Here is a 144,179-nt window from a genome sequence, read left to right as displayed (position 1 = left end):
AGCATGGGCTGAGGGAGGTGAACTCTCCCGTCTTTGGGTTCCCTCCCAGGTTGGTAGCAGAACAGTTGACACGGATGGGTGTGGTGAGTAGCTGTACTGGGAAGGGTAGAGATGGGTGACCTTTTTTTGGCAAGTGGGATCAACAACGTGACATTCAGTAACTTGAAGTTGAATGATTCGGCTGCAAATCCCAGTTCACCTGCTACCAATATTTGTAACCTGAGTAAATTTCTAATTCCTAAGGCCTCACATTCCCAGTTGTGTCTTGGATGTAGAACCAATACAGAATGTGCATCTGAACAATATTAGAGGGAGCCAAGCAGGTGTCGGAAAGGGCAAACACTACTGCCTCAGCATGTGGGGTGGGAGTCCCCATCCTGTGCTTGTCCATGGTGATGCAGGACTTGAGAAAAATGCAGCTTTCTCCTCCCTGCCAGCACTGGCTGCTGGGCCTTGCAAGTGCTGGGCACCTTCAGGCACAGAGAATCCAACGCCAAGAGCCACAAGAAGCTCAAACCACAACCTCCACCTGCACAGCTGCGGCTTGGAACACTGGGGCTTGACCCGAGGATGGTGGACTCTGTGTTGGGGTGGGGCATGGCTGGGTAAGACAGCCGTCTCCCCAGGATCTGTTCACTAAGGTGCTGGCGTATGATTGTCTGCAGGCCATCTGGTCCCAGAGCACCAAGAAGGGTGAGGAGCACCTTGCACCCTCCATCTCTGCTTCAATCGCCCCATTCAACCATGTGGTCAGTTGTGTCATCACCACCTGCCCCGGGGACCAGAACACGAAGGCTCTGGACAAGGTGTGGGTGGTAGAGAACTGGATTGAGTTGGTCAGGGTCCCCTGAGCACAACTGACTGCCCCTCTGCTCCTTCCCCCCCATGGCTGGAGATTCCCAAGAATGCAAATGTCTTTTATGGCATGGACACATCTGGGAGTTGTGGTTTCCTCTTGACTGAGCAGACTTTCCCAAAGGAGACCAAGGTGAAGAAGACAGCCCTCTCAGCACGTCTTCAGAGGAAGGAGAAGGGGATCAAGTTCTGAAGGAGCAGCTTATAACTGGCCCTGAGGCTCGCTGGCCTCAGGGTCACCCTTTCTGGGTCAAGCTTGTGAGGTGGTTATGCTGTCTCCAACCCAGGGGGGCAATTCCCTCCCTACCAGCCTGCCAAGGCCCCCTCACCCTGACTCCAGGTCAGCTCTGAACCTCTCCTCCTGCTTGGCATGACTCTGCCCTTTGACAGGCTGCCCTGGCGTCCCATGGGCCACTCGCTGCCCTATGGGGCACTGCCCTCACCTCGGGCCCAGGTGACCCACCCAAGACCTTCCCAGAATCCTGGCCTCTCCTTATCCCCCTGCAGTGTTTCCCAGGCTGCAGCAAACATTTTACCACAGGGACCTACCAGGAGTGAAGCTTTTGTATGTATTCTCACCCCAGCCACTCAACCCTTGGGGACAGGAAAGCCCTCTTCTCTCAGCCAAGGCTTCCAGGGAGGGAAGGAAGAACCAGCAGGGTGCCTCAGATATCAAATTTCAAGCTCTGCAAGATCCACAGCTTCCTGGGTTTTGGAGACCACTGGAGACAGGGCTAGTGGGATAGCATATTTGGCGAGATGGGTGGATTTTTGAATTTTTCTATTAAAGACAAAAAGAATGTACCTATGGGAGAGGGGTAATATTAATTTGCTGTAAATAGCAGATGCTAGATTTGAATATTATAGTAAATCCTGTTTTCTTCCAGCTTGGGAGCTGAGGATTGGTTCTTTCATGTACTGTGTTGATTTGAATGGGATCCCAGCTCTCACTTGGTCATTCAAGTAAGAAGTTGAAGTCATGCAGGGTTGTCAGTTCATTACATGTGGGAGAAGTGAGAATGGCCAGTGAACCTTCCGTGACTTCCTGAAGGAAACACATAGGCCCCCTTTCCCCAGAGAAGGTGCATTTCAGTGTCAGTCAAGTCTGACCATCGGAATTCCTTGGCATTAGAGATCAAAGGACATTCCAGAGGACATAGAAACCACCTCAGAAATTTGAATTTGAGTAACTTTCAAATTAATATTTGCAAGGACCTCAATTCCTACCAGGGTACGTCCTAGGAATTCAACTTCATGACCCTTGAGAAAAAGACAAACCTACATAGATGTTAAAGAGATCCTGGCTGTCATGGGTTTGGGGTTAGGCAGGATGAATAGGAGGGACACCGGGCACTTTTAGGAGACTGAAAGTGGCCCGCAGGCCACTGTACTGCTGAACACATGACGTCATGCCTCTGTGAACCCACAGAATTCTGCAGGCACAGAGTGAACCTAAGGTACACTATATATTTCAGTTACTGAAAATAATTCCACCCTGGTTTGCTAATAACAAGATGTTTATGAGCGGACAGACTGCGATTGGAAAAGCATATATGGGAACTCGGTACTTTCTTTGCAACTCTTTTTTTGTAAACTTATAAGTACAGTACGAAGAAGATTATTATTTAAAACATACCCAGAATTCTGGGAAGATGGTGGAATAGGATGGATGGAGTTTATCCTGCTCCAAGGAACAGCTAGAGAAGAGACGGGAAGGCTACTGGAATGGAATGGAAAAACCAAGGTGTAAGTGACCTGGGAAGGTCTTCTGCACCACACAGAGAAGCCCTGGTTTCAAAAGCTGAAGAATTGAAACACAGAAAACCTGAGACCATTCAGCCGATGTAAACAGCCTAACAGGCCCCTTTCCCAACAGAAGCCCAGAGCCCTCAGGAGTGCATGGATGGGGAGACAAATTAGGAAGTAATGTTCCTTGCGTGTGCTACCCTCACGTGTGCCTCTCTTACCCCAGACCCGCTACTTACCCCAAACCTCGCCCACCGGAGCCCAGTCACCCACCCCCACGGTGCTCCAAGCGCCCTCACCAACCCCCCTCCATGCTTCCCTGCCCTCTACCCAGCCCCATGCCTGTGCCCAAGCCTGTCCCAGCCCGCCTGTCCCACCCCGAACCACCTCTCCTGCACACATTCTCACCCTACCCCTCCCAAGACAAGTGCGCTGGCGCCCAGCCCCTCATACCCCACCTCTCCCTCCCTTCCCCCTGTACCCATGCATCCAGGTTGCAGGTACTCACTTTCATACTCACACCACACCCTTTCCCAGGCCATAAGTTTGCTCAACCCTGCCCCACCACCCCTGAGCTCCATGCACCTGTCCATCAGTTTACAACCCTCCCAGATAGGCACACATGCACCACCGCCATACCCTCCCGCTCTGGGCAAGATCTGACCTTAGTGTCCAGGCCACACCCACCCCCAGCCCACACAGGCGCTGCCTGGGCCTAATACCCCTAGCTCTGCACATGCGCACACCACAGACCCTCCCCTATGCACAGCCACACCCTCCCTGCTGGGCGCCCACTGATTTGTGCACTGACCTCTTGACCCCTGCACCCACCCCTTCCAGCACAAGCACGCTGCTCAAACACCTAGCAGGAACATTGCGTCTGTTCCTGGAAGCACACGCAAGAAACATTACTTCCTAGTCTGTCTCCCCTAGTCTGACACAAACAGCTTCTCAAAATCCAGAAATAATAATCACCACTCCAGACTTAATGTGTTTGCTCAAAACGCTTACAGTCTATGCCCCTGTTTTCTGATAAGCGTTTTCTAAATGTGGCCGTACCATTCTTGGACTTTTGTTTCTGGCTTATTTTGTTTTACCAAATGTCCCAGCCAAGAATTCTTTACCCATCAAACTTGTCCTTCAAACCTGAGGGAGAGATTAAAATTTTCACAGACAAGCAAATGCTGAATGAATCAGTCAACAGGAGACCAGCCCTACGAGAAGTACATAGAAGTACATGGGAGTTCTGCTGGCCGAAAAGAAAGAACAGGAGAGGGAGCTCTGGAGGAGGGCACAGAATTGGTAAAAAGAGAAAGAGGAAAAATAATATATAGAACTGACATATAAAATCCGAAGAATAAGATGGTGAATCCAAGAAAAGCCTTTATAGTTATAACTTTGGAAGTTAATGGACTAAATTTACCAATGAAAAGATACAGATTATCAGACTAGATTAAGAAATATAATCCAGCTACATGCTTTGTTCTCGTTTGCTAGCTGCCGGAATGCAACACACCAGAGACAGATTGGCTTTTAATAAAGGGGGATTTATTTTGTTAGTTCTTCAGAGGAAAGGCAGCTAATTTTCCACTGAGGATCTTTCTTACGTGGGAAGGCACAGGATGGTCTCTGCTGGCCTTCTCTCCAGGCCTCTGGGTTCCAACAACTTTCCCTGGCGTGACTTCTTTCTGCCGCTTAGCCTGGGCTGAGCTGCGAGTGCCAAGATGAGATATGCTGAGCTACTTGGCTGTGCTAGGTCGTGCTCTCTCATTTAAGCACCAGCCAATTAAGTCAAATGCCATTCATTGCAGCAGGCACGCCTCCTAGCCGACTGCAGATGTAATCAGCCACAGATGAGGTTCACGTACCATTAGCTCATGTCCACAGCAACAGAACTAGGTGCCTTCACCTGGCCAAGTTAACAACTGAATCTAACTACCACATGTTTCTGAAAAGAGACTCATTTTAAACACAGGGATACAAATAGATTGAAGGTGAAAGGATGGAAAAAGATATTCTGCACAAGGTGTAACCAAAAGAAAACAGGAGCAGCTATGTTAATATTGGACAAAATAGACTAAATGTAAAGACATCACAGGAGACAAAGTAGGACACTATATATTAATAAAAGGGAAAATTCACCAAGAATGTTGGAGAGGATGTGAACAAATTGAGACACTCATACACTTCTGGTGGGAATGAATAATGGTACATCTGCTATGGAGGACAGTTTAGCAGTTCCTTGGGAAACTAAATACCGAGTTGCCCTGTGACCGAACAATAGCACTACTTGATATTTACCCAGAAGAGCTGAAGGCAGTGACACAAACAGACATTTGGAAACCAATGTACATCTCATTATTCACAATCACCAAAAGATGGAAATAATCCAAGTGCAGATAATCAAATAGTCTTGGCAAAGTCCCTTGAGGGGTGGTGGAAAAAGTATGGAACTATTAAGCTTTGCTAGTGGGGAAACCCCGCAAATTGTGTCAAACATTAGGGACACCCACATCAATAGGCCAAGCCTTTAATCTTGAGCTTGCTGTGGCGGAGTTTATGCATACGGCAGCAAAGCTTGGCCTACCTTAGTTATGCCCAAGAGTTACTTCTGGAAGTAACGCAAATGTGGCCTCTCTCTCTCTAAGCCCAACTCTGTGAGTGAAATCATTGCCCTGCCCCCTATGTGGGGCATAACATCCAAGCATGAAAGTCTCCCTGACAGCATGGGAGATGAATCCCAGAGATGAGCCTGGCCCTGGCACCGTGGATCAACACGAGACCTCCTTCCCTCACAGCATGGTCACACCTGGGTTCAATATTTTGGGAATTAGGTCATTGGGCACTTGTTCTATCTCCAGAGTGGAGCCCAAAGCCTAGGTCCGCAGGTTTCGGGGTCTTCTTTTACCCCAAGTGGCTCTCATCAGGCCTGCTGGAGGTGGTCTCTCACGTCAGGAGGGACATAGTGGCTCTCAGGTCATCGCTGGTCTTGGGAAGTCACCCCTATCCCTTTCAGTGCATGGAGAACCTGCACCCTCATTGCTGTGGATATCCTTGAGTCACCTGGGACAGGACAGAAGTGTTGGGATAGAAAATCCCCGGGTGGGTCTCTCAACATGTGCAAGTAAATGGTCTTAATAAAGATGGGATCTTGGTAGGAAAGCTGCACATAGTGAGAGCCTATAGAGATGAATATGACTATGAAGAAGAGCATGCATTAAACCTTATACTCACCCCCCCCCACTGGGATCCTTGAACTGTGTGTTCCCTGGGTCCCCTCAAGTTCTAACCAAATTATATATGTGTCAACGCACACTTTCTGTAGGGTAAAATTTTTAATGCAATTTTATTGAGATATGTTCCCACACTATACAATCCATCTGAATTATACAATCAATGGCTCACAATATCATCACATAGTATTATATTCATCACCATGATCAATTCTAGAATATTTTTATTACTTTTGAAGGAGAAATTTTAACAATTAAAATTAAAAAACAGAAAAATCTCTTACCCCTGTTATTTAGTTTGTTATTCTTTTGAGAGTATTGCCTTAGTTTGTTATTCTTTTGAAAGAATATTAAGATATTACTCTTAGTAGTCTGTGGATTTTAATAGACACATTTTCGCCATATACCATTCTATTATTAACTCCTTGTAATAGTGTCATTCAGTTGTTCTATTTAATGAAATAACTTTTTTATATTTGTATAGTTAAATCACAATCTTTTTCCACCACTGGATTCACTGTATTAAGCATTCTGAGGTTTTAACCTCCAGCTTTCCTTTTGGTGACATACATAACTCAAAACTTCACCTTTCCACATATTCACTCACAACTCAGCACTGTCAATCATACTCACAATAATGTACTACCACCACCCCTGTGCATTTCCAAATGTTTAAGTTCAACCTAGTTTAAAATTCTGCTTAATGGGGTACATCAAGCAATGGTACCCCATTCTCGAGCTTCATTCTATTTCCTAGCATCCAAGATCCTAAATCTTAGGTGTATGAGTTTACATATTATAATTAGCTCCTATTTGTGAAATCATATTTGTCCTTTTGTGCCTGGTTTAATTTACTTAACATAACGTTCTCAAAGTTTATCCATGTTTTCACATGCTTCAGTCCTTCTTACTGCTGAATTATGTTCTCTTCATGTATATACCACATTTAAAAAGTGTTTTACTTATATACTATATATTCACATACTATGTAATCATCCAAAGTATACAATCAATGGTTTACCCTCTCATCATATTATGAGCACCACATTTTGTTTATCCATCCTTCAGGTAATGGACACTTGTTTCACACGCCAGGGCCTCTGTCTACCTCCAGCCTTCCTGAGAATCACTGGGGGAGGGGTGATGTGTTGTGGAAACTGGGTGCAGTGAGCAGGAGGACACGCTTGAGGAGGACGACATGCCATGAGTCCTGAGTGGCCTTATTCAGGTCCTTTCTGTTGAGAGGCTTTAGTTAAGGGGATCCAAGGATGTGACTTCACTTCCTTAGAGATGGAGCCCAATAGAACTTGGAACCCTGGTAGCCAATCACCCATATCCTACAGAGAGCACTCTACTTTGCTCACATTGCCAGAGGTACCTGAGAGATAAACATGTTCTCCTGGTGTGTTCATAGATCTTGAGGATCTGGTCTCAGGAAACATAGAAATGAGATCTTTTTCTATAGATTTAGATGTTGGCTCAATGCTCCAGCATGAAGCTGCTGTCCACTGGCCAGTAGGTACCCAAAAGTAAGTCAAGGTAGCCCAATGTCAGACAGTTGGAAATGTTAGTATTGTCATATTGCTTGGGCAGCCCCATATCCCTGTGCCTTTCACTGTGCAGGAGGTATGAGGAACGGTTCTGTCCAGGGAAGGGTTGGGAAACTTATAGGCCCTCCATGTTCACAAGCCATGGGTTGCTGGTGGAAGGCAAGTAGAAATGGTGAGGCAACCATCATTCAACATGTTAATCCTGGGCCCAAAAGTTGTCATCTCTTTCCGAGGATGGAGGTGGAGGTTCGTGCAGACACCTGTCTGTGCCTGGCCTGGGTCACAGAGTTAGCATGGGGTACTTCCCCTGTGGGATGGCAGGGAAGCCTCCTGATGTCTCCTGTGTGCCTGCTGGGAACTGTGTTTGCAGAGTTCCACGTAGAAAGTCAGTGAGGAGCTGCTCAAGGGACTCCCCTATGCAGTATCTGTGAACACGCTGGACCCGCTCCATGCCAGAACTGTGTGCAGGTGAGAACAGCTGCAGCAGATTCTCCATCCCAGGTGGAGATGAGGTAGTCAGTAGGCCCATATCCCTGAGTCTTTGTCATCTGATTTGCCCAAAGTTTCAGCCCCTTTCTGGGCCTCCACCCCTCACCTACCCTATCAATCCACGCAGCCCTGTTCTTAACCTGGCAGAAAGTCATTTTTCACCATTTTCAGTAGCATCTGAACACTTTCACTCCAAGGTAATCCCTAAGATACCTTGCTGCATTTTTATTATCATTGCTAGAACCCAACCATCCCTGGAGCATTTGGCTATAGTCCTACTACACCTTCTCCATGCTTTACGGCTCTTCATGCTCCCGAGGGCGGTTTTGAAAAGGAAAGGGGGTCATTCTATGACATCAGAGTCTGTGGAAGTTGCACATTCACATAGCACAACCCCTTGAACACTCAGACCAGGAACTGTGCCATATCACAGAAGGGAGGCTACACAGAACAGTGGTTCAGCCTCTCTCGGCTATCAGGCCCTGTCAAGATTCCTTTGGGGGCCATTTCAGCAGTGCTGCAGGGACCATTTTCTGTGATTCCTACTGGATTCTCCATTCCCACTTCTCAGGAGAGAATCCCCAGAATAGGATGGCCAGGTCATACAGATGCAGAAGAAATTTAAGAGCTTGAGCTACCAAACCACCAAAAGGCAGCAGCAATTGAGTGGCCACCAATAGTCCCTGAATGTGGCTGCTTCCCCTGTATCCATCTGGTCCAATTGTGAACATTCTCTTGCATTTTGGCCACTCTGGTGTCAGTAGGAGAAATGGAATCATGTGGGTGATTTGATTTGGGACTGCCCTACGAGAGCTGGCACCCAACCCAGTTGCGGAAGGCTTATTTTGTTTGCTCTTGTCTGAGGATTCTGTTCAGGGCCTCAGCATGAGGAGACCTTTCTCCTATCTGGATACCCCTGGGATCACTATGACTGTAGGTTCTCAGATATCCCTTTAAGGCAAAAGATATTCAAGTAGAGTTTTGGTATGATATCAGCGGTGTTCTCATAATCTCAGTGCTCTCCATGCACTGCCTCCAAAGTGAGGAAGAAAGGAGATGTGAGAAGACCCTTTCCCTCCCTGTCTGGAGCAGACCCCACGTCCCCAGGTATGGAGGGAAGATCCTGAGCCCGACTGGGAATATATCTGTCCTCTGATGAGGGATCTTGAGTAGCCCCTTTAGGATTCCTCACCTCATGAATGGGGTGGGTTGTGAGGTCTCCAGGCAGTGATACAAGGAAAAGCACTTTCCAGGCAGCGATAAAGGGAAGTTCTGCAACTGCTCCCAGAATGACAGTGAAGGTCTCGTGATTGTTCACTGTTTCCTCACATGTATCCTACTCTGGATGCTGTGCTTTGTTCTGTTAGATGCGCTACTACTCACATCATGGAAGGCCTGGGAAAGGCAGGTCTGCACCCTCCCCCCACCTGCCGTCTGGGTTCTGAGTACAGACTCTGCCCATCTGCTCCTGCTCTGCCCCATCCTAGTGTGGAAACTTGTCATCACTGAAGAGGATATGGTTGACCCAGAGTCCACAGACAAAGAGGGCACTTCGGGGAAGCTCATGCAGCTCCTGGGGTTGGCTGTCCAAAAGGGTGATCAAGTCTACAAAAACATTCTCCTTGTAAATTACCGGACATTCCTTTCCATCCAACAGGTCCTGGACCTGGTGTCCAAAGGTGAGCACCTGCCCCTCCTCCCTCCTAGGGTGACTCTGCCACCCACAAGCTGTATATCTGGGGAAGGTCACTGTTGCTTCTAGCCTCAGTTTCCTTCTCTGGAAAGTGGGGTGGTAGCAGGACCAACCTCCTATGTCATCACCAGGACTCCATGGGCTGAGCCATAGAAAGTGCTTCTCCCTGCTGGGCTCTGTGGAAAGGTGGTACTTGGGAGGTTTTGTCAATATTTAGTAATTCTCCATGTGAGAAGCTCTGCCTCAAAGTGACCTTTAGAAATCTGTAATCCCATTCAGAGGAATTTTGAGATTCCATCTCTGTGCACCCCATCCTTGATATGCCTAAACTGGGAATACAGGGCTCTGGTAGAAGAGCCCTGTTATCTGGGAAGATGCAACTCAGGGCTCATTCATTTATCAAACATATATGAAGAGTCTATGATATGCAGGCAACATTTTAAGGCACTTAGGTTAGGTTTGGTTTTCTAAAGCTGCCAGAATGCAATATACCACAAGTGGAATGGCTTTTAAAAAGGGAATTAAGTTGTAAGTTTAAATATCTATGGCTTTAAACTGTCCAATTTAAGGCACCAACAAGAGGTTACCTCCACTCAAGAAAGGCTGATGGTGTCTGGAACACCTCTGTCAGTTGGGAAGAAACCTGGCTGGCATCTGCTGAGATCTTTGGCTTCTGGACCCCTGTCAGCTGGGAAGGCACATGACACCATCTCCTAGCTTTATCTCTTGGCTTCTTGCTTCATCTGGCTCCCCCGAGGTGGGGAGAGGGAGAATTTTCCTTCTTCGTCTCCAAAGGGCTCTGGCTGCATGGGATCTACAGCTTTTTCCAAAATGGCTCCCTCTTAAAGGACTCCAGTGAGCAACCCCACCCTGAATAGGTAGAAACACATCTCCCTGGAAATCACCTAATCCAAAGGTACCACCCACAAGTGGGTGAGTCATCTCCATGGAAACAACTTAATCAAAAGATCCCACCCAGCAAAATGAATCAGGTTTAAAGATCATGGCTTTCCTGGGGTACACAACCATTTTAAACCAGCAAAGCCTACTTCACTGAACAAAGCTGAAAACGTCCCTGTGCTCCTGGGTTTCCCTTATAGTAGGGAGTCAGAGAGCAGCACTGGACATCAACAACAGCAGGTGCACCCAGGATGTAACATGTGAAATCCTCATGTCCCCTCTAGCTACCGAGTGAACTACACTTTTAGTGCTGAGGATGGAGGAGGCCAGAAGTGCTTGAAAAAGTGAATGAGCTCCAGGTGAGGAACGAGGGACTCATTCTTCCCAGCCCAGGATGGGGAGGGGACCAGGGACAGGAGCAACTGGGCAGAGAACTCTGGTCCCTTTCATGATTCCCACAGGAGGGCAGAGGCCAGAGCTCCAGACCCTGCAGGACAGGATCACAGAGGCTTACAGAAGGGCTCCTGGGTTACAGGCTGTATAGGGCACCCTGGGGCTCTAGAACCCCCCCCCCCAGCTCCCTCAGACTCTCCTTGCCTCTCCACACCCAACCCCACCCCACCCCACGCCACCAGCCACAGAACACAGTTCACGACTCTGCCTTAGAGCCTGGCTGCTGGGGGTTGTGGGGGGCCGTGCCCTGTCCTTTGCCAGACAGACAGTGTGGGAAGAAGGGTCCGCACTTGGCTCAGAGAATTAGGCATGACCTCAGTGGAGGAACTCTGGACAGAGGACCCACTAGTGACCAGGGAAAACTGACGCTGGAAGACCGGCTCTGTTCCCTCATCGGGCAGAGATTTATGAAGCTCCTGCTGTGTGCCAGGGCTGTGCCCCATCCCTGTGGGAGGGGGCCCAAGGGAGACAGTTGGGGAAGATTGTCTGGCTTGCCTATCCCAGGAGCCTTAACCCCGGGAGGGTGGTCATTAGAGAGCAGCTTGGCAGGAATGGCTGTTCCCCTCACTCTGCTGCCCGCCCGTCTGCCCAACCTCTTGCTCACCTGACTGGATGAGTACACAGAGGATTTCTGCCAGCCCCCGAACATTCCCTGCCTCAAGCAGCTGGTGGCCTTTGCAATGGTCATGCTCGGGCTGCCTGGGTCTGACCTGCAAAGGTGTGCTCACATCCTCCTTTCTCAGCTGGAGCGCTCAGAGCCCTGGGAGACTGAGACAGAAGATGAGGAGCACTGGAGATGAGGGCAGGGAAGGCAAGGATCCAGGGCTCACTTGAGGAAACTCAAAAGGTTGCCTTTGGGCCCCAAGTTAAGAAGAGTTTCAGAACAGTCCCCTGGGGGGATTGTAGTCTGGGAAGATGTCTTGGGAGTAGCAAGTGTGGGTAGGGCTGATCATAGAGACAGTGCAGTCACTTCTGCATCTGGAAAGGCCCATAGAAAGTCAGACTTGTTTTTTGCCTCTTCCTCCTCTTCCAGCTCCCATGTCAGACCCAGAGTTGCAAATCACTGCAATGTCCATGGCCAGGGCCATTGCTTGCACCAGACATCATGCTAGATCCAGAGCCTAAACTGGAGGCATCAACTTCTGTAGCATCAGTTCCAGAGATGAACAGTAGTTCTGATGCAACCTGTACTGCCACCTCCAGAGGTGGAATCATTGATGACTTCTGATCTGGAGCCATCCACTTCACCAGGAGAAGCACCATCTTCAGAACTGGAGGCAGCTCAGTTGCCACCTCCAGAAGGGATTACCTTGCCCACTACAGAGCTGGAACCAGTTACTTCAACACAAGTAGCATCAGTTCCACAGCAGGAGGTAGCTCCCATGTCACCTCTACTGTCACCTTCATAATCAGTGCCAAGACCATCTCTGGGACTAGAGCCTGCTACCTCAGCAGCTGTTGCACCAGCTGCAGAGCAAGAGACAATATTAGTATCATCTCCAGTGACACCTGTAGAGCTGAAATCGGTGCCAGCTTTTGCTTCACCACAGAAGACTTTTTGCTCCTCATCAGAAAGCCTAAAGCATGGGCTGAGGGAGGTGAACTCTCCCGTCTTTGGGTTACCTCCCAGGTTGGTAGCACAACAGTTGACACGGATGAGTGTGGTGAGTAGCTGTATTGGGCAGGGTAGAGATGGGTGACCTTTTTTTGGCAAGTGGGATCAGCAACGTGACATTCAGTAACTTGAAGTCGAGTGATTCGGCTGCAAATCCCAGTTCACCTGCTACCAATATTTGTAACCTGAGTAAATTTCTAATTCCTAAGGCCTCACATTCCCAGTTCTGTTTTGGATGTAGAACCAATACGGAATGTGCATCTGAACAATATTAGAGGGAGCCAAGCAGGTGTCGGAAAGGGCAAACACTACTGCCTCAGCATGTGGGGTGGGAGTCCCCATCCTGTGCTTGTCCATGGTGATGCAGGACTTGAGAAAAATGCAGCTTTCTCCTCCCTGCCAGCACTGGCTGCTGGGCCTTGCAAGTGCTGGGCACCTTCAGGCATAGAGAATCCAACGCCAAGAGCCACAAGAAGCTCAAACCACAACCTCCACCTGCACAGCTGCGGCTTCGAACACTGGGGCTTGACCCGAGGATGGTGGGCTCTGTGTTGGGGTGGGGCATGGCTGGGTAACACAGCCGTCTCCCCAGGATCTGTTCACTAAGGTGCTGGCGTATGATTGTCTGCAGGCCATCTGGTCCCAGAGCACCAAGAAGGGTGAGGAGCACCAAGAAGGGTGAGGAGCACCTTGCACCCTCCATCTCTGCTTCAATCGCCCCATTCAACCATGTGGTCAGTTGTGTCATCACCACCTGCCCCGGGGACCAGAACATGAAGGCTCTGGACAGGGTGTGGTTGGTAGAGAACTGGATTGAGTTGGTCAGGGTCCACGGCAAGAGATCTTAACCCCCACCCTCCCAGGTCCTGTATCTCGCTCTTCACTTTGATCAGCTCTCAGGATTGGAGTCTGTGCTCCAGGACCCTCCACAGATCCCAGGTCCACCCTGCCTGGTGGCTGGTCCATATCTTGCCTGTCCCAGAAGTGGGGCACTCACTTCCTACCTCGGCTCCTGCTTAGCTTGACCTAAAGTCTTCCTCCTGAATAGTATCAGAGGCTGAGCACAAGGTGCCCTCCGGGTCTCCCTGGGGGTCTGCCTCATCTAGGAGGGGAGATGTCAGCTTAGCCCCCCCTTCTCAGCTCATTCCTTTCTCCTTCTGCAAAAGTGCGAAATCCTGAGGAACTTTTCATCTCTCCATGTCATATTCTCCGCTGTTCAGAGCAATTTGATTCAGAGGCTGAAGCAAAAGATGGGGGTGAAGTTTCCAGTTGGGCTGGCTTCTCTCCACAGGAACCCCAGTGGCAACCAGGGACCTACCCAAGGGTTGGGCATTGCCCTTCAGTGACCTGGTCCCTGCTGGAAGGCGGCACATTCTGCTGCTGTGTCACTGGGGCTGGGGCTCTGTGTCCCCATGTGATCTGATGGCAGCAGTCCTTCCTGGGGACAGGGTGGCCTGACCTGTCAGGTTCAGAACCAATTTACAGGGGAGCTTCCTTAAGGTTTCTTACAAGGCACTGCAACTAACTGTCCAATTGAAGTGAAAGCTAAGAAAAGCAACCTGCTCAGTAGACGTGGCAGGAGGATAGCATCTGGCCATGGAGGGTTTATTATCACTGGGTTTCAAAACCACTCACCCAGGCCGTCAGTGTCCCTTGAGTCTAAAATCAAACAGCTATGCACTGATCACCATTCCCAAGTTTTCTGTTATTTCTCCTCCCCAAGGCGATAGCTTCAGTCAATTTGAAAATATGAAGAAAACCTCCCTGGATAGGTACCTGCCAATCCAGGTAAGAGGAGCAGGTGGTGCCACCAGGATGGGGCTCTTGGATTCACAGTGAAAGCTGCTTTGATAAATTCAGTCTGGACTTGTCTGGATTAAGACGAAGAGGGATTTGTTGGGCCACCTCCTGGGCACAGCTCAGGAGCAGTTGGGGGGCAGGAGGCCCTGGTCCCCGGGTGTGGTGGACGCAGCTGACCCATTTCAGGAGCAGATGCTGAATGGGAAGACCTAGCAGCTCTCCATCACAGCAGCAGGATTCTCTTCCTGGGGCCTTGATGGCAGCGATATTTGTGCCAGCTTGTCATGAGAAGTATTTGGAAGATTTATGCCCTTGTGGCGGTTCATTCTGGACTCTGTTTGGAAACCTCCACCTGAAAGAGGAAACAAAATATCAATGCCCAGTGCTGTGGGGAGCGTGTGTCGACTTGGTTGCTCTGAGCTGACCCATCAGGAGGCCCCCTCCCGGGTGGACTCACAGTTGTTGGCAGTTGGAACGTCCCAACAGGATTCCTGGGGAGGGGTGGCCTTTGGCTTGGCACTGGCTGCCGTAGGGGGGACAGAAATTCCAGTTGGCCAGGGCAGGCAGGAGCTGCTCAACCAGGTCTCCAGAGCCACCTCTTCCCTGTCCAACTGCGGGACCAGCCACACACTTGAGAACTGAACAGTGAACAGCGCCTGGGCAGCAGTGCTGGATGGTGAGGTGGCTTCAGCTTGGACCGAGCCCCGTAGAGCCAGAGACTCCTCCAACTTGCAGCAGTACCCTTTGGGGCCCCTGTTTCCTCATTTGAAATAAAGAGAGGCCCACACTGTGGTACCTTCCTCACCATGCGGAAGGGGATGAAGGGAGCACAGGAACATGGGCGAGCTTTCCTGTTGGCCGAGGGTGGAGAAGGTCCTGGAGAGGGCAGCCCATAATAGAATGTCACACTGACACCTCTTGGGTGCAGATCTTGCCTGCACTTTGCAGATGCGCCAAGGGGCTCAGGGAAGGTGGGTTCCTTGCTAGTGTTCCCACAGGCTTGTTGCAGCTGGAATTCGTGTCCCCAGTCAGTGCTCACGACTGGCAGTAGCAGTGTTTCTTGCAGCTGATGCGGGCCATCTCCCCTGTCACTTCCCCTGTCCTGTGAGCAGGAGCCCATGGCCCTGTCGTCCAGCAACACGCTCCAGGCCCCAAATCTCCCCGATGTTCCCCAGCCTCGGAGCACCAGTGACTTCACGATCCAGGGGGGGTAAGTGCGGCTGCCACGGGGCTCAGGGTCCCTTGGGCTGAGCGTGCGTTCTGGGTGTCCGCAGTTTAGTTTTGGGGTCCACCATGCTGTCCTGAACAGTCCTTGCACAGTGTCGTGTACCCCATCGTCCAGGGCCCAGGTGTATCTGGATGGAAATAGGAGAGGCAGAGGGATCTCTCAGTGTCCGGAGTCCAGCGGGCAGTGGGAGTGTGTGGTGTGGACGTGTCCCTGGTGCCGGCCCCAGGCCAGCTGCCTCTCCATGCAGCCACAGGAACCCAGCACTGAGCCCAGCTGCACTGCCGCCCAGTCCAGTGTCCAGCTCCAGGGAAGCCCCGACCTCAGCAGAGAGGATGCAGCTGCCTCAGTGGCTGGACACATGGCCCATGTGGAAATGAGCCTGGGCCTCGTCATTGCATGCCCTGACAGCCAGGAGAGGCATGTGCCTACCCACCGTTGTCACTGAAGGGGTACCCCTGGCCCCATTTCAAATGCCTGCATTCCCTCTCCACTCCCACAGAAAGTCAGGATTCCTGGCCAGGAAGCAGAGCTTCTAGAAGGCCCCTGACACCTGCCTTTGGCTAGAGGTGTCCAGCAGGCTCTGGGGTTGAACCTGACCTCGCTGTCCCCCACAGATTGGGGAGTCAACCTCCCTCCCCTTCCTGCTTGGCGTCATCCGGTGTCACCTCAGCCTCCAGGCAGACTGCCGCCTCCTTCGCCCGCCCCCACTAGGGCTCCTGTGAGCACCCACAGACCCTCTAGCTCACTGTCACCCCCACAACCACAAGGTGGGCAACTGCTGCATCATCCGTGCCAGCCTGGACGGGGACAACGGACCCATGTATGACAGCATCCTGGTGAGCCAGGTGGTGGCTGTCCCTGGGGCCCTCACTGGTCAGACAGCTGGGGGGGTATCCCCTTCACCAGGACAGGCCTGGCACGTAGTAGGCTGTGGGCGCCCGGCTCCTCCTTCTCCCTGACATCCAGGCTGACACGTCTGTCCCCGGAGTTCCTCATTTTGTTGTCCTGGAGGGGCCTGTCCAGGAGGACAGATTCCAGGGGCCAAAGAGATGCCAGAGGTGTGGGGGGAGGGGCTGGCAGACACTGACCACCTCTGTCCCCAGCACCCTCCTGTGTGGTGGCCTCTGTCACTGGGGCCCTTGATGCCTGTAGGAGCTGAGCAGGCTGAGGACCCAGAAGGAAGGGGCTCCGCTCTAGGGGAGGAGCTGTAAGGCAGAAGAGCAGTTCTTGTAGGAGGTGGGAAGGAGTGATTTGAAAGACCCCCTCATTCCATGGAGGTCTCCCAGATGACCAGAAGAGGGCAGTGCAGCCCCTGTGCACCCAGGCACGACTGCAGAGCCTGGGAGCCCTGTGCTCCCTGCTGAGACAGCTCCAGAGGGGCGCTGGCCACTGTCCTCGCGAGAGCCAGTCCTAAGACCCACACCCTGATGGTCTGTCTCTCGCCACACCCCAGCTGACCTGCTATGATAGGGCTCCAGCCATGATCCACAAGGCCAGGACGCATAACCTGGAGGACGAACCAGAGGGCAAAGTGCTGCTGCAAATGATTTTAGAGGATCAAAATAAATTGGAGGGCAGCACTGAGAGGGGTGGCCTCCACACCCCACACCCAGCCCCCAGGACTGAGGCTGTTTGCCTCAGAAAACCTGCCAGAAGGCTGATGGTCAGCATCTTGCACTGACCCCAACCTATTTGCAGAAGCCCTCGGTTCCGGCAACGACTGCCCCCTGCTGATTCCGTCTTCCAGTCCTGTGTCTCCTGTGGGCGATAGGGTCCTAGGGCAAAGCTGGCATCAGTGAGATCCAAGAGCAAGGCCTCTCCACTTGGTTCAGTGGGCACCAAGCCTAGCCCACACGCCCCTCTAGAGGGCACCCTCTAGCCAGGATGGGATAAGCTGTGTACCACAGAGGATCATGATGGCTGTGGACACCAATATCAAATATTAAAATCCATGTGTTTATGATACAAAATTGCCTGATCCTTTGGAGGCTCCAGGGAGCCAATTCAGTATTCACTACAGCACTCGGAGCCAGGCAGCCTAGGGTCTGTGTCAAAGGACCAGTTACTCAGGCCCCTTGAGCCTTTTTCTCATTCCGGATGGGAAAGGAAACCACTCCATGTGAGAGCACAGGGCCTGTCCCTGCACTGTAAAGGGAACTTTATTTTCTGTTTGGTGAGTTGATCACACCTTCTCAGCCATTAGCCCAAGGAAACAGTTCTGACTCCCGGTCCTTGTTTTCTAAATCCTCCCTGATCTTCGGGCACTGTATGGTGAGGTGGGCAGAGTAGGTGGGAGCCTGACTTTCAGAAAAGGACGATGGAGGCCTGGAGAGGATGAGGACCTAGAGCTGGAGCCACACAATCGAGGCAGGAGCAGGAAGCCCGGCCCAGCATTGTTTTCCTGCAGGCTCTAGGCCAGAGCAGACGAGCAAAATAGGATCAGAAAGGACGTCAGAGCTTGCTCAAGGGACCCCAGAGCGTGGAGACCTTCCTGGCCCCTGCTCAGGAGGCCTTGGCTTGGCCTGCCCTACCCTGGGCTTCAGTTGCCTTGTCCTGAGGAGTGCGGGATTCAGGAGAGATGTCTGCCTTCGAGAAGGCTTCTTCCAGGCTGGGGATCCCCATCAGTGCAGCCATCTAGGACTGGGGAATGGGTGTGCAGATGGAAGCACACTGACAACTCTATGCTAGGAATACTAGGGGTGGAGTCAGAGTCACTTGGTAACAAGTTTCATTGGCTTCAGTGGTTCTTTTGTCTTGCCTTTGGGTAGGTGTCATTCAGAGCAGTCTTTGGTGGTCGCGGGACCTGGACTGGGGGATCCACGTCTCTGACACAGGCCGGCCCTCATGGGGACACGTAGGTGTAAGGTGGTCTGGGGCGCTCTGTGAGCACAGCTGACTGCACTTCTGCCCCTCCCCAGCAGTGCTGAAGAGCCCTGACAAGGCCAGTGTCTTCTATTGTGGATTCTTTGATCTCCTGTCATTTTCTTCTCATCAAGCGGACCTCCCCCATGAAGATCTAGGTCAGGATGGGAGCCCTGCAAGCTTTCTGTGGAAGAAGGAGAAAGGACTCAAAGTTCTCAAACTCCAGTTTCTAACTGGGCCTGATGCTGCCAGTTGCAGGGTCACCTGACCTGGGTCCTGCTGACTGCCCACTTCTTAGGGGAGACAGATCCACTTTGAAGAGTGGGAGATGGCGAGTGGCAATGTCACTCACGGTGGGAGGGGAGGGAAGTCAGCTACCAACTTTGGCAGAACCCTCCCTGGCACCATACCCCTTCCTCCTGGACAGGAGTGTCCCAGGGGAAAGTGAGGAGAAGGAGTTGGGATCAAGTTCTATTTGCAGGAGGAGATGCTGTTTGAACCCAGCTCTGAGAACGGTTAGGTGAGTGGGCAGGACTGGAGGTGGGGAGAGGCAGTGGCAGGAGCTCAGGCCCAGACACTGCTCTCAAGATTGCCCGCATCCCCTTCCAGTCATCCTCAGCATTGTCTCCATGCCAGGAACACAAAATCGTGGCACAGAACAACCTGTTCCCATCAACCTGCAGAAATCTCAGCATTGTGCCAGAGGAGCAATTTGAAGCTTGGTCCAGGTCCTAGGAGGGGCTCAGCAAGGTGGGAAGGTAAGGCCACAGGAATTGGGTGATAGCAGGAGAGCTACCCTCTCCCTGGTGGCTGTGGCCAGAGAGCCCATGCTATGGCTTCTTATTTAGCATCAGACTTGTCTGGGGACACTGGGGCATCTGGACTCCAACTATTGGATTGACACTGGAAGGAGACCTGGAATGAGGCTCCCCGGGTCCCTTGTCATGCAGCAACCCCTTTTCTTGGGAGCTGGATTCTCTCCTTCCATCAGCCAACAACACCTTCAAGACCTGGAAGAACAAGGTCAGGATAAAATGCAAGTGGGGATCCTGGCCGCAGTCGGAAGGAAGTTGGTTGCGGGGGCCCAGTGAAGCCCAGGGTTCCACATAGTCTCTGGAAGTTTGACATCCTGTGCTGGGCTTTTCACTCCACTCCTGTCCAGCCTGTGACAGGCAAGTTGCCTCATCTGGGTCTCAGGGGAAATGGGGTGATGTTGAATGATCTCTCAGACAGCTGGAGCATGATCTTTAGCTGGGTGTCCCATAAACAAACTGTAGTTGTAGCTCAAGGAGGCTTAGCTATATTCTGGGAGAGCACCCCTCTCCCCAGTGAAAGACTTCCACCCATCCGCCAGGCCCCTAACTCATCATCAAGTACCCGGACCAGCTGTCACACCCCTGATGTGCTCAGGTGCAGCTTGTCAGGGACATAGCCAACAAGCTCAGCATTCACAGGACTGACTCCTCCAGCTCCATTGGGGAAGAGATCAACGTGAGCCTTGTCCCAGAGTGCCCTGAGGCCAGGAAAAGGTGACTTTGTCCCTTCTCCATGACAGCTTTCGTTGATCCATCCATTCCTGGGACTACCATTTACTGTATGCTACTGCAATCACCAGTAGGCCCTTCTAGAAGCTTCTATAAACCCCATGGACCTGGACACGAGGTCTTTGGCTTCTGCTGCTCTAGCTGTCCCCCACAGTTCAGGGAGTTGCCCTCCCTGTAATCCCTGAGGACTTGAGGGCTCAGCTCAGCTTCTAGTTGCACCTCTTCCCCCTGGGTCTCTCTCTACCTTGTCCATTGCACTTTAGTCCACCCACAGGTGCTCCTTCTTATGGGACTGCAGCCACAACTCCTTACTGCCCCTGTCCAGACAGCAGGGGCAACGGCAGCCTGTTTATTATCCTGGATGTGACTAAGCAGCACCAGGTAGAAGAGCATCCTGAGAGCCAGGTGGGTGGTTCCCCTTGCTGTCCTATTCAGTCCTCTCTGGTTAATTACCCCTCCTGGACAATTACATTTACAGGTATCCAGGTTCGGGCCTCCAGCCAGAATGCTACCCCTTTCCCCCAGGATGAAGCAGGTGGCCACCATAGCACCCACTATACAAAGGAGAACTAGGAAAACCTCCTCATATCTGGCTGATGCACAGGGGTCCATGATTGGCTGGAGGTGACCAGGTGCCCGCTAAGTCCCTCCAGCTCTGGGGCATGAAGGCTCTCAAGAGACAACCTGGGTTGTGTCCCTGCTCACCTCCAATCTGCAGTGGCCCCAAGTCCTTTTTCCAGTATTCACAGCCATGAGTGGCCTGGAACAGACACCGTCTCCAGCCTGCTCTGCGGACCCCATCCAGCTTCATGCGTATTTTATCCTCCAGCGGAGTATACCACAGCCCTGCCCACCCTCAAAGCCCCTTGCTGCATAGGTCCTCTCTTGTCACCCACCCACCCGCTAAGGCTGAGGTCAGAGGCCACTTTTATGGGCCCTGGGGCAGGGCACAGCATTTGGAGTCAGATGACCTCAATGCAAACCACAAATGGTCTTTGAATAGCCCTGTTCATTCAAGCCAATATGGTCACTGCTAGAGCCAGTTTCCTCAAATTAAAGCGGGGTCTTGGACACAACCACATGAGAGTTTTGGGGTGTTGGAACAGGGACGTGAAGTCATCTGAAGAGTGTGGGCTTTTGGAGATCTGCCTGGCCTTAGGAGCATTCAGCACAGAAGGAGGCCTCTGATGACCAGAAGGAATAACAGAAGCAGTGAGAGCAGAGTGCCAAAGTCCCACCTTCCAGGCTGGGACCTTGGTGCTGATGCTGCTGCTCATACATTAAGTGGGGGAAGCCACTGTGTACCCTAATGGCAGTCACTGTCCCCAACACTCACTTAGCTTGGCAGTTGAACCCTCCTCTCTTGTTCCCTCCAGCTCACTCATTTACCAGTGAGAGCCCCTGGACCCAGTAGACCTTGGTTTCTGGGATCTTGTCAGGAAGGAGGAGGGATATGTCAAAGAGAAAGAGCTTCCTGGTCTTTCGTCTGCCCAGACTCAAGGGAGGCTACTGGCTTCTAGGTCACTCTGACCTGATCATCTGCCTATCTAGGCTCTTGGGGGGGGGGCATCTGGTAACCTTGGCAGCAGGGGTGGGGTCAAAATAAAATAATTTGTTGTTCCCACGTCTCCAAGCTCTCCATTTTCAATAGAGCTGGCCTTGCCTGGCTAAACTGGGGTGACTGCAAGCCCTAAGTGACATTGTGAGCACACAGCAGGGGACGGTGGGATTCAGGGGATCTGCCTGATGGTTCCCATAAGCAGAGCCATTGGGGTATTGGAAGTCCCACAGAGAACCACACGCATGCACATCCCAGAGCCTGCCCCTCACGCCTGCAGGTTGCCCTGATGGGCACTTCCAGGGGGATGTGGGCACGGGCCTTGGAGGAACCTAAGGCAAGACTTGGTCCTGGCAGAGGCTGAAGTGGAGACAGGGGCAGGCCTGAGTAGGTCCAAGGATCTCCCTGCCCACTGTGTCCAGAACATCTGCACCCAGTCTGAATCTAACAGTGAATCAGGGCCCCCAGCGGTCTGGTATGGGGCAGACTCTGGGAGCCAAGCTGCTTTGGGGAGGAGGTGATGAGGGCCTTGGGTCCAGCGTGGGCAGAGCTCAGGCCTAGAACCCAGCAGGTGCTCATGGCCTTGCACTGTGCACATCCATGGCAGTCAGTGCCTGAGAGTCCTAGGCCCCTCTCGGGGCCCTGAGAGTAGCGACCCAGGCTAAGGACATTGGTGGGTTCCAGGTGATGCCATGCTCAGGCCCTCTTTTCGCATCAGGGGTGGTTAGGAGTGCCATATGCTGCCGGCCCATATCCTAACACAAATATGATGGTATGTTCTAGGTGATGCCCCACTCAGGCCCTCTTCCCCCATCAGAGGTGGTTAGGAATGCCATTTCCACTGGCCCACATCTATCACAATTACAAACAGCTTTATATATGCAAATTTGGCAACTTAGAAGAAATGGATCTGCCTCTTGAAAAATAAAAATAACAAAATGCCAAAACTCAAGAAAAAGAAATAGATAATCTCAGTAGTCCTATATCTATTGAAGAAAGTGAATGTATGGTTTTTTAACCTTCAAAAAAGAAAGCTCTGGGCCTATATGTTTTTACTGGTGAATTCTACCAAATATTTAAAGGGGAAATAATACCAATTCTACAACAACTTTTCCAGAAAATAGAAGAGACAACACATCTGTGCCAATTTGAATCTCTTTTGGACCCCAGAAGAGCCACGTCCTTTAATCCTCATTCAATATTGCTAGGTAGGAGCTTTTTGATTGTTCGCATGGAGATAGACCCATCCTTGTGGGTGGTAACTTTTGATTAGATGGGTTCTTAGAGATGTCTCCACATATTCAAGGTGGGGTTGCTTACTGGAGCCCTTTAAGAGGGAACCATTTTGGAAAAAGCTACACAGCCTATGCAGCCAGAGACCTTTGGAGATAAAGAAGAAAAATGTCCCTGGGAGAGCTTCATGAAGCAAGAAGCCTGGAGAGAAAGTTAGCAGATGTTGCAATGTTCGCCATGTGCCTTTCCAATTGAGAGAGAAACCTTGAACATCATCGGCCTTTCTGAAGCAAGATATCTTTCCCTGGATGCCTTAGATTGGACATTTCTATAGCCTTGCTTTAATTTGGACATTTACATGGCTTTAGAACTGTAAACGTGCAACTTAATAAGTTCCCTTTTTAAAAAGCCATTCCATTTCTGGTATATCGCATTCCTGCAGCTTGCAAACTAAACAATATCCCTACTCATTTTATGAGGTTGCATTATCCTAATGCTGAAACCAAACAAAAACATTACAAGGAAAAAAATGCATTCTCTCAGCCTCTAGGAGTATAAGAATTCTCAACAAAATATTAGCAAATCATATCCAATGAAGATATAAAAAGGATAATAAATCACCAGGTGGGATTCATCTGAATATTTGGTTCAATATTTGAAAATCAATTAATGTCATTTGCAATATTAACAGACTAAATAAGTAATGCCAACAGATGGGGAAAAAAGCATTTGACAAGAACTCAAGGGCAATTAAATGTAGAAGCGAAGGGGGCAACGGTTTGGGGCCCTCATGAGCACAGCTGACTGCCCCTCTGCTCCTTCCCCCCCAGGGCAGGAGATTCCAAAGAATGCAAATGTCTTTTATGCATGGACACATCTGGGAATTGTGGTTTCCTCTTGACTGAGCAGACTTCCCCGAAGGAGACCAAGGTGAAGAAGACAGCCCTCTCAGCACTTCTTCAGAGGAAGGAGAAGGGGATCAAGTTGTGAGGGAGCAGCTTATAACTGGCCCTGAGGCTCACTGGCCTCAGGGTCACTTTTTCTGGGTCAAGCTTGTCGGGTGGTTACGCTGTCTCCAACCCATGGGGGCAATTCCCTCCCTCCCAGCCTGCCAAGGCCCCCTCACCCTGACTCCAGGTCAGCTCTGAACCTCTCCTCCTGCTTGGCATGACTCTGCCCTTTGACAGGCTGCCCTGGCGTCCCATGGGCCACTCGCTGCCCTATGGGGTACTGTCCTAACCTCGGGCCCAGGTGACCCACCCATGACCTTCCCAGAATTCTGGCCACTCCTTATCCCCCTGTAGTGTTTCCCGGTCTGCAGCAAACATTTTACCACGAGGACCTACCAGGAGTGAAGCTTTTGTATGTATTCTCACCCCAGCCACTCATCCCTGGGGGACAGGGAAGCCCTCTTCTCTCAGCCAAGGCTTCCAGGGAGGGAAGGAAGAACCAGCAGGTGCCTCAGATATCAAATTTCAAGCTCTGCAAGATCCACAGCTTCCTGGGTTTGGGAGACCACTGGAGACAGGGCTAGTGGGATAGCATATTTGGCGAGATGGGTGGATTTTTGAATTTTTGTATTAAAGACAAAAAAAATGTACCTATGGGAGAGGGGTAATATTAATTTGCTGTAAATAGCAGATGCTAGATTTGAATATTATAGTAAATCCTGTTTTCTTCCAGCTTGGGAGCTGAGGATTGGTTCTTTCATGTACTGTGTTGATTTGAATGGGATCCCAGCTCTCACTTGGTCATTCAGGTAAGAAGTTGAAGTCATGCAGGGTTGTCAGTTCATTACATGTGGGAGAAGTGAGAATGGCCAGTGAACCTTCCGTGACGTCCTGAAGGAAACACACAGGCCCCCTTTCCCCAGAGAAGGTACATTTCAGTGTCGGTCAATTCTGACCATCTGAATTCCTTGGCATTAGAGATCAAAGGACATTCCAGAGGGCATAGAAACCACCTCAGAAATTTGAATTTGAGTAGCTTTCAAATTAGTATTTGCAAGGACCTCAATTCCTACCAGGGTACGTCCTAGGAATTCAACTTCATGACCCTTGAGAAAAAGACAAACCTACATAGATGTTAAAGAGATCCTGGCTGTCATGGGTTTGGGGTTAGGCAGGATGAATAGGAGGGACACCGGGCACTTTTAGGAGACAGAAAGCGGCCCGCAGGCCACTGTACGGCTGAACACATGACGTCATGCTTCTGTGAACCCACAGAATTCTGCAGGCACAGAGTGAACCTAAGGTACACTAAGTATTTCAGTTACTGAAAATAATTCCACCCAGGTTTGCTAATAGCAAGATGTTTATGAGCGGACAGACTGCGATTGGAAAAGCATATATGGGAACTCGGTACTTTCTCTGCAACTCTTTTTTTTGTAAACTTATAAGTACAGTACGAAGAAGATTATTATTTAAAACATACCCAGAATTCTGGGAAGATGGTGGAATAGGATGGATGGAGTTTATCCTGCTCCAAGGAACAGCTAGAGAAGAGACGGGAAGGCTACTGGAATGGAATGGAAAAACCAAGGTGTAAGTGACCTGGGAAGGTCTTCTGCACCACACAGAGAAGCGCTGGTTTCAAAAGCTGAAGAATTGAAACACAGAAAACCTGAGACCATTCAGCCGATGCAAACAGCCTAACAGGCCCCTTTCCCAACAGAAGCCCAGAGCCCTCAAGAGTGCATGGATGGGGAGACAAATTAGGAAGTAATGTTCCTTGCGTGTGCTACCCTCACGTGTGCCTCTGTTACCCCAGACCCGCTACTTACCCCAAACCTCGCCCACTGGAGCCCAGTCACCCAACCCCACAGTGCTCCAAGCGCCCTCACCAACCCCCCTCCATGCATCCCTGCCCTCTACCCAGCCCCATGCCTGTGCCCAAGCCTGTCCCAGCCCGCCTGTCCCACCCCCGAACCACCTCTCCTGCACACATTCTCACCCTACCCCTTCCAAGACAAATGCGCTGGCGCCCAGCCCCTCATCCCCCACCTCTCCCTCCCTTCCCCCTGTACCCATGCATCCAGGTTGCAGGTACTCACATTCATACCCACACCACACCCTTCCCCAGGCCATAAGTTTGCTCAACCCTGCCCCACCACCCCTGAGCTCTATGCACCTGTCCATCAGTTTACAACCCTCCCAGATAGGCACACATGCACCACCGCCACACCCTCCCGCTCTGGCCAAGATCTGACCATAGTTTCCAGGCCACACCCACCCCCAGCCCACACAGGCGCCGCCTGGGCCTAATACCCCTAGCTCTGCACATGCGCACACCACAGACCCTCCCCTATGCACAGCCACACCCTACCTGCTGGGCGCCCACTGATTTGTGCACTGACCTCTTGACCCCTGCACCCACCCCTTCCAGCACAAGCGCGCTGCTCAAACACCTGGCAGGAACATTGCTTCTGTTCCTGGTAGCACACGCAAGGAACATTACTTCCTAGTCTGTCTCCTCTAGTCTGACACAAACGGCTTCTCAAAATCCACAAATAATAATCACCACTCCAGACTTAATGTGTTTGCTCAAAACGCTTACAGTCTATGCCCCTGTTTTCTGATAAGCGTTTTCTAAAGGTGGCCGTACCATTCTTGGACTTTTGTTTCTGGCTTATTTTGTTTTACCAAATGTCCCAGCCGAGAATTCTTTACCCATCAAACTTGTCCTTCAAACCTGAGGGAGAGATTAAAATTTTCACAGACAAGCAAATGCTGAATGAATCAGTCAACAGGAGAGCAGCCCTACGAGAAGTACATAGAAGTACATGGGAGTTCTGCTGGCTGAAAAGAAAGGACAGGAGAGGGAGGTCTGGAGGAGGGCACAGAATTGGTAAAAAGAGAAAGAGGAAAAATAATATATAGAACTGACATATAAAATCCAAAGAATAAGGTGGTGAATCCAAGAAAAGCCTTTATAGTAATAAATTTGAATGTTAATGGACTAAATTTACCAATGAAAAGATACAGATTGGCAGAATAGATTAAGAAATATAATCCAGCTACATTCTTTGTTCTCGTTTGCTAGCTGCCGGAATGCAACACACCAGAGACAGATTGGCTTTTAATAAAGGGGGATTTATTTTGTTAGTTCTTCAGAGGAAAGGCAGCTAATTTTCCACTGAGGTTCTTTCTTACGTGGGAAGGCACAGGATGGTCTCTGCTGGCCTTCTCTCCAGGCCTCTGGGTTCCAACAACTTTCCCTGGCGTGACTTCTTTCTGCCGCTCAGCCTGGGCTGAGCTGCGATTGCCAAGATGAGATATGCTGAGCTACTTGGCTGTGCTAGGTAGTGCTCTCTCATTTAAGCACCAGCCAATTAAGTCAAATGCCATTCATTGCAGCAGGCACGCCTCCTAGCCGACTGCAGATGTAATCAGCCACAGATGAGGTTCACGTACCATTAGCTCATGTCCACAGCAACAGAACTAGGTGCCTTCACCTGGCCAAGTTAACAACTGAATCTAACTACCACATGTTTCTTACAAGAGACTCATTTTAAACACAGGGATACAAATAGATTAAAGGTGAAAGGATGGAAAAAGATATTCTGCACAAGTTGTAACCAAAAGAAAACAGGAGCAGCTATATTAATATTGGACAAAATAGACTAAATGTAAAGACATCACAGGAGACAAAGAAGGACACTATATATTAATAAAAGGGAAAATTCACCAAGAACGTTGGAGAGTATGTGAACAAATTGAGACACTCATACACTACTGGTGGGAATGTATAATGGTAAAGCTGCTATGGAGGACAGTTTAGCAGTTCCTTGGGAAACTAAATACTGAGTTGCCCTGTGACCTAACAATAGCACTACTTAATATCTACCCAGAAGAGCTGAAGGCAGTGACACAAACAGACATTTGGACACCAATGTACATCTCATTATTCACAATCACCAAAAGATGGAAATAATCCAAGTGCCCATCAATAGATGAGTGGATTCAAATATGGCATATACATACGATGAACAGCTGTGAGACACTGTCTGTATTTTAGATCATCTATTCTTTGAGACCAAAGGAAAAAGGCTTATTTTGTGCAGAACCTAAATTTTCTGCAACACACAGTCTAACTCAAACTGTCTGGATAAATCATTTAAACAATTCCCAAACAGGGAGCTCAGAATAAGAATGAGGGCCTTTAATCCTGTATAGCTTAATGTAATCCCTGGATACATTCCAGAGGATATTAAGCAGATAATCAAATAGTCTTGGCAAAGTCCCGTGAGGGATGGTGGAAAAAGTATGGAACTATTAAGCTTTGTGTGCTGGTTTGAAAGGATATGTGCCCCCTAAGAAAGTCATGTTTTAATATAAATCCCATTTCATAAAGGTAGAATCATCCCTATTCAATACTGTGTATTTGAAACTGTAATGAGATCATCTCCCTGGTTGATGTGGTTTAGTCAAGAATGGTTGTTAAACTGGATTAAGGGACGACATGTATTGATTGGTTTACTGGAGTCCTATAAAAGAGGAAACATTTTGGAGAATGAGAGATTCAGAGAGCAGAGAATGCACCACGAAGCAGAGAGTTCTACCAGCCAGCGACCTTTGGAGATGAAGAAAAATGCCTCCCGAGGAGCTTCATGAAATAGGAAGCCAGGAGAGAAAGCTAGCAGATGATCCCGTATTTGCCATGTGCACTTCCAGCTGAGAGAGGAGCCCTGACTGTGTTTGCCATGTGCCTTCTCACTTGAGAGAGAAACACTGAACTTCATCGACCTTCTTGAACCAAGGTATCTTACCCTGGATGCCTTTGATTGGACATTTCTATAGACTTGTTTTAATTGGGACATTTTCTCAGCCTTAGAACTGTAAACTAGCAACTCATTAAATTACCTCTTGTTAAAAGCCACTCCATCTCTGGTATATTGCATTCCAGCAGCTAGCAAACTAGAACACTTTGCTAGTGGGGAAACCCCGCATATTGTGTCAAACATTAGGGACACCCACATCAATAGGCCAAGCCTTTAATCTTGAGCTTGCTGTGGCGGAGTTTATGCATACGGCAGCAAAGCTTGGCCTACCTTAGTAATGCCCAACAGTTACTTCTGGAAGTAACGCAAATGTGGCCTCTCTCTCTCTAAGCCCAACTCTGTAAGTGAAATCATTGCCCTGCCCCCTATGTGGGGCATAACGTCCAAGCATGAAAGTCTCCCTGACAGCATGGGAGATGAATCCCAGAGATGAGCCTGGCCCTGGCACTGTGGATCAACACGAGACTTCGTTCCCTCACAGCATGGTCACACCTGGGTTCAATATTTTGGGAATTAGGTCATTGGGCACTTGTTCTATCTCCAGAGTGGAGCCCAAAGCCTAGGTCCGCAGGTTTCGGGGTCTTCTTTTACCCCAAGTGGCTCTCATCAGGCCTGTTGGAGGTGGTCTCTCACGTCAGGAGGGACATAGTGGCTCTCAGGTAATTGCTGGTCTTGGGAAGTCACCCCTATCCCTTTCAGTGCGGGGAGACACTGCACCCTCATTGCTGTGGATATCCTTCAGTCACCTGGGACAGGACAAAAGTGTTGGGATAGAAAATCCCTGGGTGGGTCTCTCAACATGTGCAAGTAAATGGTCTTAATAAAGATGGGATCTTGGTAGGAAAGCTGCACATAGTGAGAGCCTATAGAGGTGAATATGACTATGAAGAGCATCCATTAAACCTTATACCTTCCCCCCACTGGGATCCTTGAACTGTGTGCTCCCTGGGTCCCCTCAAGTTGTAACCAAATTCTATATGTGTCAATGCACACTTTCTGTAGGGTGTGCATAGAATTTTCCAGCTTCTCCTGCAGAATGAAACTTGCTCCTCGATCTCTGCCTCCAACCTCATGATGGTCCAAAACTTCCCCTTTTTCAATGCAATGTTATTGAGATATGTTCCCACACTATACAATCCATCTGAATTATACAATCAATGGCTCACAATATCATCACATAGTTTTATATTCATCACCATGGTCACCAGATCATCACCAGAATATTTTTATTACTTTTGTAGGAGAAATGTTAACAATTAAAATTTAAAAAAAAAAAAATCTCTTACCCCTGTTATTTAGTTTGTTATTCTTTTGAAAGTATTGCCTTAGTTTGTTATTCTTTTGAAAGAATATTAAGATATTACTCTTAGTAGTCTGCAGATTTTAATAAACACATTTTCGCCATATACCATTCTATTATTAACTCCTTGTAATAGTGTCATTCAGTTGTTCTATTTAATGAAATAACTTTTTTATATTTGTATAGTTAAATCACAATCTTTTCCCACCACTGGATTCACCGTACTAAGCATTCTGAGGTTTTAACCTCCAGCTTTCCTTTTGGTGACATACATAACTCAAAACTTCACCTTTCTACATATTCACTCACAACTCAGCACTGTCAATCATACTCACAATAATGTACTACCACCACCCCTGTGCATTTCCAAATGTTTAAGTTCAACCTAGTTTAAAATTCTGCTTAATGGGGTACATCAAGCAATGGTACCCCATTCTCGAGCTTCATTCTATTTCCTAGCATCCAAGATCCTAAATCTTAGGTGTATAAGTTTACATATTATAATTAGCTCATATTTGTGAAATGATATTTGTCCTTTTGTGCCTGGTTTATTTTACTTAACATAACGTTCTCAAAGTTTATCCATGTTTTCACATGCTTCAGTCCTTCTTACTGCTGAATTAAGTTCTCTTCATGTATATACCACATTTAAAAAGTGTTTTACTTATATACTATATATTCACATACTATGTAATCATCCAAAGTATACAATCAATGGTTTACCCTATCATCATATTATGAGCACCACATTTTGTTTATCCATCCTTCAGGTGATGGACACTTGTTTCACACGCCAGGGCCTCTGTCTACCTCCAGCCTTCCTGAGAATCACTGGGGGAGGGGGTGATGTGTTGTGGAAACTGGGTGCAGTGAGCAGGAGGACACGCTTGAGGAGGACGACATGCCATGAGTCCTGAGTGGCCTTATTCAGGTCCTTTCTGTTGAGAGGCTTTAGTTAAGGGGATCCAAGGATGTGACTTCACTTCCTTAGAGATGGAGCCCAATAGAGCTTGGAACCCTGGTAGCCAATCAGCCATATCCTACAGAGAGCACTCTACTTTGCTCACATTGCCAGAGGTACCTGAGAGATAAACATGTTCTCCTGGTGTGTTCATAGATCTTGAGGATCTGGCCTCAGGAAACATAGAAGTGAGATCTTTTTCTATAGATTTAGATGTTGGCTCAATGCTCCACCATGAAGCTGCTGTCCACTGGCCAGGAGGTACCCAAAGGTAAGTCAAGGTAGCCCAATGTCAGACAGTTGGAAATGTTAGTATTGTCATATTGCTTGGGCAGCCCCATATCCCTGTGCCTTTCACTGTGCAGGAGGTATGTGGAACGGTCCTGTCCAGGGAAGGGTTGGGAAACCTATAGGCCCTCCATGTTCACAAGCCATGGGTTGCTGGTGGAAGGCAAGTAGAAATGGTGAGGCAACCGTCATTCAACATGTTAATCCTGGGCCCAAAAGTTGTCATCTCTCTCCGAGGATGGAGGTGGAGGTTCGTGCAGACACCTGTCTGTGCCTGGCCTGGGTCACAGAATTAGCATGGGGTACTTCCCCTGTGGGATGGCTAGGAAGCCTCCTGATGTCTCCTGTGTGGCTGCTGGGCACTGTGTTTGCAGAGTTCCACGTAGAAAGTCAGTGAGGAGCTGCTCAAGGGAGTCACCTATGCAGTATCTGTGCACACGCTGGACCTGCTCCATGCCAGAGCTGTGTGCAGGTGAGAACAGCTGCAGCAGATTCTCCATCCCAGGTGGAGATGAGGTAGTCAGTAGGCCCATATCCCTGAGTCTTTCATCTGATTTGCCCAAAGTCTCAGCCCCTTTCTGGGCCTCCACCCCTCACCTACCCTATCAATCCACGCAGCCCTGTTCTTAACCTGGCAGAAAGTCATTTTTCACCATTTTCAGTAGCATCTGAACACTTTCACTCCAAGGTAATCCCTAAGATACCTTGCTGCATTTTTATTATCATTGCTAGAACCCAACCATCCCTGGAGCATTTGGCTATAGTCCTACTACACCTTCTCCATGCTTTACGGCTCTTCATGCTCTCGAGGGCGGTTTTGAAAAGGAAAGGGGGTCACTCTATGACATCAGAGTCTGTGGAAGTTGCACATTCACATAGCACAACCCCTTGAACTTTCAGGCCAGGAACTGTGCCATATCCCAGAAGGGAGGCTACACAGAACAGTGGTTCAGCCTCTCTCGGCTATCAGACCCAGTCAAGATTCCTTTGGGGGCCATTTCAGCAGTGCTGCAGGGACCATTTTCTGTGATTCCTACTGGATTCTCCATTCCCACTTCTCAGGAGAGAATCCCCAGAATAGGATGGCCGGGTCATGCAGATGCAGAAGAAATTTAAGAGCTTGAGCTACCAAACCACCAAAAGGCAGCAGCAATTGAGTGACCACCAATAGTCCCTGACTGTGGCTGCTTCCCCTGTATCCATCTGGTCCAATTGTGAACATTCTCTTGTATTTTGGCCACTGTTGTGTCAGTAGGAGAAATGGAATCATGTGGGTGATTTGATTTGGGACTGCCCTATGAGAGCAGGCACCCAACCCAGTTGCGGAAGGCTTATTTTGTTTGCTCTTGTCTGAGGATTCTGTTCAGGGCCTCAGCATGAGGAGACCTTTCACCTATCTGGATACCCCTGGGATCACTATGACTGTAGGTTCTCAGATATCCCTTTAAGGCAAAAGATATTCAAGTAGAGTTTTGGTATGATATCAACGGTGTTCTCATAATCTCAGTGCTCTCCATGCACTGCCTCCAAAGTGAGGAAGAAAGGAGATGTGAGAAGACCCTTTCCCTCCCTGTCTGGAGCAGACCCCATGTCCCCAGGTATGGAGGGAAGATCCTGAGCCCGACTGGGAATATTTCTGTCTTCTGATGAGGGATCTTGAGTAGCCCCTTGAGGATTCCTCACCTCATGAATGGGGTGGGTTGTGAGAACTCCAGGCAGTGATGCAGGGAAAAGCACTTTCCAGACAGTGATAAAGGGAAGTTCTGCAACTGCTCCCAGAATGACAGTGAAGGTCTCGTGATTGTTCACTATTCCCTCACATGTATCCTCCTCTGGATGCTGTGCTTTGTTCTGTTAGATGCAGTACTACTCACATCATGGAAGGCCTGGGAAAGGCAGGTCTGCACCCTCCGCCCACCTGCCGTCTGGGTTCTGAGTACAGACTCTGCCCATCTGCTCCTGCTCTGCCCCATCCTAGTGTGGAAACTTGTCATCACTGAAGAGGATATGGTTGACCCAGAGTCCACAGACAAAGAGGGCACTTCGGGGAAGCTCATGCAGCTCCTGGGGTTGGCTCTCCAAAAGGGTGACCAAGTCTACAAAAACAATCTCCTTGTAAATTACCGGACATTCCTTTCCATCCAACAGGTCCTGGACCTGATGTCCAAAAGGTGAGCACCTGCCCCTCCTCCCTCCTAGGGTGAGTCTGCCACCCACAAGCTGTATATCTGGGGAAGGTCACTGTTGCTTCTAGCCTCAGTTTCCTTCTCTGGAATGTGGGCTGGTAGCAGGACCAACCTCCTGGGTCATTACCAGGACCCCATGGGCTGAGCCATAGAAAGTGCTTCTCCCTGCTGGGCTCTGTGGAAAGGTGGTACTTGTGAGGTTTTGTCAATATTTAGTAATTCTCCATGTGAGAAGCTCTGCCTCAAAGTGACCTTTAGAAATCTGTAATCCCAGTCAGAGGAAGTTTGAGATCCCATCTCTGTGCACCCCATCCTTGATAGGCCTAAACTGGGAATACGGGGTTCTGGTAGAGGAGCCCAGTTATCTGGGAAGATGCACCTCAGGGCTCATTCATTTATCAAACATATATGAAGAGTCTATGAAATGCAGGCAACTTTTTAAGGCCCTTAGCTTAGGTTTGGTTTTCTAAAGCTGCCAGAATGCAATATACCACAAGTGGAATGGCTTTTAAAAAGGGAATTAAGTTGTAAGTTTAAATATCTATGGCTTTAAACTGTCCAATTTAAGGCACCAACAAGAGGTTACCTCCACTCAAGAAAGGCTGATGGTGTCTGGAACACCTCTGTCAGTTGGGAAGAAACCTGGCTGGCATCTGCTGGGATCTTTGGCTTCTGGACCCCTGTCAGCTGGGAAGGCCCATGACACCATCTCCTAGCTTTATCTCTTGGCTTCTTGCTTCATCTGGCTCCCCTGAGGTGAGGAGAGGGAGAATTTTCCTTCTTCGTCTCCAAAGGGCTCTGGCTGCATGGGATCTAAAGCTTTTTCCAAAATGGCTCCCTCTTAAAGGACTCCAGCGAGCAACCCCACCCTGAATAGTTAGAAACGCATCTCCCTGGAAACCACCTAATCAAAAGGTACCACCCACAAGTGGGTGAGTCATCTCCATGGAAACAACTTAATCAAAAGATCCCTCCCAGCAAAACTGAATCAGGTTTAAAGATCATGGCTTTCCTGGGGTACACAACCATTTTAAACCAGCAAAGCCTACTTCACTGAACAAAGCTGAAAACGTCCCTGTGCTCCTGGGTTTCCCTTATAGTAGGGAGTCAGAGAGCAGCACTGGACATCAACAACAGCAGGTGCACCAGGAGGTAACATGTGAAATCCTCATGTCCCCTCTAGCTACCGAGTGAACTACACTTTTAGTGCTGAGGATGGAGGAGGCCAGAAGTGCTTGAAAAAGTGAATGAGCTCCAGGTGAGGAACGAGGGACACATTCTTCCCAGCCCAGGATGGGGAGGGGACCAGGGACAGGAGCAACTGGGCAGAGAACTCTGTTCCCTTTCATGATTCCCACAGGAGGGCAGAGGCCAGAGCTCCAGACCCTGCAGGACAGGATCACAGAGGCTTACAGAAGGGCTCCTGGGTTACAGGCTGTGTAGGGCACCCTGGGGCTCTAGAACCCCCCCCAGCTCCCTCAGACTCTCCTTGCCTCTCCACACCCCACCCCACCCTACCCCACCAGCCACAGCTCACAGTTCACGACTCTGCCTTAGAGCCTGGCTGCTGGGGGTTGCGGGGGGCCGTGCCCTGTCCTTTGCCAGACAGACAGTGTGGGAAGAAGGGTCCGCACTTGGCTCAGAGAATTAGGCATGACCTCAGTGGAGGAACTCTGGACAGAGGACCCACTAGTGACCAGGGAAAACTGACGCTGGAAGACCGGCTCTGTTCCCTCATCGGGCAGAGATTTATGAAGCTCCTGCTGTGTGCCAGGGCTGTGCCCCATCCCTGTGGGAGGGGGCCCAAGGGAGTAGATGGCGAAGTTTTTCTGGCTTGTCTGACCCAGGACCCTCAACCCCGGGAGGGTGGTCATTAGAGAGCAGTTTCGCAGGAATGGCTGTTGCCCTCATTCTGCTGCCCGCCCGTCTGCCCAGCCTCTTGCTCACCTGACTGGATGAGTACACAGAGGATTTCTGCCAGTTCCCGAACTTTCCCTGCCTCAAGCAGCTGGTGGCCTTTGCAATGGTCATGCTCGTGCTCTTGGGTCTGACCTGCAAAGGTATGCTCACGTCCTCCTTTCTCAGCTGGAGTGCTCAGAGCCCTGGGAGACTGAGACAGAAGATGAGGAGCACTGGAGATGAGGGCAGGGAAGGCAAGGATCCAGGGCTCACTTGAGGAAACTCAAAAGGTTGCCTTTGGGCCCCAAGTTAAGAGTTTCAGAACAGTCCCCTGGCGGATTGTAGTCTGGGAAGATGTCTTTGGAGTAGCAAGGGTGGGTAGGGCTGATCATAGAGACAGTGCAGTCACTTCTGCATCTGGAAAGGCCCATAGAAAGTCAGACTTGTTTTTTGCATCTTCCTCCTCTTCCAGCTCTCATGTCAGACCCAGAGTTGCAAATCAGTGCAATGTCCATGGCCAGGGCCATTGCTTGCACCAGACATCATGCTAGATCCAGAGCCTAAACTGGAGACATCAACTTCTATAGCATCAGTTCCAGAGATGAACAGTAGTTCTGATGCAACCTGTACTGCCACCTCCAGAGGTGGAGTCATTGATGACTTCTGATCTGGAGCCATCCACTTCACCAGGAGAAGCACCATCTTCAGAACTGGAGGCAGCTCAGTTGCCACCTCCAGAAGGGATTTCCTTGCCCACTTATGGAGCTGGAGCCAGTTACTTCACCACAAGTAGCATCAGTTCCACAGTAGGAGGTAGCTCCCATGTCACCTCTACTGTCACCTTCATAATCAGTGCCAAGACCATCTCTGGAACTAGAGCCTGCTACCTCAGCAGCTGTTGCACCAGCTGCAGAGCAAGAGACAATATTAGTATCATCTCCAGTGCCACCTGTAGAGCTGAAATCAATGCCAACTTTTCCTTCACCACAGAAGACTTTTTGCTCCACATCTGAAAGCCTAAAGCATGGGCTGAGGGAGGTCAACTCTCCCGTCTTTGGGTTCCCTCCCAGGTTGGTAGCACAACAGTTGACACGGATGGGTGTGGTGAGTAGCAGCACTGGGCAGGGTAGAGATGGGTGACCATTTTTTGGAAAGTGGGATCACCAACGTGACATTCACTAACCTGAAGTCAAATGATTCGGCTGCAAATCCCAGTTCACCTGCTACCAATATCTGTAACCTGAGTAAATTTCTAATTCCTAAGGCCTCACATTCCCAGTTATGTTTTGGATGTAGAACCAATACGGAATGTGCATCTGAACAATATTAGAGGGAGCCAAGCAGGTGTCGGAAAGGGCAAACACTACTCCCTCAGCATGTGGGGTGGGTGTCCCGATCCTGTGCTTGTGCATGGTGATGCAGGACTTGAGAAAAATGCAGCTTTCTCCTCCCTGCCAGCACTGGCTGCTGGGCCTTGCAAGTGCTGGGCACCTTCAGGCACAGAGAATCCAACGCCAAGAGCCACAAGAAGCTCAAACCACAACCTCCACCTGCACAGCTGCGGCTTCGAACACTGGGGCTTGACCCGAGGATGGTGGACTCTGTGTTGGGGTGGGGCATGGCTGGGTAAGACAGCCGTCTCCCCAGGATCTGTTCACTAAGGTGCTGGCGTATGATTGTCTGCAGGCCATCTGGTCCCAGAGCACCAAGAAGGGTGAGGAGCACCTTGCACCCTCCATCTCTGCTTCAATCGCCCCATTCAACCATGTGGTCAGTTGTGTCATCACCACCTGCCCCGGGGACCAGAACATGAAGGCTCTGGACAGGGTGTGGTTGGTAGAGAACTGGATTGAGTTGGTCAGGGTCCCCTGAGCACAACTGACTGCCCCTCTGCTCCTTCCCCCCCATGGCTGGAGATTCCCAAGAATGCAAATGTCTTTTATGGCATGGACACATCTGGGAATTGTGGTTTCCTCTTGACTGAGCAGACTTCCCCAAAGGAGACCAAGGTGAAGAAGACAGCCCTCTCAGCACGTCTTCAGAGGAAGGAGAAGGGGGTCAAGTTGTGAAGGAGCAGCTTATAACTGGCCCTGAGGCTCGCTGGCCTCAGGGTCACCCTTTCTGGGTCAAGCTTGTGAGGTGGTTATGCTGTCTCCAACCCAGGGGGGCAATTCCCTCCCTACCAGCCTGCCAAGGCCCCCTCACCCTGACTCCAGGTCAGCTCTGAACCTCTCCTCCTGCTTGGCATGACTCTGCCCTTTGACAGGCTGCCCTGACGTCCCATGGGCCACTCGCTGCCCTATGGGGCACTGCCCTCACCTCGGGCCCAGGAGACCCACCCATGACCTTCCCAGAATCCTGGCCTCTCCTTATCCCCCTGCAGTGTTTCCCAGGCTGCAGCAAACATTTTACCACAGGGACCTACCAGGAGTGAAGCTTTTGTAGGTATTCTCACCCCAGCCACTCAACCCTGGGGGACAGGAAAGCCCTCTTCTCTCAGCCAAGGCTTCCAGGGAGGGAAGGAAGAACCAGCAGGGTGCCTCAGATATCAAATTCCAAGCTCTGCAAGATCCACAGCTTCCTGGGTTTTGGAGACCACTGGAGACAGGGCTAGTGGGATAGCATATTTGGCGAGATGGGTGGATTTTTGAATTTTTGTATTAAAGACAAAAAGAATGTACCTATGGGAGAGGGGTAATATTAATTTCCTGTAAATAGCAGATGCTAGATTTTAATATTATAGTAAATCCTGTTTTCTTCCAGCTTGGGAGCTGAGGATTGGTTCTTTCATGTACTGTGTTGATTTGAATGGGATCCCAGCTCTCACTTGGTCATTCAAGTAAGAAGTTGAAGTCATGCAGGGTTGTCAGTTCATTACATGTGGGAGAAGTGAGAATGGCCAGTGAACCTTCCGTGACTTCCTGAAGGAAACACATAGGCCCCCTTTTCGCAGAGAAGGTACATTTCAGTGTCAGTCAAGTCTGACCATCGGAATTCCTTGGCATTAGAGATCAAAGGACATTCCAGAGGACATAGAAACCACCTCAGAAATTTGAATTTGAGTAACTTTCAAATTAATATTTGCAAGGACCTCAATTCCTACCAGGGTACGTCCTAGGAATTCAACTTCATGACCCTTGAGAAAAAGACAAACCTACATAGATGTTAGAGAGATCCTGGCTGTCATGGGTTTGGGGTTAGGCAGGATGAATAGGAGGGACACCGGGCACTTTTAGGAGACTGAAAGTGGCCCGCAGGCCACTGTACTGCTGAACACATGACGTCATGCCTCTGTGAACCCACAGAATTCTGCAGGCACTGAGTGAACCTAAGGTACACTATATATTTCAGTTACTGAAAATAATTCCACCCTGGTTTGCTAATAACAAGATGTTTATGAGCGGACAGACTGCGATTGGAAAAGCATATATGGGAACTCGGTACTTTCTCTGCAACTCTTTTTTTGTAAACTTATAAGTACAGTACGAAGAAGATGATTATTTAAAACATACCCAGAATTCTGGGAAGATGGTGGAATAGGATGGATGGAGTTTATCCTGCCCCAATGAACAGCTAGAGAAGAGACGGGAAGGCTACTGGAATGGAATGGAAAAACCAAGGTGTAAGTGACCTGGGAAGGTCTTCTACACCACACAGAGAAGCCCTGGTTTCAAAAGCTGAAGAACTGAAACACAGAAAACCTGAGACCATTCAGCCGATGCAAACAGCCTAACAGGCCCCTTTCCCAACAGAAGCCCAGAGCCCTCAGGAGTGCATGGATGGGGAGACAAATTAGGAAGCAATGTTCCTTGCGTGTGCTACCCTCACGTGTGCCTCTCTTACCCCAGACCCGCTACTTACCCCAAACCTCGCCCACCGGAGCCCAGTCACCCACCCCCACGGTGCTCCAAGCGCCCTCACCAACCCCCCTCCATGCTTCCCTGCCCTCTACCCAGCCCCATGCCTGTGCCCAAGCCTGTCCCAGCCCGCCTGTCCCACCCCGAACCACCTCTCCTGCACACATTCTCACCCTACCCCTCCCAAGACAAATGCGCTGGCGCCCAGCCCCTCATCCCCCACCTCTCCCTTCCTTCCCCCTGTATCCATGCATCCAGGTTGCAGGTACTCACTTTCATACTCACACCACACCCTTCCCCAGGCCATAAGTTTGCTCAACCCTGCCCCACCACCCCTGAGCTCCATGCACCTGTCCATCAGTTTACAACCCTCCCAGATAGGCACACATGCACCACCACCATACCCTCCCGCTCTGGGCAAGATCTGACCTTAGTGTCCAGGCCACACCCACCCCCAGCCCACACAGGTGCCGCCTGGGCCTAATACCCCTAGCTCTGCACATGCGCACACCACAGACCCTCCCCTATGCACAGCCACACCCTCCCTGCTGGGCGCCCACTGATTTGTGCACTGACCTCTTGACCCCTGCACCCACCCCTTCCAGCACAAGCACGCTGCTCAAACACCTAGCAGGAACATTGCGTCTGTTCCTGGTAGCACACGCAAGAAACATTACTTCCTAGTCTGTCTCCCCTAGTCTGACACAAACAGCTTCTCAAAATCCAGAAATAATAATCACCACTCCAGACTTAATGTGTTTGCTCAAAACGCTTACAGTCTATGCCCCTGTTTTCTGATAAGCGTTTTCTAAAGGTGGCCGTACCATTCTTGGACTTTTGTTTCTGGCTTATTTTGTTTTACCAAATGTCCCAGCCAAGAATTCTTTACCCATCAAACTTGTCCTTCAAACCTGAGGGAGAGATTAAAATTTTCACAGACAAGCAAATGCTGAATGAATCAGTCAACAGGAGAGCAGCCCTACGAGAAGTACATAGAAGTACATGGGAGTTCTGCTGGCCGAAAAGAAAGAACAGGAGAGGGAGGTCTGGAGGAGGGCACAGAATTGGTAAAAAGAGAAAGAGGAAAAATAATATATAGAACTGACATATAAAATCCGAAGAATAAGATGGTGAATCCAAGAAAAGCCTTTATAGTAATAACTTTGGAAGTTAATGGACTTAATTTACCAATGAAAAGATACAGATTATCAGACTAGATTAAGAAATATAATCCAGCTACATGCTTTGTTCTCGTTTGCTAGCTGCCGGAATGCAACACACCAGAGATAGATTGGCTTTTAATAAAGGGGGATTTATTTTGTTAGTTCTTCAGAGGAAAGGCAGCTAATTTTCCACTGAGGTTCTTTCTTACGTGGGAAGGCACAGGATGGTCTCTGCTGGCCTTCTCTCCAGGCCTCTGGGTTCCAACAACTTTCCCTGGCGTGACTTCTTTCTGCCGCTCAGCCTGGGCAGAGCTGCGAGTGCCGAGATGAGATATGCTGAGCTACTTGGCTGTGCTAGGTAGTGCTCTCTCATTTAAGCACCAGCCAATTAAGTCAAATGCCATTCATTGCAGCAGGCACGCCTCCTAGCCGACTGCAGATGTAATCAGCCACAGATGAGGTTCACGTACCATTAGCTCATGTCCACAGCAACAGAACTAGGTGCCTTCACCTGGCCAAGTTAACAACTGAATCTAACTACCACATGTTTCTTACAAGAGACTCATTTTAAACACAGGGATACAAATAGATTAAAGGTGAAAGGATGGAAAAAGATATTCTGCACAAGGTGTAACCAAAAGAAAACAGGAGCAGCTATGTTAATATTGGACAAAATAGACTAAATGTAAAGACATCACAGGAGACAAAGTAGGACACTATATATTCATAAAAGGGAAAATTCACCAAGAACGTTGGAGAGGATGTGAACAAATTGAGACACTCATACACTACTGGTGGGAATGTATAATGGTACATCTGCTATGGAGGACAGTTTAGCAGTTCCTTGGGAAACTAAATACCGAGTTGCCCTGTGACCGAACAATAGCACTACTTGATATTTACCCAGAAGAGCTGAAGGCAGTGACACAAACAGACATTTGGAAACCAATGTACATCTCATTATTCACAATCACCAAAAGATGGAAATAATCCAAGTGCAGATAATCAAATAGTCTTGGCAAAGTCCCTTGAGGGGTGGTGGAAAAAGTATGGAACTATTAAGCTTTGCTAGTGGGGAAACCCCGCAAATTGTGTCAAACATTAGGGACACCCACATCAATAGGCCAAGCCTTTAATCTTGAGCTTGCTGTGGCGGAGTTTATGCATATGGCAGCAAAGCTTGGCCTACCTTAGTTATGCCCAAGAGTTACTTCTGGAAGTAACGCAAATGTGGCCTCTCTCTCTCTAAGCCCAACTCTGTGAGTGAAATCATTGCCCTGCCCCCTATGTGGGGCATAACATCCAAGCATGAAAGTCTCCCTGACAGCATGGGAGATGAATCCCAGAGATGAGCCTGGCCCTGGCACCGTGGATCAACACGAGACCTCCTTCCCTCACAGCATGGTCACACCTGGGTTCAATATTTTGGGAATTAGGTCATTGGGCACTTGTTCTATCTCCAGAGTGGAGCCCAAAGCCTAGGTCCGCAGGTTTCAGGGCCTTCTTTTACCCCAAGTGGCTCTCATCAGGCCTGCTGGAGGTGGTCTCTCACGTCAGGAGGGACATAGTGGCTCTCAGGTCATCGCTGGTCTTGGGAAGTCACCCCTATCCCTTTCAGTGCATGGAGAACCTGCACCCTCATTGCTGTGGATATCCTTCAGTCACCTGGGACAGGACAGAAGTGTTGGGATAGAAAATCCCCGGGTGGGTCTCTCAACATGTGCAAGTAAATGGTCTTAATAAAGATGGGATCTTGGTAGGAAAGCTGCACATAGTGAGAGCCTATAGAGATGAATATGACTATGAAGAAGAGCATCCATTAAACCTTATACTCACCCCCCCCGACTGGGATCCTTGAACTGTGTGCTCCCTGGGTCCCCTCAAGTTCTAACCAAATTGTATATGTGTCAACGCACACTTTCTGTAGGGTAAAATTTTTAATGCAATTTTATTGAGATATGTTCCCACACTATACAATCCATCTGAATTATACAATCAATGGCTCACAATATCATCACATAGTATTATATTCATCACCATGATCAATTCTAGAATATTTTTATTACTTTTGAAGGAGAAATTTTAACAATTAAAATTAAAAAACAGAAAAATCTCTTACCCCTGTTATTTAGTTTGTTATTCTTTTGAGAGTATTGCCTTAGTTTGTTATTCTTTTGAAAGAATATTAAGATATTACTCTTAGTAGTCTGTGGATTTTAATAGACACATTTTCGCCATATACCATTCTATTATTAACTCCTTGTAATAGTGTCATTCAGTTGTTCTATTTAATGAAATAACTGTTTTATATTTGTATAGTTAAATCACAATCTTTTTTCACCACTGGATTCACCGTATTAAGCATTCGGAGGTTTTAACCTCCAGCTTTCCTTTTGGTGACATACATAACTCAAAAGTTCACCTTTCCACATATTCACTCACAACTCAGCACTGTCAATCATACTCACAATAATGTACTACCAGCACCCCTGTACATTTCCAAATGTTTAAGTTCAACCTAGTTTAAAATTCTGCTTAATGGGGTACATCAAGCAATGGTACCCCATTCTCGAGCTTCATTCTATTTCCTAGCATCCAAGATCCTAAATCTTAGGTGTATAAGTTTACATATTATAATTAGCTCCTATTTGTGAAATCATATTTGTCCTTTTGTGCCTGGTTTAATTTACTTAACATAACGTTCTCAAAGTTTATCCATGTTTTCACATGCTTCAGTCCTTCTTACTGCTGAATTATGTTCTCTTCATGTATATACCACATTTAAAAAGTGTTTTACTTATATACTATATATTCACATACTATGTTATCATCCAAAGTATACAATCAATGGTTTACTCTCTCATCATATTATGAGCACCACATTTTGTTTATCCATCCTTCAGGTGATGGACACTTGTTTCACACGCCAGGGCCTCTGTCTACATCCGGGCCTTCCTGAGAATCACTGGGGGAGGGGTGATGTGTTGTGGAAAGTGGGTGCAGTGAGCAGGAGGACACGCTTGAGGAGGACGACATGCCATGAGTCCTGAGTGGCCTTATTCAGGTCCTTTCTGTTGAGAGGCTTTAGTTTAGGGGATCCAAGGATGTGACTTCACTTCCTTAGAGATGGAGCCCAATAGAACTTGGAACCCTGGTAGCCAATCACCCATATCCTACAGAGAGCACTCTACTTTACTCACATTGCCAGAGGTACCTGAGAGATAAACATGTTCTCCTGTTGTGTTCATAGATCTTGAGGATCTGGCCTCAGGAAACATAGAAGTGAGATCTTTTTCTATAGATTTAGATGTTGGCTCAATGCTCCAGCATGAAGCTGCTGTCCACTGGCCAGTAGGTACCCAAAAGTAAGTCAAGGTAGCCCAATGTCAGACAGTTGGAAATGTTAGTATTGTCATATTGCTTGGGCAGCCCCATATCCCTGTGCCTTTCACTGTGCAGGAGGTATGAGGAACGGTTCTGTCCAGGGAAGGGTTGGGAAACTTATAGGCCCTCCATGTTCACAAGCCATGGGTTGCTGGTGGAAGGCAAGTAGAAATGGTGAGGCAACCATCATTCAACATGTTAATCCTGGGCCCAAAAGTTGTCATCTCTTTCCGAGGATGGAGGTGGAGGTTCGTGCAGACACCTGTCTGTGCCTGGCCTGGGTCACAGAGTTAGCATGGGGTACTTCCCCTGTGGGATGGCAGGGAAGCCTCCTGATGTCTCCTGTGTGGCTGCTGGGCACTGTGTTTGCAGAGTTCCACGTAGAAAGTCAGTGAGGAGCTGCTCAAGGGAGTCCCCTATGCAGTATCTGTGAACACGCTGGACCCGCTCCATGCCAGAACTGTGTGCAGGTGAGAACACCGGCAGCAGATTCTCCATCCCAGGTGGAGATGAGGTAGTCAGTAGGCCCATATCCCTGAGTCTTTGTCATCTGATTTGCCCAAAGTTTCAGCCCCTTTCTGGGCCTCCACCCCTCACCTACCCTATCAATCCACGCAGCCCTGTTCTTAACCTGGCAGAAAGTCATTTTTCACCATTTTCAGTAGCATCTGAACACTTTCACTTCAAGGTAATCCCTAAGATACCTTGCTGCATTTTTATTATCATTGCTAGAACCCAACCATCCCTGGAGCATTTGGCTATAGTCCTACTACACCTTCTCCATGCTTTACGGCTCTTCATGCTCTCGAGGGCGGTTTTGAAAAGGAAAGGGGGTCACTCTATGACATCAGAGTCTGTGGAAGTTGCACATTCACATAGCACAACCCCTTGAACTTTCAGGCCAGGAACTGTGCCATATCACAGAAGGGAGGCTACACAGAACAGTGGTTCAGCCTCTCTCGGCTATCAGGCCCTGTCAAGATTCCTTTGGGGGCCATTTCAGCAGTGCTGCAGGGACCATTTTCTGTGATTCCTTCTGGATTCTCCATTCCCACTTCTCAGGAGAGAATCCCCAGAATAGGATGGCCAGGTCATACAGATGCAGAAGAAATTTAAGAGCTTGAGTTACCAAACCACCAAAAGGCAGCAGCAATTGAGTGACCACCAATAGTCCCTGAATGTGGCTGCTTCCCCTGTATCCATCTGGTCCAATTGTGAACATTCTCTTGCATTTTGGCCACTCTGGTGTCAGTAGGACAAATGGAATCATGTGGGTGATTTGATTTGGGACTGCCCTACGAGAGCTGGCACCCAACCCAGTTGCGGAAGGCTTATTTTGTTTGCTCTTGTCTGAGGATTCTGTTCAGGGCCTCAGCATGAGGAGACCTTTCTCCTATCTGGATACCCCTGGGATCACTATGACTGTAGGTTCTCAGATATCCCTTTAAGGCAAAAGATATTCAAGTAGAGTTTTGGTATGATATCAACGGTGTTCTCATAATCTCAGTGCTCTCCATGCACTGCCTCCAAAGTGAGGAAGAAAGGAGATGTGAGAAGACCCTTTCCCTCCCTGTCTGGAGCAGACCCCACGTCCCCAGGTATGGAGGGAAGATCCTGAGCCCGACTGGGAATATTTCTGTCCTCTGATGAGGGATCTTGAGTAGCCCCTTGAGGATTCCTCACCTCATGAATGGGGTGGGTTGTGAGGTCTCCAGGCAGTGATACAAGGAAAAGCACTTTTCAGGCAGTGATAAAGGGAAGTTCTGCGACTGCTCCCAGAATGACAGTGAAGGTCTCGTGATTGTTCACTGTTCCCTCACATGGATCCTACTCTGGATGCTGTGCTTTGTTCTGTTAGATGCGCTACTACTCACATCATGGAAGGCCTGGGAAAGGCAGGTCTGCACCCTCCGCCCACCTGCCGTCTGGCTTCTGAGTACAGACTCTGCCCATCTGCTCCTGCTCTGCCCCATCCTAGTGTGGAAACTTGTCATCACTGAAGAGGATATGGTTGACCCAGAGTGCACAGACAGAGAGGGCTCTTCGGGGAAGCTCATGCAGCTCCTGGGGTTGCTTTCCAAAAGGGTGACCAAGTCTACAAAAACATTCTCCTTGTAAATTACCGGACATTCCTTTCCATCCAACAGGTCCTGGACCTGGTGTCCAAAGGTGAGCACCTGCCCCTCCTCCCTCCTAGGGTGACTCTGCCACCCACAAGCTGTATATCTGGGGAAGGTCACTGTTGCTTCTAGCCTCAGTTTCCTTCTCTGGAAAGTGGGGTGGTAGCAGGACCAACCTCCTATGTCATCACCAGGACTCCATGGGCTGAGCCATAGAAAGTGCTTCTCCCTGCTGGGCTCTGTGGAAAGGTGGTACTTGGGAGGTTTTGTCAATATTTAGTAATTCTCCATGTGAGAAGCTCTGCCTCAAAGTGACCTTTAGATATCTGTAATCCCATTCAGAGGAATTTTGAGATTCCATCTCTGTGCACCCCATCCTTGATATACCTAAACTGCAATACAGGGCTCTGGTAGAAGAGCCCTGTTATCTGGGAAGATGCAACTCAGGGCTCATTCATTTATCAAACATATATGAAGAGTCTATGATATGCAGGCAACATTTTAAGGCACTTAGGTTAGGTTTGGTTTTCTAAAGCTGCCAGAATGCAATATACCACAAGTGGAATGGCTTTTAAAAAGGGAATTAAGTTGTAAGTTTAAATATCTATGGCTTTAAACTGTCCAATTTAAGGCACCAACAAGAGGTTACCTCCACTCAAGAAAGGCTGATGGTGTCTGGAACACCTCTGTCAGTTGGGAAGAAACCTGGCTGGCATCTGCTGAGATCTTTGGCTTCTGGACCCCTGTCAGCTGGGAAGGCACATGACACCATCTCCTAGCTTTATCTCTTGGCTTCTTGCTTCATCTGGCTCCCCCGAGGTGGGGAGAGGGAGAATTTTCCTTCTTCGTCTCCAAAGGGCTCTGGCTGCATGGGATCTAAAGCTTTTTCCAAAATGGCTCCCTCTTAAAGGACTCCAGTGAGCAACCCCACCCTGAATAGGTAGAAACACATCTCCCTGGAAATCACCTAATCCAAAGGTACCACCCACAAGTGGGTGAGTCATCTCCATGGAAACAACTTAATCAAAAGATCCCACCCAGCAAAAGTGAATCAGGTTTAAAGATCATGGCTTTCCTGGGGTACACAACCATTTTAAACCAGCAAAGCCTACTTCACTGAACAAAGCTGAAAACGTCCCTGTGCTCCTGGGTTTCCCTTATAGTAGGGAGTCAGAGAGCAGCATTGGACATGAACAGCAGGAGGTGCACCAGGATGTAACATGTGAAATCCTCATGTCCCCTCTAGCTACCGAGTGAACTACACTTTTAGTGCTGAGGATGGAGGAGGCCAGAAGTGCTTGAAAAAGTGAATGAGCTCCAGGTGAGGAACGAGGGACTCATTCTTCCCAGCCCAGGATGGGGAGGGGACCAGGGACAGGAGCAACTGGGCAGAGAACTCTGGTCCCTTTCATGATTCTCACAGGAGGGCAGAGGCCAGAGCTCCAGACCCTGCAGGACAGGATCACAGAGGCTTACAGAAGGGCTCCTGGGTTACAGGCTGTATAGGGCACCCTGGGGCTCTAGAACCCCCCGCAGCTCACTCAGACTCTCCTTGCCTCTCCACACCCAACCCCACCCCACCCCACGCCACAAGCCACAGAACACAGTTCACGACTCTGCCTTAGAGCCTGGCTGCTGGGGGTTGTGGGGGGCCGTGCCCTGTCCTTTGCCAGACAGACAGTGTGGGAAGAAGGGTCCCCACTTGACTCAGAGAATTAGGCATGACCTCAGTGGAGGAACTCTGGACAGAGGACCCACTAGTGACCAGGGAAGTCTGACGCTGGAAGACTGGCTCTGTTCCCTCATCGGGCAGAGATTTATGAAGCTCCTGCTGTGTGCCAGGGCTGTGCCCCATCCCTGTGGGAGGGGGCCCAAGGGAGACAGATGGTGAATTTTGTCTGGCTTGTCTGACCCAGGAGCCTCAACCCTGGGAGGGTGGTCATTAGAGAGCAGCTTGGCAGGAGTGGCTGTTCCCCTCACTCTGCTGCCCGCCCGTCTGCCCAGCCTCTTGCTCACCTGACTGGATGAGTACACAGAGGATTTCTGCCAGCCCCCGAACATTCCCTGCCTCAAACAGCTGGTGGCCTTTGCAATGGTCATGCTCGCGCTGCCTGGGTCTGACCTGCAAAGGTATGCTCACGTCCTCCTTTCTCAGCTGGAGCGCTCAGAGCCCTGGGAGACTGAGACAGAAGATGAGGAGCACTGGAGATGAGGGCAGGGAAGGCAAGGATCCAGGGCTCACTTGAGGAAACTCAAAAGGTTGCCTTTGGGCCCCAAGTTAAGAAGAGTTTCAGAACAGTCCCCTGGGGGATTGTAGTCTGGGAAGATGTCTTGGGAGTAGCAAGTGTGGGTAGGGCTGATCGTAGAGACAGTGCAGCCACTTCTGCATCTGGAAAGGCCCATAGAAAGTCAGACTTGTTTTTTGCATCTTCCTCCTCTTCCAGCTCTCATGTCAGACCCAGAGTTGCAAATCACTGCAATGTCCATGGCCAGGGCCATTGCTTGCACCAGACATCATGCTAGATCCAGAGCCTAAACTGGAGGCATCAACTTCTATAGCATCAGTTCCAGAGATGAACAGTAGTTCTGATGCAACCTGTACTGCCACCTCCAGAGGTGGAATCATTGATGACTTCTGATCTGGATCCATCCACTTCACCAGGAGAAGCACCATCTTCAGAACTGGAGGCAGCTCAGTTGCCACCTCCAGAAGGGATTTCCTTGCCCACTACAGAGCTGGAACCAGTTACTTCAACACAAGTAGCATCAGTTCCACAGCAGGAGGTAGCTCCCATGTCACCTCTAATGTCACCTTCATAATCAGTGCCAAGACCATCTCTGGAACTAGAGCCTACTACCTCAGCAGCTGTTGCACCAGCTGCAGAGCAAGAGACAATATTAGTATCATCTCCAGTGCCACCTGTAGAGCTGAAATCGGTGCCAGCTTTTGCTTCACCACAGAAGACTTTTTGCCCCTCATCAGAAAGCCTAAAGCATGGGCTGAGGGAGGTGAACTCTCCCGTCTTTGGGTTCCCTCCCAGGTTGGTAGCACAACAGTTGACACGGATGGGTGTGGTGAGTAGCTGTACTGGGCAGGGTAGAGATGGGTGACCTTTTTTTGGCAAGTGGGATCAGCAACGTGACATTCAGTAACTTGAAGTCGAGTGATTCGGCTGCAAATCCCAGTTCACCTGCTACCAATATTTGTAACCTGAGTAAATTTCTAATTCCTAAGGCCTCACATTCCCAGTTCTGTTTTGGATGTAGAACCAATACGGAATGTGCATCTGAACAATATTAGAGGGAGCCAAGCAGGTGTCGGAAAGGGCAAACACTACTGCCTCAGCATGTGGGGTGGGAGTCCCCATCCTGTGCTTGTCCATGGTGATGCAGGACTTGAGAAAAATGCAGCTTTCTCCTCCCTGCCAGCACTGGCTGCTGGGCCTTGCAAGTGCTGGGCACCTTCAGGCACAGAGAATCCGTTGCCAAGAGCCACAAGAAGCTCAAACCACAACCTCCACCTGCACAGCTGCGGCTTGGAACACTGGGGCTTGACCCGAGGATGGTGGACTCTGTGTTGGGGTGGGGCATGGCTGGGTAAGACAGCCGTCTCCCCAGGATCTGTTCACTAAGGTGCTGGCGTATGATTGTCTGCAGGCCATCTGGTCCCAGAGCACCAAGAAGGGTGAGGAGCACCAAGAAGGGTGAGGAGCACCTTGCACCCTCCATCTCTGCTTCAATCGCCCCATTCAACCATGTGGTCAGTTGTGTCGTCACCACCTGCCCCGGGGACCAGAACATGAAGTCTATGGACAGGGTGTGGGTGGTAGAGAACTGGATTGAGTGGGTCAGGGTCCACGGCAAGAGATCTTAACCCCCACCCTCCCAGGTCCTGTATCTCGCTCTTCACTTTGATCAGCTCTCAGGATTGGAGTCTGTGCTCCAGGACCCTCCACAGATCCCAGGTCCACCCTGCCTGGTGGCTGGTCCATATCTTGCCTGTCCCAGAAGTGGGGCCCTCACTTCCTACCTCAGCTGCTGCTTAGCTTGAGCTAAAGTTTTCCTCCTGAATAGTATCAGAGGCTGAGCACAAGGTGCCCTCAGTGTCTCCCTGGGGGTCTGCCTCATCCAGGAGGGGAGATGCCAGCTCAGCCCCCCCTTCTCGGCTCATTCCTTTCTCCTGCTGCAAAAGTGTCAAATTCTGAGGAACTTTTCATCTCTCCATGCCATATTCTCTGCTGTTCAGAGCAATTTGATTCACAGGCTGAAGTAAAACATGGGGGTGAAGTTTCCAGTTGGGCTAGCTTCTCTCCACAGAAGCCCCAGTGGGAACCAGGGACCTGGCCAAGGGCTGGGCATTGCCCTTCAGTGGTCTGGTCCCTGCTGGAAGGCAGCACATCCTGCTGCTGTGTCACTGGGGCTGGGGCTCTGTGTCCCCATGTGATCTGATGGCAGCAGTCCTTTCTGGGGATAGGGTGGCCTGACCTGTCAGGTTCAGAGCCAAGTCACAGGGAAGCTTCCTCACGGTTTCTTACAAGGCACTGCAACTAACTGTCCAATTGAAGTGAAAACTAAGAAAAGCAGCCTGCTCAGTAGACATGGCAGGAGGATAGCATCTGGCCATGGAGGGTTTATAATCACTGGGTTTCAAAACTACTCACCCAGGCCGTTAGGGTCCCTTCAGTCTAAAATCAAACAGCTATGCACTGATCACCATTCCCAAGTTTTCTGTTATTTCTCCTCCCCAAGGCGATAGCTCCAGTCAACTTGAAAATATGAAGAAAACCTCCCTGGATAGGTACCTGCCAATCCAGGTAAGAGTAGCAGGTGGTGCCACCAGGGTGGGGCTCTTGGATTCACAGTGAAAGCTGCTTTGATAAATTCAGTCTGGACTTGTCTGGATTAAGACGAAGAGGGATTTGTTGGGCCACCTCCTGGGCACAGCTCAGGAGCAGTTGGGGGGCAGGAGGCCCTGGTCTCCGGGTGTGGTGGACGCAGCTGACCCATTTCAGGAGCAGATGCTGAATAGGAAGACCTAGCAGCTCTCCATCACAGCAGCAGGATTCTCTTCCTGAGGTCTCGATGGCAGCGATATTTGTGCCAGCTTGTCATGAGAAGTATTTGGAAGATTTGTGACATTGTGGCGGTTCATTCTGGATTCTGTTTGGAAACCTCCACCTGAAAGAGGAAACAAAATATCAATGCCCAGTGCTATGGGGAGCCTGTGTCAACCTGGTTGCTCTGAGCTGACCCATCAGGAGGCCCCCTCCTGGGTGGACTCACAGTTGTTGGCAGTTGGAACGTCCCAACAGGATTCTTGGGGAGGGGAGGCCTTTGGCTTGGCCCTGGCTGCAATAGGGGGGACAGAAATTCCAGTTGGCCAGGGTAGGCAGGAGCTCTCAACCAGGTCTCCAGAGCCACCTCTTCCCTGTTCAACTGCGGGACCAGCCACACACTTGAGAACTGAACAGTGAACAGCACCTGGGCAGCAGTGCTGGATGGTGAGGTGGCTTCAGCTTGGACCGAGCTCCATAGAGCCCAGACTCCTTCAACTTGCAGCAGTACCCTTTGGGGCCCCTGTTTCCTCATTTGAAATAAAGAGAGGCCCACAATGTGGTACCATCCTCACCATGCGGGAGGCCGCCTGCCCTGTCGATTCCCCTCTCCTGTGAGCAGGAGCCCCCAGCTTTGTAGACTGGCAACACGCTCCAGACCCCAAACTTCCCTGATATATTCCGACTTGGAGTGCTAATGAGTTCCAGCCTTCGAGTGCCGATGAGTTCCTGGTCCAGGGCAGGCAAGTGCAGCTGCCACGGCGCTCAGGGTCCCTTGGACTGAGTGTGGGCTCTGGGCATCCACAGTTTAGTGTTGGGGTCCCCTATCCTGTCCTGACCAGGTTCCTGGTGCTGGCCCCAGCCAGACACTTTTCCATGCAGTAACCAGGAACCCAGTGCTGAACCCAGTAGCAGGAGTGCCTCCAAATCTAGTGATCAGCTCCAGTGAGGTCCAGAATTCAGCAGCGAGGACACAGCTTCCTCTGTGGCTGGACAAGTGGCTGATACCTCCAAGCCTGGCTTAGAAATGAGCCTGGCTTTGTCACTGCATGCGCTGACAGCCAGGAGAAGCAGCTGTCTGCCTTCCCTTATCACAGAAGAGTTGTCCTCTGGCCCCACTGCGAATGCCTGCATCCCCTCTCCACACCCATAAAAGGTCAGGATACCTGGCCAGGAAGCAGAGCGTCCAAAAGTCCCCTGACACCTGCTGTTGGCCAGAGGTGTCCTGTAGGCTCTAGGGTTGAGCTTGACCTCACTGTTCCCTCCCAGGTTAAGAAGTCGACACCCTCTTTCTGCCTGGAGTTCCCCAGTGTCTCCTCCAGGGGTGCGGACTCCTCCTCAGCCTGCCCCCACCCGGGTGCCCTGTGAGTACCCACAGACCCTCTGGCTCGCTGCTGCCCTACAACCACCAGGTGGGAGACTGCTGCCTGCTCTACCCTGGGCTTCAGTAGCCTTGTTCCAAGGAGTGTGGGATTCAGGGATGGCTGCCTTCTAGAAGGCTTCTTCCAGCTCTGAGATCCCCATCATGAGGGTATCTAGGACTGGGGAGCAGGGTGTGCAGATGGGAAGACCCTCTGACAGCTCTAAGCCAAATTTGCCAGGGGTGGACTCAGAGTCACTTGTTAACAAGGTTTGCTGGTTTCAGGACTTCTTGAGATCTGCTTTTGGGCACGTGTCATTATGAGGGTTCCTTGGTGTTCCTGGAACTGGACTGGTGGACTCACGTCTTTGGCACAGGCCTAGTCTCGTGTGTTACACAAAGGGTGGAACGGTTTGGGGCCCTCATGAGCACAGCTGACTGCCCCTCTGCTCCTTCCCCCCCATGGCTGGAGATTCCCAAGAATGCAAATGTCTTTTATGGCATGGACACATCTGGGAATTGTGGTTTCCTCTTGACTGAGCAGACTTCCCCGAAGGAGACCAAAGTGAAGAAGACAGCCCTCTCAGCACTTCTTCAGAGGAAGGAGAAAGGGATCAAGTTCTAAAGGAGCAGCTTATAACTGGCCCTGAGGCTCGCTGGCCTCAGGGTCACCTTTTCTGGGTCAAGCTTGTCGGGTGGTTATGCTGTCTCCAACCCAGGGGGGCAATTCCCTCCCTACCAGCCTGCCAAGGCCCCCTCACCCTGACTCCAGGTCAGCTCTGAACCTCTCCTCCTGCTTGGCATGATTCTGCCCTTTGACAGGCTGCCCTGGCGTCCCATGGGCCACTCGCTGCCTTATGGGGCACTGTCCTAACCTCGGGCCCAGGCGACCCACCCATGACCTTCCCAGAATTCTGGCCACTCCTTATCCCCCTGCAGTGTTTCCCTGGCTGCAGCAAACATTTTACCACTAGGACCTACCAGGAGTGAAGCTTTTGTATGTATTCTCACCCCAGCCACTCATCCCTGGGGGACAGGGAAGCCCTCTTCTCTCAGCCAAGGCTTCCAGGGAGGGAAGGAAGAACCAGCAGGGTGTCTCAGATATCAATTTTCAAGCTCTGCAAGATCCACAGCTTCCTGGGTTTGGAAAACCACTGGAGAGAGGGCTAGTGGGATAGCATATTTGACGAGATGGGTGGATTTTTGAATTTTTGTATTAAAGACAAAAAGAATGTACCTATGGGAGAGGGGAAATATTAATTTGCTGTAAATAGCAGGTGCTAGATTTTAATATTATAGTAAATCCTGTTTTCTTCCAGCTTGGGAGCTGAGGATTGGTTCTTTCATGTACTGTGTTGATTTGAATGGGATCCCAGCTCTCACTTGGTCATTCAAGTAAGAAGTTGAAGTCATGCAGGGTTGTCAGTTCATTACATGTGGGAGAAGTGAGAATGGCCAGTGAACCTTCCGTGACTTCCTGAAGGAAACACACAGGCCCCCTTTCCCCAGAGAAGGTGCATTTCAGTGTCAGTCAAGTCTGACCATCGGAATTCCTTGGCATTAGAGATCAAAGGACATTCCAGAGGGCATAGAAACCACCTCAGAAATTTGAATTTGAGTAGCTTTCAAATTAGTACTTGCAAGGACCTCAATTCCTACCAGGGTACGTCCTAGGAATTCAACTTCATGACCCTTGAGAAAAAGACAAACCTACATAGATGTTAAAGAGATCCTGGCTGTCATGGGTTTGGGGTTAGGCAGGATGAATAGGAGGGACACCGGGCACTTTTAGGAGACAGAAAGTGGCCTGGACGCCACTGTACTGCTGAACACATGACGTCATGCTTCTGTGAACCCACAGAATTCTGTAGGCACAGAGTGAACCTAAGGTACACTAAGTATTTCAGTTACTGAAAATAATTCCACCCAGGTTTGCTAATAGCAAGAAGTTTATGAACGGACAGACTGCGATTGGGAAAGCATATATGGGAAGTCGGTACTTTCTCTGCAATTCTTTTTTTGTGAACTTATAAGTACAGTACGAAGAAAATTATTATTTAAAACACACCCAGAATTCTTGGAAGAGGGTGGAATAGGATAGGTGGAGTTTATCCCTGTTCCAAGGAACAGCTAGAGAAGAGACGGGAAGGCTACTGGAATGGAATGGCAAAACCAGGATGTAAGTGACCTGGGAAGGTCTTCTACACCACACAGAGAAGCCCTGGTTTCAAAAGCTGAAGAACTGAAACACAGAAAACCTGAGACCATTCAGCCGATGCAAACAGCCTAACAGGCCCCTTTCCCAACAGAAGCCCAGAGCCCTCAAGAGTGCATGGATGGGGAGACAGACTAGGAAGTAATGTTCCTTGCGTGTGCTACCCTCACGTGTGCCTCTCTTACCCCAGACCCGCTACCTCCCCCACACCTCGCCCACTGGAGCCCAGTCACCCAACCCCACTGTGCTCCAAGCGCCCCTGCCCAACCCCCCTCCATGCATCCCTGCCCTCTACCCAGCCCCATGCCTGTGCCCAAGCCTGTCCCAGCCCGCCTGTCCCACCCCGAACCACCTCTTCTGCACACATTCTCACCCTACCCCTCCCAAGACAAGTGCACTGGTGCCCAGCCCCTCATACCCCACCTCTCCCTCCCTTCCCCCTGTACCCATGCATCCAGGTTGCAGGTACTCACTTTCATACCCACACCACACCCTTCCCCAGGCCATACGGTTGCTCAACCCTGCCCCACCACCCCTGAGCTCTATGCACCTGTCCATCAGTTTACAGCCCTCCCAGATAGGCACACAAGCACCACCGCCACACCCTCCCGCTCTGGGCAAGATCTGACCAGATGAGCCTGACCCTGGCACCGTGGATCAACACGAGACCTCCTTCCCTCACAGCATGGTCACACCTGGGTTCAATATTTTGGGAATTAGGTCATTGGGCACTTGTTCTATCTCCAGAGTGGAGCCCAAAGCCTAGGTCAGCAGGTTTCGGGGCCTTCTTTTAACCCAAGTGGCTCTCATCAGACCTGTTGGAGGTGGTCTCTCACGTCAGGAGGGGCATAGTGGCTCTCAGGTCATCACTGGTCTTGGGAAGTCACACCTATCCCTTTCAGTGCGGGGAGACACTACACCCTCATTGCTGTGGATATCCTTCAGTCACCTGGGACAGGACAGAAGTGTTGGGATAGAAAATCCCCGGGTGGGTCTCTCAACATGTGCAAGTAAATGGTCTTAATAAAGATGGGATCTTGGTAGGAAAACTGCACATAGTGAGAGCCTATAGAGATGAATATGACTATGAAGAGCATCCATTAAACCTTATATCCGCCCCCCCACTGGGATCCTTGAACTGTGTGCTCCCTGGGTCCCCTCAAGTTGTAACCAAATTCTATATGTGTCAATGCACACTTTCTGTAGGGTGTTCATAGAATTTTCCAGCTTCTCCTGCAGAATGAAACTTGCTCCTCCATCTCTGCCACCAACCTCATGATGGTCCAAAACTTCCCCTTTTTTAATGCAATGTTATTGAGATATGTTCCCACACTATACAATCCATCTGAATTATACAATCAATGGCTCACGATATCATCACATAGTTTTATATTCATCACCATGATCACCAGATCATTACCAGAATATTTTTATTACTTTTGTAGGAGAAATGTTAACAATTAAAATTTAAAAACAAAAAAAGCTCTTACCCCTGTTATTTAGTTTGTTATTCTTTTGAAAGTATTACCTTAGTTTGTTATTCTTTTGAAAGAATATTAAGATATTACTCTTAGTAGTCTGCAGATTTTAATAAACACATTTTCGCCATATACCATTCTATTATTAACTCCTTGTAATAGTGTCATTCGGTTGTTCTATTTAATGAAATAACTTTTTTATATTTGTATAGTTAAATCACAATCTTTTTTCACCACTGGATTCACCGTATTAAGCATTCTGAGGTTTTAACCTCCAGCTTTCCTTTTGGTGACATACATAACTCAAAACTTCACCTTTCCACATATTCACTCACAACTCAGCACTGTCAATCATACTCACAATAATGTACTACCACCACCCCTGTGCATTTCCAAATGTTTAAGTTCAACCTAGCTTAAAATTCTGCTTAATGGGGTACATCAAGCAATGGTACCCCATTCTCGAGCCTCATTCTGTTTCCTAGCATCCTAGATCCTAAATCTTAGGTGGATGAGTTTACATATTATACTTAGCTCATATTTGTGAAATCATATTTGTCCTTTTGTGCCTGGTTTATTTTTCTTAACATAACGTTCTCAAAGTTTATCCATGTTTTCACATGCTTCAGTTCTTCTTACTGCTGAATTATGTTCTCTTCATGTATATACCACATTTAGAAAGTGTTTTACTTATATACTATATATTCACATACTATGTAATCATCCAAAGTATACAATCAATGGTTTACTCTCTCATCATATTATGAGCACCACATTTTGTTTATCCATCCTTCAGGTGATGGACACTTGTTTCACACGCCAGGGCCTCTGTCTACATCCGGGCCTTCCTGAGAATCACTGGGGGAGGGGTGATGTGTTGTGGAAAGTGGGTGCAGTGAGCAGGAGGACACGCTTGAGGAGGACGACATGCCATGAGTCCTGAGTGGCCTTATTCAGGTCCTTTCTGTTGAGAGGCTTTAGTTTAGGGGATCCAAGGATGTGACTTCACTTCCTTAGAGATGGAGCCCAATAGAACTTGGAACCCTGGTAGCCAATCACCCATATCCTACAGAGAGCACTCTACTTTACTCACATTGCCAGAGGTACCTGAGAGATAAACATGTTCTCCTGTTGTGTTCATAGATCTTGAGGATCTGGCCTCAGGAAACATAGAAGTGAGATCTTTTTCTATAGATTTATATGTTGGCTCAATGCTCCACCGTGAAGCTGCTGTCCACTGGCCAGGAGGTACCCAAAGGTAAATCAAGGTAGCCCAATGTCAGACAGTTGGAAATGTTAGTATTGTCATATTGCTTGGGCAGCCCCATATCCCTGTGCCTTTCACTGTTCAGGAGGTATGTGGAACGGTTCTGTCCAGGGAAGGGTTGGGAAACTTATAGGCCCTCCATGTTCACAAGCCATTGGTTGCTGGTGGAAGGCAAGTAGAAATGGTGAGGCAACCATCATTCAACATGTTAATCCTGGGCCCAAAAGTTGTCATCTCTTTCCGAGGATTGAGGTGGAGGTTCGCGCAGACACCTGTCTGTGCCTGGCCTGGGTCACAGAGTTAGCATGGGGTACTTTCCCTGTGGGGTGGCTAGGAAGCCTCCTGATGTCTCCTGTGTGGCTGCTGGGCACTCTGTTTGCAGAGTTCCACGTAGAAAGTCAGTGAGGAGCTGCTCAAGGGAGTCCCCTATGCAGTATCTGTGCACACGCTGGACCCGCTTCATGCCAGAGCTGTGTGCAGGTGAGAACACCTGCAGCAGATTCTCCATCCCAGGTGGAGATGAGTTAGTCAGTAGGCCCATATCCCTGAGTCTTTGTCATCTGATTTGCCCAAAGTTTCAGCCCCTTTCTGGGCCTCCACCCCTCACCTACCCTACCAATCCACGCAGCCCTGTTCTTTATCTGGTGGAAAGTAATTTTTCACCATTTTCAGTAGCATCTGAACACTTTCACTTCAAGGTAATCCCTAAGATACCTTGCTGCATTTTTATTATCATTGCTAGAACACAACCATCCCTGGAGCATTTGGCTATAGTCCAACTACACCTTCTCCATGCTTTACGGCTCTTCATGCTCTTGAGGGCGGTTTTGAAAAGGAAAGGGGGTCACTCTATGACATCAGAGTCTGTGGAAGTTGCACATTCACATAGCACAACTCGTTGAAGTTTCAGGCCAGGACTGTGCCATATTCCAGAAGGGAGGCTACACAGAGCAGTGGTTCAGCCTCTCTCGGCTATCAGGCCCTGTCGAGATTCTTTTGGGGGCCATTTCAGCAGTGCTGTAGGGACCATTTTCTGTGATTCCTTCTGGATTCTCCATTCCCACTTCTCAGGAGAGAATCCCCAGAATAGGATGGCCGGGTCATACAGATGCAGAAGAAATTTAAGAGCTTGAGCTACCAAACGACCAAAAGGCAGCAGCAATTGAGTGGCCACCAATAGTCCCTGCTGTGGCTGCTTCCCCTGGATTCATCTGGTCCAATTGTGAACATTATCTTGCATTTTGGCCACTCTGGTGTCAGTAGGACAAATGGAATCATGTGGGTGATTTGATTTCGGACTTCCCTATCAGAGCTGGAACCCAACCCAGTTGCGGAAGGCTTATTTTGTTTGCTCTTGTCTGAGGATTCTGTCCAGGGCCTCAGCATGAGGAGACCTTTCTCCTATCTGGATACCTCTGGGATCACTATGACTGTAGGTTCTCAGATATCCCTTTAAGGCAAAAGATATTCAAATAGAGTTTTGGTATGATATCAACGGTGTTCTCATAATCTCAGTGTTCTCCATGCACTGCCTCCAAAGTGAGGAAGAAATGAGATGTGAGAAGACCCTTTCCCTCCCTGTCTGGAGCAGACCCCACCTCCCCAGGTATGGAGGGAAGATCCTGAGCCCGACTGGGAATATTTCTGTCTTCTGATGAGGGATCTTGAGTAGCCCCTTGAGGATTCCTCACCTCATGAATGGGGTGGGTTGTGAGGTCTCCAGGCAGTGATGCAGGGAAAAGCACTTTCCAGGCAGCGATAAAGGGAAGTTCTGCAACTGCTCCCAGAATGACAGTGAAGGTCTCGTGATTGTTCACTGTTCCCTCACATGTATCCTACTCTGGATGCTGTGCTTTGTTCTGTTAGATGCGCTACTACTCACATCATGGAAGGCCTGGGACCCTCCCCCCACCTGCCGTCTGGCTTCTGAGTACAGACTCTGCCCATCTGCTCCTGCTCTGCCCCATCCCAGTGTGGAAACTTGTCATCACTGAAGAGGCTATGGTTGATCCAGAGTGCACAGACAAAGAGGGCTCTTCGGGGAAGCTCATGCAGCTCCTGGGCCTGGCTGTCCAAAAGGGTGACCAAGTCTACAAAAACATTCTCCTTGTAAATTACCGGACATTTCTTTCCATCCAACAGGTCCTGGACCTGGTGTCCAAAGGTGAGCACCTGCCCCTCCTCCCTCCTAGGGTGACTCTGCCACCCACAAGCTGTATATCTGGGGAAGGTCACTGTTGCTTCTAGCCTCAGTTTCCTTCTCTGGAAAGTGGGGTGGTAGCAGGACCAACCTCCTGGGTCATCCCAGGACTCCATGGGCTGAGCCATAGAAAGTGCTTCTCCCTGCTGGGCTCTGTGGAAAGGTGGTACTTGTGAGGTTTTGTCAATATTTAGTAATTCTCCATGTGAGAAGCTCTGCCTCAAAGTGACCTTTAGAAATCTGTAATCCCATTCAGAGGAAGTTTGAGACCCCATCTCTGTGCACCCCATCCTTGATATGCCTAAACTGGGAATACAGGGCTCTGGTAGAAGATCCCAGTTATCTGGGAAGATGTAACTCAGGGCTCATTCATTTATCAAACATATATGAAGAGTCTATGATATGCAGGCAACATTTTAAGGCACTTAGGTTAGGTTTGGTTTTCTAAAGCTTCCAGAATGCAATATACCACAAGTGGAATGGCTTTTAAAAAGGGAATTAAGTTGTAAGTTTAAATATCTATGGCTTTAAACTGTCCAGTTTAAGGCACCAACAAGAGGTTACCTCCACTCAAGAAAGGCTGATGGTGTCTGGAACACCTCTGTCAGTTGGGAAGAAACCTGGCTGGCATCTGCTGAGATCTTTGGCTTCTGGACCCCTGTCAGCTGGGAGGGCACATGACACCATCTCCTAGCTTTATCTCTTGGCTTCTTGCTTCCTCTGGCTTCCCCGAGGTGGGGAGAGGGAGAATTTTCCTTCTTCGTCTCCAAAGGGCTCTGGCTGCATGGGATCTAAAGCTTTTTCCAAAATGGCTCCCTCTTAAAGAACTCCAGTGAGCAACCCCACCCTGAATAGGTAGAAACGCATCTCCCTGGAAACCACCTAATCCAAAGGTACCACCCACAAGTGGGTGAGTCATCTCCATGGAAACAACTTAATCAAAAGATCCCACCCAGCAAAACTGAATCAGGCTTAAAGATCATGACTTTTCTGGGGTACACAACCATTTTAAACCAGCAAAGCCTACTTCACTGAACAAAGCTGAAAATGTCCCTGAGCTCCTGGGTTTCCCTTATAGTAGGGAGTCAGAGAGCAGCACTGGACATCAACAGCAGCAGGTGCACCAGGAGGTAACATGTGAAATCCTCATGTCCCCTCTAGCTACCGAGTGAACTACACTTTTAGTGCTGAGGATGGAGGAGGCCAGAAGTGCTTGAAAAAGTGAATGAGCTCCAGGTGAGGAACGAGGGACTCATTCTTCCCAGCCCAGGATGGGGTGGGGACCAGGGACAGGAGCAACTGGGCAGAGAACTCTGGTCCCTTTCATTTTTCCCACAGGAGGGCAGAGGCCAGAGCTCCAGACCCTGCAGGACAGGATCACAGAGGCTTACAGAAGGGCTCCTGGGTTACAGGCTGTATAGGGCACCCTGGAGCTCTAGAACCCCCCCCAGCTCCCTCAGACTCTCCTTGCCTCTCTACACCCCACCCCACCCCACGCCACCAGCCACAGAACACAGTTCACGACTCTGCCTTAGAGCCTGGCTGCTGGGGGTTGTGGGGGGCCGTGCCCTGTCCTTTGCCAGACAGACTTGTGGGAAGAAGGGTCCCCACTTGGCTCAGAGAATTAGGCATGACCTCAGTGGAGGAACTCTGGACAGAGGACCCACTAGTGACCAGGGAAGGCTGACGCTGAAAGACCGGCTCTGTTCCCTCATCGGGCAGAGATTTATGAAGCTCCTGCTGTGTGCCAGGGCTGTGCCCCATCCCTGTGGGAGGGGGCCCAAGGGAGACAGATGGCGAAGTTTGTCTGGCTTGTCTGACCCAGGAGCCTCAACCCTGGGAGGATGGTCATTAGAGAGCAGCTTGGCAGGAATGGCTGTTCCCCTCACTCTGCTGCCCGCCCGTCTACCCAGCCTCTTGCTCACCTGACTGAATGAGTACACAGAGGATTTCTGCCAGCCCCCGAACTTTCCCTGCCCCAAACAGCTGGTGGCCTTTGCAATGGTCATGCTCGCGCTGCCTGGGTCTGACCTGCAAAGGTATGCTCACGTCCTCCTTTCTCAGCTGGAGCGCTCAGAGCCCTGGGAGACTGAGACAGAAGATGAGGAGCACTGGAGATGAGGGCAGGGAAGGCAAGGATCCAGGGCTCACTTGAGGAAACTCAAAAGGTTGCCTTTGGGCCCCAAGTTAAGAGTCTCAGAACAGTCCCCTGGGGGATTGTAGTCTGGGAAGACATCTTGCGAGTAGCAAGTGTGGGTAGAGCTGATCATAGAGACAGTGCAGTCACTTCTGCATCTGGCAAGGCCCATAGAAAGTCAGACTTGTTTTTTGCATCTTCCTCCTCTTCCAGCTCTCATGTAAGACCCAGGGTTGCAAATCACTGTAATGTCCTCTCCATGGCCAGGGCCATTGTTGGCACCAGACATCATGCTAGATCCAGAGCCTAAACTGGAGGCATCAACTTCTGTAGCATCAGTTCCAGAGATGAACAGTAGTTCTGATGCCACCTGTACTGCCACCTCCAGAGGTGGAGTCATTGATGACTTCTGATCTGGAGCCATCCACTTCACCAGGAGAAGCACCATCTTCAGAACTGGAAGCAGCTCAGTTGTCACCTCCAGAAGGGATTTCCTTGCCCACTATGGAGCTGGAGCCAGTTACTTCACCACAAGTAGCATCAGTTCCACAGCAGGAGGTAGCTCCCATGTCACCTCTACTGTCACCTTCATAATCAGTGCCAAGACCATCTCTGGAACTAGAGCCTTCTACCTCAGCAGCTGTTGCACCAGCTGCAGAGCAAGAGACAATATTAGTACCATCTCCACTGCCACCTGTAGAGCTGAAATCAGTGCCAGCTTTTGCTTCACCACAGAAGACTTTTTGCTCCTCATCTGAAAGCCTAAAGCATGGGCTGAGGGAGGTGAACTCTCCCGTCTTGGGTTCCCTCCCAGGTTCGTAGCAGAACAGTTGACACGAATGGGTGTGGTGAGTAGCTGTACTGGGCAGGGTAGAAGTGGGTGGCCTTTTTTGGCAAGTGGGATCACCAACGTGACATTCACTAACCTGAAGTCGAATGATTCGGCTATAAATCCCAGTTGAACTGCAGCCAATATTTGTAACCTGAATAAATTTCTAATTCCTAAGGCCTCACATTCCCAGTTGTGTCTTGGATGTAGAACCAATACGGAATGTGCATCTGAACAATATTAGAGGGAGCCAAGCAGGTGTCGGAAAGGGCAAACACTACTGCCTCAGCATGTGGGGTGGGAGACCACATCTTGTGCTTGTCCATGGTGATGCAGGACTTGAGAAAAATGCAGCTTTCTCCTCCATGCCAGCACTGGCTGCTGGGCCTTGCAAGTGCTGGGCACCTTCAGGCACAGAGAATCCAACGCCAAGAGCCACAAGAAGCTCAAACCACAACCTCCACCTGCACAGCTGCGGCTTGGAACACTGGGGCTTGACTCGAGGATGGTGGACTCTGTGTTGGGGTCAGGCATGGCTGGGTAACACAGCTGTCCTCCCCACGATCTGTTCGCTAAGGTGCTGGCATATGATTGCCAGCAGGCCATCTGGTCCCAGAACACCAAGAAGGGTGAGGAGCACCAAGAAGGGTGAGGAGCACCAAGAAGGGTGAGGAGCACCAAGAAGGGTGAGGAGCACCAATAAGGGTGAGGAGCACCTTGCACCCTCCATCTCTGCTTCAATCGCCCATTCAACCATGTGGTCAGTTGTGTCATCACCACCTGCCCCGGGGACCAGAACATGAAGGCTCTGGACAGGGTGTGGGTGGTAGAGAACTGGATTGAGTTGGTCAGGGTCCACTGCAGGAGAGCTTAATCCCCACCCTCCAAGGTCCTGTATCTCACTCTTCACTTTGATCAGCTCTCAGAATTGGAGTCTGTGCTCCAGGACCCTCCACAGATCCCAGGTCCACCTTGCCTGGTGGCTGGTCCATATCTTGCCTGTCCCAGAAGTGGGGCCCTCACTTCCTACCTCGGCTCCTGCTTAGCTTGACCTAAAGTCTTCCTCCTGAATAGTATCAGAGGCTGAGCACAAGGTGCCCTCCGGGTCTCCCTGGGGGTCTGCCTCATCCAGGAGGGGAGATGCCAACTCAGCCCCCCCTTCTCAGCTCATTCCTTTCTCCTTCTGCAAAAGTGCGAAATCCTGAGGAACTTTTCATCTCTCCATGTCATATTCTCCACTGTTCAGAGCAATTTGATTCAGAGGCTGAAGCAAAAGATGGGGGTGAAGTTTCCAGTTGGGCTGGCTTCTCTTCACAGGAACCCCAGTGGCAACCAGGGACCTACCCAAGGGTTGGGCATTGCCCTTCAGTGGTCTGGTCCCTGCTGGAAGGCGGCACATTCTGCTGCTGTGTCACTGGGGCTGGGGCTCTGTGTCCCCATGTGATCTGATGGCAGCAGTCCTTCCTGGGGACAGGGTGGCCTGACCTGTCAGGTTCAGAACCAATTTACAGGGGAGCTTCCTTAAGGTTTCTTACAAGGCACTGCAACTACCTGTCCAATTGAAGTGAAAGCTAAGAAAAGCAACCTGCTCAGTAGACGTGGTAGGAGGATAGCATCTGGCCATGGAGGGTTTATTATCACTGGGTTTCAAAACCACTCACCCAGGCCGTCAGTGTCCCTTGAGTCTAAAATCAAACAGCTATGCACTGATCACCATTCCCAAGTTTTCTGTTATTTCTCCTCCCCAAGGCGATAGCTCCAGTCAATTTGAAAATATGAAGAAAACCTCCCTGGATAGGTACCTGCCAATCCAGGTAAGAGGAGCAGGTGGTGCCACCAGGATGGGGCTCTTGGATTCACAGTGAAAGCTGCTTTGATAAATTCAGTCTGGACTTGTCTGGATTAAGACGAAGAGGGATTTGTCGGGGTGGGCACAGCTCAGGAGCAGTAGGGGGGCAGGAGGCCCTGGCCACCGTATGTGGTGGACGCAGCTGACCCATTTCAGGAGCAGATGCTGAATGGGAAGACCTAGCAGCTCTCCATCACAGCAGCAGGATTCTCTTCCTGGGGCCTCGATGGCAGCGATATTTGTGCCAGCTTGTCATGAGAAGTATTTGGAAGATTTATGCCCTTGTGGCGGTTCATTCTGGACTCTGTTTGGAAACACCACCTGAAAGAGGAAACAAAATATCAATGCCCAGTGCTATGGGGAGCCTGTGTCGACTTGGTTGCTCTGAGCTGACCCATCAGGAGGCCCCCTCCTGGGTGGACTCACAGTTGTTGGCAGTTGGAACATCCCAACAGGATTCCTGGGGAGGGGAGGCCTTTGGCTTGGCACTGGCTGCCGTAGGGGGGACAGAAATTCCAGTTGGCCAGGGCAGGCAGGAGCTGCTCAACCAGGTCTCCAGAGCCACCTCTTCCCTGTCCAACTGCGGGACCAGCCACACACTTGAGAACTGAACAGTGAACAGCGCCTGGGCAGCAGTGCTGGATGGTGAGGTGGCTTCAGCTTGGACCGAGCCCCGTAGAGCCAGAGACTCCTCCAACTTGCAGCAGTACCCTTTGGGGCCCCTGTTTCCTCATTTGAAATAAAGAGAGGCCCACACTGTGGTACCTTCCTCACCATGCGGAAGGGGATGAAGGGAGCACAGGAACATGGGCGAGCTTTCCTGTTGGCCGAGGGTGGAGAAGGTCCTGGAGAGGGCAGCCCATAATAGAATGTCACACTGACACCTCTTGGGTGCAGATCTTGCCTGCACTTTGCAGATGCGCCAAGGGGCTCAGGGAAGGTGGGTTCCTTGCTAGTGTTCCCACAGGCTTGTTGCAGCTGGAATTCGTGTCCCCAGTCAGTGCTCACGACTGGCAGTAGCAGTGTTTCTTGCAGCTGATGCGGGCCATCTCCCCTGTCACTTCCCCTGTCCTGTGAGCAGGAGCCCATGGCCCTGTCGTCCAGCAACACGCTCCAGGCCCCAAATCTCCCCGATGTTCCCCAGCCTCGGAGCACCAGTGACTTCACGATCCAGGGGGGGTAAGTGCGGCTGCCACGGGGCTCAGGGTCCCTTGGGCTGAGCGTGGGTTCTGGGTGTCCGCAGTTTAGTTTTGGGGTCCACCATGCTGTCCTGAACAGTCCTTGCACAGTGTCGTGTCCCCCATCGTCCAGGGCCCAGGTGTATCTGGATGGAAATAGGAGAGGCAGAGGGATCTCTCAGTGTCCGGAGTCCAGCGGGCAGTGGGAGTGTGTGGTGTGGACGTGTCCCTGGTGCCGGCCCCAGGCCAGCTGCCTCTCCATGCAGCCACAGGAACCCAGCACTGAACCCAGCTGCACTGCCGCCCAGTCCAGTGTCCAGCTCCAGGGAAGCCCCGACCTCAGCAGAGAGGATGCAGCTGCCTCAGTGGCTGGACACATGGCCCATGTGGAAATGAGCCTGGGCCTCGTCATTGCATGCCCTGACAGCCAGGAGAGGCATGTGCCTACCCACCCTTGTCACTGAAGGGGTACCCCTGGCCCCATTTCAAATGCCTGCATTCCCTCTCCACTCCCACAGAAAGTCAGGATTCCTGGCCAGGAAGCAGAGCTTCTAGAAGGCCCCTGACACCTGCCTTTGGCTAGAGGTGTCCAGCAGGCTCTGGGGTTGAACCTGACCTCGCTGTCCCCCACAGATTGGGGAGTCAACCTCCCTCCCCTTCCTGCTTGGCGTCATCCGGTGTCACCTCAGCCTCCATGCAGACTGCCGCCTCCTTCGCCCGCCCCCACTAGGGCTCCTGTGAGCACCCACAGACCCTCTAGCTCACTGTCACCCCACAACCACAAGGTGGGCAACTGCTGCATCATCCGTGCCAGCCTGGATGGGGACAACGGACCCATGTATGACAGCATCCTGGTGAGCCAGGTGGTGGCTGTCCCTGGGGCCCTTACTGGTCAGACAGCTGGGGTGTATCCCCTTGACCAGCGCAGGCCTGGCATGTAGTAGGCTGTGGGCGCCCGGCTCCTCCTTCTCCCTGACATCCAGGCTGACACGTCTGTCCCCGGAGTTCCTCATTTTGTTGTCCTGGAGGGGCCTGTCAGGAGGACAGATCCCAGGGGCCAAAGAGATGCCAGAGGTGTGGGGGGAGGGGCTGGCAGACACTGACCACCTCTGTCCCCAGCACCCTCCTGTGTGGTGGCCTCTGTCACTGGGGCCCTTGATGCCTGTAGGAGCTGAGCAGGCTGAGGACCCAGAAGGAAGGGGCTCGGCTCTAGGGGAGGAGCTGTAAGGCAGACGAGCAGTTCTTGTAGGAGGTGGGAAGGAGTGATTTGAAAGACCCCCTCATTCCATGGAGGTCTCCCAGATGACCAGAAGAGGGCAGTGCAGCCCCTGTGCAGCCAGGCACGACTGCAGAGCCTGGGAGCCCTGTGCTCCCTGCTGAGACAGCTCCAGAGGGGCGCTGGCCACTACCCTGGCGGGAGCCAGTCCTAAGGCCCACACCCTGATGGTCTGTCTCTCGCCACACCCCAGCTGACCTGCTATGATAGGGCTCCAGCCATGATCCACAAGGCCAGGACGCATAACCTGGAGGACGAACCAGAGGGCAAAGTGCTGCTGCAAATGATTTTAAAGGATCAAAATAAACTGGAGGGCAGCAGTGAGAGGGGTGGCCTCCACACCCCACACCCAGCCCCCAGGACTGAGGCTGTTTGCCTCAGAAAACCTGCCAGAAGGCTGATGGTCGGCATCTTGCACTGACCCCAACCTGTTTGCAGAAGCCCTCGGTTCCGGCAACGACTGCCCCCTGCTGATTCCGTCTTCCAGTCCTGTGTCTCCTGTGGGCGATAGGGTCCTAGGGCAAAGCTGGCATCAGTGAGATCCAAGAGCAAGGCCTCTCCACTTGGTTCAGTGGGCACCAAGCCTAGCCCACACGCCCCTCTAGAGGGCACCCTCTAGCCAGGATGGGATAAGCTGTGTACCACAGAGGATCATGATGGCTGTGGACACCAATATCAAATATTAAAATCCATGTGTTTATGATACAAAATTGCCTGATCCTTTGGAGCCTCCAGGGAGCCAATTCAGTATTCACTACAGTCACTCGGAGCCAGGCAGCCTAGGGTCTGGGTCAAAGGACCAGTTACTCAGGCCCCTTGAGCCTTTTTCTCATCCCGGATGGGAAGGGAAACCACTCCATGTGAGAGCACAGGACCTGTCCCTGCACTGTAAAGGGAACTTTATTTTCTGTTTGGTGAGTTGATCACACCTTCTCAGCCATTAGCCCAAGGAAACAGTTCTGACTCCCGGTCCTTGTTTTCTAAATCCTCCCTGATCTTCGGGCACTGTATGGTGAGGTGGGCAGAGTAGGTGGGAGCCTGACTTTCAGAAAAGGACGATGGAGGCCTGGAGAGGATGAGGACCTAGAGCTGGAGCCACACAATCGAGGCAGGAGCAGGGAGCCCGGCCCAGCATTGTTTTCCTGCAGGCTCTAGGACAGAGCAGACGAGCAAAATAGGATCAGAAAGGACGTCAGTGCTTGCTCAAGGGACCCCAGAGCGTGGAGACCTTCCTGGCCCCTGCTCAGGAGGCCTTGGCTTGGCCTGCCCTACCCTGGGCTTCAGTTGCCTTGTCCTGAGGAGTGCGGGATTCAGGGGAGATGTCTGCCTTCGAGAAGGCTTCTTCCAGCCTGGGGATCCCCATCAGTGCAGACGTCTATGCTGGGGAATGGGTGTGCAGATGGAAGCACACTGACAACTCTATGCTAGGAATACTAGGGGTGGAGTCAGAGTCACTTGGTAACAAGTTTCATTGGCTTCAGTGGTTCTTTTGTCTTGCCTTTGGGTAGGTGTCATTCAGAGCAGTCTTTGGTGGTCGCGGACCTGGACTGGGGGATCCACGTCTCTGACACAGGCCGGCCCTCATGGGGACACCTAGGTGTAAGGTGGTCTGGGGCGCTCTGTGAGCACAGCTGACTGCACTTCTGCCCCTCCCCAGCAGTGCTGAAGAGCCCTGACAAGGCCAGTGTCTTCTATTGTGGATTCTTTGATCTCCTGTCATTTTCTTCTCATCAAGCGGACCTCCCCCATGAAGATCTAGGTCAGGATGGGAGCCCTCTCAAGCTTTCTGTGGAAGAAGGAGAAAGGACTCAAAGTTCTCAAACTCCAGTTTCTAACTGGGCCTTATGCTGCCAGTTGCAGGGTCACCTGACCTGGGTCCTGCTGACTGCCCACTTCTTAGGGGAGACAGATCCACTTTGAAGAGTGGAAGATGGCGAGTGGCAATGTCACTCACGGTGGGAGGGGAGGGAAGTCAGCTACCAACTTTGGCAGAACCCTCCCTGGCACCATACCCCTTCCTCCTGGACAGGAGAGTGTCCCAGGGGAAAGTGAGGAGAAGGAGTTGGGATCAAGTTCTATTTGCTGGAGGAGATGCTGTTTGAACCCAGCTCTGAGAACGGTTAGGTGAGTGGGCAGGACTGGAGGTGGGGAGAGGCAGTGGCAGGATCTCAGGCTCAGACACTGCTCTCAAGATTGCCCGGCATCCCCTTCCAGTCATCCTCAGCATTGTCTCCATGCCAGGAACACAAAATCGTGGCACAGAACAACCTGTTCCCATCAACCTGCAGAAATCTCAGCATTGTGCCAGAGGAGCAATTTGAAGCTTGGTCCAGGTCCTAGGAGGGGCTCAGCAAGGTGGGAAGGTAAGGCCACAGGAATTGGGTGATAGCAGGAGAGCTACCCTCTCCCTGGTGGCTGTGGCCAGAGAGCCCATGCTATGGCTTCTTATTTAGCATCAGACTTGTCTGGGGACACTGGGGCATCTGGACTCCAACTATTGGATTGACACTGGAAGGAGACCTGGAATGAGGCTCCCCGGGTCCGTTGTCATGCAGCAACCCCTTTTCTTGGGAGCTGGATTCTCTCCTTCCATCAGCCAACAACACCTTCAAGACCTGGAAGAACAAGGTCAGGATAAAATGCAAGTGGGGATCCTGGCCTGCAGTCGGAAGGAGTTGGTTGCTTGGGGGCCCAGTGAAGCCCAGGGTTCCACATAGTCTCTGGAAGTTTGACATCCTGTGCTGGGCTTTTCACTCCACTCCTGTCCAGCCTGTGACAAGTGCAAGTTGCCTCATCTCTGGGTCTCAGGGGAAATGGGGTGATGTTGAATGATCTCTCAGACAGCTGGAGCATGATCTTTAGCTGGGTGTCCCATAAACAAACTGTAGTTGTAGCTCAAGGAGGCTTAGCTATATTCTGGGAGAGCACCCCTCTCCCCAGTGAAAGACTTCCACCCATCCGCCAGGCCCCTAACTCATCATCAAGTACCCGGACCAGCTGTCACACCCCTGATGTGCTCAGGTGCAGCTTGTCAGGGACATAGCCAACAAGCTCAGCATTCACAGGACTGACTCCTCCAGCTCCATTGGGGAAGAGATCAACGTGAGCCTTGTCCCAGAGTGCCCTGAGGCCAGGAAAAGGTGACTTTGTCCCTTCTCCATGACAGCTCTTCGTTGATCCATCCATTCCTGGGACTACCATTTACTGTATGCTACTGCAATCACCAGTAGGCCCTTCTAGAAGCTTCTATAAACCCCATGGACCTGGACACGAGGTCTTTGGCTTCTGCTGCTCTAGCTGTCCCCCACAGTTCAGGGAGTTGCCCTCCCTGTAATCCCTGAGGACTTGAGGGCTCAGCTCAGCTTCTAGTTGCACCTCTTCCCCCTGGGTCTCTCTCTACCTTGTCCATTGCGCTTTAGTCCACCCACAGGTGCTCCTTCTCATGGGACTGCAGCCACAACTCCTTACTGCCCCTGTCCAGACAGCAGGGGGCAACGGCAGCCTGTTTATTATCCTGGATGTGACTAAGCAGCACCAGGTAGAAGAGCATCCTGAGAGCCAGGTGGGTGAGGCTTCCCCTTGCTGTCCTATTCAGTCCTCTCTGGTTAATTACCCCTCCTGGACAATTACATTTACAGGTATCCAGGTCCGGGCCTCCAGTCAGAATGCTACCCCTTTTCCCCCAGGATGAAGCAGGTGGCCGCCATAGCACCCACTATACAAAGGAGAACTAGGAAGACCTCCTCATATCTGGCTGATGCACAGGGGTCCATGATTGGCTGGAGGTGACCAGGTGCCCGCTAAGTTCCCTCCAGCTCTGGGGCATGAAGGCTCTCAGGAGACAACCTGGGTTGTGTCCCCTGCTCACCTCCAATCTGCAGTGGCCCCAAGTCCTTTTTCCAGTATTCACAGCCATGAGTGGCCTGGAACAGACGCCGTCTCCAGCCTGCTCTGCGGACCCCCATCCAGCTTCATGCATATTTTATTCTCCAGCGGAGTATACCACAGCCCTGCCCACCCTCAAAGCCCCCTTGCTGCATAGGTCCTCCTTGTCACCCACCCACCCTCTAAGGCTGAGGTCAGAGGCCACTTTTATGGGCCCTGGGGCAGGGCACAGCATTTGGAGTCAGATGACCTCAATGCAAACCACAAATGGTCTTTGAATAGCCCTGTTCATTCAAGCCAATATGGTCACTGCTAGAGCCAGTTTCCTCAAATTAAAGCGGGGTCTTGGACACAACCACATGAGAGTTTTGGGGTGTTGGAACAGGGGACATGAAGTCATCTGAAGAGTGTGGGCTTTTGGAGATCTGCCTGGCCTTAGGAGCATTCAGCACAGAAGGAGGCCTCTGAAGACCAGAAGGAATAACAGAAGCAGTGAGAGCAGAGTGCCAAAGTCCCACCTTCCAGGCTGGGACCTTGGTGCTGATGCTGCCTGCTCATACATTAAGTGGGGGAAGCCACTGTGTACCCTAATGGCAGTCACTGTCCCCAACACTCACTTAGCTTGGCAGTTGAACCCTCCTCTCTTGTTCCCTCCAGCTCACTCATTTACCAGTGAGAGCCCCTGGACCCAGCAGACCTTGGTTTCTGGGATCTTGTCAGGAAGGAGGAGGGATGGGTCGAAGAGAAAGAGCTTCCTGGTCTTCTCGTCTGCCCAGACTCAAGGGAGGCTACTGGCTTCTAGATCACTCTGACCTGACCATCTGACTATCCAGGCTCTCTGGGGAGGGGCGGGGGCATCTGGTAACCTTGGCAGCAGGGGTGGGGTCAAAATAAAAATAATTTGTTGTTCCCACGTCTCCAAGCTCTCCATTTTCAATAGAGCTGGCCTTGCCTGGCAAAATTGGGGTGACTGCAAGCCCTAAGTAACATTGTGAGCACACAGCAGGGGACGGTGGGATTCAGGGGATCCTGCCTGATGGTTCCCATGAGCAGAGCCATTGGGGTATCGGAAGTCCCACAGAGAACCACACGCATGCGCATCCCAGAGCCTGCCCCTCACGCCTGCAGGTTGCCCTGATGGGCACTTCCAGGGGGATGTGGGCACGGGCCTTGGAGGAACCTAAGGCAAGACTTGGTCCTGGCAGAGGCTGAAGTGGAGACAGGGGTAGGCCTGAGTAGGTCCAAGGACCTCCCCGCCCACTGTGTTCAGAACATCTGCACCCAGTCTGAATCCAACAGTGAATCAGGGCCCCCAGCGGTCTGGTATGGGGCAGACTCTGGGAGCCAAGCTGCTTTGGGGAGGAGGTGATGACGGGCCTTGGGTCCAGCGTGGGCAGAGCTTAGGCCTAGAACCCAGCAGGTGCTCATGGCCTTGCACTGTGCACATCCATGGCAGTCAGTGCCTGAGAGTCCTAGGCCCCTCTCAGGGCCCTGAGAGTAACGACCCAGGCTAAGGACATTGGTGGGTTCCAGGTGATGCCATGCTCAGGCCCTCTTTTCGCATCAGGGGTGGTTAGGAGTGCCATATGCTGCCGGCCCATATCCTAACACAAAATATGATGGTAGGTTCTAGGTGATGCCCCACTCAGGCCCTCTTCCCCCATCAGAGGTGGTTAGGAATGCCATATGCCACTGGCCCACATCTATCACAATTACAAACAGCTTTATATATGCAAATTTGGCAACCTAGAAGAAATGGATCTGCCTCTTGAAAAATAAAAATAACAAAACGCCAAAACTCAAGAAGAAGAAATAGATAATCTCAGTAGTCCTATATCTATTGAAGAAAGTGAATGTATAGTTTTTTAACCTTCAAAAAAAGAAAGCTCTGGGCCTATATGCTTTTACTGGTGAATTCTACCAAATATTTAAAGGGGAAATGATACCAATTCTACAACAGCTTTTCCAGAAAATACAAGAGACAACACATCTGTGCCAATTTGAATCTCTTTTGGACCCCAGAAGAGCCACGTCCTTTAATCCTCATTCAATATTGCTAGGTAGGAGCTTTTTGATTGTTCGCATGGAGATATGACCCATCCCATTGTGGGTGGTAACTTTTGATTAGATGGGTTCTTAGAGATGTGTCTCCACATATTCAAGGTGGGGTTGCTTACTGGAGCCCTTTAAGAGGGAACCATTTTGGAAAAAGCTACACAGCCTATGCAGCCAGAGACCTTTGGAGATAAAGAAGAAAAATGTCCCTGGGAGAGCTTCATGAAGCAAGAAGCCTGGAGAGAAAGTTAGCAGATGTTGCAGTGTTCGCCATGTGCCTTTCCAATTGAGAGAGAAACCTTGAACATCATCGGCCTTTCTGAAGCAAGATATCTTTCCCTGGATGCCTTAGATTGGACATTTCTATAGCCTTGCTTTAATTTGGACATTTACATGGCTTTAGAACTGTAAACGTGCAACTTCATAAGTTTCCTTTTTAAAAAGCCATTCCATTTCTGGTATATCGCATTCCTGCAGCTTGCAAACTAAAACAATATCCCTACTCATTTTATGAGGTTGCATTATCCTAATGCTGAAACCAAACAAAAACATTACTAGGAAGGAAAAAAATGCATTCTCTTAGCCTCTAGGAGTATAAGAATTCTCAACAAAATATTAGCAAATCATATCCAATGATAGATATAAAAAGGATAATAAATCACAACCAGGTGGGATTCATCTGAATATTTGGTTCAATATTTGAAAATCAATTAATGTCATTCACAATATTAACAGACTAAATAAGTAATGCCAGCAGATGGGGAAAAATGCATTTGACAAGAACACAAGGGCAATTTAATGTAGAAGCGACAGTTTTTCTAATAAATAGTGCTGGAATGCTCAAACAGCCATATGCAAAAAAAGAAAGAAAGGAGAACCTAGAAACACAACTCACACATTATACCAAAATTAAGTTAAAATGGATTGTAGACCTAATGTAAAATGTTAAAGTATTAAAACATTTCAAAGAATATATTGGAGAAAATCTGACTAACGGGGTTTGGTGATGAGTTTCCAGATTTGCACCAAAAGCATGTCCCATAAGAGAAAGATTTGGTATATTGGAATTGTCAAAAATTAAAATCTTTTGTTCTTTGAAAGAAACTGTTTTGAGAATGAAGACAAGCTACAAACTGAAAAAAAACATTTGCAAATCACATTTTTGATAAAACATCAGAATATATAAAGGACTTAAAATTCAATGAAGAAAAACAAAGGGTGAAAGATCTGAACAGAACTTCACTAAGGAAGACACGTGGACTTGGTAATTCTCATCTAATTAATATGAAGTGGAAAGGGAAAAATTATAGCTTCTTATGGGAGAAGCCTGGCAGACCCCACCTTAACCAAATGATCACACGCCCCCTGAAATGATACAATGAGAACATTTCACTTTAGTGGTATTTTTCCTAAAATACATAACTCCAGTCTAATCAAGTGAAAACACCAGACACACCAAAATTGAGGGATGATCTATAAAATACCTGACTGCAGCTCTTCAGAAGAGTCAAACAGACAAGGAAAGATTGTGAAACTCACAGATCAGAGGAGATAAAGGAAACATGATGTATAAATACAACACGGTATCCTGTGTTGGTTCCTGGAACAAAAAAGAAAATTAATGGAAAGACTGATGAAAGCCGAATAAAGTCAGTTCGCAGATTGGACCAATGTGAATTTCTTAATTTGGGTAACTGTACCATGGTTATGTAAGATAAGAACATCAGGGGATCTTGGATGAGATGTATATGTGAAATCTCTACACTACCTTTGCAGCTCTTCCATAAGCCTGAAATTATTTCAAAATTAAAAGTTTATTTATTTATTTATTTACATGGGCAGGCATTGGGAATTGAACCCAGGTCTCTGGCATGGCAGGCAAGAATTATGCCACCGAGCCACCATGGCCCACCCAAGAGTTTATTTTTCAAATAGGGAGGAAGAAAGGCTGCATTCTGGTTCATTGGGACTACATGAGCAAAGAGCGTGGTGGGTGGTTGGGGAGCTGGTGGGTGGGAGCAGACAGAGGTGGGGAAGGCCAAGCCAGCATATCCTAAAACACAAATTTTGATGCAGGAAAAAGCAAGATCAGTTCCTCATATACGAGGTGACCTTATAATGTATCATCCAAATTAGATACTTTTGAGAATGGAAGGGGGTGCTCAGCAGACAGGAGGCTGTGGCAAGCATAAGCTGAGATACCCTAAGCAAACTGGACATATGGGGGCACCCTATTTATATGTTGTGCTAAGGGGCTTGGACTTGATTTGAGAACAGTATTTTCCATAATGTATATTTTGATGGCTATAACAGGCAGTAAGCATAAAAAATTCCATGTTAAAAAAGATTCAGAAAACACTGGGTAAAAGAAAGTTAAACCTGTTTCTTAACCAAACCACTTTTCAGGGAATTTAATTTACAAATGTACACCGTGAATCTTTAAGATTGTAATATAACGTGTTTCCCAAACATATTTCTCTGGACTCCTTCCCTGATTCTCACCCCCAATGTCATCCCTGATCTCTGACCTGCCCAGGAATATTTATTTTCGAGGGATATACTTTGGGGCATGCTGCAATCAGTCATGGTAGTGGCATGAAGTATGGAGTGACGTTTTCAAATTCGGTCTTCAAATAGTTCTGTGGAGGCTTTGAGGGTAACGGAGTTGAGTAGAACTTGAGGTGAAGACATGAGTGAGGTGGCTACTTCAGTGGCTCAGGCTGCAGACAATGAGGACCAGAGAGAAGAGGGCACAAATGAACAATATTTAGGAGGTAAAATTAGAAACAAAACAAGCTACAAGGCACAAATGTCCACAAAAGATATATGTGGGACATCCATTTATCACCTCTATTTTTAAAAGGCAGAGCCAAATCTGACTCTGGCATATGCTTGACACATGACCAGGCACTTGTGGGGTATTAAATAGAAAAACAAATACTGCAGAGAGACACAGGGGGTGCTTAAAAAGAGGCTTAATGAAACTGCTCTTTTTCATTAAATATTAATTTAAATTGTTTTAAAATCTAGCATGGATTTCTTAAAACAGCTGTAATCTTATTGCATCATCATTCAAAAACAAACTTTCTTAAGTCAACCTGCACCTCACTTTTATCCATAAATTCCTTGTCTTGCTATATTTACTTTTCTGAGTCTTTTACTTCTCTGGTTCTCCCACAAGACCCCATAATGGTCTATTTGTAGCCACTGTTATTAAATGAACAGGTCATCACCTGCTTTCATTCACTGGAATCACGACTTCAGACACTGAGATTCAGCAGAAGGTAGCTCTAAGTTTAACACAGCAGAGGTTTTGGAGGTGGTATTAATTTATTTTTTTTAATATTTTTATTAGCAAAACAACATACAAACACAAACATTCTTAACATACAAACATTACATACATGGTATACAATCGATGGCTCACAATATCATCACATAGTTGTATATCCATCACCATGATCTTTTTTTAGAGCATTTGCATCACTCTAGAAAAAGAAATTAAAAAGAAAACAGAAAACACTCATGCATACCATACGGCTTACCCCTCCTTCTCATGGACCACTAGTATTTCCATCTACCCAATATATTTTAACCTTTGTTCCCCCTATTATTTGTTTATTTTTATCCATATTCTTTACTCATCTGTCCATACCCTAGAAAAAGGGAACATCAGACACAAGGTTTTCATAAACACACAGTCGCTTTGTAAACATTATATCTCCATACAATCATGTTCAAGAAACAAGGCTAATGGAGTTTAGCTTACATTTTCAAGTACTTTCCTTTAGCCACTCAAATATACCACAAACTGAAAAGGGATATCTATATAATGTGTAAGAATAATCTTCAGGATAATCTCACAACTTTATTTGAAAACTCTCAGCCACTGACACTTTATTTTTTCTCATTTCTCTCTTACCCCTCTTGGTCAAGAAGATTTTCTCAATCCCTTGATGCCAGGTCCCAGCTCATTCTGGGATTTTTATTCCATGTTGCCAGGGAGATTCACATCCCTGGGAGTCATGTCCCATGTAGCAGGGGAGGGCAGTGGGTTCCCTTGCAGTGTCATATTAGAGAAAGAGAGGCCACATCTGAGCAAAAAAGAGGTTCTCTGGGGGTGCCTCTTAGGCCTAATTTTAAGTTGGCTTAGCCCATCCTTTGCAGGAATAAGTTTCGTAGAGGTGAACCCCAAAATTGGGGGCTCAGCCTATTGATTTGTTTGTCCCCACTGCTTGAGAGAGTATCTGAGATTCTCCAAATGCGGACCCTGCAAATATGTCTTTAATCACTGTCCAAAGCATTCTGGGATTTATCGGGGCATCACACTAATCTGGACAGACCAATAAAATCTCATGCCCTATTCAAGATTCCCTGTACTTATGCTGTTCAACTAAACTGACCATACAAGTTAAATTAGGAAATGCACTACCCAAAATATAAATTTTGCACTAAATAAACATCTCTCCCTTTGATCTCACACAGAAGCCGAGGTTTTAAAATACGGACAATATCATCTTTTACCCGATCTTCTGATATGTCTTAGTCCTATCCATATCAGCTTCATTTATATCTCTACTTGATGTCTGATCACTTTTTCAACTTTTTAAAACATTCCTGTATGGGGTACTGCTGACTTTCATAGCTTAAGAGCTCTGACTCTGAGCCACAGGTATCACATAAATACCTGAAGTTTCTGGGAAAGATCAGCTGTTTGTTATATACAAACAGCTCAGTATCTCAGAATTTAGAATTAGCAGTTACACCTCCTAAATATTTGTGACTACTTTATGAGCTTACAATCTAGGACCCTTACAATAAGTCCCAACCTAATAACCCATGCTCTTGACCTTAGTTCACTGAGTTTTTATACTCTAGTTAGTCCATATAATTGAGGTGTGGTAATATTTGTCTTTTTGTTCCTGACATTTCATTCAATATACAGTTCTTAAGGTTCATTCATCTAGTTGCATGCCTCACAACTTCATTCCCCCTTGCAGTGGCTCAGTAGTCCATTGTATGTATACACCATAGTTTCCCCTTCCATTCCTCACTCGTTGTACCCTTAGGCCCCCCCATTCATTGTGGATCACACTCACTGCCACCAGAAACACTAGTGCACAAATGCCCATTTGTGTCCCCACACTCAGTTTCTTCAGGCATATACTGAGCAGCCAGGTTGCAGGATCATATGGCAAACCCACCCTTAGCCTCCTATGGAACCACTACACTGCTCTCCATGGGGTTGCACCTCTCATTTCTCTACCAACAATGAAGAAGTACATCTCTTTCTCCACATTTTCTCTAGCACTATTTTCTCTCTGGCCATTGTCAAATAGTTTTATTCATACATCATACAATCCAGCCTAAGTGTGTAGACATGCCTTCACCACCATACTCTATCTGAAGACATTTCCTTTTCTTGCACAAAGAATCCATACCCCTTTCCCAATGTCCCTGCCTGCTGACATTTTGTTTTGGCATACTGCCTTTGTTACATTCAGTGGAAGCATATTACAGTGTTTCTGTTGACCATAGACCCTAGCTTAAAGTGTTTGTACTTTTTCCCATAAACCATCCATTTTCAGCACCCTGCAATACTGACATTCTTTTGTTCTTCTTCCTGCAAAAACATTTTTAAATTTATACATTTAATCACTTCGTTGTTCACTCTAAGCATTCCTAAATTATACCATCACAGTCTTTATCCTCTACCCTACTTTCAGGTTTCATACATGTCCACAGTCCTTCTCCCTCAACCTTACTCACATTCAACTTCATTCAGTGTACTTACATTATCGTGCTACAATCAGGTAGTATTGTGCTATCCATATCTGAATTTTTACAATCAGTCTTGTTGCACAATCTGCATTCCTTCAGCACCAATTACCCAATCTCTACCCTATTTCTATCACCTGATAACCTGTGTTCTTAACTTAAATTCTCCAAATTCACTCATTAATGTTAGTTCATATCAATGAGACCATGCAATACTTGTTCTTCTGTTTCTGGCTAATTTTACTCAGCATATTGTCTTCAAAGTCCATCTATGTTGTTACATGCTTCATGACTTTATTCTGTCTTATGGCTGCATAATATTCCATCATATGTATATACCACAGCTTGTTTAGCCACTCATCTGTTAAAGGACATTTGGGCTGCTTCCATCTCTTGGCAATTGTTAATAATGCTGCTATAACCATGGTGGGCAAATGTCCATTTGTGCCCGTGCTCTCATGTCCCCTGAATAGACACCTAGCAATGGGATTGCTGCATCATATGGCAATTCTGTACTCAGCTTCCTGAGGAATCACCAAATTGCCTTCCACAGCAGTTGTTCCATTTTACATTCCCACCAACATCTCTACATCCTCTCCAGCATTTGTTGTGTTTTGTATAATGGCCATTCTAGTGGGTGTCAGATGATACCTCATTGTAGTTGTGACTTGTGTTTCCCTAATAGCCAGTGAAGTTGAGCGTCTTTTCATGTACTTTTTAGCCATTTGTATTGCCTCTTCTGTGAAATGTCTGTTCTTGTCTTTTACCCATTTTTTAATTGGATTGTTTGTCTTTTTGTTATTAAGTTGAACATCTCTTTATATATTCTGGATACTAATATGTGGTTTCCAAATATTGTCTACCATTGTGTAGGCTGCATTTTTACTTTCTTGACAAAGTTCTTTGATGCACAGAAGTGTTCAATTTTGAGGAGTTCCCATTTATCTATTTCTTTTTTCAATGCTTGTGACTTGGGTGTAAGATCCAGGAAACCAGCTCCTATTACAAGCTTTATAAGATATTTCCCTACACTTTCTTCTAAAACTTCTATAGTTTTAGATCTAATGTTTAGGACTTTTATCCATTTTGAGTTAATGTTTGTATAGGGCGTGAGATGTGGTCCTATTTCATTCTTTTGCATATGGATATCCAGTTCTCCAAGCACCATTTACTGAAGACGCTGCTCTGTCTCAGGTAAGTTGGCTTGACTACCTTATGAAAGATCAATTGTCTGTAGATGAAAGGGTCTATATCTGAATGCTCTATTCAATTCCATTGGTCAGTGTATCTATCCTTATTCCAGTACCATGCTATTTTGACCACTGTAGCTTCATAATTGCTAGTGTGAGATTTCCCACTTCACTTTTCTTTCTCAAGATATTTTTAACTATTCGGGGCACCCTGCCCTTCCAAATAAATTTGGTTTTTGGTTTTTCTATTACTGCAAAGTAAGTTTTGTGGATTCTAATTTGTATTGCATTGAATCTATAAATCAATTTGGGTATAATTGACAATTTCACTATACTTAGCCTTCCAAGCTATGAACACTGTATGCCCTTCTGTTTATTTAGGTTTTCTATGATTTCTTTTAGTGATTTCTTATAGTTTTCTATGTACAGGTCTTTGTATCCTTGCTTAAATTTATTCCTAAATACCTGATTCTTTTGGTTGCTATTGTAAATGGAATTTTTTCTTAATTTCCTCCTCATATTGCTCATTACTAGTGTATGTTTGGGTGTTGATCTTGTACCCTGCCACTTTCCTGTACTCATTTATTAGCTCTAGTAGCTTGGTGGTAAATTTTTCAGTATTTTCAACATATGGTATCATATCATCTGCAAACAGTGAGAGTTCTACTTCTTCCTTGCCAATTAGGATGCCTTTTATTTCTTTTTATTGTCTAATTGCTCTGGCTAGAACTTCCAGCACAATGTTGAATAACAACGGTGACAGTGGACATCCTTGTCTTGTTCCTGATCTTAGGGGGAAAGCTTTCAGTCTTTCTCAATTGAAGATGATGTTAGCTGTGGGTTTTTCATATATTCCCTTTATCTTGTTGAGGAAGTTCCCTTCTATTCTTATCCTTTAAAGTGTTTTCATCAAGAAAGGAGGTTGAATTTCTCAAATTCCTTTTCTGCATCAATCGAGATGATCATGTGGTTTTTCTGCTTTGATTTGTTGATATGGTGTGTAACATTAATTGATTTTCTTATGTTGAACCAACCTTGCATACCCAGAATAAATCCCACTTGCTCATGATGTAAATTATTTTAATGTGCTGCTGGATTCTATCTGCAAGTATTTTGTTGAGGATTTTTGCACCTATATTCATTAGAGAAATTAGTCTGTAATTTTCTTTTCTTGTAGTACCTTTGTCTGGCTTTGGTATGAGGGTGATGTTGACTTCATAGAATGAGTTAGGTAGATTTTCCTCCTCTACAATGTTTTTGAAGAGTTTGAGCAGGATTGGTAGAATTCACCTGTGAAACCATTTGGTCCTGTACTTTTCTTTCTTGGGAGCTTCTTGATGATTCTTTCAATCTCTTTACTTGTGATTGGTTTGTTGAGATCATCTATTTCTTCTTGAGTCAATGTCAGTTGTTCCTGCCTTTCTAGAAAGCTGCCCATTTCATCTACATTGTCTAGTTTATTAGGGTGTAGTTGCTCACAGTATCCTCTCATTACCTCCTTCATTTCTGTGGGGCCAGAGACAAATGGGGTATGTCTCTCCCATTTCTGATTTTATTTATTTATATCCTCTTTCTTTTTCTTTCTGGGAACCTAGCTAAGGGTCCATCAATTTTATTAATTTTCTCAAAGAACCAACTTCTGGTTTTGTAAATTTTCTTGATTGTTTTCATGTTCTCAATTTCATTTATTCCTGCTCTAATGTTTGTTGTTTCTTTCCTTTTGTTTGCTTTGGGGATAATTTGCTGTTATTTCTCTAGTTCTTCCAAGTGAGCAGTTAATTCCTCGAGTTTTGCTCTTTCTTCTTTTTTGATATAAGCACACAGGGCAATAAATTTCCCTCTTAGCACTGCCTTTGCTGCATCCCATAAATTTTGATATGTTGTGTTTTCATTTTCATTTGCCTTGAGATATTTTCTAATCTCTTGCAATTTCTTCCTTGATCCACTGGTTGTTTAAAGTGTGTTGTTTAGCCTCCATATATTTGTGAATTTTCTGGCCCTCTGCCTATTATTGATTTCCACTTTATTCCTTTATGAGCTGAGAAAGTGTTTTCTATGATTCAATCTTTTTTAAATTTATTGAAACTTGCTTGGTGACCTAGCATATGGTCTATTCTTGAGAATGATCCATGAGCACTTGAAAAAAGATGTATCCTGCTGTCATGGGGTGTAGTGCTCTGTATACATCTGTTAAGTCTAGTTCATTTATTGCATTGTTCAAATTCTCTGTTTCTTTGTTGATCCTCTGTCTAAATGTTGTATCTGTTGATGAGACTGGGGAATTGAAGTCTCCAACTATTATGGTAGAGGTGTTTATTTTTCCCTTCATTGTTTTCAATGTTTGTGTCATGTATTTTGCAGCACTCTGGCTTGCTGTATAAATATTTATGATTGTTATGTCTTCTTCTTGAATTGTTCCTTTTATTAATACATAGTGCCCTTCTTTGTTTTTTTTAATTGTTTTACATTTGAGGTCTTATTTGTCAGATATTAGTGAAGATACTCTTGCTTTTTTCTGATTGCTGTCTGCATGAAATATCTTTTCCCAACCTTTCACTTTCAGCCTATTTTTGTCCTTGGGTCTAAAATGAGCCTCCTGTAGACAGCTTATAGATGGGTCCTGTTTTTTTTTAATCCATTCTGCCAATCTATGCCTTTTGATTAGGGAGTTTAATTCATTAACATTTAGTGTTATTACTGTAAAGGCAGTCCTTTCTTCTGCCATTTTGTCTTTTGGATTTTATATCATATCTAGTTGTTTGTTTGTTTGTTTCTCTTTTTACCTTTACTGGTAGTCTTCATTTCTATACTCTTCTCCACACCTCTCGATCCTGCCTTTCCCTATCTGCTTGTATTGCTCCCTTTAGTATTTCTTGCAGAGCCAGTCTCTTGGTCACAAATTCTCTCAGTGTTTGTTTGCATGAAAATGTTTTAATCTCCCCCTCATGTTTGAATGACAAATTTGCTGGATATATGTTCTAGTTTGCTAGCTACCAGAATGCAATATACCAGAAACAATGGCATTTAAAAAGGGGAATCAATAAGTTGCAAATTGACAATTTTTAGGCTGTGGAAATATCCCAATTAAAGCAAGTCTATAGACATGTCCAATCTAAGAGATCCAGGGAAAGATGCCTTAATTCCAGAAGGCTGATGAAGTTCAGGGTTTCTCTCTCAAGTGGAAAGGCACATGATGAACATGGTCAGGGTTTCTCCCTCTCATCTGGAAGGGCAAATGGTGAACATGGCATCTCTGCTAGCTTACTCTCTAGCTCCCTGGGAGGCATCTTTCTTCTTCATCTCCAAAATTCACTGGCCAGTGGACTCTCTGCTTTGCGGCTTTGTGGCATTCTGTCATCCTTCTCCTTTTGCTCTTTCTGAATCTCCTGCTTTCTTCAAAATGTTTTCTCTTTTATAGGATTCCAGTAAACTAATCAAGACTCACCTGGAATGGATGGAGACACATCTCCACCTAATCCAGTTTAAAAACCACTCTTGACTGAGTCACATTTCCAGAGAGATGATCTAATTAAAGTTTCAAACATACAGTACTGAATAGGGATCAGAAGAAACAGCTGCCTTTACAAAATGGGATTAGGATTAAAACATGGCTTTTCTGGGGTACATGCATCCTTTCAAACCAGCACAATATAGAATTCTTGGTTGGCTGTTTTTCTCTTTTAGAATCTTAAATATATTATATCACTGCCTTCTCACCTCCATTGCTTCTGCTGAGAAATCCACACAGTCTTCTTGGGCTTCCCTTGTACATGATGGAGTGCTTTTCTCTTGCTGCTTTCAAAATTCTCTCTTTGTCTTCGACTTCTGACAGTCTGATTAGTAAGTGTCTTGGAGTATGTCTATTTGGGTCTATTCTGTTTGGGATACACTGCACTTCTTGGATCTGTAATTTTATGTCTTTCATAAGAGATGGTAAATTTTTAGTGATTATTTCCTCCATTAGTCTTTGTCCTCCTTTTCCCTCCTCTTCTCCTTCTGGGACACCCACAACACATATATTCATGTGTTTCATATTGTCATTTAATTCCCTGAGACCCCAGCCATATTTTTCCATTCTTTTCTCTATATTTTCTTTTATGTGTCAGATTTCAGATGTCCAGTCCTCTAGTTCATTAATTCTTTCTTCTACCTCTTCAAATCTATCATTGTAGATTTCCATTTTTAAAAAAATTTCTTCTACTATGACTTTCATTCCCATACATTCAGCAATTTGTTTTTTCAAACTTTCAATTTCTTCTTTTTGTTCACCCAACACCATCTTTATATCCTCTCTCAACTCGATGATTTGATTTTTCATGAGACTTTCCATGTCTGTTCTAACATCCTGAACTAGTTGTTTCAACTCCTGTATCTCATTTGAATTGTTGGTTTGTTCCTTTGACTGGGCTATATCTTTGATTTTCCTAGTATAACTCATTTTTTGCTGGCATCTAGGCATTTGATTTCCTTAATTTATTCTAGAAGTTGTTTTCACTCTTATACCTAGGGTTTTCTTGTTGGATGGCTTTGTTCTCTATATGTTCTTTTACACTCAGTTCAACTTATTCTAGACTTCTAGCATAAGTTCTGTTTAACTGATCAGAATTTTTCAGTTCTTATGTTTTCTTTTTCTTGCCCTGCCTACCTGGAGCTTTTTTTTTTTTTTTTTTTTTTTTTTTTGAGGAGGGTCTCCTCAGGTATTATAGACCCTAGTTAGATTTTCCCAGACCAGACTCGCCTCTTAAGGAGGAAAGAGTTGCCTGCATCAGTTTTCCCTGAGGGTGGGACCCAGCAGGTTGTCAGACTTTCCTATGAAGCCTCTAGGCTCTGTGTTTTCCTATTCTGCCCAGCAGGTGGCGCGTGTCTGCCTGCAGCTTCCCACCAGGGTAAAGTGGTTTGGTTCCTTCACCTTCAGCAGACTCTCCCTGCTGGGGGCATGGTTGAGACAGAGGTGAGGTTTTAGGTTGGCATTAATTGCTTCAGTTTTCCAGTCCCTGGGGCCTGAATTCCTTGAGGGAGAGATTCCATGTGAGCTGTGCCCCCTTTCTCTTGGGGAAGGTACAGCCTTTAGCATTTTAACTCCTTTCACCTGACTGGTTACTTTGTCTCTCAGACAAGCTTAATTCCACCCTTGCCTGGGGCAGTGCTGAAGACAGAAGAGTTGCAGTTGTATCTATCTAGTGAGCTGTTAAGGAGTAGAGACGAAGCAAAACAAAACAAACAAACAAACAAAAGGCAAGATCCCTAGTCCTGGGGTTTTGGCAATCAAGATCTTAAGTTGGTATGTGTCTCTATGTATCTCCAGGCTCTATATGCCCCCTTTTGGTAGGGTCCAATCCTCTTCAGGTATTTTTGCTGTCTGACTCAAAAACCCTGTTTTCTCTGTGTTTTTTTGTTTGTTTGTTTGTTTTTGTTTTTCTGTCAGCCCTGCACCCTCTCTGCTGGAGCAAAAACTCCTAGTACCTTTATCTCTTATTCCAGATTTATCTGAACTGGGGACTTATTTTCAGTAATTAAAATTTGTTAATTAATTTTGCAGTTGGAGCTTGGCTGAGGTAAAGCTTTGCTGCTAGTAAAGTCTTTTTCCTTTCCCCTCTGGGGAACCAGTCGGCCGTGCCCATGGGGAAGGGGTGCCAGCTTTTGGGGCTTGGAATCACAACTGGTCCAGCTTGTCCAGACTGGTGTACACTGTGGGTCTTGTCACTGATGTGGCCCCAGCAGTTGTTTTGCACTGTTCTTGGCTATTTACCAGCTGCTCTGGAGGACGAACTAGGTTCCACACCTCACTAAGCTACCATCTTGCCACCAGCTAGAGGTGGTACTTAGATTGATAAGGACAAGCCTGCTGACCAGTCATTCCCACTCAAGAAGTTACTTCTGATTGCCCTCCAAAATCTCTCCAAGAAAGCCAAATTCCCCTAAATGCCAGCCCTGAAAAATCTAAATTACATGTCTTCAGCCACAGATAACTCCTGCAAGTGTAAACGATTTGTTAGTAGTGATGATATTATCAACTGTCAAATCAAAAAAATTTTAGGTCAACTAGGTCCAAGGCAGCTGGATGAACTTCATTAAGTAGCAGGCAAATCCTCAGACAGGATACTAGAAATGCCAGGAATTCTTTTGGAAGACATTTATCCTCTGTGCCTCTGAAAATTGCAAGGTTACCTAAACTATACATATTTTTTCCCATTTGAATACAAACAGGTGAAATCCCATTTTGGGGTTTTCAAAAGACCGAGAATGAATCCATTCATAACATAAATTTAAAAACGTGAGAAATTTGGACAAGCCTGGGAGGACGAGTCAAACAGTTGGGCTTTGATTCAGTTCAGGTAGTAACTAGCAAACAGCTGGGTAACCTAAACGGGCTACTTTGCCCCAGGTTCTTCTTCTATGGTGCATTGGACCATTCCCCCCACACACACACACACAGTCCAGGGTTCTATCAAAGGTAGTCTGAAATGATGCTTGCAAAATGTATAAGTATATTTAAGTTCCTACATGATAGTTCTTTAAGCGATTGAAATGCCTCTTCCTAAATTCACCAACCACTTCCGAATTCTCAAGCCTAGGGCACAACTTTTGGTTCCTGATTAGCATGAACATTCTGTGGTATGTGACATCATAGACCATTCCCTCTTCTCGAAATTCTTTCCTTCATTCTCTAGCTTACCTTTTCCTGGTTTAGCTCTTATCTCTCTGATGACTCTTTTTAGTGTTTTTCTTTCTCTGCCTATCCCTTAAATACAAGGAGTCCATAACATCCCACATGTCTTAGTTTGCCAGGCTTTATTATGACAAATACTACACATCAGGCTGGCTTAAACAACAGGAAGTTATTGGCTCATAGTTTTGATACTAGAAGAAGTCCCAAATCAAGATATTGGCAAGGCTTGCTTTCTTCCAAAGTCTATAGTTTCCTTGGGGCTCCGTGGCTTCTATCTGCGCCTCTCATCCTGTGGCAATATCCATTCTGGCTTCTTTGATTTCAGAGTTCTCTTTATAAGCCTCTGGTAGCATGGATTAAGACCCACACTGACCCAGTTGTCCAATATCCCACTAAAAATAACATCTTCAAAAGGTCCTATTTACAATGGGTTCACACCCATAGGGACATAGAATTCAACCAACTCACCATGTCACCCTTAGAGTCAGCAAGCTCATCTCTTCCTACAGCTCCAATGAGAATTCCATCCTGAACTCTGGCTCACATTTTCTAATGTTGGTGGGCTGGCCACTGGACATCTTCAACTGGATATCACTTACTTAGAATCTTAAATACAATCTGTCCAAAGCTAGTCACTTGCTGCCTCACTTCAACATTTCCATCTTTGTACTGCTTTGGAAGTACCTGTGAAACATGGCAGACTCTCAACAAATATTTGCTGAATGAATAATATGGTAGAAAGACTTTTAGATTCTGAATCAGGTTCTATAGTGGACCTATGCTGCTGTGAGACTTTGATTAAATTTCTTTGGGTTTCAGTTTCTTTAATCTGTGAAATGACGAAGTAGAGCTATATTTTCTGTAAGGTCCTCTCCAACTTTAATATTCTGCAGTTGACTGTATTTTCTGTTATAGAGATTGAAACATATATTTTCTCAGATCACAGAATATCTTATAAAAATTGAAGAGTTCTGGAAAGAGATTTCACATAAAAATTTGAATTTCCACCATATCTGGAAAAATCAGGTAATATGACTACATTGGGCCAATAATCCTGAAAGGCTAGTGAATCATGATGTCCCTTTAAATAGAATGTGTGCTTTCTCCTTGGTCAGCATGCCTACCTCTCTCTATTGCTCCCACGTCATGGAAGCAGAGTATAAACTTTTATCGTCACGTTTGCACTGTAGTTTTCTTCAGCAAAGATTAGAAAAAAGGAAATGTTTCTTGTACCCATTTCTCTGTCAAAAATTGGAAAGGGAGGTGTGATGGTGGCTCAGCAGGTAGAATTCTCGCCTGCCATGCCAGAGATCCGGGTTCAATTCTCGCTGCCAACCCATGTTAAAAAAAAAAAAAATACACTGAGAGATTCTTTGTTTTTTTTTTTAAAATCTCTGGCTAACCTTACTCATGTACATATGCATGTATAATACAAAACAACCTAGAACTCCCCCATCCCCATGGCAACGGCAGTGCACCTGGACTTCTGCTTATCACCTGTCCCGATGATCCTTTCAAAAGGTTACACTCAATGGCAAAGCCAACCTATCTTCTAATTAAATTGATAAGGTGTTTCTTTCACCGGAAGCAACTGATAGTTTTTCATCGAACGATTATATTATGCTTGAATATTTGCCATTAGTACATTCTCAGCTGTTTTCAAAACTACGTCCTGCCCTTCAAGGATGCTTAGGAAGGCTTGTCTGTGCTGGGAAAACTTGGCTAATGAGTGACTCTTCACTTATTGTCCTTCATTGTTCCTGCTAGAGCTGCGTGTTCGTGTTGCCATTCCTTAACGAAGCTGTGGATAGTCTTTACAGCCGAGTTCAAGGGTAGGAAACAAGATAGCATGAGCTGCTGGGGCGGGGTGAAGACACGAGACTCGGAAAGCTAGCTTCACCGGATAAAGAAGACAGCTGTCGTCCATTGACTCCCCTTCCTTTTTGCACGCAGACTGAGTGAGGTGAGGCTTGACCGTCCGTACGTCAGGCCGCAAAGACCACGCTTCTGGCAATTTTGCAGGTACCCCCATAACTGAGCTCAGACGCAGCGGGGGCGGGATTGGTCCGCTGTCACTCAGCCATGCGGGCCAATACGGGAGGAGCGAGTCCCATCTCCTGCCCGGGCTGCTCTCCGAGCATGCGCACTGAGTGTCTCGGCGCCGCCGCCCATCAGCTGAATCCTGTCCGGGCGCTCTGGGCCCGCGGTTGATGGTGTCCCGCGGAGGAGGCGGCCGCCGAGGAGGTCGGGTAGGAGCACCTTGGGGAGGGGGAAATGTGGCCAGGTGTCCCGGAGACAAGGCCCCTGCGGCCGCTCGGCCTCCTTGTTTGTGCGCGTCGTCAGGTGGCCGCCGCCCTGCGTTCTGCGGCAGCGTCTCGGGAGGGTAGGGCCGCGCTGCCCGGCTCCGGACGCCGGCTCCGCCCAGTGCCGCCGACCTCGCGTTCCGCATTCGCCGCGCCCGGGCGAGGCCGGTGGGGCTGCGGGCCCCGGCGCGACGGCGGGATGGACCGACGCGCTGAGCCTGGCGGGCGCGCCAGTGGGTTAGGGTGGGCGGCGTGGGGACTCCGGGCCGGGTGGCCTGGGTTGGAGTGGGCGTACCGGGCCGGGTGGCACGGGATGAAGGGGGCCAGATGGAGGGGGCCACCGGGCCGGGTGGCCCGGGTTGGAGGTGGGCGCACCGGGCCGGGTGGTCCGCTGGGCTGTGGGGCGCACTGGCCCCCGGGCGTTCACGGCAGGATGGGTGCGAGAGGCAGAGATCGGGAGTCCACGTTCTGCTTGGACTCTCTGTTGATGCTTCCTCTTGAGACCAATTGACCTCTTCCTCTTTTTATCTCACTTACTGAATAAACATATTTTGAAGTTCTCTTCCTTAATATAGAGGAACTGAAAATAATGCCATGAAGAACGAACCATACTCTCTATGCAAGAAGCTTATTGTATTTGGTTTTCTGTTTCACTTGATGACTTTGGTTGACATACTTATTTTCTTTGACATGCTTAATGCATGTCTTTAAGCGATTAACATAAAGACCTTTAAAAAAATACATAGGATATTTCATGCCTACCCCCCTCCCCTGCCATGTTTTCTAGGCTGCTTCTTTAAATTCATGGAAAAAAAAATAGACTTTCCATTCAAATTCTGTATTTTTTCTCTAGAGTTTCTTTAATTTATGTATTCTGATTATTATTATTATAGATAGTTTAAACTGTGCACCGAATCTGGAAGAAAAGCAAATAATTATGAAATGCCATGCTTAGTAATGTGGATGGACATTTCCCGGAAAGCTTGAGCTTACCCGGACGGTGACAAATATGTATTTAAACCCATTCTTGTGATGTGGACGGGCCTCTGTTTTGCAGCCCACTGTTGAGAGGTTTGTCTCAGACTTGTGACTAGTTAAGAATTATGCTTTAGTTTCAAAGTTTCTGTGTAAGTTAATATGATACCATATTAACTTCAGGTCTTTTTCTGAAGATAGTTTATATCTGCTGCTTCCAATAACAAAGTCAACCCTGTAAATTCAGAAAAAGAGGAACTATCTTAATTTTGCTTATGCTCTCAAACCTGAGCTAAGTGCTGGTGGTTGAAAAATAAATTATATAGAACACCTTCAGTAAGTCTGAATAAATTTTTTGGTGATTCCATTTGTTTTGAAATTTGGGTGTGTAAGAGGGTGAAAAAAATTCTTGGTTTTGTAAATTAAGACTGCCTCATATCAGCAGGTGGAGTTGCTGAGCTAATGCGTGCAGTTAATGTGTCAGTTTTGTGATCATAGAACAGTCTGTGGTGGATACAAGTTGACAAGGTTGTCTCTGGTGTTTTTATTCCACAGGTTGGGGTCTAATGACCAAGGTCCTAATTGGATCATTTTCAATAGTGATGAGTGTATGAAGTAGTAAGTTAGAGAGATTGACAGTGACAGGGTTGGGTACTTCTCACTTCAGGTCAAGTGGTCATTGAAGGCGGTCATTGAAGGCGGCTCAGGTACAAGATAAGACCGTGTAGAAGGAAGAGGCCATTGTAGAAGATCATGGGAAGAGCTACTGCGGATAGGTAGGGGCCCATAGGCAATAAAGAGCCTGGAGCTTCAAGACTTGAAAGAAGACTCTGGAATTCCTTGTCTTAGAAATGGTATTAATTACCCTCAGTCCAGGTGTTTGTCCTTAGGAAATAGTTACACTTATTCATTCATTCCACAGATATTTATTAAGCACCTCTTATGTAGCCAGGTACTAAGGATGGAGCAGTCCATAATGTAGACAAAAATCCCTGCCCACCCATCCCACCCCCTTCCCTCCCAGGAAACTTACATTTGGGGCATAGGGAGGAGAGAAATTCCAGTGCTTTATGTGTGCTCACAATTCAGAAAGTGTGAATTTCTACTACTTTTCCTATGCCAGATTATTGAGCACGAGGCTTCTTGCTGAATGTGAATCTCAAGGAATCTACAGGTTTCCCAGTAATAGTGGGGGCGGGGGAGGTCATATTTGACATTCAAGATTCCATTTTTAAAACTTTGTTCTTTTGTGCTCTTTAGCAGCAGCCTTCAAAAGACTTATTGTGACTACCATACTTTGATCTTCCCTTCCCTCCTTTTTATAGTGTTTTTATGTCTTCATAGAAAAATGATTACCATGGTGTCTAAATGAGCTGGTCTGGGAGAACTTTCTGTGAAGGTGGAAATCTTTTCTACCTGTGTTGTCCACTTTGGGGGACAACTAGCCACATGTGGTGACTGAGCACTTGAAAGGTGGCTGGTGTGACTGGGAAAGTTTTCATGCAACTTAAATCAAATTAATTTAAATTTGAATTGCCACCTATAGTCAGTGGCTACCCTTACTTGGCCATGCAGGTCTGGGTAATGAGTTAGGTAATTGTTATTCTGAGCAGTAAAACTAGGAATTCTGGATGGGCTTTCAAAAGTGTTCAGCAAGAGTACTTCAGTGCTTGTCAGCTCTGGACTAGGCACATGTCTGGATAATGTGGCATTGATTTATTACAAAGATCATAAACTTTGAAATCAATTTATAGTTGGCTAGATTTTAGTGTGTTCTGTTTTACAGTGAAGTTCAGCATCGATCCCCTTTATTTCTCAGATCCCCTCATCAGAACAGCTAACTATTGTTGTCTGTACAATGTCACTTATGAGCAGAATCATGGGAACAAAAGGGGTTAGGTAAGCCTTGCTATTTTGGCCAATTTTGGTTAGTTGATACACTTATCCCAGGCGTCATTGCTCATCCCAAGAGTGGAGAAAGCAAAACTTCATATAGGGACTGGGGAAAAGGTAGTGAATTTGTTTTTTATAATTGAGTGGTTTCCCCTGCCACTAGTTTTCATAGACAAGGAAGCAGTGTGGTTTAGTGTTTAAAAAGTATAGGCTCTGGGGGTAACGGTGGCTCAGCAGTCAGGTTCCCGGTGCCAGCCCATGTAAAAAATAAAATAAAAAAAAATTAAAAAAAAAAGTATAGGCTCTGGAACCATGCACCCCCTCCCTCCCTGTTCTAGCTGCTGGAATGCAATATACCAGAAACAGAATGGCTTTTAAAAAGGGGAATTTAATAAGTTGCTGGTTTACAGTTCTAAGGCTGAGAAAATGTCGCAATTAGAACAAGTCAATAGAAATGTCCAATCAAAGGTATCCACCCAGGGAAAGATACCTTGGTTCAAGAAAGCCGATGAAGTTCAGGGTTTCTCTCTCGGCTGAAAGGGCACATGACGAACACGCATCATCTACTACCTTTCTCTCCTGGCTTCCGGTTTCATGAGGCTCCCCAGGAGGCATTTTCCTTCTTCATCTCCAAAGGTCTCTGGCTGGTGGACTCTGCTTTGTGGTGCTGCAGCATTCTCTGCTCTCTCTGAATTTCCCATTCTCCAAAACATTTCCTCTTTTATAGGACTCCAGAAAGTTATCAAGACCCACCCAAATGGGTGGAGACATGTCATCACCTAATCCAGTTTAATAACCACTCTTGATTAAATCACACCATCCAGGGAGATGATCTGATTACAGTTTCAAACATACAATATTGAATAGGGATTATTCTACCTTTATGAAATGGGATTTTGATTAAAACATGGCTTTTCTAAGGGGCATACATCCTTTTAAACTAGCACACCCCTGAAGAAAAAAAAATGGGCTCTATAATTTAGTTACGTATCTTCCTTTTTGGCTTATCTCAAGCAAGTTACTTATTCTCATTATGTCTCAGTTTCTTTGTGTGAGGAAATCAGAATAATAATTATACCAATTTCATAGGCATGTGGTAAGAATTAGCTGAGAAAATAAATGTAGAAATTCAAGGCACAATACTTGGGAAATCAGTAGGCTCTCCATTAATGGTCACCATTGTTCATTTTGTTTAATTTTTATATATGTTTCTCACCATCATTTGCAGATCACTTTTCATCCTTCGCTCTGTGCTCTGCCTAGGTGATCACCTCTTTGCCTGTTCTCTAATCAATAGAATTTGGTATTTTAATGAAATAAAGTGATTATATTAAATGAGTTGGTGCTTGTCCCCCAGCTTAAGTTTATTTAGTTTATTTCAGTTAAGTTTATTTCATGTTTTTGTTAAGACACATTTATTTTCTGTGAAAGAGTAAAGTCAATAGATATACATATCTGGTTTTGAAATGTGGATTTCACTTGAAGATGATCCCTAAGAGGATACCAAAGCTTCAAGGTCACCAGTGGCCAGTGCTTCTTGCTCTGGCTCTCCTAAACCGGTGCTCATCGTACTTAATCATATATATATATATAGGAATTAATCATATATATATATATAGGAATTGACCTGGAGAGCCTGTTAAACACAGATTCCCGGGTCTCATCCTCAGAGAAACTGATTTGGGTGGAGGGCTGCTTGAAAATCTCCATTTTAACAAGTTTACAAGCAATACTGATGCCGCTGATTTTTGGGGCACATTATTTTTCCTTAAAACTCTATATTTTGAAATAATTTCAAATTTACCGGATAGCTGCACAGATAATACAATACCCAGAGAATGCCAATATAACCCCTACTCCCTCCCTATACCCAGATCCACCAATTTTTATATTTTTGCCACATTTGCCATATCATTCTATTTATCCATCGCTCTATCAATCTAATCAATCAGTCTATCTTTGAACATTTTGGAATAGATTGTATACCTCTTGCTTCATGAACATATACTTCCCTATGTACATTTCCTAAAAGCAAAGATATTCATTTATGTGTAACCACTTAAGTGCAGACATGAAATTCCTTGGGACACATTTTGAAAAGTACTGCCCTAAATGCTCCTGAATTTTAACCAGTTAACAAGGCTGTGATTTAGCAAACATTGATTTCCTCCCCTGCACAGCTTTGAGTACCAACTGTGAGTTGGGTGCTTTCCGTATGCGACTTCATCGACTATGCACAGTAGCCCTATGTGATGGGGAGTAACACCTTTACAGATGATGAAACCCAGGCTTAAAGCAGTGGTTGCTGTCAGGCCTCAGAGCTGTGAAGTGGAGTCGGTTCCAGAGCACACGGGCCAGTTATCTTCCCCAATCTTTCGCCAGACAGGAGGCTAGACTGGCTTCTCCTAGCTTGGACTCTATGCAGATGTAATTTCCTTTTCACCATGTGCCTTGGAAACAGACCTGCTGTTGAAACTGCTGGGAAGCACTGAGCCTCTTCCTGTGCTCAAAAACTCAACTGTCTTCCATTATATCTTACTTCTTGAGTTTTCCTCAAGTAGCCAAACTTGTTCAAGGTAGACACTTGTCAGGGAGGTCAAAATCTTCCTGACTCCCCAATGCTAACTACTTAACTCTTCTTCAGATTGCTTAAAAGACAGCAGACTTTACTAAAATTGCATTTCTCTCCCTCAGAATACATCCTGACCAACTATGTAGTGTAATGCTGATTTTGAAAGGTAGACTCAAACACAGGTAATATCAACTATGTCCAATAATAATGCATATGGCTATTACATCTGGCTCCAGTTTATACAAAGAAACCAAGTGCTAAGCTTGTGCAATTGGCCATACATCTAAACTCTGCTCCTGCTTATTGATCTTTCTGACTGTGCAAACGGGACCTGTGGAATGGTCTGAATAGGAGGTTGATCTACGTGTATTTAACAGAAAGGGGTCCTACTGATACCAGCAGCATGGGTCTCTTTCCCACTTGGCCTCTCCACCCCAGGAAGGCATCCTGTTTGCCCCTTGCCTTGGTGCATGTTGCTTAACTTGCCCATTGCTGCTATCTGCAATACCTGCCCCTTCTCTCTCTCCCTTTTTTTTTTTCCCCTTAAGAATCAGCTTAATACTTTAAATCCTTTCTCGAGTCTCCTGTCTTTTATTTATTTTTTTATCCTCTTCTTTCTTTGAAATCTGATAGCAGTTGGACCCTGTACCACCTGATATTGTATTTTTCCAAGATTATTCCAAATATTTTAATTTTATGTTTTAGCTAGATTATAGGCCCTTTGAGAGCAAGAACCATATTTTATAGAGGTACTTAATAAATGCTATTTATTCTCTGAAATAATAGGTCAATTCTCTGAAGAGACAAGGGGAGAAGAGGCCTCAAAAGACAACTGAAAAAGCTTAGGCTAGTCTTGAATCAAGTTTTGAAAGCTAGGGAAAATGTTACAATTCTAAGCTCTAAATGACAGAACTCAGTGATTATGTTGTCCATGAGGGAGAGAAGAGATAATTATGTGGTTGTGTCCTGAAGCATGTGAGGGTTTCATTGGCCTCCTGTTGTTGCCAGACTTGTAATGCTAGAGCCCATCAGACCTTTCATCTGTGTAGGGTGGAAAAGAATTTGGTCCCTGGGCATACATTATCTTGTTTTGATCTTGGCTGCTGGCCCAAATGCTTGCCCAAGGCACAGAGTTCCAATTGACAGAATTTCCACTGGTAGCTGAAAAGGCAGTTGGTGAGTTCAAAGATGATTTAACAGTAGAGAAAGATAAGGACATGACTTGGAGATGTGGACCTAAGACTCATTAAGGTACTGGTTGTAATGAAACCATATGGGTAGAGGAGTCCTTGAAGAGAGTATATAAATAAGAAGGGACATTTCCTCATTCCATGTGTTTCTGGTGGCCTCAAGCCAGTTTTGCCTGAAGTTTAGTTGATAGTGTGAAAAGAGGAAAGAAGATATTATTGAGCCAAGAGAAATTGCCTTGTATTCTACCATTTAAATAAAGAATTAAAGAAAAAAAAGGCATTCAAATCTACAGGTCTCTAACTCAGATCTTGTTCTTGGTGTCCCAAGGAAAAAGTTGCATGTCAGCTGAGCTCGGAAAGGAATACACTTAATCAACAGATGTATGGACTCCTTCCCCATACCATATAGAAAAATTAACTCACAATGGATCTTAGACCTAAATTTAAGGCCAGAACAATAAAAGGAAAGTGTAGGAGTAAGTCGTTGTGACCTAGGGTTAGACAAAGCCTTCTAGTTGTAAATCCCAAAGCACAAGCAATAAAAGAAAAAAAAAAATAGATGCATTGTACTTCATCAAAATTAAAAAAAAAAAGTTTGTGCTTCAAAGCAAACCATCAAAAAAGAAGAAACTAGGTGAATGAACCTTGAGAACAATATATGGAATAAAATGTCAGAAACAAAAAGACATAGTTATAGTTATTCCTCATAGGAATAACTATAATGTACAAACTCGGAGAATTGAAGTCATGAGCATGGTTTATCAGTTTGGAGCTTATGGTAAGGGTTCCTAGACTGTAAGTTCTTATAGCAGTCATCTATTCCAGTTATAACTGTTAATTTCTAAGATACAGAGCTATTTGTGTATTACCCAGTCATTCTCTGAAGCTTTAGGTATTTATGTAACACCTGAGGCTCAGTTCTGAAGTATGAAAGTCAGGATTACCCATATAGCAATGGTTAAAAAGGTTGAAAAAGTGATCAGACTTCGACTAGAAATGTGAATGAAGCTAATCTGGGTAGGACTAAGGTAAATCAGAATATGAGGTAAAAGATGATATCGTCTATATTTTATAACTCCAACTTCTATATGAGACCAAAGGAAAAAATGTTTATTTGGTGTAACAATTATATTTTGGGTAGCACATTATCTAATTTAACTTGTATGGTCAGTTTATTCAAACACCTAATTTCATGAAATCTTGAGTAAGGAGTGAGACGTTGTTGGTTTGTACAGGTTAGTGTGATACCCCAATACATCCCAGAGTAATTTGGGCAGAGAATGAAAAGTATTTACAAAGTCCCCATGGGGGACTGGGAAGAAAAGAGGAAATATTAAACTTCCCCATCTGTGGAATTCCTGATATTCTCATAAGCAGTGGGGACAACCTGTTCAATAGGCAGAGCCCTTGATCTTGGGACTCACCCTTATGAAACTTATTCCTGCAAAGGAGAAGCTAAATCTACTTATAATTATGCCCCTGGAGAACGTGTTTTGTTGCTCAGATGTGGCCTTTCCCTGTAAGCTAACTCGGCAGGTGAACTCACCACCTCCCGAGGGTGTGAACCTCCCTGGCAATGTGGGAGCTGGGACACAGCATCATGGGATTGAGAAAGCCTTCTTGGCCTAAAAGGGGAAGAGAGAAATGAGACAAAATAAAGTTTCAGTGGCTGAGAGATTTTGAACAGTCAAAAGGTTATCCTGGAGGTTATTCTTATGCATACAGATATTCCTTTTTAGCTTGTGGTGTATTGGGGTGGCTAGAGGGAAGTACCTGAAACTGTTGAACTGTGTTCCAGTAGCCTTTGCTCGTGAAGATAATTATATAACTATACAGCTTTTATAATGTGATGATGTGATTGTGGAAACCTACTGGTTGATTCTCCCTTTGTCCAGGATATGGACAGATGGGTAAAAAATAAGGACAATAAATAAATAAATGATGGGTAGAAAGGGGATAAGGGGTAAAAAAAAAAAAAAAAAAAAAAAGGTTGTATCTTCTTTATCCCTAGCATTTCATTCAGTATCTGGCACAAAGTAAATGTTCAATAAATGTTTATAAAATTGAAAAAAAATTTTAAAATATCTAGAATATAGGTAACCAGAAGATACAGTGAAGACAAAGAATAGGGAACTGATGCTTAATTTGTGCAGAATTTTTAAATAAAGGTGACTGTTATATTTGGAAACAGATAGAGATGATGATAGTACATTATTATAAGTGTGTAAGTAACAGTGCTGAATCATGTGTGTGATAATGGTTGAAAGGGGAAGTTTAGGGTCATGTATATCAGTAGAAGGAAAGCTCGAGGATGAAACAAGGGGCTGACATTATAACATAGTGAATCCAGTTGTGGATGATGAATGTGGTTAATAGTACTGTTCTAGTTTGCTAGCTGCTGGAATGCAATATACCAGAAATGGAATGGCTTTTAAAAAGGGGAATTTAATGAGTTGCTAGTTTACAGTTCTAAGGCCGAGAAAATGTCCCGATTAAAACAAGTCTATAGAAATATCCAATCTAAGGCATCCAGGGAAAGATACCTTGGTTCAAGAAGGCCAGTGAAGTTCAGGGTTCCTCTCTCAAGTGAGAAGGCACATGGCGAACACAGTCAGGACTTCTGTCAGCTGGAAGGGCACATGGCGAACACAGCGTCATCTGCTGGCTTTCTCTCCTGGCTTCCTATTTCGTGAAGCTCCCCGGGAGGTGTCTTCCTTCTTCATCTCCAAAGGTCGCTGGCTGGTGGACTCTGTTTTGTAGTGTTGCTCTCTCTGAATCTCTCTGAATCTCTCATTCTCCAAAATGTTTCCTCTTTTTATAGGACTTCAGAAACTAATCAAGACCCACTCAAATGGGTGGAGACATGTCATACCCTAATCCAGTTTAACAACCATTCTTAACTAAATCACATCAACCAGGGAGATGATCTCATTACAGTTTCAAATGTACAGTATTGAATAGGGATTATTCTACCTTTAAGAAATGGGACTTATATTAAAACATGGCTTTTCTTAGGGGACATGCTTCCTTTCAAACCAGCACAAGTACAAATACAAGAATGTTCTTCCATGAATTAGAACAATACATGTCAAAACTGCAAGATGTTGGTAATAGGGTGGTACATGGGAAAAAAATTTACCTAATGCAAATTATAGTCTGTTAATAGTAGCATAATGTTCCTCCATCTATTGTGTAGCAAAGGTACGCACTGAAGCTGAGTGTCATTAATGGCGGAGGGGGGAGATAAGGGATATAGGGTTTTCTTTTGGGAACTATGAACTATGAAAATGTTCTCAAATTGATTGTGGTAATGTAAGTACAGCTCTGTGATTATACTGAGTGCTATTGATTGTACACTTTGGATGGACTATATGGTGTATGAATAAAACTGTATTAAAAAAAAGGCTAAAATATAATCCACAGAATGGGAGAAGATATTTGACAATAATCTGATAAAGGTCTTGTATCTAAAATACATGTAGAAGTTATACAAGTCAGTAATAAAAAGACCAATGAGCCAAGGATCTGAATAGACATTTCTCCCAAAAAGATACACAAATGGCCAAGAAGCACATGAAAAAAAAGCTCAGCATCATTAGCCACCAGGGAAGTGCAAATCACAATTGCAGTATGTACCACTCCACAATCACTAGGATGACTATAATCAGAAAGACAGGTAATAGCAAGTGTTGGTGAGAATGTGGAGCAATTTAAACCTTTATACATTGGTGAAAATATAAAATGACACAGCCACTTTGAAAAACTGGCAGTTCTTCAAAAGATTAAACTAAGCATAGAATTGCAATACAAGCCAGCAACTCCACTTCCAGGTATCTACCCAAGAGAAATGAAAATGTGTCTGTATCTATATGTCCACATAAAAACTTGTACATGAATGTGTATAGTAGCATTATTCCTAATGGCCAGAAAGTAAAAATAACCTGTGTCCATCAATAGGTGAATGAATAAATAAAAGAAATGTTGTCTGTCTATCTAATAGAATATTATTCAGTGGTAGAAAGGGACTAAGTACTCTTCTGTGCTACAAAGTGGATGAACCTTGCAAATATGGTAACAAAAGACCATGTATTTTAGGATTCCATTTATGTGAAATGTCCAGATTAGACAAATCTATAAAGGCATACAGTAGATGCAGAGATTCAGAGTCGCCTAGGATTAGGAAGTTGGGGATAAATGGGGAATGACTACTAATGGATACAGGTTTTCTTTTTGGGGTGATGAAAATATTCTAAAATTGATTGTGGTAGTTGTTTGGGGAGGGGGTCCCAAAGCACCCAGTAGAAAAATGGACCCATGGAACAAGGAAGGGAAATACAGAGCAGCCTAACCTCCCAGGTTTTCCAGGCCAGCTTGACACATTCCACCATGCACCACTGGAACCAGTACTTCCTGCCAGGACTGACACATAGGACAAAGCACATATTTCATTGTGGCCTTTTCTCTCCTACAAGAAATATATAGTGGCTTCTTGTTGCAACCTAAGCCAACTAAACCCGGCATCTGGGGCCCTCTCTCTGTGACCTTGGCTTTGTGTGAGGAGCTTTGAAATCAGTACTGTGAAGTGGCTCTCACCTCCACCTTGTGCTGGTCGAGTTACCTTGGACAAGTTATTTAATCTTTATCAACCACAGTTTACTCACCATTAAAACAAAGATAATGCTACTGACTTTAAGGGGAGTTTGTGAAAATTAAATTAGATGTCTATGTCAGATGCTTATCACTTGGCAGACGTGTAATAAATGTTAGGTTGTTCCTCTCTTCCCAGCCAGGAATCATCCGATCCAGAGTTGGCCTGGGGCCTCCCCTTCCTGTGGTAATCACCTTCCCCCACACTCTGGGTCCCTTGGCTCCAGGCACCCTGACCTTGCTTTGTGTTCTCTATACCAGTCATAGCCAGACATCCAGAGCCTATATTTCTGGGTTTTAAACCTTTTCAGGCAAGGGTAATAGTGATGAGTCCCTGTCACTTTTGCCTAGCCCTTGGCCTTTTACTGCTTTGTGTTGTTTTTTGTTGTTTTACCTTAAATCTGTCTTCTAAATTGCAAACTTGATTTGAACACTTTATATCTTTATTTTCACTTTCTTTGGATCTTCCCAGTGCTTAGTTTAATGCTGGTCATGGATTAGGCTCTGAGGGAGCTGACTTGGCAGCTGACCACCAACTACTGCAGTAGCCTCTGCGCACTCAGTGGAGCAAGCAGGGTCATTGAAGCTCTAGGAGTGCAGTCCCCTAGTCAAGGTGCAGTCCTTTTTTCTGCCTTCCAAACCCTGAGAAGGTAGGGTGGATTGAAGAAGGAAAGAACCTCATCTTGTCTCCTTCCAGTAGCAGTATCCCAGCTTGGCTTCTGATCCTAAGACGCTGTTTCTAGAAGAGGGGGGCCCTCCTTTCTCCTTTCTCTGTTGGGAAGTGTACTGAGCATTTATTGAACGTTCTTTCTCTTCCAGCAGATGGCTCTGCTATCTCAGATTTGACCTTTCCCATTACGAGAACCCCTAGTCCCGTGTTCCCGAGCTCCCTACTTTAACGATCCTTGAACTGGATATACCGTTTTCTTAAAAAATCCTCCTCTTTCCTTGAGCAGAGGAAAGAAATGTGTGTGTGTTGTGTATGTGGATTAAGTTAGATTTAATGAAATTTCTGGGGATAACCTGAATTCTGTGTTCATCTAACAAATGTTGAAGTGCCTGATCTATGCCAGGAATTGTCCTAAATGTTGGAGAAAGAAAGCTAAGCATCATGCAGCTCATCTTATATTTGCTTTTAATTTCATCAAGGAGAAATTATCTGAACAATTAAAATTCTACCCAGAAACCAGACTTAGTAAACCTGTCTTGGAGAGCTGCTCAAGGAAGTTTTTAAAAGAGAATGTGCAGCTTGAACGTTATTTTAATTGTTTAACATGTTTAACATGACTGTCTAATGACCAGTTTTTTTCTCTAGACATGAGAATTTTGCTGCTTGATTTTGACCCTGTTCAGTTAATCAAGTTTATAATCTCCCAGATTGATAATTTGGAAGATGTAAACCAGTAACATTAAAAATACAATTTGACTTTTCTTTTTATGTTATTTAGGTCATTGCTTAGAGAAACTTCTGTACGGCCCCCCAGCATCTGATGAAATTAGTGAATAAGCCAGTCAACCATGTCTTACACTCCGGGAATTGGTGGGGACCCTGCCCAGCTGGCCCAGCGCATCTCTTCCAACATCCAGAAGATCACACAGTGCTGTGAGTTGATTTTTAAATGACTTCCTTGTTTGTTTTTAATTTTTAACTGAAATTGGTGAAGGTTCATAAATAGGCAAGTGTAGTGCTGAGGGAGGGAGCAGCACACCATTGGCAAGAAAGGAGACCAAGAGGCTTACTTCAATGGATGAAGCAGGTATACTGTGCTAGGAAAGATAAGCTGTATTTAGTAAGAGGATGTCTTGAGTTGAGAGTCATCTTCTCTGGAATGACAGTACTCAGGCTACAGAAGCACCAAGTAAAGATTGAGGGGTTGCAGATTGTGTATGAACTTGAGCTGGAAAGAAGGAAGGGTTAGCTGAAACCAGGCTGCACTCCCTGAGAAAGTGATCAGTTGGTCCAACTAGATGAGAAGTGATAAGTTGGGGTAGAGTTGAATATTCATGGCATGTTGTGACAGCTTGTATGAGATGACATCACAATCTGGGGCAGCTTTGGTGTGTGGGAAGATGAAGATTCACCACTGTCCTGCATGAAGCGCTGTAGAGCAGGCTGGGAGCACTCTGCCAACAGGAGCTTCGATCACTGCCTTCTGATATCTGTGTACTGTCATTTGTGAAACAGAACTGTGTCCTGCATGGACTTAAAGGCCTCCACAGTTGAACAGAAGCTGCAGAGAAGGAAGTGTTTTTTAATCTTCCCAGTTGTTGGGGGTGGAATTACCTGGCTCAGGAGAGGTGAGATTTCTGTTACTAAAGTGACTAATATTATAGAATAGCCAGGTAATTCTTAGGTCTGTAATTAAGAATTTTAAATATTGGCATTATGGTTCAGAATAAATGTCCTTAATTTTGAGACTCTATTTTATCCATTCAACAAGCATTTTATTGAGCACCTCCTATTTGCTGAGCAGTACCCCACACATTGGGAGTACAGTAGTAAACAAGTTCCACAAGGCCCTGCTCTCATTTTATGTACAGTAAAGTGAGGAGAAACAGATAGTAAACAATTAATGAACAGCACAGTTTCCTTAGAAGAAAATGAAGTGGAGATAATGTGGAAGTGAGTGAGTGGGGGAACTGCCTGCGCTTAGTTGGGCCCCTGAATGAGGGTGAGAAAGGCTGGTGGTGAGAAGACAAAGAGAAAGGGCATTTCTGATGGAGTAAATAACTAGTATTAAAAACATTAAAACAGAACAAAGCTGGGGCGTTCAGAGACAGAAAGGCCAGTGTGGCCAGAGAACAAACCAGAGGGGCCGGAGATGGCAAGAGAGGAGCCTGGGGCCCATTATTGTGGGAGTGTGGGGAGTTTGTGCTTGATTTTTTGAGGCAATGGAAATCTAGCAGCAGGTTTTAACTAGGGCAGGGAGGAGAGTTTTGTTTTATCTGAATAAATTTTGAAATGCCTTTTAGACATCTAAGTCAGATATCTAGCTTAGATATGTGAATTTGCATTCAGGTGTCATCAGAGTATTAATGGTATTGAAAACCACAAGTCTAAGATAATCACAAGAGCAGGAGTGTTAAAGATGGTAGAATTCAAAGAGTCAGAAGGAAGCCAGCAAAATGAATCTGAGAAGATGTGACCAGTAAGGTAGGAAGAAAATCAGGGATTTCTGGGAATCAAAAAGTGAGGGTGTTTCAAAAGTAGGTGAGGCATCATCTGGGTCTTGCTGCTGAGAGGCAAAGGTAGAAGCAGAGAGTTAGATTTGGAAAATTGAGATCACTGGTGACTTTGAAAAGAGTGGTCTCAGAGCCATGTTCCAAGAGATTTCTCAGAATTCCACCCACCTCTGCTTCTGCTCTTGGCCGGATCCAGTCACATAGGAACACCTAGCTGCAAAGAGGCCTGAAAATATCTTATAGCTGGATTGCAATGTGCTCACTAAAGTGAGGATTTGCTTCATTTGAGTGAAAAGGGAAGAATCAGCATTTCTTAGGCAACTAGCAGATTCTACCTAGGAGGTGGAAGGAGGGTCAGAGAAAGGATTGTATTTTCTACCACGAAAGGGAAATACTATAATGTTTGTGTTTAGTGAAAATGACCCAAAAGAAAGGGAGAAGTTAGGAAAACAAAAAAAAAGTGAGCGTTTCATTGTGAAAGGAATGTCATTGAAGGTGAGAAGGGGCAAGGAATAATGGAAAACAAATGAGTGGTTCACCTTTCATCCCTCTACAGAGGTGAGGCAGAGGATGGGGGGCAAGAGTTTTTGTGCCAACAGGTCCAGTTTAGTCATTGGACAGAGAATGAGAGGGAGGGACATTGAAAGTTTACAGGAGAGGAGAAAGTGGAGAAGTCAAATCACGTGTAGATTTGATTATTGAGAGAGCTAACAGATCGAGGAAGCAGAGAAGGTTCTTGGCAGGTTGTGTATTCATTTAAGATTTAGTATTGTGAATTTAGTGAAGCCAGTCAGCACTGGGTATTTTTTCTGATTCTGAGACAGTGTCTAGATGAATGGAAGGTTAGCTATAGATAAAGTTATTGTTAAAACTATCACCCACCATTCCAGCGTGCATCACTGGTAAGTGATTTGCAGAACTCAGGTGGAAGTGAAAGGCAGATACAAAATTTCAGTTCATTTTTTCTCCCCTTTAGTGATGCTAATAATAGTGGATATGATTGAATGAAATGACACTTTGCACCGCATTTGGTTCTTCTCTTCACACTACATTTGCGTTTTTAAAATTTGTGTACAAATTAGTAGATTTTACAAAAGAAATCTTGGCATGATACTGTAATATCATACCCTTAGAGTTAGAATATGTGCATCTCTTCACCTAAAGCTAAAGTCTTGCTGAGTAATGCAAAAGTCTTGCTGAGTAATGCATTGGGCAAGTGTTATTTTCTTACTAGATTTCATTAAGATAAGTGAAAACTTGTAATACGTTGAATTGTATTACTTTATACGAAAAAGAAACTAGCAATCAGAAAGAATTTTGATTCTTGGAAAAGTCCAAGAATAACAATATTTAAAGTTGAAATTTTGTTTTCTTTTACTAGTATTATATATTGAACGTTCTTTGTTTGCAAAGAAAAAGGTAAATAAAACAAGGTTATTTTTAAACTTAAGTATTTCTTTTTTGTCAAACCACTTTTGTTAAAAAAAAATGTAAAGCCTTATTAATTTATTTCATTAGTATATTAGTTTCTTAAATGCTGCCAGAATGCTATATACCAAAAATGGAATGACTTTTATAGAGGGAATTTAATAAGTTACAAGTTTATAGTTCTAAGGAAGTGAAAGTGTCCAAATTAAGGCACTGTCAAGAGGTTATCTTCATTCGAGAAAGGCTGATGGGTCAGGAACACCTCTGTCAGCTGCGAAGTCATGTGGCTGGCATTTGCTGGTCCCTTGCTGCTGGAGCTCCATTTCTTTCAGCCTCTGTTCCTGAGGGGATTCCTTACTTTCTTCCTCTGGGGCTGGCTCTCATCTCTTGGCTTCCCCTTAGCTCTCTCTAGGTTCTGGCTTCCTTAACATCTCTTGGCAATATCTGCTGGGCTCCAAGCATGTCCAAATGTGTGTCTCTGCTGTCCAAATGCCAGCATCTGTGTCAACTCTTCTCTGAAGTGTCTATCGGCTCTCTTTGTCATCACTGAGGTGTCTGTCATTTCTGGCTCCTCCAAAAAATAAAAAAGGATTCCAGTAAACTAATCAAGATCCATGTGGAATGGGTGGAGTCACATCTCCATCTAATCAAAGGTCATGCCCACAAGTGGGCACGCCACCCCTGCTGAGATAATCTAATCAAAAGTGTCCAACCTGCAGTGTTGAATCAGGATTAAAAAAAACAGTTGCCTCCACAAGATTGGATCAAAATTAAAACATGGGGGCGGGCCACGGTACCTCAGCAGGCAAGAATGCTTGTTTGCCTGCCATGCCAGAGGACCCGGGTTCGATTCCCGGTGCCTGCCCTTGTAAAAAAAAAGAAAGAAAAAGAAATTAAAGGGTCACAAAGCAAGTCTTAACAAATTTAAAAAGATTGAAATCATACACAACACTTTCTCGGATCATAAAGGAATGAAGTTGGAAATCAATAATAGGCGGAATGCCAGAAAATTCACAAATACCTGGAGGCTCAACAACACACTCTTAAACAACGAGTGGGTCAAAGAAGAAATTGCAAGAGAAATTAGTAAATACCTCGAGGCAAATGAAAATGAAAACACAACATATCAAAACTTATGGGATGCAGCAAAGGCAGTGCTAAGAGGGAAATTTATTGCCCTAAATGCCTATATCAGAAAAGAAGAAAAGGCAAAAATGCAGGAATTAACTGTTCAATTGGAAGAACTGGAGAAAGAACAGCAAACTAATCCCAAAGCAAGCAAAAGGAAAGAAATAACAAAGATCAGAGCAGAAATAAATGAAATTGAAAATATGAAAACAGTAGAGAAAATCAATAAGACCAGAAGTTGGTTGTATGAGAAAATCAATAAGATTGATGGGCCCCTATCAAGATTGACAAAAAGAAGAAGAGAGAGGATGCAAATAAATAAGATCAGAAATGGAAGAGGAGACATAACTACTGCCCTCACAGAAATAAAGGAGGTAATAACAGGATACTATGAACAACTTTATGCTAATAAATACAACAATTTAGATGAAATGGACGGGTTCCTGGAAAGACATGAACAACCAACTTTGACTCAAGAAGACATAGATGACCTCAACAAACCAATCACAAGTAAAGAAATTGAATTAGTCATTCAAAAGCTTCCTAAAAAGAAAAGTCCAGGACCAGATGGCTTCACATGTGAATTCTACCAAACGTTCCAGAAAGAATTAGTACCAATTCTCCTCAAACTCTTCAAAAAATCGAAGTGGAGGGAAAACTGCCTAATTCATTCTATGAAGCCAACATCACCCTCATACCAAAACCAGGCAAAGATATTACAAAAAAAGAAAACTACAGACCAATCTCTCTAATGAATACAGATGCAAAAATCCTCAATAAAATTCTAGCAAATCGTATCCAACAACACATTAAAAGAATTATACATCATGACCAAGTAGGATTCATCCCAGGTATGCAAGGATGGTTCAACATAAGAAAATCAATTAATGTAATACACCATATCAACAAATCAAAGCAGAAAAATCACATGATCATCTCAATTGATGCAGAGAAGGCATTCGACAAGATTCAACATCCTTTCCTGTTGAAAACACTTCAAAAGATAGGAATACAAGGGAACTTCCTTAAAATGATAGAGGGAATATATGAAAAACCCACAGCTAATATCATCCTCAATGGGGAAAAATTGAAAACTTTCCCCCTAAGATCAGGAACAAGACAAGGATGTCCATTATCACCACTATTATTCAACATCGTGTTGGAGGTTCTAGCCAGAGCAGTTAGACAAGAAAAAGAAATACAAGGCATCAAAATTGGAAAGGAAGAAGTAAAACTATCACTGTTTGCAGACGATATGATACTATACGTCGAAAACCCGGAAAAATCCACAACAAAACTACTAGAGCTAATAAATGAGTACAGCAAAGTAGCAGGTTACAAGATCAACATTCAAAAATCTGTAGCATTTCTATACACTAGTAATGAACAAGCTGAGGGGGAAATCAAGAAACGAATCCCATTTACAATTGCAACTAAAAGAATAAAATACCTAGGAATAAATTTAACTAAAGAGACAAAAAACCTATATAAAGAAAACTACAAAAAACTGCTAAAAGAAATCACAGAAGACCTAAATAGATGGAAGGGCATACCGTGTTCATGGATTGGAAGACTAAATATAGTTAAGATGTCAATCCTACCTAAATTGATTTACAGATTCAATGCAATACCAATCAAAATCCCAACAACTTATTTTTCAGAAATAGAAAAACCAATAAGCAAATTTATCTGGAAGGGCAGGGTGCCCCGAATTGCTAAAAGCATCTTGAGGAAAAAAAACGAAGCTGGAGGTCTCACGCTGCCTGACTTTAGGGCATATTATGAAGCCACAGTGGTCAAAACAGCATGGTATTGGCATAAAGATAGATATATCGACCAATGGAATCGAATAGAGTGCTCAGATATAGACCCTCTCATCTATGGACATTTGATCTTTGATAAGGCAGTCAAGCCAACTCACCTGGGACAGAGCAGTCTCTTCAATAAATGGTGCCTAGAGAACTGGATATCCATATGCAAAAGAATGAAAGAAGACCCATCTCTCACACCCTATACAAAAGTTAACTCAAAATGGATCAAAGATCTAAACATTAGGTCTAAGACCATAAAACAGTTAGAGGAAAATGTTGGGAGATATCTTATGGATCTTACAACTGGAGGCGGTTTTATGGACCTTAAACCTAAAGCAAGAGCACTGAAGAAGGAAATAAATAAATGGGAACTCCTCAAAATTAAACACTTTTGTGCATCAAAGAACTTCATCAAGAAAGTAGAAAGACAGCCTTCACAATGGGAGACAATACTTGGAAATGATATATCAGATAAAGGTCTAGTATCCAGAATTTATAAAGAGATTGTTCATCTCAACAACAAAAAGACAGCCAACCCAATTACAAAATGGGAAAAAGACTTGAACAGACACCTATCAGAAGAGGAAATACAAATGGCCAAAAGGCACATGAAGAGATGCTCAATGTCCCTGGCCATTAGAGAAATGCAAATCAAAACCACAATGAGATATCATCTCACACCCACCAGAATGGCCATTATCAACGAAACAGAAAATGACAAGTGCTGGAGAGGATGCGGAGAAAGAGGCACACTTATCCACTGTTGGTGGGAATGTCAAATGGTGCAACCACTGTGGAAGGCAGTTTGGCGGTTCCTCAAAAAGCTGAATATAGAATTGCCATACGACCCAGCAATACCATTGCTGGGAATATACTCAAAGGACTTAAGGGCAAAGACACAAACGGACATTTGCACACCAATGTTTATAGCAGCGTTATTTACAATTGCAAAGAGATGGAAACAGCCAAAATCTCCATCAACAGAAGAGTGGCTAAACAAACTGTGGTATATACATACGATGGAATACTATGCAGCTTTAAGACAGGATAAACTTATGAAGCATGTATTAACATGGATGGACCTAGAGAACATTATGCTGAGTGAGTCTAGCCAAAAACTAAAGGACAAATACTGTATGGTCCCACTGATGTGAACAGACATTCGAGAATAAATTTGGAATATGTCCTTGATAACAGAGTCCAGCAGGAGGTAGAAACAGGGTAAGATAATGGCCAATTGGAGTTGAAGGGATACAGACAGTGTAACAGGACTAGATACAAAAACTCAAAAATGGACAGCACAATAATACCTAATTGTAAAGTAATCATGTTAAAACACTGAATGAAGCTGCATCTGAGCTATAGGTTTTTGTTTTGTTTTGTTTTGTTTTGTTTTGATTTTACTATTATTACTTTTATTTTTTTCTCTATATTAACATTCTATATCTTTTTCGGTTATGTTGCTAGTTCTTCTAAACCAATGCATATGTACTAAGAAATGATGATCATGCATCTATGTGATGATGTTAAGAATTAATGATTGCATATGTAGAATGGTATGATCTCTAAATGTTGGGTTAATTTCTTTTTTCCGTTAATTAAAAAAAAAAAAAGAGAAGGGATAATTGGAGCTGAAGGGATACAGACTGTACAACGGGACTGGATATAAAAACTCAGAAATGGACAGCACAATACTGCCCAATTGTAATGCAATTATGTTACAACACTGAATGAAGCTGCATGTGAGGTATAGGGTTTTTGTTTTTGTTTTTGTTTTTTTTTTTTCTTTCTATTATTGTTTTAATTCTTATTCTGTTGTCTTTTTATTTCTTTTTCTAAATCGATGCAAATGTACTAAGAAATGATGAATATGCAACTATGTGATGTTATTAAGAATTACTGATTGTACATGTAGATTGGAATGATTTCTAATTGTTTTGTTAATTCTTTTTTTAATTAATAAAAAAAAAAAAAAGAAATTAAAACATGGCTTTTCTAGGGGGCATAATACTTTAACCGGCACAACTAGTAAATTATTTAAAACATATTAATATGATACAATTTTAATTATTATAGTATGTAATATATGATTACTATTAAAGATATTAAATATAATTATGTTAAAATAACATAGCTTTTAAAGAATGTTTATAAGTAGGTTCAATAAGCTAGAAATTTGTGAGGGATTTCTCTGTGGATCTCTCTGTGAAATATTTAAAAAGCTTAAGGAAGTATATCTCTCCTACTGCATAGATATTATTCTCTGCTGCTACTCCTAGCAAGGCATCCTGTTGTCAACCCAGTGCTCCAGGCAACTGTTCCCAGTAGACTGATGTTGGCATGCAGAAAGAACTCTGTTATCCTAAATCTGTAAAATCATGCAACAAAGACATGCTTGGTTTTAGTTCTTAGGCTTTGAATTGAGGTGTCCAAAAGGAACATTTTATTAACATTATCTGGAGATACACCCAGTTACCCTTATAATTGTTATACATTTCTGAAATTTTCTTTGAGGCAAACTCTTGCTTATGATGTAGAGTAAACAGATGAGCAGGCCATTGGGGATTGAAATGGTTGAGCTTATTGCAGTAGCTAAGTCAAAGTAGGATATTTTCACAGTAGCCATTCAACCTTGCTTAACCACAAAAATGTAGAAAAGAGTCAGAACACTCAGGATGAGTTCTGTCAGTAGCATCAGTATTCCTTTTTTTGAAAGAAGCAGAGTAAATAAGTTGAAATCTGTTACAAAAGCGAGGATCACATTTTTTTTCAAAATTTTTAAAACAGAAATGTAATGTATAGATTGAGTAATACACAAATTATTAGTGTATAGCCCAGGGACTCCTCTATCACAGACTCCCACCCAGAGACACACCACCATAGGTCAAGAAATAGAAAATTATCAGCCCCCTGAAAACATTCTTATGCTTTTGGCCCCTCCATCTTCTCCAAAGATAACCAATATCCTGACTTCTAACATCAATGAATAATTTTTCTAGGTTTTTAAACTTTTATGTAGTAGAATCAGATATTTTGTTAGGCTTCTTTCTGTTATTATGTTCGTGTGATTCAGCCATGCAGTTACATCTGGCTAGCTGTAGGTCATTTATTTTCGTTGCTGTATTCTATATTCATCCATACCACAATTTGTTTATCCTTTCTGTTGATGGACGTTTGTGATGTTTCCGCTTTTTGACTAGTGTGAACAGTGGTCTCTGAACATTTCTTGTACCATCTTTTGATACAGGCGGGTAGTGTGTACCTAAAAATTGGAATGCCGGGTCATAGGCTGTGTGTATGTTCACCTTTAGTAGATGCAACTAAGTAGATGCATCTACTTTAGGAAACTAAGTAGTTTCCTAAAGTGGTTATGCTCTCAATTTATACTCCCACTGTCCTGTGGATGAGAGTTCCCATCACAAATTTTAGGTACTGTAGCCATGGGGATGTCTCATTGTGATTTAGTTTGCAATTCCTGATTTGGATCAGATTTTTGAGAATGTTGCTGAGCTAGAAAAATTAGTGAGATAGTAGGAAAAAATTCTAATCATGTGCATGCACATTTCCTGAAGTCAGATCCAAATAGCAATGTGACCTTGAGTAAGCTATTAAAAACTTTCCAGCACTTAGTTTTCTTGCATGCATTTTTTTTGGCATACAATTTTTGTGGACTATATTATAGGTTCTTTCAATTTTAGCAGGCTGTAATTCTCCCCAGAGCTTTAAAGAGCCCTGAAAATTCTTCTGATGTGCATAGGATTTTTCTCTTTGTTATTGAGGCTGATTGCCATATCTGGATTCATAATGCTTATAAAATCCCATAATAGAAACAGTCATTCATAAGACCAGCCATAGTTCCACTAAGACTTGGGTATTATTTCTGAATGTTAAGAGATGGGACAGTAGTATGAATAGTGTGAGAATTAACTAAGTTATGAATTGAAGGAAATTAATACATAGGAATGATAACAGCCAACCATGAAACATAAAATTATGTTGACATAATTATAAATAAATATAAATAAAATTATGTTGACATAAAATTAGTGATAAGTCTCACCACTGATATTAATGAGAATTCTGGTACTTGAATAAGGTTTTTGTTTTTATTCTTGTCTTCCCTGAGAATTTTCTGAAAGAGAAAGAGCAAATAGCTAAAAAGTTAGTCTTTGGAAAATGAGCAAAACAGATCCATAGCATAAAACCTACTCATCAGAATTTATGAGTGCAGAAAATTTCTGCTAAAACCTGCATAATATCTCATGTGTTTATATGTGTGAGTGTGTTTTCCAGAAAATTTGGGAATGCAGGACTTTCTAGGGAGGCTTAAATTTGGAACTTGAACCTACGCTTTAAATATTAAGAGAAGTATGTTTGTTTTGAATCGTCATAGTTTTATTTTTTTATCATTTGTGTCTTACAGATTAAAGCTGATAATTCAACACAGACTTGCTTATAATTTTAAAAGCTATTGTTAGTTTCGCTGCGTGGTAATTAGCTTCCCATGCCATGCCTGTATTTTCCTATTTATTGAGGAGGATCAGTGTGTGGCCCTTTTCTCCATAAGGTTCATTGGACTTGAGATGAAATAAAAGCTGTATAAAAGTGTGAGCCTTTTTGTTAGTTTTGAAAATGATGCAGTTCTTTTAAGTAAGGTCTGCTGAGGAGGACTCTTATTTCCGCATCTTAGCACATGACTGCACAAAAGGGAAGCCCATAGCGCCAACTTCTCTTTTTTAGTGTTTTTCTTTAAAAAACAGCTCCAGTTTCAAAAGTGAATAAAATTATCTGTAATTACATGTTTACCTGGAGATTGAAGATTTTGATTTTTTTGTGGGGGGGTGGTGCTGTGGATGCGGTGATAGTGAATGGGAAGGGCAGTTCATAGAAGAAAAGGAGTTGGAAAACTTACATTACCCTCTCTCTTGCTTCTAAAATACTGTTTGTGGTATCCTCTTCAGTGGATATATCAGTGTCACAACACTTGAAATATTTGTTTGGATTTCTTTCCCTTGAGGAGAAACTTTCATTTCACTGTTGTGATTTTCTTTCTGTCTAAGATACTGACACAGAACAGAGATACTTCTGAGCCTGGTTATTTGTGGACACTTCCAAGTGCTCTGTCTTGGGAGAAGAGCTGGGCGAGTTGGCCTAAGCACATTCAGTGTTGTTAGTTATGTTGCATTGCCAATACACTCTCCTGTATTCAACACTCTCTGAAAGGTGTATAAGTTAGTATTTCTAAACTATCTTTTATTAGCTGTGTACTCTGTCTCTTGTGGGAGGTGTTTGGTATGCATTGCGATTATGGAAGGGTTAGAGTTACTGGCTATTGATTAATGTTATTGGTAAGGAGGGGGTTGGGATCTGATCTCAGCATGGCTGAGGCAGGGTGGAGGATAGGGTCATTGGAGGAGACGCCTTCAGAGAACCAAGGAGTCCACAATGATGGGAGGATCATGGACGTGTGGATTGAAGTCACCACGAGTTAGGACCAGCAGTGTTGGGCAGAGTGACAGTGAGTCAGGAGCAAAAACTGTCCAGGGGGCACCTGGCCCAGGGAACCTGTAATAGGTTCGAATGATGGGTCTGGTATTTCTTTAGTATCTATTCTTACTTGTCCTCTTCTTAGTTCTACATTTCTGAATTTGATTTTTATCTTTCTTTTCTGATTTTTTCCAGTTCGAACTTCTGCAGTGCCTTTTATCTGGCATCTCATTCAGGAGTTCTTTTGTGCCTCCTTTGTGATCTTTTTTAAACTGCAATTACTTCATTGAGGTTTTTTTTTTTTTTCATAAACAGTGGGAATTTGTTGGCTCACAGTTTTGAAGCTAGGAGACGTCCAAAATTGAGGTGTCAGAAAATGATGCTTTCTCCATGAATACTGTGACATTCAGGGGTTGGCTGCTAGGTATCTTTGGTCCTTGGCTTTTCTTTCACATGAAATGTACATGGTGGCATCTTCCCTTCCCTCCCATTGATTTCCAGCTTCTATACCTTTCCTTCCTGTGTCCAAATTTCCTTTACTTATAAGGACTTCAAAGTCTTGGATTAAGTCCCACCTTTGTTCAGTCTGGACACAGGTTAACTAATAGCATCTTCAAAGGTTTTAATTACAAATGGGTTCACACCTATGGGACCAGAGTTGAGATCTGAACATGCCTTTTTGAGTACATAATTAAATCTCCCCAAAGGTTGTATTTTTTAGGATGATTTTCTCAAATTTTATTTATTGTTTCCTACAAGTTCGTTTCTCCATCACTCATTTGCAAGGGAAGTTGGAAACCTATTTTCATTTCTTATTTCACCCAGTGCTGGATGAAGTAGTGATGACCTTTCTGAATGTTTCCTTGGGAGCTCAGAGTGTGGGCTGATCACTGGGCTGTGCTAGTCCTTGGGTTTCCTTTTGAAGGAAGAGATTACTCGTTGACTTTTTAAAAAATTGTGTTGGTATTTTGGATTATAATCTCCATCATATTGTGACACCTTTTTTGGTTTTTGTTTTTACTGCATTTTCTTTGTAAGAAGTTTTACTGTTCTTTCTTGCAATTTTTTTCTGTCTTTTGTGTAATTGCTATTTCCATTTCTTTTTTGTAATTCACTAGAATGAGTTTGATTTCCCAGCTCTGAGCAGGGGATACCTGTGGAGGGAGAGAGAGGTGCCAGGTTTTTCTGCTTAAGGCTTTCTCTCACCTCTGTACTACTACCTAAGGCAGTACTGGTTCTTTAAAATATAGCCAGGCCTCCTGTGCCTCTCAGAACCCAGAGCCCAGCGTAGGAGGCCCCCACAGCCCTGATGCCCCCAGCAGAGCACCACTGACCCAAGGTGGCTTCCTGCCTCACTCCAGGGTGTTCCCCTCCTTTTAGAAAAGGTCACAGCTGTCCCCAGAAGAGTGCCCACGTCCTTCTCAGCCCTACTCCTGGTGGTAAATATTTGCTCCAACTTCCCACTTAGGATCATTTGTTGGGATTTGTTTCTGGACACATTAACATGTTCTTTAATAATTCTTTTTGTTCTCTTGGTTTCTCTGCAAGTGTTATTTTTATGGGTTTTCTTGTTTTTCTCTTTGTTCTTTTATGTGGAGGGAAAAAGAGGGAAGATGTGTATACAACCTCTAGTGAGTTCCTGTGGGAAGTGGGAGTCCCTTTCATTGTTTTAAGGATGCCTGAAGTCTTCAGAAGTCAGCACTGCAGTAAAGGTTTGGGACTCATTGCCATGTAAAATGGAGGTGAACTTCATAGCATGCATATCTGCTGTGGGAGTGGAAGGCGGATTATTGGACCGTCTCCTGTATGATGGAAAGGCAGTTCGTCAAGGAGATGGGCAAAGCATCTGCAAAGTTGGAGCTCAGGCAGGAGGAGGGCTGCACTGCTGAGTCCTCGTCTGTGCTTGCAGCTTACACAAATCACGTTCTCCAGGGGTCCAGTTCTCCTCTTGAGCCCGTGTTGCTTCTGATGCTGGACTACCTCTGAGCAGGTGCAGGGAGCAGGCCCGTGTGAGAACATGTTAGGACGTAACATCTTTGCTAAGAGAGACAGGGCTTGAGGTGTTCCAGAGTATCCACAGAAAAATCCAAAGTGGTGTTTACAGTTTTCAATGCCTTGTTCTTGTACTTTCTTTTAAGAACCAGGCCTTCAGACTTAGTTCTTAAAGATTAATAAAAGTATACTTTATTAATCTACAATAGCTTGAAAACATCCTATATTTCTCCTTTTTTTTTTAACACATACTCTCTGCTTTTGAAGTATCTGGGAAGAAAACCTATGAGAAATTTAAAGTTAAATGTTTTGTTCTAAATCTGAGATTCCAGAACCCATGGAGCGGCCCCAGGGCCGGGGCTGCACTGGGAGACTCTCTCCGAGTCAGTCAGGGCGCGTGAAGTATCTGCTCCATCTTCCTGGCCCTCCTCCTCTCCCTACTAAGAACACGACTTCCCGTTGGAGTCATGAGACAGAACACGAGATAGACAGCTTGTTGGACAAATGCCCACAGTTATTTTAGTAGCTGTCTTTCAGTCTCCAGCAAGTTGTTTCCACTTTTCTCAGTATTTCTTGATGTACAAAGTAGAATAGGGCCACGTGATTGTTTTCTAATTTTCTTAAGTTGTATTCTAGTTATTTTCAACTAGCTGATAATAGATATTTTCCAGAGACATTGAGATTTTCCCTTGTGCCCTTACTTTATAAGCAACTTGGATTCTAACACTAATTTTAGTAAACATTCTAGTAATATCTTGTATTCTTATAAAGATGTGTCATTTCCAAATCTTTTCGTGTCATCTCATTTAGTACTCCAAACCACCCTTTACAAGTAGGGCGTTGATAGCTGAGGAAAGATTGGAGACTGGAATGGAGTTAGCTTATTTCAATATTTAGTTCTGTCTTTTTTTCCCCCTTCTAGTTCTGTTTCAGTTACTCCAGTTGTCTCTAACAGCTGTATTACTGTCACATGGTTGCTGACTTTTCCCTCCTAATTATGGGTTGTGTCTATCATATCAGTTGATATGATAGATTTATCATTAAGTCTCCCTTTCTTGAAACTGTAGTAGGGATTAAGTTTCAGTACATTCCTGAAGCATTGTATGACTCGCATTAGATAGCTAGGAAGTGTTAATAAGGATATTCTTATCACTTATTTTTGACTTTCAGGAGAAAAACATAAATTACTTGATACTGCTAGCTTTTCTCAGTTAATGTGTATGATCACTGAGCAGTAGGTGTTTTTCTTTCCGTTAGACTCTTGAGGCATCTTAGTTTAAGAGATTAGGTAAATTGCCTAAAGTCAGCAGCCAGGAGGAAGTGAGGCCAGGTTTCCAAACCTGGCTGTCTGGCTGCAAGTCTGCTTGCTGATCAGCATTAAACTGTACTGCTTTAGTGTGATATCCCTGAAACTGGGCAGAAATCTCAAAATCACCTCTCAAGGATATTGCTAAACAATATATATTTTTTTAATTGGCTCTGGCAACTCTCAGTTGTTTTGGGGGTGTTGCAACAGATACACTTTGTGCTAAATGAGGAGATGGTCATACTCTATTCTCAGTTATTTGGAGACACTGGCTTTGCATTCAATATATATATATATATATTTTTTTTACTGTTTTTATTGAGAAGTCTTCACACACATACAGTTCAACCATATTATACAATCAGTGGCTCACAGTATCATCACATAGTTGTGTACTCATCACCATGATCAGTTTTAGAACATTTGCATCATTCCAGAAAATAAGTAAGAAGAGAAAAGAATAAAAACTCATACATGTCATGCATTCAATAAGTTTTGCAAGAAACTGGGCCCCACAGCCTGTCCGCTCTCACTGGTCAGCTGCATCCCCAAGAAGTCCCTCTTCCCAGTGAATCTGACAGGTTGTAACATTACATTGACCCCTGACACTAAATTCTGCTCATAATTTTATGACACAAATAATGCTATAAAGCGTTTTTTCCTAAGAAATTCGCTAGATGGCAGTAGACCCTTGTGGAACAGAATAAGTCTTCAGTACTGGGGGTGATGATGAGTGAGAAAGGAGACTGTTTTGGGGGAAATAATAATGCACAATTTTTGGATGTGTAGGAAATAGTATTTTCTTTGTCTTATGAAAAATGCAACTTACTGGTCCATTTTAAAGTGACCTTTCTGGAAGTGAGTAATGGTGTAGCAGTTCAAAATCACAGACATTGCAAAAAATGTTTTGTCTGTCATATTCTTGAAGTGGTACCTCTTGATTTAATATTCCCTCCATGTGTTAGGTGGATTTTTCTTCAAGAAACTATTTGTGGTTATGTAAAGAAATCTTTTTAAAATTTGAAAAAAAAATTCCTTAATTATGTTTCTTGGAATTCTTTTCCTTAAAAGTTGGACTTATACCACGTAAAATTGAATTTGCTCATCTTACAAATTCACGACACCTCAGACTAGATAATGAAATGGAACCGTCAAGATTTTACTTGAGAGAAGCTTGTCACCACCAACCTTAGAAAATTCCTTCTTGTCTCCCTCTCCATAGCCACATTTGCTTAAACAGTTTTGTACACAGTCTACTTGGGTTTGGTAAAACATCCTGTGAAATCACTCATCCTGTACTTCTCATCTCCAGAAGAAAAACAGTTAGATGATAGCCAAGAACCCAAGAGGAGTAAACTAAGTCAGTGAGTACAGTGCAGCAGTTATTCTACGAAATGTTCATCTGATGGAACACGGAAGAAACTGTAGTTCTATTTCTAAATTAACATAAGAAGAGCAGTAATAAATAGCCTATCTAAGTCAGCACCTAAGGTGTGCTTATAGCATATTCTTACTGAAAATTGCAGGAATTCAACTCCGCATGCATGCGTAGTCAGTGGAAATTTTACAGCATTGTTCAGTTTTATACTAGATAGGACTCTTAGTAACATAAAGAGTATTTAGTATACTTAATGCTTAGTACCCTTAAGTAACATGCTGTGTTGAGTTTGTGAATATGAAGTTTTAGTATGAAGTTTGGGGTCAGCCAACTTTTTCTGTGAAGGGACAGATGTTATATATTTAGGCTTTTACAGGCTTATTCTTCACTGCTTTACTGACCCTTTAAAAATTTAATAACCATTCTTAGCCAGAGGCCAGTACAAAAACAGGCTGCTGGCTGGATTTGGCCTATAAACAATAATTTGCTGACCCCTGATGTAGGAGGATGATGTAGTCATATGTAAAAATGATGTCTCTGGAGTCTTGCCAGTTCACACACTCTGATTCTTATGAACTGATACATGCTGTCTTAAGGATGGGCATTTATTTCCTGACCAACCTTCAGCTGGGCAGAATGATCCCCTGATCGATTGGTGGGCTCTGAGATGACTTTACATGTAGTAGTGCTGCATGAAACATCCATGCAGCTCAGCTCCTATAAATTACTCCTTCTGGTCAGCATGCACTTGCCTTTCTTTTCTTACCTTTCTTTGCTTTGGCAACTATCATTCACTGGATTATGAAATAATCTTTTAAAAAAGTCTCTCACTTTTAACATTTTAGTACACTGAAGAGATTGTTTTGAAAAGCAAGAAATCCACATTCCAAATCCAGTTCTTTTACTAAATAGATACAGTTTTTTGAACAAATCACTTACTCTTTGATTCTAAACTTCTTTGTAAAATTTAAGATTGGGCCAATCCCATATAATTGTCCCCCTAGATTTGATTCAGTTATTTCACATTTAAGTTTCCATAGGCACTTTTGATCAAGGCAATCTCTTAATTAGATGGTACCTTAAATTGATCCTCAAGTTTAGAGCTAGGCAAGCTAAAGTAACACAGCCAAATTAGTGTTGATGTTTCAAAACCCTCTCACATATTGGTGCACAGTGTTTGTTAAGTGAGTGAGTGAGTGAATGAATGAGTGAAATGAAAAATACATGAGCCTACCTGCCTTTCTTGGCTCTTCTCTTATTCATGTACATCCATTTCTTACATGAGATTTGATCTTATACTCCAGACTAAGTGTCCTGTTTATTCAATACCAGTGCAAGCACCACCTGCATTAACACTTTTTGGATGAACCTCTGATAGGCCATGTATATTTTAGAACCTAGTTTGATGCATGTTGTAGACTTTACTGTTATTGTTTCCATTTCAGGTTTATATAATGTCCTTCTTTCCTCTTCTAGACTGAAAGCTGCTGGAACATTGGGGGCCTTGTTTTATTCATTCGTTTTCATGTATCTGGCACTCAATAATGAAATACCTTCTAGTAGGCTGTGACATAGTGGTTGCTTTCCTAAGATACTCCATCTTATGCAATACTGTATATTCAAGTAATTGTTTCAGAGAGAAAAAGAGGTTGTCAGCCTGTGTTTGATTTGCATGAATGCCATTATTCATGAAACCTAAATGTCCCACTGATTGAATCTAGATTTGATTACAACTAGCTTGTTCAAGAGCTGGGCCTTTTTGTGATTGCTTCTAGCACTCACATTTCACCTGTGTTACTCATAAGGCAGGTAAGCAAAGCTCACAGACTTAAAACATTTTTATTGTTTTAATCACCATTTTTTTTTCACCTAATTTTTTTTTCTTTGATGCTAATCCACAACGGGCCATATCATCTCTGAGTGTTAACAAGGAGTTTGAGATTACATAGCCCCAAATAAATGTCTGTTGCAGTTCATCCCCTTTATTCCTCACAATGAACATATTTATGGTTTCTTTTTTCATAGTGAAATGTAAAAAAGAAAAAAAAGGCCCTGACTAACATAGTGCTAAAATCCCACCAGAATTTCTCTTCTACTTCCGTGAAAGTGGTACAGCCAGTGTCTTCTGTTTGGACATCCAGCACCAAGTCTAGGTGGGCAGTGCCCAGTCTACTCATTGATAATAATACAGTTTTTATAGTTGTATTATTAACTGTAATCCATGGTTTAATTCAGGGTTCATTGTTTGGGTAATATAGGTCTATGAATTTTTTTATTTTATTTTATTCTTTTAGCCTATATACATCTAACTTTCCCCTTTTAATCACATTCAGATAAATATTTCAGCACTGCTAATTATGTTCATGATGTTGTGCTACCATTACCACCATCCATTACCAAAATATTTCCATCATTCCAAGTAAGAACCTTGTACAGTTTAAGCCTTCACTTCCCAATTCCTGTTCCCAACCTATCCCCTGGTAACTTTTATTCTAGATTCTGACTCTGAGTTTGCTTATTCTAATTATTTCAGATCAGTGAGGTCATACAATATTTGTTCTTTTGTGTCTGGCTTATTTCATTCAACTTGACGTTTTCAGGGTTCGTCCGTATTGTCACATATATCAGGACTTCATTCCTTTTTATGGTTGAATAATATCCTATTGTATGTATATACCACATTTTATTTATACATTCACCAGTTGATGGACACCTGGGTTTCTTCCAACTTTTGGCAGGTGTGAATAATGCCAGTGCGAACATTGGTGTGCATTTATCTGTTTGAGCTCCTGCTTTCAATTCTTTGGGGTATATACCAGGCAGTGGGAGTACTGTGTCTTATGATGGTAGTTCTATACTTAGCTTTCTGAGGAACCACCAACTTGTCTTCTACAAAGGCTGCATCATCTTACATTGCCACCAGCAATGATAAATGTTCTTCTTTCTCTGTGTACTCTCTAACACTTATTTTCCATTTTTTAATAGCAGCCATTCTAATGGTGTGAAATGATTTTGATTTGTGCTACAGTTATGTCCAAAAATATCCAGATGCCAGTAAATGTGTTTGTCTGAGTTATGGGAAATCCAGGTCAGTGGATCTTCTCATGGCTTTTATGCCTACCACTGTTGCCAGATCATTTATTATCCCATTGAGAAAGTCCTTTCGGATTAAGGGTGGGGAGGGCAGGCTGGCTGATGTACATAGAACACAGTGGAGAATGAGATATACACACAGAATAGCATTAAGGCACTCTTGATCCAGGGCTCGAAGGCAAAGCCAGTCTGTTCCTCAGAGGGAGGACATTGGCTTGCCAGAGCATGGCTGGGTGTTCCAAGACTTGAAAGGACTCCTTTCTGTTTTTTTCTCCTGGGACTTTCCACTAATTTTATACAGCATCCTGATATTACACAGGTGCTTCAGCTACCAGTGAATCAACCAAATCAGTTAGCCAGTTCTAGAGCAGTTTGTACCACTGCTTAAACTAGTAGGATAGCCTTTTCTTTTGGGGGATCATTTAATAAATGGGTTGTAGCAGCATTAAGGAATTTCATCAAATATTCTTCCCCAGTTGTATTTGAGCCTGTTAATAAAAGCAGTTTGTCACTTTATGAGTATATCAATGTATACAGTGAGACTGTTCATTGAACAAACAGACCCCTGTATTTTTATGGAATTTATCTTCTGCCTTCTAATACACTTGCATCCTTCCAGGGCTCTTAAGAGTGGATGTTGCTTCCTGCTTCCAGCTCCTAAAAGCAAATATTCAATGTATTGGACCAGTACAGGGTTCTGGAGGAGGAGATGATTTAAAGCATTACAAGATCCTTGAAAACGAAATTTTGACACAGAAGTGGAGAATGCATATAACCTTGAGATAGGACTATAGAGGCTCGCTGCTGTTTTTTCCAAATGGAAGCCAGCTCCTTCTCATGGTCTACTTTTTGGGAGAGAGCAAAAAGTGTTTGCCTTATCAACAAACATGTACAAGCTGCCAGAAACTTTGACGATCTGTCCCAGTAAATAGGTGCCCTCTGTTGAGCATTGCAGTGAAAGTTCCTGGATGAACCTCTGCTAGTCGCCAGGGCCATTTGTCTTCGGCATCCTCCAGCCAAGCCAGTTAAATGGAAATAGGAGAGGGATCCCCACCTCTGGGTCTTTCCGATTTTGATGGAGACAGTTCTGAGCAATACCCCAAAAATAGGTGGTACACTAGATAGACTATTACTTCAGAGTGGGGAGCCCTTGTGGGCATCCAGGAACTGGGGGTCACTGAGGATAGCTCTTCAAAGATTAAGGAAATCACTGCAGGCTGAGTTTTAGCCCCCACTAGGAGAAAGTAGCCTAAATTTTTCATTTGCCTCATACATTTTAATTATGTGTTCTTTCCAGAGTTATAATGCTTTTCAATCTTTTTCCATGTAATGTATTTTGACATTTTTTACATACTCTAATTTGTAAATTTCTCCATCGTTTATAGTGTTGCACATACTTAGAAAATATTTTATTTCTTGCTCCAAGATAATATAAAAGATAATATAATAAATATACATTTGTAATTTCTTGTACCAGTTTAATGTTTTTTCTACTTTATATTATTTAATAATTTTAAACAAATTTATTTTGCTATATGGTGTAAATTAAGGTTCTATTTCCCTCCTTCACCCAAACTTAATTCATTTCCCTGGTGTCATTTATTGAATAATGTATTTGTTTCTCCCTTAATGTGGCTTTTTCAAAAAGCAAAAGAACCCTCTATAGATGAGGTAGATGGCATGCCTCTCTCCTTTAGAGCCCACACTAGTTTGCCTTAGACTATAAAAGCCACCTTCCCCTACAAGGCAGTTCCAAGAAAACTTTGTTGAAGTTGGGAGGGAAATATATAGCTATAAGTTAAAAGCAGAAAAAGGAAAGGAAACCCTACAACAAGAAATTTTTAAAAGCAAAAAGAAATTCCTTGGAAACTAGCTAAATGATAACAGTTACTGTGGACCTCTGCAATATTTTTAATTTTAAAGCTTGACTTGAAAGCAGTGTTCATTTACATAATTCTCATGAGCAAAAATTAGAATGCTTTAGAAAACTGTCATTCCCTTGATCCCATAATTACATAACTATTAACAAGCATGTATGCTATATATAAAAAAAATCACTCATTTAAAGTAAAGTGAATGAGAGGGGCTGATTGTATCATTTTCCTCTACCTCTTGGAAATGTGAAAGCTCTCTAGTTTGAGAAGGATTACCAACTTATTTCCATTTGATGTTTTGTATGTACATGCATAAAGTGTAGAGCCTCCAGTTTTGTGAAGAGCCTTTCTTGTGATGGTTGTAGACTTCTGGATTGTTAGCATGAAATTTTTATCCCCAGCTTTTGTTTTTAAATGTCTTAAATCTGTAGAAAAAGATAATATGTTTTAGATTCCTGGGTTGATCAGTGGGTCGAATTAAACAATGGAAATTTATTTGCTCAGTTTTGAGGCTGGAAAAATGTCCAATCAAGGCATCATCAAGGTGATGCTTTCTTCCCAAAGACTGGCTGCTGGTGATTCTTGGCTCTTCTATCTCATGGCAAGGCACCTGGTGATGTCTGCTGGTTTCTCCCTTGGTTTCATGCTTTCAGCTTCTTTCTTGCTCTTGCTCTCTCTCTCTCTCTCTGAATTTCATTTTCTTATAAAGGACTCCATTAACAGGATTAAGACACATCCTGATTGAGGTGGGTCATACCTTAACTGAAGTAGCCTCATCAAGAAGGTCCCACTTACAGTGGATTCATGGCCACAGGAATGGATTAACTTTGAAAACATGTTTTCTGGTGTACATACGCTTCAGACCAACACAAGTACAAAGAACATTCTTTATACCCTTTGCTTGGATTCATCAATTGTTGACATTTGGCAGCTTATCTTAATACATCTCTCTTTCTCTCCATACCCAGATTTCTCTACTTGTCCCCTCCTTCCTTTTAATTTTTCTTTTTTTTTTCTGATTCAAAATCCAGTCAAAGATTATACATTACTTTTGGCTTTGAGATGTCATGACATGTAACTGTTCTTGGATTCAGCAGCATGCCTTCTTTTTTTTCCTTTTGTTGCACTGACATTTTTGAGAAACCTACGTTAGTGCTCTTTTTACAGTAGCCCACAATCTAGACTGATATGATTAAATTCCTCATGATTAAATTCAGGCCAAGCCAAACATTTAGGCAAGAAAAGCACTTGGCTCATCTGGTACCTTTCTTGTGGCCTCACAGCAGAAGGCTCCTAATGCTAGTTTGTTCTTTTGGGGTGCTAAAATTGATCATTTATTTTAAGCAACAGATATATCTATAATAAAGGTGATTCTTTTCTAATACCATCTATGTGGTGATAATCTGAAGTTGTGTGAATATCGTGTGGTTTTAACATCCTTTGCTAATCATTCTCTGAATCATTTACTCCTTAGATAATTAAAAAGTATGATTTTATGTCTAATTACATTCATTAGCCATAATCCATTCATTTTTTTATTAAGGTGAATTATGATATTTTGTGCCAGTGAGTTAAGTGAAAATCTGTATGCCACTGTGTTCACCAAATGTTCTGACAGCATAGGGAAAAAGATGCTATTTTTGGATCTTAAGTGCACTTTCACAAGTTAACGTCCCCAGATAATTTCCTTGTGAAAATTCATCCATCAGCCTCACTGATTTGATTTAAATAGACCATTTACTTTTTCGTTTTCTCAAAATATATTTTTTCTATATTTGTTTATTTACTTTTCTGTAAATACTGTCTTTTTTAACTGCCCAGTTGCTTAGACTAATTTCTGTTATTTTTGTTGCCCTAACATTCATAAACAATTGTACATCAATTTCCATTATAACAGCTGTGGAAATACAAAGGACTCTGAATCAGCTTGGAACGCCCCAAGATTCTCCGGAATTAAGGCAACAGCTGTAAGTATTTAATTTGGAAAAAAGAAAAAGAGAAAAAAATAGCTGTTCTTGAGTTAACAGTATTATCAGTGTGCAGTATTTACTGGAGAAAACAACAAAAATCTCTGCTCCCTTACTTAAGCATTTGTAATCAAGTTTGGTTTTTGTAGAGTTTGCCTTGTCCACAGGAGGCAAATGTTTTTCTGTTTTAAAGACCTGATTTACTCTATCAAGCTGACTTTCTTTACTTGTCTTTCTCATACTTTTTAAATAGATGGTTTCCAAAAGTCTTAATAACCTTTGAGAAATCATATCCAGGCTTCTGTTTTTGTATAATTTGCTTCTCATAGCTAACAATCCTAGCAGTGCCCAGATTTTTATCTGGTTTAGGTCCAATTCATATCCAGTTTGAATTGTTCCACCAAAGGTTTATAATTGCATCATCGAATTTCAGAAGTCATTGACCTCTGCTAAGAAACACAGTTGTTATAGTGAAGCTGTATGATGCATATCCCAGTAAATTGATATGGTGTTAGAAGAACAGTAATAATACTAGGTCAGTGGTGTATTATGGATTTTATAGAGTTTTTACACATTTTCTTACCTGAATCTTACAAAATTTAGGTAAGATAGATAAAATAACCATTTTTATTTTGCTTATAATAAGGAAAACCTACCTGTTGAAAATTTGTTGATTTGCCCAACATCATTCAGAACCTGAATTTTAAATCTTGGTTCAATACTCTTACTGCTACAAATGTTAACTGTTATATAACTGGAGGTGATATTTCAAATTAGGTATAGAAGGGAAAAATTACAAAGAGGAAGAAATTAAAAGATGGGTAATAGAAAATCATACTTTTTATGAAGTACAATTTGAAGAATTTCTCACATTTAAAAGATTTTTTTTTGTACTTTACCACCTAGTAAAATGCTCCAAATTTAAAATGATAAACCATTATCTATTAAAGTAAAATGGAATGGAAATGCATAATTCTAATAGTTATATATTTTAATAAAGTTAGTAGAGATTCTACATATATAAGCATATAAAATTAAGTATGTAAGGTCTTTTTAGATCCTTGACTCTATTATTTTTTTCCAGAAATTAAAAGAACATATTAATGATAGGGTTTTTAGTAAATAGAGATATAAATAAAGCTATAATTCTTCCTTATTAGTTAAGTATAGATAGGCATACTTAAACATACTCTTATATCCTATGTGTGATCAATACATGTTTAAAATGAGATAGCATATATGAGTGTAATGATGTAATTTGTAAATCATCCCATTAATGTAGACTTTTTTTTCATGTTAAACTATTTAATTAGAAATCTTTTTCTTTCTAGGTTAGCCAGCTAACTAGATTTAGGTGTAATTTACTTCTTTCATTGTGTTTTGTTTCCTTTACAGGGAAATGCTGTAAGTATCCATAACAACTTAAATAATAATACAATTGTACTAGTATTATCTCCCTGCTTTAAGTATGTATAGGATATGAATGCCTACCTAGAAAAACAGAAGAGGCCAGGTATTCCCTAAATCCTCTGAACTGGGCAGAATCTAAGGCAGCAAATTCTCTCTTCCTTGTGCAGCTGATATCCCTGAGTGAGGGATGCAGAAACTTCCATGAAATACCTGCTTAATATATATCAGATAATAGAATCTGAACATTTTGTTTTCATCGAGACAATTTAATCAGTCTCTGAAAAAGCATTTCTTATAAAATGATGCCTCAGGGTTGATTGAGGTGTTAGAGTTGGTGCTTGAAGAAGTGTAATGTTTTTGTTCTCTGACTGTAATGTGTGTTTTCTCACTTTAGGCAACAGAAGCAGCAGTATACTAACCAACTTGCCAAAGAAACAGATAAATACATTAAAGAGTTTGGATCTCTTCCCACTACCCCCAGTGAACAGGTATCCAGCTTTAAGACATGCAGAAGTAGAGAATGTGGGAGAAATCATATGCATCGCAGGGCGTTTGAGCTGTTATGCTAGCAAGGAAATTAAGATAAACTTTTGTGTTTGAGACGTTCATGGAACACAAAACTCTAATTGCTCAGGTAGTCTCCTGTGGTTCAGTCAAGTAAAAGTGAGTTTCCCTGACCCGTAATTAAGTAAGTACTCAATAAATGCTCCCTAAGTAATTGGTCTCCAGCCTCCCAGGCCTGACTGCCATGCAATGCACAGCACTCATTCTAAGATGGGAGGTTTCCCAGGTGCCTGTATTAATTTCCTTGCTTGGGGCCGGTGGGGGGTGGAAGTAACCTCAAAATCATGGCCCATGTTTTAGAAGCATGAAATTTTGTGGTAAAAAATGTAGCATTATGGGTCAGTATCTGATATATTGTCAAAATGTCACTGAAGAGTTAATCAGTAAGGCCCTGTTAGTGGGGAATGAGTGCACATTTCCGAATTAAATATAGAGCCTAGGTGGTATTAAAAAGACATTTGCAAATTCCCTGGTACTTCACAGCTTGATTCTAGTACTTCTTTCTTCCTACCTTTCCTCTAGCGGCAAAGGAAAATACAGAAGGATCGCTTAGTAGCTGAATTCACAACCTCACTGACAAACTTTCAGAAGGTCCAGAGGCAAGCTGCTGAGAAAGAGAAGGAGTTTGTTGCTCGAGTCAGAGCCAGCTCCAGAGTATCTGTGAGTATTTATGATGTACTGTCAGAATGAGCAACATGGTATTCTCTGAGGGTCCTTAGAGTGAGTATGCGTTGGGAAGATGTGAAAAATGACGTGGTATGTTTCAGTCACTTTCAGTTATGTGAATATCTTGGAAATCAAGATTTACATTTTTATTTTCAGGTTTTTTACTCACTTTTTAAGAAGGGGTTTGGCAAGTGGTCATATGTTACTGTGATAATTTTGTCCATATCTTGGAACAGATTGTAGACCACCAAAAAATAGAGAAACATACTTTATCAAAAAAGATTAAGGGTCAAACCTGATTATTATTGCTATGTTCTCTTGGTACTTGAGGCTCTCAATTTGTGTAAATGTTAGAGTAGATAACACTTGACTTCTGGATTATAAAAGGATGATGGAAATGGAGAGTGAATGTCTCATGTTAATATTGGAAAATGAGTATAAACCTTGAGAAAAATAAATGAAAAGATGATTTAAAGTGAAATTTTAAGTTTCTAATTTTAAATTCCCTTGGACATTATTTGACCCATGAAACATTTAATGAATTCCTTCTTTGACAGCTTAGGAGATCATTTTATTATTTCTTGAAGTAGTTGACTTTAAAACCACCAACTTCCTGTATCCCCCACCCCCTCGCTTTCTGTCTGTATTTATATATATATATATATAATATATTTATATATATATGCTTACATACATTTACACATGCATGCATATACATAAATTAGTTTAGAAATAACAAGGGAAATGTGAGTGTTGGTTTTATTTTTCTTGTACTTGCTTTTCTTTGCCCCTTCCTAATCCATCCTGTTACTAAATTATTCAGGGTGGTTTTCCTGAGGACAGTTCAAAAGAAAGGAATCTTGTATCCTGGGAAAGGTAAGAAACACAAAACATTCTACAGATTGAAAAATAATTTTTCCAATGCAATTTATACCTTACAGTCCCTGGAACAGAATTAAAGCTTTTAGCATATTATATCACAATTAGCCTAAGTTATTTTTAAATTGAAAGTTGATAATAGATGTGAATGTCTGTGAACTTTTTCAAAATAATTTTAACATATTACTGCTATATTGAAATAATAAGGGATTAAATTAATATTTATTGACTTGATTATTTAAAATAGATTATTCCCTTGTGTGAGGTTTAATTCAACCGAGAAGAAACACTCAGTTGACTCATATGGCTTCCAACAAATGCATAAACCCAGATAAGATAAAATAGTACCAGTGGGATGAATAAAAGTTTATTAATATTCCTGTTATACTCTTAGGATATTTTTAATTACACAATTCTCTGACTTTGAAGGGAAAAAATGTTATTTAATAAGTGTTTCTTAAATGGGAAATAAATCCCACTGTTTTTAATAGCACTCTTTCCTTTTCCCTGATTTTTTCTTTCTGTCAGCCAAACTCAACCTCAAGTGCAGGTGCAGGATGAAGAAATCACAGAGGATGACCTCCGCCTCATTCATGAGAGAGAGTCTTCTATTAGGCAGCTCGAAGTAAGCCTTACACATGCAGAGCTGGGCTGCTGCTCCGCTCTCAGTGAGTTTGTCCTCAAGATCATGCTGGGAGAGAGGTCAGGAAAAGAAACAATAGATGGGTCGGTTTGATGGCGTTTCTAATGTAAGTTAGAATCATTCCTTTTGTTTTGAAGAGAGCAAATTCTGATCTCTTTAGTACTTGTGCTAAGATGAGCGCACATTACCCACCACACCACCCCTTCACCCCCCACCCCTAACTTTTTTTTTATTCTGTTCTCTACTGGTCACCTTGGCACTGAGAAAATACTGTTCTAGAGATAACTGACTGTCCGCAGAATCTGGACGGCTTCCCTGGCCCATGATACACATCATGCCTGGATGAATAAGACTTTCTGCAAGGGATTTTTAAAAGTTTTTATTTTTCTTCAATATGTGTACATCATCAAAGAGATCTGATGGGTTCACTGAGCTTTAATGCTTGTGGAACCTACCTATTTCATAGAAGGTGGATCGCTAACAATAGCTTACAGTTATTGAAGGCTTTCCATGTGTCAGGTACCATGTGATAAATTCTTTATGGTCAGTATCTCATTTAGTCCTCATAAAAACTCTATGAGGTAGGTAACTATATCATTTTATCATCCCCATTCTACAGATGGGGAACTAAGACACAGGGTGATTGTTATTTTAGCTACCTCCCTGAATAAAGTACTCTTTAATTGGGCAAAATAATAGCTATTACATATTGAAGAAAAGTAAATTTATACCCTCTTTATGCATTGCTGTTCCACTGTATTTTCATATACATTAATATGAGACTTTAAAGTTAAACCTGATGTTTATTTTATATAAATTGTCAAATTGATTTGGGAATTATTACTTGAATAAATCATGACACATTTTTTAAAACTCTTGTGAGTAGATATGGCTTGTGATAACAGGATCATCAGGTTTAATAAAGTCAAGCCAGTGACCCCTGGCCCTGCTCCACACAGACCCCTCATGTCCATCCTACCTGTCTTGATGTTTTGAATGTCACAGTCTTATTTTAGAGGAATGGTGCCTGCTGTTCAAGGACTACTTAGGATTTCTTGTAGTAAAATATTTCCAATTTATGTATGGAATTTTTTTGATGTCTGACCCACATATGCGTGATGATTTGGGGTTTTCTATTTTCCCCTTTTGTGTAGTGGAGGCTGAATTTCTGATTATAATTTATGTTCCTTTTTTTGTAGGCTGATATTATGGATATTAATGAAATATTTAAAGATTTGGGAATGATGATTCATGAGCAAGGAGATGTGATAGGTAAGCGCTCCTGATTTACAGCTGGTGAATTGGGGAGCAGGCTACCTTCAGTTTACCTGTAATAACTTCTCAAGCAAGAGTGACTGCTTCCTCTCTCCCCTTCAGTTCCCCTACAGCAGGCAAAGCATCATCCTTGGCATTATCTAAAACAGACTTTATTTCTGGTTCTTATTGATTGGAATAACCAGCTTCACTTATTTCAGAAGACTCAAATTTAATTTGGGCTTCTGGCTGCTGAGACCGTGAAAGAAACCATGGGGCATCATTGTAGCTCAGTGCCTCTTGGCTTTAGTCATAGTCCATTTTGAGTCTTACCATACCAAGGAGTTTTGGAAACTTATATTTGTAGTTATACATGCTGTCTTGTCTTTTAGAATAAAGGACATCATCATTTGCTTGAACATTTATTCTAATGGCTTTCTGGTAGATTAATTTTGTAGCATTACTTAAATGCCTTTTTAAAAATGCATTTTAAAAACACAACAAAGGCTCCCTTTAAATTTTAAATGTAGGTTCTTCAGTTAACATATAATTGTAAGCCTTGATCAGGATTCTCGTCCTTTTTACCATTTAGAAATATGGAAATATCTGTGGGTAGCTCTCAAGAAACATTTAATAAATTTTCTCCAGTTCAGTTCAATTGAAATACCAATGCCCTTGTAAACATAACCATTGTTTGTTCATTCTCACTCTACTCTGTAGACCTAGTAGATCGTGGTAAAATTTTAAAAATCCATTCATTCATTCAATCAGCAAATATTTAATGAGCATCTACTGTGTGCCAGACAGTAGTTTAGGCATTGAGGATTTAGGTGGAACTAAACAATAGACCCTCCCTTCATGGACCCTGTAATCCAGTTGTGGAACAGAGATTAAAAATAGGGAAAGAAAAGCAAGTAAATGATGCTAAATGCTTTGGAGTATATATAGCCAGAGTAGGGGGACAGGAACTACTGGGGATGGAGGAGGGGTAGTTCTTTACAAGAGGCACTCTATGGTAGTCACTGGCACAAAACCTTTTAGCAAAGACCTCATAGAAGTAAGGGAGCAAGTAAGAGAAAGTGTTCAAGCAAAAGTGACTGCTTCCTCTCTCCCCTTCAGTTCCCCTACAGGGAAGTTCACCCACATCTTGGTATCCAGAGTTTTTATTGAGGGTTGGTCATATTGGCATGGCTATTTGCTCACATGGCTGACTTCAGTTTCCAGTCCCTCTGCAAGTCAAGCTGATACCATGAGGCCTAAGACCCCTACTATAAATCACATCCTTAAATGTACATAGTATTTCTTGATGGCCAAATGTCCTCAGTTAAACAAAGGCTCTTATAGCAGACAGGGTGTTTCAAGAGTCGGGAGGGTACCGTAGGAGCTGGTCAAGGGCTAGATGTTTAACATGCACAGTACAAGGTGACATTCCAGCCTTGCTGAATTAACACTTTACTGCTGGAAGTTTGGGTAGGCATTGGTAAAATGAGCCCAGAGCTAAGGGAGAAGTCCAGACTGGGGAAATAAATTTGGGAGTCACCTGCACCAAAGATAGTATTTAAGGCCACAAGTTTGGGTGAGATCACGTAGGAACTAAGTGTAGAGAGAAAAGAGAAGGTCGGAGAACTGAACCCATGGATCCTACAAACATTTCAGAGGGTTCAGTCAGCCACATACATCTGCCTATTGTCTGGCTGCTTTGTGTGGAAGCGTTGCACAGTTGCGATGGAGACCATGTATGACCTGCAGTGCATCACATATTTACCATCTGTCCCTTTGTAGAAAAAGCTTGTGATCCCTAATTTAGGGCCCAGATTGCTGAGGAGGATTTGACAAAGAAAAGAGAGTCAGTAATGTAGAGGAAGACCAAGTGAAAGTGGTGTCCTGGAGATGAAGTAGAGAAGGTTCTTCCAGAAGGATGGATGATCATCTATTTCAAATACTGCCATTAGGTCAAGTAAAAGGATTAAGAACTGATTTCTGGTCTTAACCAATGTATTGGACATAGGTGACCTCAGGAAGAGCTGTGTCGGTAGAACAGTGGTGAAACCTTACAAGTTGGCCCAAGAGAGAATGGGGAAGAGGGATGGGAGACAGCAAGTACAGGCAGTTCTTTGCAGGAGTCAAGCTAGAAAGTGAAGCAGACATATGAGGGCACAGCTGTCACTGGATGTGAAATAAGTGTGCAGTCATTTGGTTTTGTTTTTGTTTTAATTTTTATTGTGGTAACATTTATATAACAGAATTTCCCGTTTTAACCACTTTCATGTATATGATAGTGATATTAATTAAATTTACAATATTATACTACCATCACTACCATCTATTGCCAAAACTGTTTCATCACCCCCATATAGAAACTTAATAACATCTTATTCCCCACCCTCCATGTCCCCTGTAACCTGTAATCTGCTTTCTACTTCTATGAATTTGCTTGTTCTAGGTATTTCATTTAAGTGAAACCATGCAATATTTGTCCTTTAGTGTCTGACTTATTTTATTCAACATGATGTCTCCGAGTTCAGCCATGTTTTCACAAGTATCAGAACTTCATTCTTTTTAATGGCTGAATAATATTCCGTTTTATGGAGATACCACACTTTGTTTATCCACACATCTGTTGATGGATAGTTTAGCTATTGTAAATAATACTACTGAGGACATTGGTATACAAATAATCCTGTCTGTTTAACTTTTTGAGGAACAGCCAAACTATTTGCCACAGTGGCTGTATAATTTTATTCCGACCAGCAATTGGCAAGGGTTCCATATTCTCTACATCCTCTCCAACACTTCTTGTTCTGTATTTTTTTTAAATGACAACTATCCTAGCAGTTGTAAAATAGTTCTTCACTGTGGTTTTGATTTGTATTTCTCTGATGCCTAATAAGAGCTTTTCATATTCTTGTTGGCCATTTGTAAATCTCTTTGGAAATATCTGTTCAAACCCTTACCCATTTTCTAATTGGGTTATTTTTCTTTTTGCCATTAAGTTATAACTATATGCCTTACCAGATATATGGTTTCCAGATATTTTCTCCCATTCTTTAGCTTATCTTTTCACTCTCTTGATAATGTCTTTTGATATATACAAGGTTTTAATTTTTATTAAGTCCATTTTATTTGTTTCTTTTCTCTTTTGTTGCTTGTGCTTTTGGTCTTGTGACTAAGAAGTGGTTCCCAAATGCTCTTTTAAAAGTTTTATAGTTTTAGCTCTTATATCTAGTTCATTTATCTATTTTGAGGTAGTTTTTGCATCTAGTGTGAGGTAGAGGTCCAGTTTCATCCTTTGCATATAAATGTCCAGTTTTCTCAGCACTGTTTGTTGACAGACTATTCTCTCCCCATTGAGTGTTATTGACAGCTTTATTGAATTTCACTTGTGTCTTATGCCAGTACCATTCTGTTTGGTTTACTGTAGTCCTGTAGTAAGTTTGAAATTAGGAAGTGGTAGTACTCCAACTTTGTTCGTCTTTTTCAAGATTATTTTGGTTCTTCAGCACCCCTTAACAATTCCTTTGAATTTGAGGATCAGCTTTTCCATTTCTCCAAAAGAGGCAGTGTGGTTAAACATGTCTTCTTGTTTTTACTTTTATTGTATAATATAACGTATTTACAAAGCAAAGAAAGAGAAAAGCAATAGTTTTTAAAACATCTTCAACAAGTAGTCACAAGACAGATCTCAGAAGTTGTCATGGGCTACTATACCATGATCTCAGATTTTTCCTCCTAGCCTCTCCAGAACATTGGAGGCTAAAAGGAATAATATTTTTTTATCATTACAATAAACTTTTTTGGTGAAAAATAGCATATATACAAAAAAAAAAACAATAAATTTCAAAGCACAGCACAACAATCTGTTGTAGAGCAAATTTTAGAGTTTGGTATGGGTTACAATTCCACATAAATATATCTTCTTATATTATAATTAGTTATTTTGTTTTCTCTTCCCTGATGATTTATTTCTCTACTTCAGTTCTAAAAATTTTGTATGCTTAGCATATATAGCCAAGAGCTCTATTATAGTAAAAGGATACAAAAAAAAGAGACACATGCACATTGCAAGGTCCGGGACGGTCTCATATACAAGCCCCATGTCCTCTTCATGTGGAGTCAGAATGTATCACCTCCTGGCACAGTGATGTCATTATCACTCATAGAAGCTTGGGGTGTCCCAAGTTTATATGAGGTTTCATCACGTTGGTATGATTGGTGAAATCAGTGCCCCTGTGGTTGAACTCAACTTGCAGATCCCATCCCCTCCTGGAGATAGGGTTGACATGGTTGGTTTCTTTTTACATGGAGCTATAACGTTAATGGGAATGATTCACTAGGGAAAGAAATGTTGATGATGAGAACAAGAAGGAAAAATTGCTTGACTGAAATACTGGAGTAAGGTGACAAGGAATGGGATAAGATACCTAAAGTGAGAGGTTGGCTCCCTAAGAGCAGGAAAGAAGTCGAGGCACACATTTATCATTGTAGGTAGCTGGTGAGTCAGATCACGAGAGAGTGTAGAAGTGTCTCTGACTCTCCTTTTGTCCCAAAGGCATCGCCTGAGAGTGATCATGTATGAGGAGGCATGAGAGAGGTTTGGGAGAGCCTCCAGGAGTTAGGGAAATGAAGCAGGCTAGCTTGGGAGTCATGAATTTAAAGTGAACTTGATAAGCATAGGTTTTTCTTTTTCCATCCACAGTCAGCTACCTGGACACAGGTTTGGGGTTTTGTTTTTTAAGAATGACTAAAGTAGAGGGGCAAGGGAGCTGAGAAGGAATGTAAGGAAGTGATGCTAAATGATGGCCCATGGGATCTAAGCTAAGTAAGGAGGGATGTGAGGACAGGTAAAGGTGGTAGGGTAAATGATTGGAGGCCACATGGAGTTGGAGTACAGATGGGGAGCTGCAGTTATGAGTAATGACATGATTTGGAATAGCACCATGGAATTGAGTAGCTGAGGAAGAGTAATAGAGTTCTGAAAAGGGTATGGTCAAGGAATTGAGAGGCCAGAGTATTAAAAGAGTCATTGAATATGAAAATCAACAATATTTGTAATAGAAAAGAGAATCTTGACCGTGGGATCTATAGAGTCTGCATCAAATTAGTTGGTTTCATAACATGAATGTTAAACACTGAGAGTTGGTAGGAAGGAGGAAGAGACAATAGTCTCTCCTGTAGCTTAAAGGCTCCATGTTCCAGTTCTGAGGAAGGTGGGAACGGAAACTGTCACCCCTTGAGGAGGCTGCGTAGGCCCTTATCAAGGGCCAGATGTCAGCACAGAGACTGGGTGATGATGGGCAAGGATCAAAGGCAGGTTTTGGTACTCATAAATCTACCCTAAATAAAAGTGGTCAGTAAAAGTGCTTTATACTGAGTTGGCTGTTAGAAAATAGAAATGAGATAGAACATGGAAATTATGCTCTAATAATTTAAAGTAGACTGTGTTTACAAAAAAAGAAACAGGAATGAATAGCTAAGAAGCATTAAGGACTAACATGTCAGTTTGGTAACTAAACATATGGGGAACTAAATTCAGCATTCAGGTCACATTTTTGTGTTTCTCTCTAAGGAGATAATTGTCTTTGAAAAGTCAAGGTACTGAGTTACCTATTTCGTGAAGCAGATCTTCAATGGTGGAAAGAAAAGGATTGGTCTCCTGGCTTACATATTAGTTTTGAGCTAGAATAAGCTGCACGGTTCAAGACAACCCATGTGCTCTCACTGATTTGGTATTTCGTAGTGACAGCCCTTTGGGGAATGGCCTGGTAGAGCTAGAGTTTTGTTATAATGGAGATCAGGTTTCTTTTCTTCAGATTTTAAGTACCCAAGAAATGGCACAGAGAAAACTTATAGCCAGCCAAAAGAAATGTCAACTTCATGATAGATCACTAACATTAGCCTTTGAATATTGGGCATATTGAATGAAATTTAGTGATTTATGCATCTTCATTACTGGAGCATCAGTGCATGTTTAACAAATACTTGTGTGTTTTATTTTAAAGATAGCATAGAAGCCAATGTAGAGAACGCTGAAGTGCACGTTCAGCAGGCAAACCAGCAGCTGTCAAGGGCAGCAGATTACCAGGTAATATAAACTATAATTATTTTTCTTATAACTTAACCTTCTAACTTTTGTGTGTGTGTGGTTGTTGTTGTTGTTAAGAATTAATCGGGTTTAAGTGGCTATAGGTGTTAAATTATATTTAAAATCCCATGGTAGAGGAATCAGAAATATGCAAGTCAGGTTGAATTGATTCAGCCTGTGTAGTCCCAGATTTGAGCCAGAGTTGCGGCCTACTGGGTCCAAAAGTTAGTGTGGAGAGCATTGAGGGAAGCCGGGACAGGCCTCGCTCTGTGGAGGGCTGGGCTCTGATGTCGCTTTGGCCTTCCAACCCCAGAACCTCTTTGATAGCCTGCTCTCTCCATCTCTTCCTGTCCCCTTCTCTTTCCTTTCTTCTTGACAGTGGCATTCCAGACTTTCGAGGCAAACTTCCTGCCCTAGAGAGATTTCTCAGTTCCTGTGGGAATTCTGTTAACTTGCAGTCTCATTGACTTTTAGACGTCCTGTTGGCATTTGGCAGACTCTTCACCAAGATGGAATTTATTTCCCAAGTGGATCACTTTAATGTGGGGAGTCCATATGTATGTGTCAAATGTAAATTGTGTGTGAAGCACTATACAGCTACTAAGACCACAAACTATTAATAAGTCATACAATATGTAGACCTTTGTTGTTTAACAAGGATAAGTCCAGGTTCTTTGGAACCCTCTAAATACCTCTATAGCATTTGGTTTGCCTTTTAAAACACCATTTTTTGGTAGCTGTTCGTAATGATCATTTTCTTAGAGCTTGTTAACTTCTTAGAAAATATCTACAATATAATCCCTCCCCCCCCCTTAGGTGTTATCAAGTGCTTTTCACTCCTCTCACTAGCTAGGGAATTTGCCTTTCATTTTAGTGCCATTTTTTTCACTCCCCCATAAATGCCTATGCAGGGGTGTGTATCACACGGTGAAGCTGTATGGAAATTGCTGAGTTTTAGCCGTCCTGTTCTATGACTGATTCCTGTTTACCAGCTTTTTGCCTGTTCGGATGTGCAACTCAGCAGAATTACTGTTACCATGTCATGGATTTGAGATGTCACTCACGAGTAGTTGAAAACACACATATACACCTGATGATCTGCAAGTGGTCTTGTAGAGCTATTGAAATATAATTGCTCAATCTAGTATTTAACAGGATTCATTAGTGACTACACTTACATGTTATTTTGTTCTGGTTTTGAATTTTGAGGGGAGTAGATGTGCTCCCAGGTTTTACTTGTCCTCTCCCTTTGGAAGGACAAGCCTACAGCCATTCTGGAGGAAGGGAACATACCTTCCCAAGCTATATCACCAAGCTGGGAGCAAAAATAAGTATTGGAAGGAAAAAAAAAGAAGCAGCTTTCCAATATTTTTACTTGGAAACCTCAATTAAATTTATGTCTCTGCACACTATAATGCTTCTCAATCACCTGAGTGAACTGTGAGCCTAAAGTAAGGTGACGAAAGCTCTTACAACTGTAGCATCCAAGGGGAGTTACTCAATAGTCCAAAGGGAGAGGGAACTGAAAGAGAGAGGGTACCTTAGGAACATAGCTAGGCAATGGAATATTGATTGCTCATAAATGTAGATCACATAGGTGTCTGAGGTTGCCGAGTGGAGTCTGGGAAAATATTTATGCAGGACGGTATTGAAACTTCAGAGAAATTGCGTTTAATTTAATACACAAAGAGTGTTCAGTAGAAAAATTAGATAAATAGGTGGAATGCTGAAAGTATTTGTGGTTTTCATCTTTCTGTAAATTTATGGTAATTCTTGATGCTAAGTAAAATTGTAAATTTTTCCACTTTTTAAGAAAAATAACTCCTGCATGTTGCTGTGAGAAACACAAGTCAGTAAAGAAGCATGGAACTCTGCTGCTGGGCCAGGAATGAAAAACAGAACAAAATTCTTAACTTTTACATTTAAATGACTGTTAATAATTTTTTTAGTACTTTTGTTTTTTATTTGTATGTTGAGATTTTAAATTTAGTTTCCATTAATATTAAAGATTGGGGATGATGTTAGAAACTGATAAATTTACTTTCATAAAAATTGCCAAATATTCACATCTGCTGATATTTTCAGGGAACTTATTTTTTAAGAACAACTTTTTGAGAAAACTAAGTTTAAAAATTTATAAACTTGTAAGCTGTTCTTTGTTACTATGCATAGATAACCTCAGTCTGTTGGTTAATCATTAAGTTTTATCCCTCTGTGTCTTCTTTTTTTATGCCCAGCCGCAGCCTTAGAAAACTTACTATTTTACTACCAGAAGTTGAAAAACTCCCTGATTTATAACATTATTTTAAGAAGAATATTTTCAAATATGTATATATATATATAAGTGCCATATATATTAGTGATTTTTGAGAAGCAAGAAACATAGACAAAAAATTTCAGGGCAATAAATTTTACTCTAGAAGCGAGCTAGATTATATTCATTTGCTATAGAAACGCTTCACTAAAGCTGTAACTGGTTTTTTATTTTTTGCATCTGCAGCGCAAATCCAGGAAAACCCTGTGCATCATAATTTTTATCCTTGTCGTTGGAGCTGTGATTATCGGTCTCATCATATGGGGAGCAATGAGAGGCTGACATTTGAAAGTAGTACACTCTGGCACTACGTTAACCTAAATTATGTAGGAAGGTTCCTGTAATTGTGTTTTTGTTTTTATTATTGTAAAGCTATTGAGTAAAGGATGGTTCCCATACTTTGTTATTTTTGAGGGGAAGTTTCCTTTTAATTAAATCTGATATTTTGTAATACTGAGAATTTTTCTAAATATCACTGCTGACATAACTCCTATGCTTTTCAGTCTAATAATTGCTGTTTTGCCCACATTTGTAGATGCCTTTCATTTATAATTTATTTACCTGTTGACTTAGTCTGTATATTTGACTATATATTACTGATTGGAATTTGTAAATTTAAAGGTGTTTTTATGTCCTGGGCCCATCTCTCTTTCACTATGTCACATGCATCCAGATTGTAATTACTTCAATTAAAAATCTCAAATTTAATTTTGATTTTTGGGCCAGCAGAGGAAACATTCTCAGTAACTAAAAAAGTAATGTGTGTATGTGTGTGTGTGTGTGTGTGTGTGTCTCTGGTTCACAACAGCACAAATTACCTATTTAACTTTTATTGTCAGTTTTTTCTTAGGACCCTTATGAAATCAGCTAATAATTTTCTAATCTCATATTCCCAATGTGCATATATTGAGCATGTGCCATGGATTGCCTGGTAAAATACTAAAGATGGATTGTTTTTACATAGGCTCTATGTAAGTCTGACGTATACTTGAGAAAATATAGTTGCTATAAATGTTTATTATAATTTGGAGGATGGATATGAAAAATCATTACCTATTGTATTGGGGTAAACCATCTTCACTAGGGCAGTCTGACTTTATGGACCACTGTGTACCTTCTCTTTTGTCCTGTAGAATAAAGGTTACCTGTGTATCCTGGGGTCGAAATTATGTCAGGGAAATAGCTTTCCCATGATTATCATTTTTTGAGCACGTAACACTTAAAATTTAGTGTTTAATATGTGTGCCATTTTGTACCATTTTTCATTAGAAAAAGAATCGGATGTTTTGCCAATTAATTCACTTGCCTTTTTAAATCAATGTTGTTTTAATGCAGTATTCTGCATACTGTAAAAAGCACTATCTTAGTTTATGGTTTGTATTTTATAGTGTTCTTGAATAACAGTTTGATAGTGAAGGCAATGTTTTGTTTTACATGGCAAGCTCTGAGATGTCAAATGGGAACAAATAAAATGTGAAGTAACTAAGTAAAATGTATCTTTGCAATCAAAATAAAGATGATTTCAAAGGATTTGGCCTAGGTCTTTTTCATGAAGACTTGATTTCAGTGAAACTGATGCTGACCAAACGCTTTTGGTTCTGTGCTTCCTGAAATCTCAGCATAGGAGTTGTAACCCCATGGCAGGCAGGCATTCCATGTTGAGCAAAGTTCACTTAGTTTTGTATTCTTGTGATCTTGAATGGTTTTACCAATAACAGATAGAAGCTGCTTCGCCTAGAAATGACAAATGCATTGTTTCCCAGGACTGTAGTGAGTGGGTAGAAACTTTGAGACCTTGTGTTATGAGAATCAGATTGCTTTCATGAAGAGGATGGGCGTTGCTGGCAGGGAAAGTCACACAAACACGACCTGTTCTGAGGTCGGTGCAAGCCCACCAGGACAGGCCTGCCCAGATGTGCCCTCTCAGAAGTCTGTAGAGACGCATGCTGCTTTGTGCCATAAACCGGTGTCTTGGAGCTGTATAAAAACCCTCGTGGCTTCTACAGATCAGTTCAATCTTTAACCTCAGTTGTCCTGGATAAAATTTTTGTTCACATACAGGGAAACACATTATGGTGAGTTCCCAGTAAGTCCTAAAAAGAAATTTTTTGGCATGATTTTAGCAACTTTAAAGTGTAATAATTTAGAAATTAGTGTTTTAACTGGGAACACAGATCAGTGATTACAAACAGGGACTAGAGACTTGTATTCTCTTAAGAAAGTCATGTTAATTGGAAGGAAGCAATTTGAAAATATTTAGAATAACGAAAGAGTAATCTTGGGAGGAAAAAATAAAATGAAAAACATAGTGGCCAAATGAAAAATTTCTTAAAAGTTTGCTTTAAGGTAAGTTTACGATTGCTTTAGAATAGGAGAATTACTATTTGGAAAGTAAAATGGGAGCTATTTTCATGAATGGCAAAAAATCTGAATCTGTTGTGTTTTTTAAATAACTTTTTATTGTGGTAACAAGCACCTCAGAATTTCCCATTTTAATCACTTTCAAGTACATAATTCACTGGTATTAATTACATTCACAGTGTTGTCTTACCATCACCACCATCCATTACCAATACTTTTACATCGCCTCAAACAGAAACGCTATCCATTAAGCAGTAACTCCCTTTCCCCAAGTCTGAATCTGTTTTGAGTCAAACTGAATCTCAAACTGAAAGAAGTCACCTTACTAAGTGACATATTCATTTTAGTGTGCTCAAAAGGTATACTTCAACAATGTAGACTAACCAGAGAGATGGTGTGGCATGAAGTCTTTGCCATTCTATTGGTCATTAATTATGAAGGTGTTTGAGTTTTGCAAGATGATTGATTGTAAAACAATAACTGGTGCTGCCCCGTGTCAACAGGATGCAACTTTATTTAATGAACATGGGCTCAACTAGAAAAATGGATAGAGGTGGACACGGGTGGCTCTCTAGGATGGCCAACCACAAACTCAGCTGCTCGGGTTCCCACCCACCTTTCCTTTGTGCCTGAGAACCCTGCGCCTGAGGAGCTTACCTCTGGGGTCTTTGCTGTCTTCACTGCTTCTGTTGAAAATAGTGAAATTTTGTACAATATACTATGTAGTGTTCAGTATACAAAAATTTTTTAGATGCATTTATAGTGAAAAAAGTGACTTTGACAGACTGAGTAGCAGAATAGTATTTTTACTTGGTATAATTTTTGTTTCTTCGTGTAGAAAAAAGCATGTTATAATAAAAGGTAAATCCTATGTAAAGAAAATAAAGTCATTACCCACCTTAATAAGAGCAGTTCACAAGGGTAAATTATTTAGTGGACTTTTTTTTAAAGAAATTGAATATTCCTTAACACATGGCCAGGTTGCTGCAATAAATAAAGTTTCAGAATGCGATGGAGAGATTTGTTTGGGGAAAGTCACAACACACAGCTCATTTGAATATGACGAAAGTGACCTCATTAATGATAGACAACAACATTAATCTTTTCTTTCCTGGAAAAAAATTGACAAACTGACCTGTGGAACCCAGACCATGTCAAGGCCACCATAAGATTTGAGCAGCCAGACCTCTCAGCAAGGAAGTCCACTTCTCAATATCGACATCACCAGTGGCCTGGACGTGTTCAACTGCACCACTTCTTTGACAGAATTCATGACTTCCCTCCTTTACGACCATCCTGGTCAAGTTCATAAATCAACAAACACAAAACTTGCCATTTTCCTCCTATGTTTAGTAGTGGGTTCTCAAAATGCTGTGACAGAAGAGATAGGAGAGAAACTGGGTGCTAAGCACGCAGGATCATCTTTATCTCAGCTGGGTTTTCCAAAGTTGACAGACTGTGGAGCAGGGCCTTATTCACCAGCTTAACAAGATAGAAAGCCTTTATTATTTTTTTCTTCCTTGGTGCTAAGGATTTTGAAATATTTTTGCTTTTCCATCAGGGTTTGGTTAGGGAAACAGAATGTAAACGGCTTTAACATGGGGAATAGGATGCTTGCACACATATACACGCTCCAAAGGACTGGTGAGAGGCCTGGCTGCAACATTGAAGTGGATGGGTCTACCAGCTGGCCGTGAATGGAGAACATATGGAAATTCCCACTGTTTGTCCTGAAGTGTTGACGCCAGTGAGTCTTGAAGAGGGTGGCCAGCTGTCTCAGCTGCTTATAGCACTAGAGCTCTTAATTTGCAAGAGATCTGGGAAGAAACTACTGCCTGTTCATACAGCTGCCTGTAGTAGCCTTTGAGGAAGAATGACCTCTTTTTCTCTGCTTTCCAAATATCATTGGTTGACTCCAAGTTTGAACCAGAAAGGAGGGAAGATTCCTGGTAGGGTTGGGGAGGGCAATGATGCAGTGATATTGAAGTTGACTGATGACAGCCAGTCGACCCAGTAGTGATACACTGTTGTGTGGAGAACACAAACTATGTGAAGCAGAGAGCCTCAAGAATTGTTTCCTCTTCCTTTATGTGTTCTTTGATGGAAGTTTTCTAAAAATTGCTCATAAGTTGTAAGCAAATCAGCTTCTCTAGTTCTAGTTCTCTAGTTCAAATCAGCTTCTCTAGTTCAAATACGGACCTTGAGCACAAGGTCCGTATATACTAAGACTAGGATCCCAGCACTGGTACTTTCCCTCCCTCCGTCCTAGGATGGAGTTGTTCAATAAACGTTGACTTAATAAGCCACCATTTATTTAGTGCCAGTTGCATGGCAGGCTGCGACAGGCCTGGGCACAGAGGCTAGAAGAGTGACGCAAAAGATATGGCTCCTGCCCTCAGAGTTCGTATCTTTGGCATTTGGCATATAATATTTGATTTATTAGCAGGAAGAAGAAAAATAGTAGGTGGGGGAGGAAGGAGGCAAAGAAGAAAGGGGATGTATGAAGATGGTGTTCTGGATTGAATTATGTCCCCAAGAAGATATGTTGAAGTCTCAATCCCCAGTACCTCAGAATAGGGTTGTTACAGATGGAATCAGGCAAATGGAAATGAGGTCGTACTGGAGTAGGTGGGCCCTCAATCCAATATGTCATTCTAAGAAGAGGAAATCTGAACAGAGATAGACAGACAGACAGAAGAGACTGCTAAGGATTGCCAGCAAACCACCAGGAGCCAGAAGAGGCATGGAACAGACTTTCCTCTGTAGACTGATTGAAGTATGGCCCTGTTGACACCTCAATTTCAGACTTCTGGCCCCCAGACCTGTGACATAGTAAATTCCTGTTGTTTTAAGCCGTCCAGTTTTGTCATGGCAGCCCTAGGAAACAAAGACAAATGGGTTCATCTCTCTTCAGACCACATAGTTTCTAACAATAAGGCACCATATACTCTTTTGTCGGGGGTTGGTGGTGAATGGGCCAGGAATCGAACCCTGGTTTCCCACATGGCAGGCGAACCTTCTATGAATGAACCACCCCTGCACCCACCATATACTTTTACAGAGTGGCTGGCCTCCTGCTCACCCTATTTACCCTTTACCAAGTAATTGAATTTCATGTTCTTTTCTCAGTTAATAGACTAACTAGAAAATTGACAGTTTTATAAAGAGTCACTTCTAACTTGAGTGATGATCCGTATATAAAACCTCCAAGAGGAATGGTTCTCTTGTGGCAGCCACTGAAATTCAGAACTAGGGCTTCCTGTAGTCAGGAAGGGCTTCCAGAGGGTAGAGCACTGGGGGAAGGGAAAGAGCCAAAGGGGGTTGGAAATATGTATTTTATCAGCATGCACACCAAGCAAGGGCATTAAGTATGCTCCTGATAAAATATACCTTAAAATAGTTTTAATTTAACCCTTATCCCTTGGCAAGACTTTAAGTGTGTGTGTGTGTGTGTGTGTGTGTGTGTGTGCAGTTTAATTTAATCAGAATGAAAGAACATACTCTCAAAGGTTCATCGTAACCCTTTTTCTCATAATTCAAATTAGTATCTAGATGCCAATTTCAATCCTTTGCGTTGTCAGTCATTTGGTTAACATAAGAATTATGCAATATCTTATTTTTCCCCAAAATAATGCTATTTTAAAGGTAGAAATAGAACCAAA

At 44.3% G+C, this 144,179-nt stretch overlaps 1 protein-coding gene and 2 long non-coding RNA genes across 10 annotated transcripts; all 3 read left to right on the top strand.

Annotated features, from left to right (window-relative positions):
- The first annotated feature begins 45,440 nt into the window (after positions 1-45,440).
- LOC143669307 (uncharacterized) lies at positions 45,441-48,209 on the top strand. The gene is made up of 3 exons (XR_013168853.1): positions 45,441-45,745; positions 46,943-47,017; positions 48,141-48,209. It is a non-coding gene; the product is annotated as an uncharacterized LOC143669307 (long non-coding RNA).
- Positions 48,210-67,587: 19,378 nt separating this feature from the next.
- Positions 67,588-71,248, top strand: LOC143669038 (uncharacterized). Of its 4 annotated transcripts, none has more exons than XR_013168666.1 (4): positions 67,588-68,663; positions 68,781-68,902; positions 68,993-70,101; positions 70,226-71,248. It is a non-coding gene; the product is annotated as an uncharacterized LOC143669038 (long non-coding RNA). The 4 variants fall into 4 exon arrangements; XR_013168664.1 differs by having other exon boundaries at positions 68,781-69,318; positions 69,959-70,101; XR_013168665.1 differs by having other exon boundaries at positions 68,781-70,077; positions 70,178-71,248.
- Positions 71,249-88,000: 16,752 nt separating this feature from the next.
- Positions 88,001-139,686, top strand: STX7 (syntaxin 7). 5 transcript variants are annotated; one of them, XM_077143996.1, is made up of 10 exons: positions 88,001-88,139; positions 101,146-101,300; positions 124,275-124,344; positions 126,149-126,242; positions 126,841-126,978; positions 127,808-127,860; positions 128,392-128,488; positions 129,706-129,778; positions 135,760-135,842; positions 138,343-139,686. In XM_077143996.1, the coding sequence occupies exons 2-10, from the start codon at positions 101,216-101,218 to the stop codon at positions 138,436-138,438; spliced, it is 789 nt and encodes a 262-aa protein (XP_077000111.1). In that variant the 5' UTR covers positions 88,001-88,139; positions 101,146-101,215; the 3' UTR covers positions 138,439-139,686. The 5 variants fall into 5 exon arrangements, 4 of the variants coding, with proteins under 4 accessions (XP_077000111.1, XP_077000109.1, XP_077000110.1 ...); XM_077143994.1 differs by lacking the exon at positions 88,001-88,139 and adding an exon at positions 88,255-88,361; XM_077143995.1 differs by lacking the exon at positions 88,001-88,139 and adding an exon at positions 88,255-88,366.
- Positions 139,687-144,179: the final 4,493 nt, after the last annotated feature.

This window comes from Tamandua tetradactyla, chromosome 25 (assembly GCF_023851605.1).
Source record: "Tamandua tetradactyla isolate mTamTet1 chromosome 25, mTamTet1.pri, whole genome shotgun sequence".
Classification (NCBI taxonomy): domain Eukaryota; kingdom Metazoa; phylum Chordata; class Mammalia; order Pilosa; family Myrmecophagidae; genus Tamandua; species Tamandua tetradactyla.
Note: the sequence above shows the minus strand (reverse complement) of the source record. Positions and strands in the feature narration are given on the sequence as shown.

Excerpts from the sequence above, each read along its gene's own strand:
- STX7 (XM_077143993.1), top strand. The coding sequence starts at position 101,896 with ATGGACTTAAAGGCCTCCACAGTTGAACAGAAGCTGCAGAGAAGGAAG. Across the intron at positions 126,243-126,840 it reads CCACTACCCCCAGTGAACAG|CGGCAAAGGAAAATACAGAA; the intron begins GTATCCAGCTTT and ends CCTTTCCTCTAG. Across the intron at positions 126,979-127,807 it reads GAGCCAGCTCCAGAGTATCT|GGTGGTTTTCCTGAGGACAG; the intron begins GTGAGTATTTAT and ends TAAATTATTCAG.